The sequence below is a fragment of the Drosophila albomicans genome, chromosome 2R, assembly GCF_009650485.2.
Source record: "Drosophila albomicans strain 15112-1751.03 chromosome 2R, ASM965048v2, whole genome shotgun sequence".
Taxonomy (NCBI): domain Eukaryota; kingdom Metazoa; phylum Arthropoda; class Insecta; order Diptera; family Drosophilidae; genus Drosophila; species Drosophila albomicans.
Window position 1 is genome coordinate 29227446 of NC_047631.2, and position 143634 is coordinate 29371079.

Sequence of the window (143634 nt, forward strand, 5' to 3'; positions counted from 1 at the left end):
AACTTTATCATTAAACATATGTATACATATATATTTGCAATTTGAATTGGGTTCAGGTTTTTCGTTTGTTTCTCTTTTTTTTTATTTATTTTGTTTTGTTTTGTCAAAAGTCACCAAAAAAATTTCGAAATTTCTTTTTAAGGCAAAAACATGCATTCAAACAAAAAATGAATAAAAAGACGCAGCGACGGCGTCTGAAAATTTAGAATTACAATTTCATTCTATACGTTTGTGTGTGTTTAACAAAAAAAATAAAAAATAATAAGATTTTAAAAATGAGAAATTAAAAAAAAATGCATAACGAACGAAACTTAGCACAAAAATTGTTTAAATATTTTGTTTAGTTAAAATTTGTTTACTGCTTTAGTTAATGTAGTTAGAAAATGGCGCACACTTTGCTGCTGGGTGTACCTCTAATTATTAGATGTGTGTGTGTGTGTTTGTTGTTGTGTATGGGTGTTACTCTGTGTGTGTTACTAAATTTAAGCTTAACTATGGTCATTTAGAATTTGTCGTAAATGTTCTTATTGTTGATTTTATTTATTTTTTTGTTGTGTTTTGTTTTGTTTTCTTTTGTTAATATATGTATCATTATTATGTTCCTTTTATATATTAATGTATTAAAGTTCTTTGCTGGTGTTGCAAATTTTTGCGCAAGTTTAAAAAGTATTTTTCTTTTTTGCTCTGTTTTAGGCAACTGCTTGGTGTCTGTGTGTGTGTGTATCTGTGAGTGTGTGTGTGTCTAATTTTAAAATATCATATATTCCGTTTTTTAGGCGCTTGCTGAACAATGTTAATAGATACGTTTTTTATAAAAAACACACGCCCTTTTCCAACATCTATCTTTACCTTTCTCTTTTACCATTATTTTTTATCGTTTTTCTTTTGTTTTTTTTTTTTTGTTCTTGAGTTAAAAATTGGAAGTTTTGTTTGTTGTTAGTTTAAAACTAATTTAATTGTTTATACACTTTAGTTATTATTTTACTTAACTTTTTGCTTTACTTGAGATCTAGCAAAAAAAAATTTTTAATGACCGAAAAATAAGAATTTTGCAAAATTTTTGTGTTACGAAAAATCAGGCAAGTTGTTGTTGATGTTTTTTGTTTGTTGTTGTTATATAGGCATGGAGTTACAGTTAAATAATGCTATATATAAGTTGTATATATATCTCTCTATATAAGTAAGTATATAGGGTACCAGTTTCGATTTGCTATGAAGCTTTTCTTTTTCAGCAATTAAATGAAAAAACATAAGTTAGTTTTTAGTTAATTAAATTGTTTAAAGTGGGGAAGCTGCTGCTAGACGCGTTGGCTAATTGATTTCTCATATAATTATGTTTTTTTTTTGTAATTAATAATTTGTTATTTGCCATTATTAAATTCCCTATAATATTATCGCGTAATCTGACTGCATGTGATGTGTGTGTTTGTGTGTGTGTGTGTGTGTAGTATTTCTTGTTCTTCTTACTAATTCGTTGCTTATCGATAGCAGATCTATAATTTCTGCTCTGTATCTGATGCTGTGTATCTCTATCTCTGGGTGTATCTTATTATTTGTATTATTTTTTTCTTTTCTTTTCTTGTGCAATTTCTTAGCTCTACTTTGTTTTGTTTTGTTTTTGTTTATTACTCATAATTGATTTCAAGTTACCTAAACTAGTTTTGCAATTAAATCGGAAAGTCTTTGCCAACTTGCACCGTCACATCAGACATTATATAATAATGCCAGCTGTTGCGCATTAATTATTTTTATTAGTTCTCTCACTTCTCATCAACACATCCAAAACTAATTTTTAAATTTTTGTATTGTTTGTTTTTGTTTTCTTTTTTTTTTATAATTTTCAGTCAATGTTTCTTCATTAAGCTTTGCTTCTGAATTACTTTTTTTTTTGTTTTCTTCTCAATTTTCATCAATTCTTTTTAGAGCTTTTTTTTTCCATTTCGTATTTACAATTGAGGGGGAAATTTTGTTATTGTGTGCAACTCGTTATTAAAGTCCATTGAATTTGCAATTTGATTCATGTTTTATACAAATAGTAGTAAAATTGTTAATATAATTATTAATTTCATTACATTTTTCATTAGGGGCTGTTTTTATCATGATTCTGAATTTGGTTTACGCGTTCATCTATGTATAAAAAAGTTGTTTTTTTTTTTGTTTTGCTTAAGTTTTAAAATCAATAAGAGCCTAATTGCAGTATATTGATATAAATATATATATATATATATGTCTATATATAGTTGTAGTTTTTGTTTTTTGTTTTGTTATATATGCTCATTATTGTATCGACTTTCCAAGTTAAAAACGTATGTAATTCTCAAATTTTAAAAGGGGTTTTACTTTGCTTAAAAATGCTCTAATTACTTTTTGCTTTTAGGATTACTTTCTTTTATGCTTGATTTAAAGAAACTGAAGTGTTTTTTTTTGTTTGTTTGCTAAAATGCTGCGGCAAGTCTATTATTATATATCTACTGCTTGCTATTCAATATCATTCATTATAGAACATTATTTCTTTCAGATATATACGAGAGAGATAGAGAGAAGGAGAGAGAGAGATAAAGAGTTGCGTGTGCAAAAGCTGTAAAATGATATAGTATTTTTTCTTTTCCTCAATTGCTAAATTGTTTATATAGGAGTTAATTATTGCTTAAGTTTTGTTTGCTACTCTCGTTGCGAGTTTAGAAAAGATGAAAAATAGATAGATACATATATGCTTGCTGTTGTTGTTATTATTGTTGCTGTAGTTGTAGTTGTAGTTGTTCTTGTTGGTGTGCTTCCTTAATATCCATGATGTTGTTGGATGATTATTTTAACTGTTGTGTTGTTGTTGTTGTTGTTGTGGTTTTAACTCCATGCCGAAAACGTATCCATATACCACTGTTCACCATTTGTGCCTAAGGGTTGCTGTGGTAGCGGTAAACTGCCCCAACTGCCGCCATTTCCTATCAAACCGCTCTGGTAACGTCGCTTAACATCTGCCGGATTTTGGTGACCTCCATCGAACTTACGTTTACCGACTACTGCAGTAGCTCAAGCACAAGATGAATTTGTAGTTGTTTGTTGTTGTTGTTGTGTGTAGTTGTGTGTGTGTTGTTGTTGTAGTTGTTGTGTGGAGGTGGAACGGTTTTAAAAAGAGAAAAAAGAGAGAGTTAAAATTGTTGTTAATACTACAAATGGAACAAAGATTTTTGGCTATTTTTTGGTTTTTTTCATTTTTGGTTTCAGCTGGGCTATGGGATATTTTTGTAGTCATTAATTTTTTCCTTTTTTTTTTTGTTTTTTTTTGTCAATTTTATCAGTTATCATGTGTAAGTTATTGAATTTTAGATTTTGGTAATTGGTTAAAAAGACACACACAAATTTGATACGATTTTTATTAGTTAGCTCATATTTTATTTTGTTTCGTTTTTGCGTACAATTGGACAACAAAATATTTGGAAAGTGTCAGTTATTATTTTGGACATATATAAACACGCCAGGGACTCGTACACAAATGTTATAATGGTGTATGCTTGTATGTGTGTGTGTGTGTGTTTGATGGGTGTAATATACATGTGTGTGTGAGTGTGTTGGGGTTCGTGTAATGTACATGATATTATCGCATTTTTCTTTTTTTTTGTGTAAACAACATGGAACATTTAAGTGTGTGTGGGAGAAGAGTGTTAAAATGTATAATGAAAGGGGGGGGGGGTGTTTCTTTTTGTGCTTGTCTTTTGGTTGGTGTGGGGAGGATTCTTGACACCGATTCCCACACGACCGATCTTCAAATGGAGCGCTGTATCTTGCTTTCTAAAGTTGTGTGTCTCGTTTTTCGTTGTCGCCTGTTTTAATCGTCAAAGAATTTCGAATTTTGCCCTGTTGTTGCTTTTTTGAAATATGTATTGAACTGATCTGCTCTTCAAATATTGCTGAGGGGGTTTTTTGTTTTTTTTTTTCGTTAAGGGTAAATTTAGCAAATATCAAGGCATCGTCAAGACTTGAACTTCACATTTTGCTGTTGCTGTAATTGTTTTTGTTGCTGCCGTTTGTTCTTGATGTTTGCTCTTGAGATTTTTTTGTTCTTGTTTTTGTTTGCGTATTTTGTTTCATTTTTTCAATTGTTTAAAGGGGTGATCTTGAGTGTGTGTGTGTTTAGCTAGAGCTCCTCTTGGCTTTCTTTTCGGCACGAGATGATTTGGACTTGCGTGAATGTTTCTTCGACTTGTGTGTTTTAATTTTGCCTGTTGTTGAGTTCGAGTTTGAGTTCGAGGAGGAGGAGCTCTGATGCTTCTTCAGTTTTCGGCTCGGCGAGCGACTCGAGTCGCTGCGCGCTGAGCTGACGACCGAGGAGCTACGCTTAGTTGCCCTCCATGAATGTCTTGAGTGCAGATCCAGCTAGAAACAGATTTTAGTTGCATTTTTTTTGTTTTCATTTTCGATAATTTTGAGTGTCGACCGTGGTGAATATTTTTTGTATGAGTGAAAAACAAAGCTTATAATGGACACAAATACAACAAAAATTATGTGGGTGTTCAATATTATAAAAATATATTGTATATATTATATATATGTATGTAAAAAAGAGTAAAGCGTGTACAAAAAATTGTTTGTAGGAAACAAAAACAAAGCAATGACACGCTTTTGCTGCTGCTGCTGGCAAAACAAACACGAAGCAAGAGCGTGCAATGCCTAAAGGATCCTTTTTTTATGTCTATACATATAGTGTGTGTGTGTGTGTTGAGTGTGTGTGTATGTGGTGTGTTTGTATGTGTGTGTGTGGGCATTGTAAACATAATACACGAATCGATTAGTATTTTGTGTGTGTGTGGAATATATAAAAAGAGGTATATATATAAAATTTAACAACCAAATAAAAACATATATTTGTATGTGGGTTATGTATTAATATATCGGTATTTATATATATAGTATATATATATTTTGTATATATTTGGATAACTAATATATTAATTTGGGTTGGTTTTTATTTTGCTAGATAAAAAACGATTAGCAAAGCATGAACTTACATAATGTTGATTATAGGAGGTGTGTTATTATTATTATTATTGTTCATATACTCGGGGAAACAACAACAAATGACAAAATTTAGAAAAATCATTATTATCATTATTATGAGGCACAAAAATATGTTTTATTTCGCTTTCATTTTCGTTCTTTTGTGCAATCGCAATATTATCGTATTATTTTACAAGTTACAATTCTTCTGTAGTTTTTCTTTTCGAGTAACCAAAAATAAAACTGTACAGAAATATTTAAAAAAAAATTATATACACGTACGTCAAAATTTTGTTGGGTTCGGAGGGGGGTTTGGTAATGGTGAAGAGGGGAGGGGAAGAACTTCAACTCTCCACTGATTTTCTCGACTCTATTTGGCGCTGTGTCTACAACAGTATTTTTTGTTCTTTTTGTAGCATTAACTTTGGTTAGTACCGAGATATTTAATGTGGGGTGTGGTTAGGGGTTAAAAGTTGGGGTTAAAGTGGGTGACTCTTTTTTTATTTGTTGTATTGTGATCATTATTAAAATACTAATCGATTCATAGAACGTTTACACAGCACATATTCGGTATATACATACATACACATATATGCTTTACATTTTTGGTATTTTTATCTTTCTGTTATAGTGGCTTTCCATATACATACATAATGTGCGTGTGTGTCTTGTGTCTGAGTGTGTGTGTGTGTATGTCTGTGTCTCTGTGAGCTGCTTACTGCTTTGTTGGCTGGTCGCATGCATATAAAAAACTGTAGCATACATTCGAGCGCAGTTCAAATGATAAATTAATTAAAAAACAGGGCAAAACAGATTGTTGTCTATTATTATTATTATTATTATTATTAATATTGAAGAGCACAACAAAACACTCTCGACCACAATCCAAAAGCAGCAAGTAGCAAAAAACTACATTAATTATATAGATATTTTTTCGATATTCATATTCATATTATATTTATATATTGTATGTATTTAAACAAAAAAAAAGAAAGTTAAGCATATTAAATGAAGAAATTAATTAACAATTGAATTGAGACGACTGAAATGTCAAAAGGTCACAACATTTAACACATTTACAAATGCAAAAAAAATTAAAGTAGAAGTAGAAAACACACACATACACACGACATTGAAAAGAAATAACGGTAAACCTTATGCGGCTGCTGCTGCTGATGCTATCTCTTTCCACAGCAGAAGAGAGGCGGAGGCGGAGAAGAAGAGGAGCACAAAGGCAACTCTCCAAAATTCGTTGGATTGCAGGATGTGTGTGTGTTAAAATGTTGTTGTAAGTGTGTGTGTGTGTGTGATTCGTGTGGTGTGTGTGTGAGAGGGAGGGAAACGGGGGTAATATTTTTTGCAGTTGGCTTTTAGCTTATTAATTTATGTGAATTTCTTGTTTGCTTTATAGAATATGCTTGTGTTCGTGTTGCTTTTGTTTTTGTTTGCTGTTGTTGTTGCTGTTTTGCTGTTGTTGTTGCGCTGCATCGTTCGTTCGTTGTTGTTGTTGTTGACGTTGCTTTAGGATTTTTTTGTTGTTTGATTTGATTTTTGGATTTTGGATTCATTTTTGTTGGTTGGTTGATTTTGTTTTTTGTTTTTTGGTTTTTTTTTGTTTGTTGTTGAGCTCACCTGGTAAATTTTGTAGCGGCTTGACGTGCTGGGTGCCAGGAGCGTTGGGACGCGTTGGTGCCACCCCACGGACCCCCCCGGTTGCTGCCGGCGCCCCCTGAGCGGTGGCCGCCCCCCGATGAGCCGCCGCCGCCGCCGCCTGTCCCACCGCCGGCGCTGCCGCCGCCTGTGGCGCTTGTTGGGCCCCCAGACGACTGATGCTGCCACGTTGGCCAACGACTCGGCCACGCGGCACTGTGATTCCATGGCCACGTCCAGCCCCCTAATTATCATCATCACCAACATCATCATCATCATCACCATTCATCATCATCGTCATCATCATGGCATGCATGCATGTGAGTGTGTGTGTGAGTCGAGTGTGCATGATTGTTGAGTGTGTGTGCGTGTGTGTGTGTGTGTGTGGTTTTTCGATATATTTTCCATAGCGAGAGCGAAGAAGAAGAAGTTTCCACATTTCCATATTCACAGTGTTTTTCCAGGTTTTTGCGAGATGCGTTGCGTTTTTTTTTTTGGTTTTTGTTTTTGGTTTGATATCGAATTTGTTTGCAGTTTTTTTGGTTTTAACAATTGGAATTTTTGTACATAATAATATATATATAAAATCGTGTGTAGATATATATGGATCGCCAAGATAATTTGTCAAATTTTTGTTGGTCAGAGAAATATACATTTTGGATTTTGTTTTTGGAATTTTGAAGTTCAATGCAATTGCGAATTTCGAATTTTGTTTTGCGGAGAGAAAAAGAGTGTTTTGATGGGCAAAATTTTCAATAACGGGTTTTACGATTTTTTGGTTTTTTTTTAGAATCGAAAAGTTTGTCGATAGTTTTTGGTTGATTTTTGGTCGTTGTTTGGTTTTTGGTTGGTTGCATTTTTTTTTTGGATTGTTTGGGAGTATTTTTTTTTTTGGTGGTAGAGATCATAATTTGTTAGGAATTTTGTTTGGTTTTTTGACGAACATATATATAATTTTTTTTGTTTTTTTGGTTTTTGTTGCAAAGTTTTGAAAATTTTTGTTGTTACCGAAAAACAAATGATTTTTTTTTTTTGGTTTGTATATATAAGAGTATATAACAAGAACATATATAAAAAAGAAAAGAAAGAAAAGAAAAATCGAAATAAACGCGTTAGATTCTTGTATTTTACATACAATAATATCTATATGTGGTAAGTATGTATATATTAAGTTATATGCAATGTATTGTTGTTGTATTGTCTGGTTTTGTTTTCGTTTATTTATGTATGAAAAATTACGTCTGATTTGAGAAAAGAATGCTAATATAATATATATAGTAGTTGTATAATAAATGTATTGTTTTGTATATTAATTAAGTGCTCGAGATGAGCAACAAATGCAATTTGTACTGCCTCTAATATATGGTATAAATATATATTATGTATGAACAAATCACAGCGCAAGAATTGAATCCAAGTTAACTAACAACTTTTCGTTTCGTTTTGGTTTTTGTTTTTAGCGTTCTGCTGCTTGCGATTGACACAATATCAAAAATAAAACTATTTTTTTTTTTTTTGCTAAATTTGTCAATTTGTAGAGTACAACAAATAAAAACATTAAAAATATAAAATAAATAAATAATTATTAAAAGCGTAGAGCGTTTGGGCGTTACTTAAAAGTATGCTATGATATTTTTTTGTTTAACTAAAAGCAGTTTTTGTTTTCTTACCAACTAAAAACAATGATTGATTTAAAAATATACAATTAACCTAAAAAGCGTAGCAGTAAAAAGCACCTGATGCATTAAAGCGTAATTAGAAATAACTAAAGCATAATAATAAAGCGCAGCTGTTTTTTTTGTTGGTTTTTTGTTTTGATTAAATATAGGTTAATAGCAAAATAAGCGATGCAAAGCGTAAAAATAATAAATAAATTCTCCTTTTCGCAGGTAAATGGCCAAAAGATGCGTGCATTTGTTGTTGTTGTTGAACGTTTTTTTGTTGGGTATGAGGATTTGTTTTTTTGTTGTGCGATTGTTTTTAGGGTGCATGTGGTGGGTGGTGTGATGTTGTTGTGCTGCACTTTGTTAGTCGTTGGTAGCAATGTTTTTTTTTTTGTGGTGTCGTGCATAAAAAAATAAACAAAAGGTTGACACAATTAACAATAAATTTGGACTGAAGCGAATTGAAGCATTAAATTAACAAAAAGCTGAAATAAAGTGATTAATTTTCTTCTTTTCTGAAGCATAATAATTGTTTACAAAAATGAAGGCGTCAAATTTATTTGTAGTATTCAAAAGCTACGGATCGACAATAGTACAAATTAGCTACAATAATATAATTCGCATGTGTTTTCTGTGTGGACGTGGTGTGACTGTAACTGTGACTCTGATGTTTCAATGTGACTGGCAAGTGTGACCGACTATCAGTTACTTATTTTCTTTGTAACGGGTAAATGCAACTTGGCTGACTGTTTGGTAACTGTGACTGTTGGTAACCGTGACTGGTAACTGTTACTGGTAATAAACTGTGATTGTTATTGGTAACTGTTACTCGTAAATGACTGTTGTTGGTAACTGCTACTGTTAACTGTGACTGTTGTTGGTAACTGTTACTGGTAATAAACTGTGATTGTTGTTGGTAACTGTCACTAATAACTGTGACTGTTGTTGGTAACTGCTACTGGTAACGGTTACTCGTAACTGTGAGTTGGTAACTGTTACTTGTAACTGTGACTGCTGTTGGTAACTGTGACTTTTGTATTCAGTGTGTTGATTGATGTTTGTGTTTGTTATTTACGAGGATGACGCACCATAACCACCGTGGAATTGACCGTGCCACTTGCTTGGGCTCTTGATGGACGCTGCGAAGCGTTTACGGAGGTGCCGCCGCCGCCGCCTGCATTGGTAGGCATGGCAACAGCTGTGCTGTTGTTGACGCTGCTGCCGCCGCCACCGCCGGCACCTCCATTGCCGCTCGCATTGTTCGGATAATCGTAATAACTGTAATCGCCCTCATAGAAACGATAGACGTCATCATAGTACGAGTCAGCGCCAAAGCCGGGCCGATAGTCCGAATAGCCAAAATAATCATAATCGTAGTCTAGTTTTGCGGGCGGAAGGAGTTAGGGTTATGTTTTAGTTAAAAGGAATGACAGAGGGGTAAGGTGTGTGTGTGAGTGAGAGGGTGGTATCTGTGTCTGTGTGTGTGTGTAATTCCTAAACTCTTTGCTTCAGTCGAATTGTTTTAATCGAATTGGGCGCGTGCTAAACGCAATTGATGAATTGAGAATTGAGGGGGTGGGTGGTAAGGAGGAAGAGGGGGGACGGGCACACACACATAATAATGTTGGTTTGGTTTTAAGTAGTTTGAGATGGCTTTGTTGTTGTTTGGGTTACTTACCGGTGATAAAACATCAAACAGTATACAGGGTGCTTAACATTCGCTACACAGAGAACACAATTGCAACGTTTAATTATGATATAAACACAGAGCTATGAACAACGTTTAGAGGTTAGAGTCTAACACTAGTTTTGTATGTACTGTTATCATTATCAAATTATTATTATCATTATCAAAATTATTATTGTCATTATTATAGTTCAGAGAGCGAGAGAGAGTTTCAGCATTTTGATTTTAAGTTTGGGAAGGAGAGAGTACGGGAAAAGGAAAATAATTAACGTACAACATTGAAAAAGAATTCGCTGACATGCAAAATAAACAAAAAAAATAAATGGAGAGAGAGCATTATCATATAATAGTAAAAAAGAGAGAGCGAGAAGAGAACTTGCAAATATGAAACATTTAGATATGATCTCAGATATGAAAAGTAAAAGAAATTGAGGTTATGTTTCAATCAAAGTGAGGTTATGTGTGTGCGCATAAATTGGATGCCAATTCTCAAATGTCGAATCTAGCTGGATACTGTTATTTAAGACTAGGTTTTTTTTTTGGGGTGTTGTTGGTTGTGCTAAGGTATGTTGTGTGTGTGTAGATGTAATCTGTGTTCGTGTGTGTGTGGAGGGGGGTCGGGCACGAGCGTACATGTTAGTGGGCAGCGCGCTTACTAACCTTATATATATATAGATATATAAATAACTAACTAAATTATATAGTTGTATATTAGATATGAGAGAGAGAGGTAGAGATAGAGACGATATATAAAACGATAAAAGTGATGAGAGATGAAAAACCGATGATAGAACTTAAACTTGTAAGCTGCAGACCAATTAGTTAGTTGTAGTTGTAGTTGGTATTTGTTTTTAATCATTGTCGAACAGCAACTTTCAGACTTGGGGGTTAGTTATTCGCTGTGGTAGCTTTAGTAGCAATACATTTAACTAAAAGTTAACGCTAAAACGCATAACCTAACCACGTTTTGACTACGTACAAAACAACTACACAATAACATTATCGATTATCAATCGTAATTGTTATCTCCTGCATTATTATAATGATTATTAATCTCGTTCTTGTTCTGTCTCTCATTTTCAGGGAGCCGCAGCTCTCGTTATAAAACATATATAGTATATACACAAAAAGATATATGTATGATCTTTCTCTTGGTAGGTGGTTTGTCACTTATTTTGGGGCATATTTGCCCAACTTACCGTATTCACGGGGCATCGGCGTGCGCAGCGGCATACGCGCCCCTTGTAGACGCATTGGCGTTATGGACATCATGCTGGGATGTGTCGGCGACAGGTTTCTGTATGGAGACAATGTTTCAAATCTTTACAAGGCAACAACACACACAGCAGCAATATGAGGATCAAAGAGAGTAAATGTTGTGAGATGATGATATATGTTGTTTATGATGGGGAGTTTGATTGAAGTTTAATCGAGAACAAAGAAGTAGAAGTAGTTGGTGTGTGGTTTGGTTTGGAGTTTGGGGGGATCATCCATTGTGATCACGGGCCGATAAAAAGAAAGAAAATATAATAAAAAATACAAATTAATATAAATTGAATTATCGAGATAATGGCGTCTTGAAAAGCAAACAATTTTCTCAATTTTGTTGTTCGAAATGAGCCCAATTTTCGTATGCAACGAATTCAGTTTTAAGATTTTTTGAATTTTGCGCCAATTTAACGTATTGTTATTGTTGTTGTGCTAGACAAGGATCAAGTGTGTATGTGTGAGGTGTATGTAAAATGTAAAAAGTGTTGCGATGAACTTACCCAACGATTGCTGGACGCGCTTGCATCATTTGCATCATGCGTCTTTCGCGTGCGCGCAGAATTTCCTCCTTTTTCTTTTTGTCCGATGGCGGTTTGGCGAGTGAGACCTGATCAGAATATAGATTAGTATATAATTATAGTATTTTATTTGAAAGTAGACTCTTACCTCAATATTCGAGGCGCCGACCTCCTTGCCATTAAGGCCACGCATAGCTTCGACGGCGCTATCACGATCCTCAAAGTGTATAAAGGCATAGTCTTTAATCTTCTTAACGCGTTCCACTTTGCCATATTGCTCGAATTGTTCCTGTTACAATATAATCACAATTATTTATACTGAAATTGATTTTGTTAATCCATATAGCTTACCTTTAGTTTTTCCTCTGTTACGTCTTGCGTCAGATTTCGCACGTAAAGCACTTTAACCTTGGACATTGTTTGTTCATCCGGCTCCTCCTGTGGATCGGCCCAGTCGACTATAATATCACATCCCCAAACCTGTTGCAGAAATATATTATTATTATTGATTATATAAAATAAATATTAAGTATACTTGCCTTAATTCTACCAGTGCCAAGTCTCCGTTTGGCCAGAGAAGCCGCCTTGTGTGACTCGTATTCGAGAAAGCAGAAGCCGCGATTCTTTTTCTTGTCATCCGGCGAGCTATAGATGATCACCTCGTAGAGGCCAGCTATACGATGGTAGTTATATCGTGATTAAGAATCATATTTGGAATAAGTTATGAAATCTCACATTATTTATCTATTAATGCCAGAGAAGAAGAACTCTCTCTGGACTTTGAGAGTAACTCTACTAAAATGATTATGATTAGTTTTTGGTTTTTTTTTTTTTGTTCACACACACATATAGAGAAATACAACAAAAAAGTATTTGTATTGACAGCATTTAAGTATGTGTAAGTGTAACAGTGTGTGTGTGAGAGAGACAGTGTATGTGATAGAGAGAGAGATAGAGATAGTATGTATATGTGGCTATATGTGATGATCTTTAAGAAGAGCGTCAAGAATCGCCGCACTCTTTTTTTCTTTTTTCAAGTTAAATATTATCGATTTTGAAAACCAATGCCAACAAATTCCTGCTTTAGTTACAACTTTTTCAAATATTTTTGAATAAATATAAATGCGCTAAGCTAAACGTATTTTTTTTTTTGTGTTTTTGTTTATGAAGAGAGTTGTTCACATAGAGAAAGATACATAATGTATATATTATATATATAAAGAGAGAGAAGGAGAAAGAAGACACACTTAGAACATTAGAAAGTAAACAAAAATGAACTTGAATTCTGAGATTGATTTTTTTAAACTAAAAATAATACGCTTATTGTAGAGAGCACACACTGAGCTTTGTTTTTTGATAACCAAAAACAATAATAGGATAGTATACACTGAGAGAAAGACAGATATATGTATATATAAGTAGTATTATATAGCGAGAATTAGAATTTTGTATTCTTCGATCAAGAGTTGAGTAGAGAAATAATGGGTGGGGGGGAGGAGGGTTACACGTTTACAGAAAGTGTAGTTTCTCCAGTCATTACCACAGTTACAATCGCTTATCGATATCGATGTCGATCATACGATTTTAGTACACGAATTGTTGTTGTTTCTTCAAGTAAAAAAGCTAACCAAATTGGTTGGGGGTTCATTTTTTTTTTGTTGGTTGTGTGTGCGCGATTTTGGGTTGTCTTTATAATTAATATATATATATAAGTTTTGGATATAAGTAGTATATTATATATATCGTTTATATGTATGATAGAAGACGACTGCGCTAAAAAAAAAACCAAAAAAAAGTATGAGGCTTTTTTTGTTTCGTTTTTCAAAAATATTCAAAAATTGTGTTTCTATTTTTTTTTTTAACTTTTCTTTTTTGCTTTTGGCGAATTGTTTAGCTACAGGTTTTCAATTGGGCACGTTAAACAAATCATAAGTTGAATGTGTTACAATTAATTTTTTGTTGTATTTGCTAGCAGAAAATAGATAGAGAGGACAGAGTTTTGAAAGTGGGGTGAAGGGTAGACGACAAAGGTTTTGTTTGTTGTCTGTTTGTTAGAGTAAAACTTCCACAATTTGTGAACTGTGAAAATTTTACCCGTTACTTTTTTGTTGTTCGATTTTGAAAGCATTTTAAAAGCGAAAATTGCAAAACAAAAATCCAATTTATACACTCGTTTTTCTCTTTAGTTTTTTTGGTGGCTGTCTGCAAGTATCGCCCCTAAAAAGTTTACCTTGCTTTTCGTTATAACCAATTTTAATTACCAATTCGCTGGGGGGAGTTTCTGTTGGTTGGTTTTTGAGGGGGGATTTTTATATAGCTGGTTTCATTTGTTTTGTTTTTTTTTTCTTTGTTTTGTTTGTTTTTGGTTTATTTTTTTTGTTTTTGATCACTTACGTGCATGTTTAGAAAATTCCTCAATTAATTCGTCACGATCTCTAGTTTTAGGTATATTGCCGACAAATAGCCGGTGATTGTTAAATGATATCGTAACACCAATCTTTTTGCCTTTCCGAATTTCAAAATCATTTAGCTGCAATTGTTTAAAAGTTCACACAAAACAAAAGAAAATTTTGGTTTGCTATGAAAAAATTTGTATCCATTTGGTATTGCGACTTTTTTTTTTTTTTTGGTGACAATTTGGGTTTGGTTTTTTTATTTTTTTGGTGGTGGGGTGAAAATTATGGCTTGTATATGTACTGTGAGTGTTTGAGTGGGTGGTGATGTGATTGTGGGTGGGTTTTTATTGTTTTTTAAGTGGTGTTCTGTGTGTTGACTTAAAAAAATTGTAAGATCTAAACTTAGCCTTAGGGTAAGTATAATTCGTTTTAAATTAAGTATTTCACTTTCGAGAGTGCGTGCCAAATAAAAAGGAATTTATAAAATATATATATATATTTTCTTTATGAAATTTGTAGCTATTATTAAATTTGTTGTCGTTCAACTAATAATTGTTTATTTGTACGTGTTTTATTTTTACTACCGAAATGAATTGAATTTTATATATTTGACGCCGAAAAGTCATCCGAAGTTTGCTCTTTTAAAGCCACATCTCATCTTACCTTTTATGGGGAAGCAATATAATTTTTATTTTCGTTTTGCGTTTACCAATTTCAGATGACCTTATAGCGGTTGGGTATTTGTATAATAAAAAAGAAGCCTATATAGTAGATATATAAGTAGTAAATATGCAATGCATAGGGAATTTTGCGATAATTTTAAATAGATTTTTTTATCTTTCCATTTGGTTTTTTTTTTGTTGTTGTACGCAAAGTTAATGACTGGAGATTATATAAACAAGTTAGATAGATTTGAGATAAAAGAAATGTTTTTTGTACCGTTATTTGTAAAAGCGTATGACAAATGACAATGGCGTCTATCTATGGGCTGTAGTAGATGGTGAGCATGGGGGCGTGTCTTGTACGAATGTATGTATGAGTGTGTGTCTGTCTGTGTGTATTGTGTGTGTGAGTGTGTCTGTGTGCAACCTAAATACAATTTCTTTTTGTTTTGTTTTTATATTTTACATACACATATGATTCATTCGAGCTGGTTAAGTGCATCCATGGTGTTTGTATTTTTTTGTTTTTTTTATGTTTTTCTTTGTGGTTTTCTTGTTTTTTGTTTCATTTGAAAAGAGTCTCGAGTTCGAATTTGAGAAATGAGCACGCTTTTCGATATATATATGTGACATGAATTTGTACTGCATGTGGGGTAAAATGACAAATGGTAATGGGTAAATGGATGTGGATGAAAAGCATAGAGAAATGTTTAAAATAACTTAAAATGTAAACGTATAAAACAATCAAGGAAACCCGAAACACCTAACGAAACCTTTCCTGCCTTCTTTTCCTGCCTGTTGTAATTAGCCAATTATGTTTTGAGCCAATTGGATTTTTGTTTACAATTTAATGCCGATTTTTTTTGTGGGAGTTCAATAAAAAAGTGCGTGTGAAAGTGGAAAAAAAGAAGACGCAAGTTTTTATATCACTCCCGATAGTTGGAAATTTTAAATAGTTTTTTTTTTGTTGATTAATTTCGTATTTTTTTTTTTAATTTACCTGTAAGTTTACCGAACTCCTCTAAAATTTCATCTTTACCCTTCGACTTGGGTATATTGCCTACGAAAAGGCGCAGGTTCGGTACGCTTATATTTATTTTCAGACACTTGCCGGGTTTTATTTCGTGATTATCGAGCTAGATGTGGGTGGGAGAGGTAAAATGATGGTTTTGTTCGTTTAATACCAATTCAATGTTAATAATAAATAATAAATGAAATCATAAATAATCAAGGTAAATCAACAAATTGGGTCGTAGGGTAGTCTTTTGAAAATAAAGTGGGAAGAAATTAAATAAAAAAGATTTTTTTTTTTAACAATTTTGCATTACCAATTTCGAAATGTTTTGTTGATTTCGTTTGTAGCGTGGCCGCATTTTGAGATATTATAAAGGTAAAAGGTTTAGTTAGTCAGAGCGATTAGTTTTTTTTTGTTTTAATTTGGTTATATTTGGGGTCTATCTTTCATGTTAGTTCAGTTGTTATTGGACATGCTCGACGGCCTGCTTTTCAATAAAACCAGACAATGGAAACGTACCCCTCATAAATATTGTTCATATATAAGTAATAAAGACATCTACAAGACTACGATTGTATATTGTATGCTAAAGCTAATTAGAAGAAGTACGACTTAAATATATTGGAAAAATAATAAAAGGGAAATAAATTAAATAATAGAGAGGATTGCAGTTCAAATTGTTTTTGTTTGGTATCGCAGAGAGAACTCTTTTCAAATTTGCAAATTTCGGTTATCGGTGGTTGTTATCGCATATCGATATCGATGCTATCGTTTAACGAAATTACAATCTAGAAGACAGGACATGCATACATAACAAGTTACAGAGAAAGAGAGAGCGAGAGATAATATAGAGAACATGTAAGAGCATAAGAGAGAGTGAGAAAGCTAGCTACAGCAAAGTTTTGAGGCAGGACTAAAAAAAAGATTGCTTAAGTTTTCTTTTAGATTTTGGTATTTTTTGGTATCAAAGCGCCGAATTGGTATATTTCTGGTTGGAGTTCTTCGTATGTTGCAGATGTTGTTGAGTTATCATTCGAATTTTGCAGTCGATAAATTTTGTTTTTTGCTATCGATTGTAGAATTTGGTGGCAAGCGGCTGTGTTGAGTACCAAAACGTTTATCGAATGGTTACGTACGATTACTTTTTACCTACTATACAGAAATTTTGATATATATAGAATATGTTGTGATACAATATATATATATGGTATATAGTTATAGATAAGTTAACAATACATTTTATAAACATAAAGCGCTTTATGGACGGACGGTGTTTAATTGAGTGTTTATATTTTTATTTTTTTTGAGGTGGGTCAAGGGATAGTGGATAGAGAGAGATATATAGAGAGATAGAGGGCGGTGGTAGGGGGAGATTGTATATATGATGTTGTGGTTGGCATAAATACCTGTCGCACAGCATTGACGGCCGCATCGCGATTTGTGAATGTGACAAATGCATAACCACGATTTGTGCCAGTCATCGGATCCATCATGAGTCGAAGGTCCCAAATGACGCCACAGTCCTCGAACAGCGGGATTAGCTCGTCCTCGAACATATCCTTGGGTATCTTGCCGCAAAACACTTCGCAGCCATTGCCGGGCACATTGCCCTCCCAATTGGGCGGAGGACCGCCGTATTTTCGTTGTCCTGACGAGGAGGAATAAAGATATTATAGAGACGGAATAATAGAGAAAACTAGAGGAAGGGAAGCGCACCTGTGGTCACGTCCAGTGTGTAGCCGGTACGCTCGAGTATCTTTTTGATCTTGTCTTCGTCGGGTCCCTTCACCTGTATGGTGCTGGCGGTTGCGGGAACGCCCTGCTGACTGGCGCGACTCTTTTGACGATAGGTCTTCATGACCCCACACAGGTAGGCAGACTTATTTGACACATGCTCCAGATTTGACTCGAGGAACTGACTAAGCACATTCAAGGCACCTTCAACGGGAAACTCCTTGAGCGCGTCCAGGGCGCGCTCATCCAGCTCGGCGTGAGCAAGTTTACCGGTCTTATAGATTTCATCCAGTTTGCCCGCGACCTTAAATCAAAGAATATTATAAATATTCTTACAATATTACTATATAATATATTGTGCTTACCTTCTTGTCCAGACCATATTCCAAGAGCTTGGGATAATCCTCTGTACGTTCGCCATCGCCACGGTCATCGGCTTTCTGGTTAATGTCATCTAATAATTCGCCATTGCCTTCCGCCATTTCTGCAAGACAAATGCAATTTACATTTAATGAGTGCTGCATGTAAAACTTTAAAGCTTTAGAGCTAAGCGAAAGCGCGACATGTAAATCATTCACACATTTCTGAGTTCAATGAACGTCGAACGCGTAGCAAGAAAAATAGCAATATAAATATGAGTTGTTGCCCAAGTATTTTCGCACGCATCGCACGCACAAAATGATGAGCAAAGAGAGAGAGTGTGAGAGAGCAAGTCAGACAACAAAGAGAGCGTAGTAGGTGGGGAGAGAAGAGAGCACAGCAAAAGTTTGCCAAAAAGTTCGTTGACTTCAAACAAAATGCGGCCCACAAAAAGCAATGTGTGAGTGATCAACAGCAGGGTGAGAGAAAGAGAGAGCGACGGAGTCGGCGCACGCACAAATTAAGTGCGTGCGCTAAAAAGAGATAAGGCATCAAGCACAAAAGGTAAACAATAGAAAAGGCGCGTTCGCGAATTGTGCGTATGTCCGAACAACGAATAACGAGTTCCACTGTTCGGCTGCCAACGCGTGCCAACATTAACCCATGACGTAGTCATCTCATAGACTGTGACGCCGCCCTGTAGTTGTTGTTATTGTTTTCTGCCAGTGTGCGGCGTTGTTGTTAATCAGCTGTGTGTGTCATTAGGACGACGACGCATCGTAAAACTGGTTGCCAATAATAATATACACGCATTGGTGTGTGACGCGCAAAGACTGCAAAAGTAGCTTGTGATAACAAAATAACACGATTGCCACAAATATACTATAATCATGCCATTTCTATGGAACCTGGTCTTTTGTGTCAGTGTGCAAGTCAATAATTATACGACAAGTGTGTTACCAAGCCAATATCATCTATGCACCATTATCAGCAATAAAACACACACGCATGTGGGCGTGTTACTATGTATGCGTGTGTGTGTGTGTTTGTGTGCGGCAAACAAAAACCAAATACAAAAAGCTGCAAACACACACAAAACGACAAGAACTATGGAACGCGATTATTGCGTAACGTTAAGCAAAAAAAAAATCGTTGATCGCACAGAGAGAGTGAGAGCGCACAAAGACAGCGTCGTGAGAGCTAAATGAAATGAACTAGCAAGCAAAGAGAGAGCGTCGAAATGCGTGGGGGGTGCAGTTGTTCTATGAGTACAGATATGTATGTATTTATGTGTTTGTATTCGCTCATAATTCGCGCACAGCACATTGCAAAAATATTTCGATGCTGCCGTTTTTGTTTGTTGCTTGCTTGCTATAATAAAGCTCTCACCCAGTTTAGCTCTCACTCTACGCTTTGTCAATTTGCTATATTGCCATTTCATTCTCTCTATGCTTTGCCGCTATCGTTCTTTGGCATGACATTGAAATAATTTTTGTGTTCGCATTTTCAGTTGCTGCTGTTTTGTTGTGTATTTTTGCGGTTATGTTACTCACTTGCGCCCCTGGCTAATTGTTGTTGTTGTTGCTGCTGCTGTTGGGGCTTCATCATATCGCAGTCTTTTCCTACAACAGCTGCTGAGGCTGCTGTTGCTGCTGCAGGGGCGACTACAAGCTGAGCGATATTTGCAAGCATCACGATTCGATTTGAAATTTAGCTTTTATTTTTTTTTGGTAGTTTAGTTATTTTAATTGAAATTCGCTTTTTTGTTTCGGAAAGTAAGTTTTTGCTTCGAATTTTCCGAAATGTTTGACGCACGGCTAATTTTTCACAACTGAGAAAGATGTAATGATTTTTAATGTCACCTCACATTAAATGTCAAAATTTTTCAAAGCCTACTCGATTAAATTGAGGAGAAGTATCAAGGTGTAATCATTGCCTGTCTGGCAACTCTCTAAATTGAAAGTGGCAACTCTGAAGTTGAATGCAACACTGTCAAATTTTGAGCATTGTCATTTGCTGTGTGCTCATTTTTATTAAATGGCATTTTTGCAGGCTCATGTGTCATGATGTTCTGGTATTTTCATTCAGAGACTTGACTTTAACATTCAATTTGCAAATTTTTTCTGCTCCCTTAATGTTTGTGGATTTTTTTTGTTTTTTTTTTTTTTGTTTGGGGTCGTTCGTTCCTTATCCCTGGGCATCATTTTTAATGCATGTTTGTTGTGGCAACCAGCCGTGTTTGCAGTTTCAGTTTTGGGTTTCCGCCCTCGCCTTTGGGAAGAAAAAAAAAACGAGTAGAAGTGGAAAATATTTGCATGTTGCAATGTGGTAAAGCGGAGGGCGTCGTTTGTTTTTGCAACGCGCGCCTGTGTGCTTGGTAACTACCTCAATAAATTTCATGTTGAAGCAGGCCCGGGATACGTAAACAACGGCAACAGCAACGACGAGCCGCCGCACATATCCTGCATATCCTGCTGCACTTGTGTCGGCGGTTAGTTTCAACTCTATTGCCATGCTATGCGCTTTTTTTTTATATACATATATAAAATTCTTCCCTCTTCTTTGCACCCTTAATCTGCTGTTGCTGCTGCCTCAGCCGGTTTGTTGCTGGTGGTTGTTGTTGGGTTCTGGGCCAAAGGAGATAATGGCTGGTGAGTGTGTGTGTAAGGTTAGTAAATCAGCGATATGACAAATGCTCTGGCGCAACGACCAATTTAATGCAGCTTTCAATAACACAAACCCACACACACTTTCAATACTGACAGTCAGACAAAAGAAAATCAAAATTGCTGATAAAGCGAAATAAATCGCTTTTTATATTTTACAGCAACAGCAGCAGACATTACGACGCCCTGCTTGTGGACATGGGACGGTGTCTGGAACTGGAATTACAATGCAGTTGAAAATGCCAGACAGGGTGACACAGGGATGGTTGTTGCTGTTGCTGCTGTTGTTGTTGTTGTTGTGGGGGGACAGGCAAAGTGAAGATGGGTTGTCTGAGGTCTGCACTCAGCGAAGCTATGGCATTTGGGGGTTGCTTGTTTTACCAAGGCGAGCAAACCAAATGACACTTGCTGAAAGCTCGTGCGCGCTTTAAATCTACTGACAGGTGTTCGCTTAATCAAAAGCTCTATTAAACTTTAAATTAATACAAAAGTTGCAACTTGCGTTTATCAATCAACTGAAAACTTGCCAAATTAAGGTTCTACATTTTAATTTAAAAACTTTCTTTGCAACATTTTCGATGACACATTCCAGACGCAGCTTTTAATGCGCTTATTTGAAATTCTTATGGCCCATAATTTTGCTAAACTTTAGCCAAAGTTTTCAATGCGCTTTAATGCGCTTATGGAAATTCTTATAGTGCATATTTTAGCCAAGATTTTCAGCAGTCTAAAGACATTCTCCTCTTTATGACAGTTGCCCCATGTCATTGGAGCTTAAGCCGGCTTGTTCAAGTTACAAGAAGCTGCACAAGGGCACACGCCACAACACCGACTGCAGTGCGGAAGTGTGTTTTTGGTGTGTGGGGGACTTAGTTGGACGTCGTGGCTATTTAAATATTACTATTGCCATGGACGACGACGACAACAATATAGAAGTGGCAAGAGCAGGCAAAACAAGAGTAGGGGCGGAGCTGGCTAGTTATTGATTTTCTTCAATGCGTTTTGCCGGCAAACTTCTTTAAAGCAGCCCATGATATAGTGGGAGACACAATGCAACCCTTTTGGGTCACATACCTCCCCTATACCTCCTCCTCTTCCGCCAGATAAGCCAGAGCAAACGAGTCGAGGGCGAGGCGAGGCGGAGTGGCATAAGCCGATTTAAGGCACGAAAATAGCTGCAGCAAGTAGTTGAAACTGCAGACATGCCACTTGAAAAGTGGCAAACGTTGCAAGAGGGAGCGCCAAAGGCGAGCGGAAGTGTGGCAAATGTTTGCTGTAATTTATGGCTCGACTCGGAACACAGGAAAAGCAGCAGTAAAGGAATTGAGGGAAGAGGAAGGAGATGGGAAGGGGCAGCAACGTGTTGGATCGATGCGGCCGCATAAGTTGCACAAATTAATGCCATTGCGACAACGTTGAAAATGTTTGCTTCACAAAGTGCATGAAATACACAAGAAGCTGGAGGAGGGAAAATGAAATGAATGAAAATACTTCTTGGTATAATTTATGGCAAAACGCATTGGCCATTAGGCAAATTGTGGCAGTACCCTGAAAGCCGGCAGACAGGATAACAGCAAACTGGACAAGGATATTAAATGCATATAGCCAGTGAAAATGAGCAAATCTTACAAGTTTTTGGGGGTTGCAACCTTGTCTGGTCATAAATCAAGGCTGCAGCAGGATTTCAGCTGGACTCCCGCTGGAGACTCGGGAGCTTGCCAAGAAATATAACAAAAAAAAAAAAGGAAAAGAAGAAACGACAGTTTGCCGTATCTGAGAGGATCTACTTGGGCCATTTGGACTGCCAAGAAACCAATCAGGCGTCGACTGTAAAATATTTGCACCAGCAGCAGCAAAGCTCTTTTGGCAGCCGCACAACTTTCAATATTTGATGCACACACACACACACACACACAAATACAAACACACGTAGATTTTTGTGGCCAAAAAGCGCAGGACATGCTCCACGATGCTCAACGGACATCAACAAATGAAATTGCCAAATGGAAGGGAACTGGACTGGAGCTGTAGATAGTATTGCAGCAGCAGCAGTCACGTGCAGCGGGCCCTGTTCAGGCCGTAAAAATTGACTGCAATGCGGCAAAGGGGCAGACGACCAAAGGGTTTGGGGCATGCAACGACAATTCACTGTTATGTGTGCAATGTTGAACTCTGCTCTCTCTTTCTCTCTCTATTTTACTGTACTATGTGTATTTGTGTTTGTGCCGTGTAAAGTTCGCACGAAAAAAAAGGACAACGTGCCGAGAGGCAAGTACATAAAGGCGTCGACAAAAGTCGCTTCGACAAAAATAACAATGCATTCTTTTTTTTTCTTTTTTTGTGAATACAAAGATCGAGGAACATGGAAAATGGGAAATGGAAAACACAAAAGTTGCCGCCCAGTAACATAAAGCACGCGTTGCACCATGGACAAAACACAAAAATACTTTTGAAAATGCAAATTTAGTCTAATTCTTAATTGCGCAGGTTAGAGATAAGTAAGTAATGATCAGGAAGAAGACTTTTGACTTTCATGACATTATTCCTGCTAGTTCTCGAGAACTATCAATTTAAAGGCGTGGACAGACGGAAAGACAAAGCCTCAATCAATCCATATCATTAAACAAAATACCTAACATAAAGCACGATCAACTTATAAAAACCAAATACAAGTTTCATGACTTTATTCCCAATAGTTCTCGAGAAATATCAATTAAAAGGCGTGGACGGACAAAAAGACAAAGAGCCTTAATCAATCTATAGCATTAACCTTAAGCAAATAAATACCAAAATCAGTTTGATCTACTTTTATAGAATAAGACCTTGTTGCCTTTAGATCGTTATGTCAAAAGTTGATGCTGAAACAAAGACTATACAACCTTAAACCCACAGTGCTCTCTGCATGTTTTTTAGTTGCAGTGAAGAAAATAAAAGAAAAGCATCAAAGAGAAAAAGATAACTTCTAACTGTGCGCAGCTTTTTCCCCACTATAAATGAGAAGGTGGCCAAGTTCCGCGCTGCGTCGACAGAGACAAAGTCGGGGGCATGTGAATATAGTTTGCCTTTCATGGCGAATTAGAAAAGTGCCGGCAGCAGGCGCCGCTCAATTCTGTGCTCTCTTCTCTCACTGGCGTTTTTATTTTGCATATTTTATTTGCGAAATTAGGCTGAATGGTTTGGTTTGTTCACTGGTTGGGGCTGTGGATGGGTGCAGAGAGGCCCCAGCTTTAGCTTTAGCTTCGGCCGGAGGCCGCCCGTTGTGCCACATGGAGAGTCCCGAGGACATTTTGCGCCTTGCAATATTGTGGCCGCTAGCTGGTGCCTGGTACCGACGACGACGATGATGTTGGGTTGCCATATAGACATTGGTTGGTGGTGCTGCAACCCGCTGATTGCATGGCGGTTGCGCCAGCGACATGAAATGTTGCCGTTGCCTCTCCTCTTCCTTGTTGTATAAATTGTGTGCCGCGAAAAAGGAAATTACAATGCGGTGCCAAAGCGTTGCACATATAAACGGCAAGTGTCAGCTGCAAGTGACACTGTAACAAAGCTCATATTTGACTTATTCTCGTGTTCAGGCTTAATATGAATTAAATGAAAAGCTCATTTGCTGTCAAGAAGAAGCAGAGAATTACTCTGAATTTTAATGTACTTTTGTATCTGCTCTTTTTTAACTTGAGATTCAATTTAAATTTGTTGTATCATTGCAATTTTTGGAGAAGCTTTAATGTGCTTTTTGAGATTAAATTTAAATTTGTTGTATTATCGAAATTTTCGGATAAGCTTTAATGTGCTTTTACAGTATTTACTTATTACATTTTACTTATTGATCATTAAGCTTGCAAAGAAAGTTCCTTGTTGTCTTTCACAATACTGGGATTTGCAAACTAATCAACTACAAAAATTTCGATAACGAACTTTGTTTATGCAATTTCTTGTGCAACTTTTCGTTGTGTGTTGTCATTAGTTCTCAATGTATTAAACGAAAATTTGTAATTTTTTGGGCTCGCAACTTTTTGCTGGCTGTCAAAAACTTTTCGAAAGGAAACACAGTGGCAGAGGCAAGACCAGAGTTGCATTACAACCTAAATGAAAAAGTCAAATGTATAAAAAGGAGGCAACAGAAAAGCGAAGCGAGCGCCAAGTTGAAATGAAAACGTGTTTGCCGGCAACGAACTCGTAGCTCGAACTCGACTCGTTTGTGCCGCCGGCTCCAATTGACAACACAGCAGCTCCTCCTCCCCCCCTTGCAACAGCAAAGCGACTCGACCCGGCCAACTTTCCTCCTTGCTTGCCCCCACCATCATTGAACTCATGCATCATGCAACACCCAAATGAAAAGAAGACTCTCTCCCTTGCAAACAGGAGGGGGAGGGGGAAGCCAAAGCAGAAACGAAGAAAACATGGCGAAGCGCCAAATTATCCACACATGCCACATGGAGGCAAGTAAAGATGAGGATGAGGACGTGGACGTGGCATGAAGCAAGCCAAGGCAAAAGAAACGGAAACAAGACAAGAACTGCAAATAATTGCAGCTGTACCTCTCTCTCTCTCCCTCTCACTCTATATTATTTGAGTGTGTTGTCTCTGTTCGTCTCTCTCTGCCAACTTTTCGCTCTCGCTCTCATGAAGAGAGCCAAATGCAACGCGCAAGCTTTTTGTAGTCAGACGACAATGCAGGCAAAGTAAAAAGCTTTTTGGCGCTCTCTGCATTGCATGCAACGAGCCGCCGGCCGGTTTTCACACACACACACACATACAGGCAGACGATGTTGATGTGCATGTGTGTATGTGTGTGAGATGTGGACGCCATTTGGCTGACACGTGGCTGACGTGGAGTCCAAGCCAAATGTAAATGCAAAATGCATTTGCAAAAACAAAATTCAAGCGAATGTTTATAAACAAGCAAAAGCAAATGTCAAAAAAATCAAGCTGGCAGCGCAAGGCAACAAACAGAGAAGAAGCAGCGCAGATCCCAAAAAAAAAAACTTAAATCGAAGGAAAGGAAAGGCGACGCAAACCGGTTTCGCACACACACAAACACACTCACAGAGCAACAACAAAAGAGAGATGCGAAACAACTTTGTCTGGACTTTTCTTTATTTTAAGTTCACTTTTAATGATTTGCTTGTTGCGGTGGCGTCGTCGTCGTCGATGACGGCGGCGTCGGCGGGGGGCAATGCAAAAGCAAAAATCAAAATGGTGGACAGCCAGCATGCGACGTCGACAGCGCAGCTCCGAGAGACGTTGGTGACGACGACGACGACGCAGCGGCTTTTAATGCGATTGTGACGATGTTAAATGCATTGCCCACACACACACACACAGGCATACATAGATATAAATGTTCAGACAAGCAAGGCAGACAACAAAAAAAAGCTGCATGTCTGACTGTATGTGTGTGTGTGTGCTTGGGGCCGCTTTTGTTATGGCGTTGCCAGTGTGTGCGTGTGTAGTGTTGAACAACGCTGACAGCAGTGAGTGGGGCGTTGTTGTTGCTGCCGCCAAGCTTTGCTTCTAATTTCTATTTATTGCCGTTGCTCTTTGCCTTTTTGCATGTGAGCGAAACACCTGAACGCACACATCGTATATTTAATTTCGTTTCATTTCACGCCACATGTCAGCTGTTTGCCTTTAAAAATATAACTGCACACACTCATCCATACATATAAAAGTACATACTTATATATGAAATGTTGCTGTCTAATTTTTTGCACTTAATTGCACGCACACACACACACATGTACACACTTGGGGGCTCTCTGCTGTGACAAGAAATGCCGTAGCTTTGCTTGTCGCGCCGTGTGCTTTTTACTAACACACTCTCACATGCACATTCGCTCACTCACAACACTGGCACTTGATATGGAGACTGCTTATTGCTGTTACTCTTCTTGTTGTTGTTGTTGGCTGCACGTGTCTGTGTGTGTGTGTGTGTGTTTGCAATCTTGTACTTTTCGTTTACCTTTTATTTAAAATTGCTTGCACTAGAAAAATTCACAAATAATTCACTTGTATGCACTAGATTTCGTTGTTGTTTCTATTTATTTTATTAATTGCTAGCTCATTTGCATTTTATACATTTATATATATTATTTACAATTTGTTTTATTTAATTTATGTATATATTTTATTATTTTACTTTTTTTATTTGTTATTTATGAGATCACAGTGGCCGCCGCCGTTCCGTTCCGTTAGCGTGTCGCGTACCGCGCGCCGCGCTCTGCCCACATAACTCAACTCAACTCAAAAAAAACTCAGCGCACCGATTGCGATTGTGAATTGAGAGTGTGTGTGTGTATGCGTGAGTTTCGTTTGTTTGTGTTTGCGAATTCTCCAACGAGCATCAAAAATACATACGATTTTTTTATATACACAATTATTATTACGGTATTGTGAACGCGCTCTTTTGTTCTATATTTTGATTTTTTGTTGTAGTGTAAAATTGCCAGTTGTATTTTCTCCTTTTTGCTATTGCTAATTTCCGAAATTTATTTTGGCAGCCCGTCGTCGTTGTAATAATAAATATTAATGGCAAAAGAACGCAACGTCTACGTCACCGGTTCTCCGTTCAGTTCTTCGCACAGAACACACACAACGTCGTCTGACGCTCGCTGGCTGCTGCTGGCTGCTCTGCGTTCTGTTCTAGTGTTCGTCGTCGTCGTCTTCACGTCGTCACTTGCGTCGCACAACAAAACCCACAAACAACTCTGGGGAGTCGCAGCCGCAAAAGTCGTAACGCAAAAGCTGCAGCGACGTCGACGGCGACGGCAACGACTACAAAAATGCACACAGCCAAATTGAGTGTCGGCTACACAGACAGCGACGCATGCACACAAACACACACACAGATACTAAATGCACACACACACCACGACGACGACGGCCAGAAGCAGGCAAAAAGTTTTGCAAAACGTGCAAAAAAAAGCATTGCGAGAGAGCCAACGTTGAGAGAGCACGAGAGTGTGAGAGAGAGGGCGCGTGAGAACGCGTTTTGCAAACTTTGGCGCTGACGCTGGCAGCGTCGAGAGAGTCAGAGAGAACGCACAGACAAAAGAGAGAATAAGTAGCGCGAGTGGCGGTAGAATTTGCACACAAAAACGTAAAGCGAAAAAACATGAGCACACAACACACACAGACACAGATACTCACACTCAGCTCGCTCTGGCTGCAGAAGATCGTTTTGTTTGTGTGTGTGAGTGTCTTGAAATGCAAAAACGTGTAAAAAAAACTTGACTGTCGGCGAAGTTTTGTCGCGTGTGGATCGCAAAATTGTGCATGTGTGTGAGTGTGGAACGTAACGCTATCGCAAGTAAAAAGTGAAAAGCATACATTTTCACACATACACACAATAGCGCTAAAGCACTTTATAAAAATAAAAGTGAAATGTGCTTAACTTGCCATAAGTTTAAAAGGACATTTCTTAAGTAAAGAAAACAAGCATAAACAGTCATTCGTCGACGTTCCACATGCCATCCACACACAGACATGCACACGCACACATGCCTGCAGAAGCCACATTATTTGCGCGTCTATGCAAAAAAAAAAAAAAAACAGAAAGCAAGAGGAAATAAAAACAACTGCAAAACATTCCTTCGAAGGGGTTAAATGAGCGCACTCACATAATAATAACTACAACAAAACAAACATAGCACAGAGGCAAACACAAAAGCAAAAGCAAACGCAAAGCAAAGTCTGTCTGTTAATTTTTCGTACCACTTTGAAAATGGATCCGAATTGCAACGTGAAATAAAATGCACGCACACCGTTGCAATTGAGCGAAGTACAAGCACGCACACACACGCTGCATTTATGTACAGATGTATGTGTGAGTATATGGAGAGATGGCCGAGCGCGAGTGCGAGACGAGTGAGTGGTCGAACGAACCCTGCGCCCACGCTTATCTGGTGGGCTCGCCGTCGCCTTCGTTGCCTTCATCATCGTTCTGCCTTCGCATTCGTTGTCGTTTGTTGTTGTTATTCTTACTGCTGTTGTTGTTGTTGGCGCTGCCGCCATGCGGCATTTTGGTCATGAACTTGTGGGTTTCGTTTGCTCGTCTAGTTATTGGGTTTCGCGCCCTCCACACTCACACTGTACTCTTCTCTCCTTCTACAACGGGTCAGTTTTTATTTGCATCCTTTTCCCCCAAAACAGTTTTCACAGCCACGTTCAATGCCATTTTAAAAGGGCGTTTTTTTTGTATGGGGAATTGCACGTGATTTCTTTGGTCATTTATACCAAAAAATATGCAATTTAATTATTTACTGCTGTCGCAAAGAGCGCAAAAGTTAAAAGTCTCTCAAGTTACACAAATAAACACAGAAAAGTTTAGATTGTTAATGAAATCCATGGGAACTCGTTGCCTAACAGTAAAAGTTCTGAATGTAACCTTAGAAGGAGGTACTCAAAAAATTTTGCAGAAATGTAAAATTTGTGAAATGAATCCAATAAAAATATCTTCGCTTTGATCTACCGATTTCATATGGGAAAGCAAATGAATTAAATATAGAAGTGCAGTCTATTTATAAACTAACGCTGATAAAGTAGGGGGAGGAGATCGCGTCAATCATGCAAAAATATTGCCACGTATAAGTATAATCAAGAGCGAAACTCTCTACGGGCAACTAACCGTATACTTAATAGATTGCAACTTTGAAAAATATTCAAAAGTATTTTTTTTTTGTATTTTTCGTCGACAATCTTCTTAAAATTGAATTTAAGAATTATATAGACAAGATTTGCGAATGATATCAAAATCAACTACAAAACTTGTAGACAAAAAAATATTTAAACAAAAAATTTAAAATTGTTTTGTAAATATGTTTACATAATTTTCAGGATCGATAAAGTCGGCAAATACACAATCATAAAATTTAAGCGAATGACAAAAAATATTTATGATTTGTAGAGCATTTAATAAGAATCTTTATTCTTATCAATATGACAATTAAAATTTAAATTTTAAATTTCTCTGTAGGGCAATTTTGAAATATTCTTTAACATAGCTGTAGATCCCTAATGATATGGAGAACAATTCTTTTTTTAAGGATTGAATTATAAAAACGCAAATTCTAAATATGCAAAAATTGATCATAGAACATGTTTTAAATGAAAGTAAAAAATATATTCGAACCCTCATGACAAAAAAATGTAAGATGAATATGGAATTCTATTTGTTGTTCAGTATTGTCATGGAAAAAGTATTTCAACAATTAGAACAGTTTTACGAAATGCAATCATTGACAGCGATAATTCTTATTTTTATGGTGGATTCTTTAGTCAACTTACTCATGCGAATTGGAGCAGTAGCTGAGTCGCTGCTGATGCTGAGGTGTGGTTGAGTATCCAAATGAGTATTGTATCCAATTGGCTGCAGCAGGTGTAGATAATTAATCCGAGTAACTGCCTTACGTTGGTTGGTAATATGTATGTGTATATATATAATGTATATAGGTATTATTATTATGATTATTATTTAGTATTTTGTTGTATTTTTTTCACTTCACTTATTTTCAACGTTTACACTTCGTTTACTTGTAGTATTCAAATGCTTACGAGATATCAAATGTAATGTTCTCTACGTGTTTTTCTCTTCAAGTTTTCTATTTCAAAATATTTTGTAGTACTTTTTTATTTTGCACGCAACGAACCGCAAAAAAGTCGTTTCTATATAGTATTTTATTTTAGAGGGGGTCGCGAGGTGCGGTGCTGAATTGCAGCGGCGGCGATGCTGAGTGACCGGCGTACAGTAGAGCGTGAGTGATGATGATGATGATCTCAGTCAGTGTTAAAGAGGAGACATGCACACAGACACTGACACACGCAAACACACTTCTCTGGCTCTCTCCCTCGCTCAAGTGTGTCTCTCCGTCTCTCTTTCACTTTTCGCCGAAGAATGCAGGCCAGCGTCAATTGCAATCAGCGTTGCATTCGCCAACGAACTGATCTCGTTGATTGTCGCTCAGTTGGCTTTCGTTGTTGCTGGGGGCTGCGCGACGCAGGAAGTGCACGAAGCGTCGTCCGAATGCCGGCCGAACAAGTTACGAAGCACACCTCGGCTGCTGCTACTGCAGTCGCTGATGCTGCTGCTGCTGCCTGTTGCACTCTTGCGCTCTCTCCCGCTCTCTTTTTTTGCTGCTTCCGCTAACTGCAGACTGCAGTGCGTTGCTCTCTCTAGCTTTTGGAGCTTTGAAACGCGCTGCGGCGATCGTCAATCGATTACACTGTGGTCCAGCTCGGTTTACAAGCTTTTTTTCCTTGACTATATCTACGTAAGTGTTTATGTTTGTATAGTAGGTAATTGCATCAATTATCTCAAGTTACGTAAATGCTGGTTTATGAAGAGCTTTCGATTAAAGCTTGTCTTTGTAGCTTTCGAGGTTTTGAGGCACACGTTGCAGTTTGCAATTGTAAAAGTGATTGCAATTGGTTTATTTTTCAATTTTGATTTGAATTTCCTTTCTTTTTTTATTCGAATTTTGCTGACTGCGTTTTACAGGGGCGAATTAAGAGAGGGGTACGGGACAAAAGCTGTTGTTAGATCCTACAGCTGACGAACGACGTAGAGACGGGGGCCAAATCCAATTTAATAATCCGATCAATCCGATCTTTAATATGTTGTATTGTATGTGTATTGAAGAGTTACAAAACGCAGTCGTTGTTGTTCAATGTATTTCTTGTATTATATAATCTTAATTATTTATTTTATTATCCGTTGCTCACTTTATGATCATTATTTGTTGCACCAAACACTTTAGAGAATTTAACTAAATAGTCTCGTCTCTCACTTTAGTTTTCTTTTGTTTCTTATTGTTGTTTGTGTTTTTCTGCTTTTCAGGTTGTATTTGTTTCACTTGTTAGCAATTTATACATTTTATATTTAATTTTAATGCATTTCCAAACATGGCGCTGCATTTTTATGCGCTTCTCGTGCCCATAGAAACGTATTATTCGTTATTATTATTATTTATATTTTCTGTTATTATTGTTATTATTTTCTATATAGATAATTTATCGTTAAATTAAAAGCGTATTTAGCTTAGTGTGTTCCTCGTTAACACTTTCCGTTTTAATAATGTATACGTATTGAATAGATTTATTATAATAGATTTACCCTTTTTTTATACAGAGTTGCAAATAAAGAAAAACTTAAACAAAAACTGGCAAATATATGTTGCACTTAAAAACACTATGAAAAATCTTTTAAAACACTAACAAAATGGAATTTCGGTATATTGGGTTATTTTCTTTTTGTTTCGTATGTGTATGTGTGTGTGATGGGGTTTTTCCTTGCTATTGTTGTTGTTGCAGTTGCAGTTGCCGTTGCAATTTGTTTATTATCCAATGAGGCGTATGCGCGGACTCCGTTTTCATTTACTTATTTTTCTCGAAATTAAATTTTATTGCATCCAAAGTGTGTTGTTGACGTTGAAATTTCAAATAGAGAATTTTACTAAATATTTTGTAAGGAGATTTTTGCTCGATGTGATATTTTTCAACCGTTTGTGTAAAAAGTTCCAGATTTGTTACTGCGAATTTTTCGCATGGTCTTTTTGCGCGTCCGCGATACTTGCGAGTGGAGTGACGATGCGATACAGATACAGATACCCGGTCGTTCAGTTCAGTCAGACGACCGTCGACGTCGTCGTTTGCTACAGCGACAAAAAAGCTTGCAGCAGCAGCGGCGACACACCAATACTCTGAAATTTACTCAGACTCACCAACACACATGTGCATGTCTATAAAGTGTAGCCGGCAAGGCTTCACACACAAGCGCAGCGTGCGTTTCCTTTTTGTTTTGTTTTGCCATTCGCAAGTAGGCAAAAGGCGGCGAGCGCTGCATTGGTATTGGTGGTGAACGTGTGTGCACTGCATATATGCAGTCGCTCGCTCACTCACACGCAGGCAAGTCTCGCTGCGCACACACACACATACGACAGAGTGTGCTTTTTGTAGTTTTTGCCACAGGCAGGGCAGCAGAGTTACTCAGATACTCAGCGCTCTATAGCAACAACCACCCAGACACGACGCCGCAGTCGCAGTCGTTTTGTAGTCAAACATTTTGTAGCTCACAAGTTGCGCTCTCACTCTCACTCTCGCTCTCTCACTGCTCGTTCGTTTGCTCTCTGCGACGCTCAGTCTCTCTTGGCATCTCTAGCCGCCGTTGTTGGCAATTTTTTTTTTTCGCCTTTTTTGCAATAGACTATTGGCATTTTTTATTTCTACATACCTACACACACACACAGTCGCAACACATGCATATGCACAGATAGAATACGTATTTCTGCTGTTGTTGTTGTTAAGTTGTGTTATGTTGTGTTGTGTTGACCCCTCCTCAGAGTTTGGCGTTGCGTTTTGTCGCTATGCTGCTGAGGAACATTTCAATTAACTGCAATTCTTGTGCTTCGCAATCTGTTTTTATGATCCACACACATTCATTCAGCACTGCTGCGCTGCGTTCGCTTCCAAGTTTAATTAACTTCAAAGTCTGCTTGGCTTGACAAACGTATCTAGGCATCTAGAGAGTTGATGCGTCGATAAGATCTGTCATACGTCACATGTCTCTAGCTGCCTCGCTCTCACTCCCATTCCCTCTGTGTGCAGCGCACTGCAGGTGGAAGCTTAAAAGCTTAACTATATTTAGGTGCGTGCATGCGTGTGTGCAATCAATGAGATCATCCAATTAGCTTGCCCATTATAGATCCTTCCAAATGACTAATCGCATTACGAACGAAAGCGAACGGAAGAAAGAGCAGAGCATGTCAATGTCTTGGCTACATTTAACTGATAAGCTTTTTATCAGTCACTCGATAAGCAATGCGATCTTATCATAGACAGATCAGCAAAGCTTTCGCTGATTGCAGAAATGTCTAAGCTAAAGAAAAACGGGAAAAGTGAAAATGCAAACGAATGAAGCTAAGAATAAGGTCAGCAAAGAAAACTGCAAGCATAAAGCGAAAATAAGGACATGAGCGAGGATAAGACGCTGTGCTCGCTGACCAGCAGCATCATCATCAAAAATCGTTGGCATCATCAAAGTCCAGCAACAACTGCAACAAATAAAAAAAAGTACGCAAAGAAAAAAAAATTTTATAAGAAAAATCGGCATTGAATCCTGTTTTTATTCCCACAGTTTTGTGCGCGAGGCTTACAACAACTGACCGGGGGACAACGTCGACGAAGCCCGAGATCGAGGCTGGTCAGCGACAGCAGCAGCGACGACGACGACTGCGACGCATGGTCATCATATGATGGTCTCAAAATAATAAGATGACATCCAACACTTCTTCTTTTGCAGGCAGAAAGCGCGATCAGGCCCTAACCTTACCCCATTTCGATGTGCCTCGCTCGCTCTCACTCTCCCTCTCTCTCTCTTTCTCTCTCTTTCCCTCTACAATGTGCAACCCTGCGCGTCGTCTTCGACGTCGTCAGCCGCAGTCCGTTCCAAATATTTTTATATAAAAAAAAAATCGGCATAATAAAAAGTTTTTCAGCATGCTTTTAATTTCATTCCCCAGATACCAGAAGCAGCAGCAGGGGAGGGGAAGAGGGTAGGGGGTAGGGGTAGCAGGGACGCGAGGACGCAGACAGCGGCGCACTTGGCCACACAAAAGGATTGCGAGGCACGAAAAAGGACCCAGACCCAGGGACTTGTCTCCATTCAAATGTGTACTAGGTAGTTAGGTTGAGAGAGAGAGGTACTCGAATGTACCTGAACCTCTTGGCTCCGAGACAACCACAAAAGGATGGACATTGTCCAGTGACCAAAAACCTATTGAGCACACACTCTGATCATAGTTTCTCTCCTCTTCTTCTCTCCTTCTTGGTGTTGTTGTTGTTGCTGTTGTTGTGGTGGTGGTTGTTGTCTTTGGCAGCTCTTTAACGCTGTCATAAGCTCAAGCTTGAGCTTTCAAAAGTCTCGTGAAAGTTTCGGGATCGCCGAATGAAAAGAATGGAGCAGGTCCTTTGAGGAGCCACGAGATTTTATTAAGAGAAGAAAGCTCCAAGAAAATTCCCGAATATAATTATTACAATTAAAATATAAAATTTAATACGTATTATTATTATTCTCCTGATAAGTAAATTTTGAATAAAATATTTATATAGTCAGTAAATATAAAAATATGAACAAAATACTACTCCAAGAAAAACTTGAGTATTATAACTTCGTGCCGGCAGGAAATGTATGTAACAGGTAGAAGGAGGCATCTCCGACCCTATAAAGTATATTCTTGATCAGCATCAACAGCCGAGACGATCTAGCCATGTCCGTCTGTCAACTAAACTTATTGTAAAGTTAAGGAGATTAAACAAATCAATTTACAAAAAAAAATAAACTACAGAAGAATAACAGAAACTGTAAATAACAAGCTCTATCCGAACTTCTACAAAATTAGGAATCGTCAAATGTTCCAGTAAAACAATGAACAATACCAAAAAATATAAACTATATTATGGATTTTTCAAATCATTGCATTTCATGACCACACTTTTAACATCACTTATGAAGTTGTATTTAAGAAATCAGATAATCGTATTAGTTAAAATGAGCCAGAATTTCAAACCAACTATAAGTCACTGAACGAAGGATTTGAACCCAAAAACCTTTACCTATATATATTTTTTTAAAATCATTTTGAATGTCAGTTAGTAGAACTGGAGAACTTTAGGTTCATTCAGGTTCGTCGCTGCTGTTGCAAATGTTGTTTACCCAAAATCTTAAGAGCACAGGAAGTGGATGGGCTAGCAACGAGCAACGAGAAACGATCCACGAGCGAGCGAGCGATGATCGCGATGCGCGAAGAAAGAAACTCAATGCGACATTTGCATTTTTAATGCAGACCAACAAATAAAATTGCGTTTTTTATGAGTTGATTTTGATTTGCGTTCGCTCGTTTTTTTTTGTGTTGGAAGTACAAACACACATTTTGCGACTGGTTCTAATTTTTTATTTGTGTGTTTTAATATACACTTTTTTTTGTGTGTGTAGCTCTTTGGCCATTGTGTGTGCGCCACGGTGTCACCTTCGAGCTGCAGGCAGGAGCCAGGAGGCAGGAGGCAGAAATGATGCTGCTGCTGACCAGACAAGACAAAAAAGCGCTAAGCAGAAAAGCACACAGCTAGCTGCGATATCCTTTTGTGATATATGAGTAAGTTGTACCTGAAGGATGCGCCGCCGTCACTGAGCCGTTGTGCACACACACGCACACAGTGGATGGAGGGAGGTAAGGAGGAGAGTGGTTGCCACTTTCGAGGCAAGCTGCAGTGTATGTGTGTGTCTTGGAGTTTATCATTTGATATCGAGCGCGTAGAGTGTGATTATTGTCAGAAGAATGGCACAGCAGCAGCATCAGCGGATGTGGATGAGAGGCACAAGCAGCAGCAGCAACCAACGGTGCAACACACACACCCAGATGATAGGAGCCACCCCTCAGCGAGAGCTTTCGTGGCAAGGAGGCGACCCTGCACCCCTCGCATATGGGGTGGTGCTGGTCTTCATTGTTTTTATGCCCATCGCTGGTGGGAAAATTTATCTAAATTGTCGATGGCGTTTTTTTTTTTATTCTTTCTATATTTTATTTCGTTTTTTTTTGCTAAAAAAAGGATTTTGTATTCTTCTCAGATTTTTTTTTTGTTGTGTGTTGTTTTTGTCATATTGTGGAATGTTTTGTCGTCACTTTTTTTGAAAATGATGCGCACGGCAAATGGCCCAAAGACCATAAATTAAGCCTCGGGAAGGACAAAAAAAAATACGGAACGGAATGGAGAAAAAAAAAACTGACAGCATAGCAAGCCAAAGGATCAGCGTCGAATATGTAGAACAGAGTAGAAAAGGAAATTGGATGAAGGTGTTAAAATACAAAGAAGCCGTTGTTCTCTGCAGCCAATTCTCTCTTGGAAGTCGATGGCGATGTCGATGTCGATGGCCAAAGTCATTTGATTGCCAGTCTCGCAATATTCTAAACGCGGAAAGTAAACATTTTTACCCAATTAGCTGTCAAACTTGGCCACTTGACAGCAACAAAAGTGTGGAGTGTGGGAGGAGAGAAACGAAGGAGTTAGAGGAGATGACTCCTTTTTTCGTGCCAAGCACCGAAAAAAAATAGAAAAGCGAATAGAGAGAAGTGGAGAGCGGAACGGAACGGAAAACTGCGACGTCAACTGCAGCTGAAGTTTTCCACTTTCTGTAGTTTTTGCCGCTTTTTGCTTTTCACACGCCACTGACGCTTAAGGGTTGGCAATTATTTTTAACGAACTTTTCTAGGCATCGCGAGTGTGTGTGTGTGTGTGTGTGTTTGAATGTCCTGGGTCAATGTGCTGCAACAAGGAAGCTGCTGTTGAAACTGCCGCTTCGGTTGTTGCTATTGCAAATATTACGCATACGCACCCATACACACACACAAACCCACACATAGAATTGAGAAATCTTTTGTGATCGCGTTTAAGATGCATTTGAAGCACAGCTGCGATCGCAAATAAATGCGACACGTTGCAGCTGCAGCGCAATGCAACGCAGACGTGCAACAATCAACGCATTAAATCAATTTTAACTTGGCCTACTTTTCGCAGTGCAAAACTCGAACCCTTAACGACAAACAGCAACAACAACGACGACGATGGCAAGCAGCAGCAGCCGAGACTTTGTTGCCATTAGCTGCACAAATGCAGCTTGCCACATGGCGCAGCATGACGGAGACACACTCAGGGGAAAGGGGGAAAATATGTGCAAAGGAAGCTCATTGAAACGCAATCTCTGCACATGGCGACGACAGCGCGATTCACATTTTTAGTTGAGCCACTTTTTTAGTTTGTTTTTTCTTTCGTTCGCTTTTTTTTGCGCGTTGTGTTAACCGTACTCGTAGTAGTTAAAATGCATTGCGCGTTATTCAATGGGAATTGTTTCACCTACATTCGAAAAGGTGCCACACCAAAACTGTGGCAGGTTGCAAGTTGCAAGTTGCAGCTGCAGCCGTTGCAAGCTGCTGCTGAGGGGGAACACAGTCTTTTTTTTCTCTTAGCTAGCTTTTGCTTTCGTTAACGGCTGACCGAGGTTTATTCCCAGCGGGGCCAAAATTTAATCTCGCCATCTAAGTACAGTGAAATCTCCTAAAACTAAAAACCAAGCTATTTATATATTCTGAATTTGTATATAGACATGGTTACCTTTGGAATTATTCTTATATTTTGCGAAAAATATAATATACCATAAAATACTGAAATATACCAAAAGTTATATTTAGTATATCGATATACTACTACCTTAAAGATATACTATAATCATATATAAAATATTTCTAGTAGTATTTTCTTAGGTTTCAGTTAATATTATTTCAAAAAATTTCCTCTGTTCGTCGTATTTATTTCTTAGCATTGAAATTCTCGAGGGTTTACTGTAACTTTACATCCTTTCAACCCTCTATTCAACCATATGCTAAAGAAAACTAAAACTCTTATTTTTCGCAACTAGGTTTCTTTCTCGAAAAAAAGAAACAACAACAAATATTATGCATAGAAACTCGGGTATGAATGCGAGGGGAGATTAAAGCTTTTGCATTTGTTGAGGCAAGGTTCATTAATATGAGTTCTTGCATGCATTTGCATACACACACATGGCTCTTAAGTGTGTATGCTATTTACATTATCACACTTGGTAACAACGTGAGGCGTAAAGCGTTTTGAAGGGCCACACCAGAGGATGAGATCGACAGCGGCATTGGCAGCCAAGCGTTGCCGGTTGAGAGAAGGCGGTAACACTCCTCCCCGCTCCCCTCTTATGCCCCCCAATTATAACTGAGCCCAGGCAGTGCAGCATATTACATAGCTATTTACTTAACCCATTAATTCTGCAGTGGCAACAGTCGAAAAAAAGGTGCTGACAACGCGCGTTGCCAGCATGTGGAGAAACGTGCAACGTGGAACGTGGTGCAATGTGCCAAAAGGCGTGAAGAGCATGTTTTACATATGTATGTTTATGTATACACATGTGTGTGTGTATGCACTTGTATTTGCATTATGTAAACGCACTCAGTGCGAAAAGTGGGCATGTGGTCTATATATGTTGAACCAACCGACAACTGGACCTACATCAACATCTTCTGAGCAACAGCATGAAAAACATGTACACAAAAAGTGACAGACGAGTGTGATAAACTTTAAAGCATTATTAAGATATATTTAAGATACAAGTTTAATAAAAAACAAGTAAGAAGTGTGATCGACTGTGCAAAAGCGTTAAAATTTTCTAAATGAATATAAAATAAATATACCAAATGATATATATGGCATATTGATAGTAGTATATTAAAAGTATACCATAAAATAAGTACAAAATATACAAGATTTTCTAACCGACAAATGCTGCTTTGAAGTGAAGCCTACAATCCAGCGCTAAAATATTCTGGATTTAGCATAGAATATACCAAATAATATATATGGTATATTTATAGTAGTATATTTTAAAAGTATACTATAAAATAAGTACAAAATATACCAAATTTGCTACCTGACAAATGCTGCTTTGAAGTGAAGCCTACAAAATACAGCTCTAAAATATTTTGGATTTAGCATAGAGGTCAATGAGAGATAATGAGAAAATAAGTATTATAAATCTAGCAAAATTACAAATAATACTTTTTTTGATACTATACTAACATACACTCTAAATAACTCTAAATATTCTTTAGTTACAGACATAGTTTGAAGTCTATCATACTCTTCCCCATCTTGAATAAATCGCGCTTAAAAAGAAGTGCAAGGAACTTTATGAACAACTGCCAGATGCGCCTGGAGTTGACGTCTGCAGGCAACGACGAAAACACAGAGCAAAGACTAGAGAGACTAGAGAACTCGACTTCAGTTTTGGGCTGTAACTAAAAAGCAACCTGGCCACGACAGATGATGCGGCAAGCAAAAGTCCTTGAAGTGCCGGCAGCAGACATCACCTAACCTCAAAAACTGTGCAGACGGATGTACGAGGCGAGCTGACTAATAAAAACATTTCCGCAACCAATGCATATATGTAGTATCCTCTCACTTTCCTCCCTTCTTTCCTTGTTAGTCTTTGTGACTTTCTGAAGCTTTTTTCAGGTCAGAAAGAGAGAGAGCGAGAGCGAGTGAGCAGAGCATCGTTTTAAGTGTGTGGAAAAACTGAAAATTGCATTCAACCGAAAGAGGAGACTGAAAAGTGAAGTGCTGTTGCAAGAGGCAAATACACTTCCTCACATAATTAATTAATTGAATTGGCCCACTTACCACCATGCTGCCCCATGGAGTTGGGACGTGAGGGATATATCTCTGAGTTGTAGGCCCGATATGTTCCACGTGACAGATTGTGCGCAACTGCAAGTAAAAATAAAGAATGACAAATAATATTAGTATAGGATTGAATAGAATAAAAATACAGAGAAAGAAATCTTATAAATGCATTCAGAGTCTACGTTTTGCGTCGGATATTTTTCAAAAATAATTCAATCCAAGAGCGAATAAACTTCTTGGGTGTTCCGATTATATAGCAAGTGTTTATAATAGCAGTTTGTTGCATTTCAGTTTCGGTTTAAAAAGCATTTAAGTATAGGGTCTAATAAGGTCAAAGCGATGCTTACACTTTATAACCGTCTCACAAGTAAAATTGCTAGCTAAAAAACTTTTGTTGTTGGTCACTACTTCATAATACTTTTATTATACACCGATCTTAGTAGGATAGTTTCGAAAATGGAGACTACGATAGGTGTTTAAGTTACTCCACAATGGCAGTTATTTTTAATACCGTCTCATTTCGTATCATATTTTTTTTTGTTTCACTCGCTTTTAATTTAAGGACGGCAATTTTAGTCACGGCCCATTTAATGAATTAAGAGTGCTTTAAAAAGTAATTAAATACTTGAAAGGGTCTAAGAAGGTCAAAGCTAATAATCGTCTTTTTCAAATTGCTTCATTATTTTTACAATTTGCAGGGTATACAACAATTTTAAAGAGCAGCTCTCGGCTATGCTCCGATCAGCAGTTGCAAACTGCATTTCGCATTGAAGGCATAGCTCTGCTTAGACTGCATTTATGCAACACACACACACACACACACACACACACACACACAAACACAGTCTCACATACAGCAAAAGTCTCACCCAAGCATACCATTGCAATGCAGGGGGTAGAAGGCCTATGAAAAAAGTGCTTGATGCAACTTCGTTCACGAGGACGAAGTTAATGGCATACATGACAGCGCGTGTGAATGTGCATATGTATATGTATGTGTATGAGTGTGACTGGGTGTATGTGTGTGTGTGGGGGTACAGTATGTACCAAGCGGTGCATTGCTGCTCCTGGCACACAGCGCGACTCCTTTTAGCTTTTACTTAACGTTTCGCATTGTATTTTTTATTATGCTTATACATTTCTATGCATGAGTGTGTCGTCTACATGTGTATTTGAGTGAGTGCGAGTGTGAGAGTATGTGTGACCGGAAACTGCCATTTAAAGTGCATTTTAAGAGGACGATTGCGTCGCGGCGACGACGCCGTAGCGTGTGCTCCTCTCCTGGTCGACGTCGTCGTCCTCTTCTCCGTCTTCGTTGTCGTTGCTCGACTTGCTTTGCTTCACTTCACTTGTGTGTTAAGTGAAAAGCACCAGAACAAGAACAAGAACAAGAACTTGTGTCCTGCTTCTTTGAATACCCGGTAACCATGGTATCAAAAGGGGTTTATAACTATGTTTAAATTGTGAAATAACAAGTAAAAGTAAACGACACAAATCCCTTATAAAAGGTTAGATAATACTGCCATATCTTTCACTCTTAACTAACTCTTAGCTAACGTTATTAACTTTCGGGTCAATATTTTTAAACCCTTTCACTTTGAAAAATGATGTATGTTGTTCATTAAAGTTTTTAACAAAATGTGTAACGAGTATCTTTTAGTCGAGCATACTCTGCCTTAGCTTTTTTATTTGTTTGTTATTGCTCTTGCTGTTTTGTTGTTGTTGTTTTTTTATTATACACCAAGCGGTATTTGTTATTTTATGCACGCCAGCTCCTGCTACTGTGCTTTGTGCCGCATCCTCATACACACACACACACACACACACACACTCTTTCTCCAACTGGCTGTAATTCAACTCCTTTTTTAATTACATTCAATACCCGTCGCCTCAGACGTCTCCTCCACCCGGCTCTGTCTGCGGCCAAAAGGTGTTGGCAGGCCCTTTTGGCTTAGCTCGCCATCTTTAACCTTCCTTTTGCTAATAATATCGATTTCCAAACCTTCTCAGCAAAGTAGCCTTAACAAGGTGTTAAAGCAATTTGTTAACCTGGCAGCATAGTACAAGAAGAGCCAACAAAATGGGCAGCAGCCGAAGCAGCCAAACCAGAAGCAGCGCCAGAAGTGCAGTCAATTGCCAATAATCTCAATAAAGGGATCATATTTGCATGCAACGCAGCAACATCGCCAACTGCAGCACAATCGCTTGCACTCGAACGTTATAATGCATTTTGGCAGCCGTGAAACTGTAGAGCTTAGCAAAGGATTGCTAAAGGATGAGCACAAGAATGATGTACAGTCAGCACATCGCATGCAGTTGGCCGAGGTAAACAAATGAGAAGGCTTAATGGCTAAAACTGTTGGGTTTGCACTTTCGTTTTATAAATATTTCCGGCTTAAACTTATTCAAATAATTTAATAAGTAAAAGACACTTCAACTTAAGAAAAGGGATTAAAGAAATTGTAAAATTCTATTGGGAAAACTTTGAAAATTTGCAATGTTTTTTGAAAGAAATTACTTTGCAATTTTATTGCAAAAAATAATTTATTATAAGAAGCTTTAAAGCTCGAGTATGGAAAGTAGAAGATTAAGTTTTTAAGCATTTTATAAAATAAATTAATACACAATTTCAATGAAAAGAAGAATTAATTATAAGGAACTCTAAAGCTATAGCTATTTACTATCACAATAAGCATATTAGGATTAAGCTTCGACACATTTTATGAAATCACTATGCAATTTCAATCATAAGAACAGTTCATTATAAGCAGCTTCAAAGCTCGATTAAGTACTTAATTAATTAAATGAGCTTAAAATCTAGAAGTGAAGACAGATGAACACCATTTAACATAGTTCTAATAAACGAAATAATGCATTATGAACAGCTTTAAAGCTCGAACATGAAAATTAGCGTAATAAGTATCCTAAAATTAAGCTCGAAGCTTGAATACTTAACTTATGACTATGTTGTAATTTCAATCAAAAGAATATGTAGTTTATTATATGGAGTTTTAAAGCTCGATCATAAAAAACTAACGCAATGTCCATTTTAAGCTCTGAGTTAAAATTAATTAAATGAGCTTAAGTTCTAGAACAGAAGACAGATGAAAAATATGTAGTTCTAAGAGAAGAGCTTTAAAGCTTGAACTTTAAACATTTAAACCTTCGAAAGACTTCGTGCATATTTTCTTGCTTTAACGAGCGACTTTTCAGCTTAGCATACCACAGTTGTATTTTCATTAGTAGTGCATTTATGCTTTGAAATGTAATAGCAGCTGCATTGTTTATGCTACCTCCCCCACCCAGCACCCCTTCCCCCCTCGCCCCTGCTGCTGCCCTGGTCGATGGTCCAGGGAGTTTTCCTTACCCTTGGGGGCAGTGGCATAAACTTTAAATATGTTTACACATGAGTTGGTTTTGGAAAAAATCGCTTTGTGCTATTTACTTTTTGCCATTTGCTCGCTCAGCCAACCCATACAACATTTCCAGAGGAATAGGTCAGTACGGTCCGGGTGAGGGTGTCTATAACTGAGTATGTGTGTGTGTGTGTGTTGTGTTGTACTTATGTTAAAACAACAGGGCACAAAAAACAACAAAAAATGAAGTGTGCAAGAAAAGTCCGTGCGGTGCTTTGAAGTGGCCTGAGGTACATTATGTGCATATAATGAGCACATAATGAGTACATAACATACTTGTGTAATAAGTGCAATGGCTTCCCCCCTCTCCGCTTCCTTGCTGATGCAGTTTGCCACACACGGGGTTCAATGACAGCGTCGAAGGTCGAAGCTAGAGAGGTAGTAGAAACGAGAGGGATGCTCTGAGCGCATTATTATCCTTTTGGCATGCAGGATATCGCTGATATATGACTTCGATTTGACTGGAAGGAGCTGCTACTACTGCTGCAACTATACTAAGCACTCGAAATGATGAATATCTCGAGTGTTTTTTCCCCCTGTTGCACATCGCAACGAACCAACGACGACGAGGAGCAAATGGTTTTCCCCCTTCGACAGCTGTGCAGTATCTCATAGATAAAAGTTAAAGCAAACTAGCAACTGCAACGGCGATGACAATGCTGTTGCTGTTGTTGTTGCTATGATGACCAGAAAAAAGCTAAGCAAGCAAGCAACTCTACCTCTTCTCTTCTCTCTCACTCTCACTCTCTCATCTTTTCTGCTTTTCTTAACGCGACTCTTGGTTCCTTTTCTTCTTGGTTTTGCGACGCAACTTCCGCTGCAAGTTTGCTGGATTTTTGCATCATGCCTGCGCCTTGCCTCGCCTCGCCGCGCCGCGTTGACCAGAAGGAAATCTTTTGTAATCGTGCGATAACCCCAGCGAAGGACCGACAGAACTTGAAACTCAACCCCTAAAAAATCATCGCTTATACATATAAATACGGAAAAAACAATGCCAAATGCAATGCAATTGCATGTCCAGCTTAGCAGGATGCCGATGGCAGCAGCAGCAACGTTCTGTGGCAGCCGGGCACAGGTCCTTTGCAGCAATTAGAACGCGGCTGCTGTTGCTTCTGCTCGCCAGTTGTTGTTGTTGTTGTTTATTTACATATCAAAATGGCATTATATTCATATTGCCGCGAATATAATAGCGAGAGGCAAAAACCAGGAGCCAGCAAGGAGCAAAATAAATGCAACCGATTGCCGCATTGCATTTGCCTTTTGTGTTGCGCGATGCGAGGAGGAATCCTTTTTCGATATCTTTTGTGTGTTGTTTACTGCTGCTGTTGCTGCTGCAACGAATCGAAAGGATTTCTTCTTGTTTTTTCTTTTTTTTTTTGCATGAAGCAATCGCCATTTCCATTGTGCCACAATTGTGTGGCAGACACGACAGACCGACAGACAGACAGGAAGCGGGATAGGCCAGCTATGAAATTAATACGCATAAATTACACGCCAGATAAGCGGCAATTGAACAAAAACAAAAAAAAAGGACATTGCCAAGTGACCATGGGAACGGAATGCAACGCAACTCAAATGCAGTCCAAGGATGCGCTTCTTACTTGAATGTAAAAATTATCTGCATAATAGCAAAATATGATCTCAATTTCCTGCAAAGCAATCATGAAAGCTTTCAATTGTCTCTCCAATTGCAGCAAAGGGTTTAACAATAACTTTGTCCAATGCAATTATCTTTACAAAGGAAAATGCATTTCACATAAATTATAGTGATACAATGAAATAAATTAAAAATAAAAGAATTTGAGAATTTGGTATCAATATAGTATTACATTTGGTATATTTTATTTGTATCTTACATAGGGTAGAAGAGTATTATAACATTGTGCCGGCAGGAAATGTATGTAACAGGTAGAAGGAGGCATCTCCGACCCTATAAAGTATATATATTCTTGATTAGCATCAACAGCCGAGACGATCTAGCCATGTCCGTCTGTCTGTCTGTCCGTCTGTCCGCATGAAACACTGGATCTCAGAGACTCCTACTTACTAGAGGTCTTAGTTGCTTTGGCCGACAATCTGTTGAATGTGGCACTGTATCGATATATCGGTATATTTGTTACCGTTTGGTATATTTTTAGTATTTGTGTACTATTTTTGGTATATTTCGAAAATATTACCGGAATATTTTGCTTTTATTCAAAATGGGTAGCGGGTATCTCACAGTCGAGCACACTCGTAGTAGCTTTCTTACTTGTTTTTATTTGTATTCTACATTTTTATTACTATATGTCTTCTACAACAAGTTTCAAATTTGTTTTAGTTGAAATTTTAAATGATTTCGGCTTTAAAAAATATATTTGTGACAAATTTTTACTAATTTATTCATTGCTATTTTGGTAGAACATTTAAATTGAAAAATATGTAAGAAATGTTTTTTAATGCTCTTAAATTGTATACAACAGATTTCTATAACAGATATCCCAGATTTGAGGCAACGCCTCTTTGAGCACAAGCAAATCTTTGTTGGCCCACACTCCAAAGTGAATCGAGTACTGTTGGCACTTGGGATGCTTAAAAGAAATTTGAAAGCGCTGACACAATGTGCAAAAAAAAAGGACATAGAAGCAGGGGCAGCGCCCTGGCCCGATTCCTATGCAAGAACCGGCCCGCAATTTGTTGGAATTGCTACAAAACGGGGCGAGTTGAAAACGAGGAGCAGGACGACAAGGAGCATGACTGGGCTGTGTGTGTTGTGTTTGTTGCTTGTGTCGAGTCATTTCTTATAGCTGCAACTTTTTGTGCTATTGTCGTAGGTCCTCGATAGGGAGCAAAAGTCTCGAGACTCAGTCAGGCACAACGGTACGTTATATATGTATGTATGTATGTTGTTGCAATGGCAAACTGTGGCCAGGTTGTTTGGTCAGCAACCTGCAAACCGGCAAACCGGCAACAACGACGACAAACGACAACGACAAACGGAGGCCGAGACAAATGGCATATGCGACAAGGACAACAATTGAATTACAAAAATTATTTTACTGCTGTTGCTGCCGCTGCTGAGGCAAATAAAAGTTAGCAATGACTTGAAGCTAGGCAGCAGCAGCAGCAGAACACGCCAAAAGCAAAAGGACGAGCCAAAGGCAGGACACATGTCAGAATACAAACACACACACATAACACTCGCACAACTCTCAAGTGGCCCTTTGCCAGCCAAAGGACATGTTCTCGAAAACGGAAATTAGGTGACAGGCTCAGACGAGACGGCGAGTGAGACGCGTGCAGGTTTTGCAGCTCTTTCTAAAAGCTTCGAAGACGCATAGTGGGCTGAGAGCTATTGACATCCTGGATTATGAAAATGTCGTTACTACTAGCAGCTACCAACAATTCAAATAAATGAATATTCAAATAAATGTATAAGATGGATCAAGCGAATATGTTGTTGATCATCACTTAATCTTTTTTAAATTAATATAATTTTAATTTTAACATTTTGTTAATTTTTTTCTACTAGCAACAAACAACAATTGATAGAAATTTCAGCGAGAAAAGTAATATTCAAATAAATACAAAAAAAAAATTTAATTTCAGAATTTTACGATGTTTAAAAAGTATTTCTAAAGATGGATAAAACGAATGTTGTTGACCATATCAATCATTTTTTTTTTGGCAAATATTATTACTAGAATCGTCTAATCCATTTTTTTATCGAAATTTAAAAATTATTGGTTAGGAGTATGAATAAATATATTTTTTTAATGCCAAACTTTAAATGTTTTATATATTATATATTTTTAATATTAAAAAGCTTCTTCGATAAAAATTTTTGTTTTCACATTCAAGTCAACTCATTCGTGCAGTCAAAGTTGTGACCACTGTACAAACGACAAACATCTTGGGTCAACTTTAATTGCTGAATTGTTGTTCTTGCTGCGCTGCTCAAATTACTTTGATGTCGTCCTGTGTCTCGGGGCATAATCATAATGCTGATATATGCCGACAGGTTTCTCTTGCTCTTGCTCTTCATTGCTTTCCCAAAAATGAAGATTGATTTTGGCAGAAAAAGAAGTTGTATCTCTACATCTAACGGCAGCAATAGAGCATGTCCTCTAATTAGAGAGCGAGGAGGCTGAAGGGGGAGTAATGCAATTAACGCTGTTCGCTGGCCGCGATAACAATTTGCGAAAAGCAAAGCAAAGCAAAGCAGCTTCAGCAGCGTCTGCATGCTGCAGTTGTAGTTGTAGCAGCAATAGTACTTGTATTAGTGTATTATTGTGCATGTGTGTGTGTGTGCGAGTGGGCCTCTCTGAATATCTCTCAGACTGTCTGGCAGAGCGAGCGCGCGAGAGTCGCGTGTGCAATGCTGCAAAATTTCGTTCAAATTCGCATTCTTTTTTCTGTTTTTTTTTTTTGTTTTGCACTCTTTGCTTTTTGTTGGTTTGGGTTATCGTCTGGCAACGGCAATCATAACAGCCCGAGGAGCCGAAACCAAAAACCGAATCGGCGAGGCCGAAGCCGAATAACACACACTCACATACAACAATGTTAGACGACTGCTGCGATGCCAGGGGGGCAATGCAGTGGGGCCTGCATACGAAGAAGAAGACGATGACGACGATGGCGAATGTCAGGAGGAGGAGGAGGAGTAGAAGTGCAGAGTAGAGACAGGCAGGCAAACACAGCGCGCAGGCAGCGGAGGCAGCGACGGCGACGTTGTGGATTTTGATTCTGGGTCATTCACCCTTGACAAAAAAAATTTTGCGCTGTGTTAGGCCGCTTTTGTGTATGTTTTTCTGCCGTTGCTGTTGCCGCTGTTGTTGTTGTTGTTTATTTGGCTGGCTGGGATGGAAGTGCTTTGCATTGTTGTTGCTCTGCTGTACAGAGATATTTTGCTGCCGCTTCAACTGCTGATGCTGACGCCCAGCACGTACAGCAGGCATCCCAAATTTGGGGCTGCTCTTTGGCTAAATTTTTGGCATTTGTTTTGTTGTTGTCTTTTTTTTGTGCCCAAAATGCAATCCAAAGAGATCGCAGACATGTCGACAGCGCGTTTTGCATATGTCCAAAATCCTTTCTTTTTTTTTTTGTTTTTTTTTTTTTTTGTTTTTGGCATTTGATTTTGTTTAAATTATTCTTTGCTCTCTTTCTGTTGTTTGCCTATCTCTCTGTTTATTAGCATGCAAAAAGCACACTCTTTTTGTTTGCCATTTTTTTTTATGGCTTTTGAGGTTTTTTGAACTTGAGTGCGCAATTTATTTGATTTAATTATAAATTTCTTTTATTTTTGGCTTGCCATTTTTTTTTTGTGCAGGGCGCTTGATAAAAATTATCAGAAGTGCTTTTGTATATTGTGTTTGTATAAAAAATTATTTTTTTTCTTATTTTTATTGGCATGCTATAAAAATCTCTGGATATGCTTTTTGCACATCATGTGTGTTTATGGGAAGTCTGCCAACTTCATTTTTCGGCTCATTCAGTGTGGCAAAGTAGAAAACTATTTAATGCTTTGGCACTTTTTCAAATGAAACTTTAATCTCGTTGAGCTTAACTGCTAAATGGTTGTTTTTCCCCATCCCCTGCTGCTCCCATCTTCCTTTTTTCATACTGTGTGCAAAATCCCCAAAAATAAACTGCTGGCAAAATGCAATCGCCGTTGGCATTTAGGACACGACAAAGGGGAACAAGCTGAAACAGAAACAAAAGTAACAGCAGAAACAACAACAGCAGCAGCGACAAAGGCAGCAACAACATTCAATTACAGGAGCGAACGCAAAACTAAACAATCAAATGAGTGAGCTAGACTTTCAGATACCCGCTACCAACCTCTTTTAGTGTGCCCAAAAATGTTGCAATTCAGATACATATTTGCATTAGTTACTATTATATTTTCAATATATTTGCAATTATTAAAATAATCCAATTGATGATCTTCTTAAAACAAAATCATTCATTATAAAGTTCACTCGGCACTAAATTAAAATACCCTGCTACATTCTGAGATAGTCAATATAAACAGAACAGAGAACGCAACAAAATAACTGCAACATTTTCGGGGCAGTTGCAGTTGCCGTTGTTTCACAGTACTGTCGATTCCCACGTGCAAAATAAAACAATGCGAGTGCCGCCGCCGCCGCGTAGATTTATCTGCATTACGAGGTGCGGCACAAGGATAAACAGTGCCTACCACACACACATTGGCACGGAAATGTCAGTCGACAAACTGAAAATTATGTTTGTGCCAAATTTTGCTACTCTCTTTTTTTTTTGGCCAGCAGAGAATTGGCGTTGTAATCCAACTGGGCAAAAACAACCAAAACAAGAAAACGAAATGAAAAAACCAAAACGACAGGTGTAATAAATAACCCAAGCGAACTGGTCAGAGTAAAAAAAAGAGGATGCTGCTAAAGGCAAAGAGAAAGGGGAGCAAGAGTGAGAGCAAGAGCATGGCAAGGGGAGCGAGTCGTCTCGTTCGCTCGCTAATTCGTGTCATTTAGCGCAGGTGGCGACACTGTGGCCAAAAGAGGAGCAAGAACAGATTGACAGTGATACGCGGCAGATGGAGGGAGAGAGAGCGGAGGGAGCCAGGAAATGGTTGCGGTTCGAAACGCTTCGAAACTTACCCAAATATCTGTGTGCTGACCTCGTTGCGGTTATGTGAATAATGCAAATGTTATGGCTATCAATGCCGATCTATCAAGTTTTTTTCTTCGATTTTGTATGCCATTCCATAGGGCGGCCATTGGCATCGTTGCATTGGCAGTCGTCCAAAAATATGCGATGAACTCTTTTTTTTTTGTTGGTTGGCACATGGCGGTGCTATAATAAATTGACTGTCAACTGCAGATTGCGTTATATGTGTGCATAATTAGAATACACGTTTGTCGGCGGGTTGGGGGTTTACAGTTGTTAATAATAAAAATGCAAGCTTGAGCAAACACTTCAAATGCAAATTTTCAATTTCTTCAACTTGGCGGCAAAGTAACGGTGAATTTGCGCGTCAGGTGCCTTGCTATGAAAATTTCACTTGTAACACAACTAAATTATAATTTTTAACAAGAATTGTTTGTAGTTTATAAGCGCTTTCTTTTTTAGATTGCAAGTTTTAACTGCTTTTAAATAATAAACATTCACTTTTTAAATTCACTTTTGATTTTTAACTAAAGGAGGAGCAATATTGTAAAAACTATCGATGCTCGCGCGTGTTATCGATATATTTACAAAATCGATTTTTTACGACAAACAATAATGCATTGATTACATGTTCTAGCTAATGTTCGCAATTCTTAACAAGACTTTATATATATGATTTTTAAATTATTTCGAATCTTATATACAAGCTTAATTCATATTTGCCTTTCTTTTCAATATTTGTATACATCTTTTAAATTTCCTTTTTTTTAACGAAGAACTGGTTCACGTTATACCTGCAATTTGCAACACTGAAGCGAACCACCCGCAACAGCGCTTGTAAACGACTTATCGATATGCACAGTGTGACCGTCGCTGCTGCTTGCAACCACTTGCAACACTGTTGTTTGAGGGCGTAGTTCCTCCAACAAGTGCAAAGCATCAATTTGTATTACTAATCAAACGCGTTGCGTTGTGAAGCTGCGGGCGTGCTCTGGAATTTGGTGTTTGTTTTAGTTTAGTTTTGTGTTTTTGCGTTTAAGTTAATACAGCGACGCCCCGCGCTGCACATTAAGCTGCTCAGGCAGGCAGCTACACAACAAACAAAGCCCCATCAAACAAAAAATGGGTTTGTTTCTACCGTCGACAATTTTGGGACGCAGCTATTTGCTGTTTGTTCTTGTTCTGATTGTGGGTGTGTTCGCGCAGCACGAATGGCAGGCTCGTGATGCCTTTGACGAGATCAAACGCCAATTCGATAAAGTCAACGCCGACAATTGTCCCATACAGCATCATGGAGATTTGTTTATGCCCACGGACGCCGTGTCCCACAAACCGGACATCAAGGAGGTGAATGTGAATCCCGTGTTCCCAAATCGTACAGCGCTGCTGCATCTGCAAAACATGGCGCTGAGTCGCAGCTTCTTCTGGAGTTATATACTGCAATCTCGTTTCATTCGTCCCGCCATCAACGATACTTATGATCCTGGCATGATGTATTACTTCCTGTCCACGGTGGCTGATGTTTCCGCCAATCCCAGCATCAATGCTTCGGCTATTTACTTCTCGCCGAACAGTTCGTATTCGTCATCGTATCGTGGCTTCTTCAACAAGACCTTCCCACGCTTTGGTCCACGCACTTTCCGTCAGGATGATTTCAATGACCCCATCCATCTACAGAAGATTTCCACTCTGAACACTTTTGATGTGCAGGACTTGGGCGCTCATCATCCCGATACCATTTCCAAGGATTACACCCACGATTTGTACAAGATTAATGAATGGTATCGCGCTTGGTTGCCCGATAATGTAGCCGGACGTCACGATACTAAGATCACGTATCAGGTGGAAATCCGCTATGCGAATAACACAAATGAAACGTACACATTCCACGGACCGCCAGGCTCTGAGGAGAATCCCGGTCCCATTAAGCTGACACGCCCCTACTTTGATTGCGGACGCTCCAACAAGTGGCTGGTGGCTGCCGTGGTGCCCATAGCTGATATTTATCCCCGACACACGCAGTTCCGGCACATCGAGTATCCCAAGTGAGTGCAAGGGAGCATGTATTTTTCATTAAGTATTCAATTCAATTATTGGTCCTGACTTAACCTACACAAGCTGTATGAGACTCGGTGCTACATTTAATATACATAATTTGGATATTTCCATTATTATGCTATCTAAATTACAAATTCAAATTCATTCGAGAACAATGCTTCCTTGTGAGAACATAATCTATAGCTCGTAATGCAACCAGCGCTTAGCGTAGACACGAACCATTTAAGCTGGCTAGTACTTTAGAAATATTGCATACATGATTATATATTTTGAATCTGTATATTAAATTGTTAACCCACTCTTTTAGATACACCGCTGTCTCTGTGCTGGAAATGGATTTTGAGCGTATTGACATCAATCAGTGTCCGCTGGGCGAAGGCAACAAGGGTCCCAATCACTTTGCGGACACAGCGCGTTGCAAGAAGGAGACCACAGAGTGCGAACCGTTGAATGGCTGGGGCTTCAGGCGCGGTGGCTATCAGTGTCGTTGTAAGCCAGGTTTTCGACTACCGCCCACAGTGCGACGTCCTTATCTAGGCGAGATTGTGGAACGTGCACCAGCTGAACAATATTACAATGACTACGATTGCCTTAAAATTGGATGTAAGCAAAGATTTTTGTTCTGCTCCTTTAGAGGTGTTTTAATCTTGATTTCTTTGTAGGGATTCAAAAGCTGCCTATTACTTGGGAACGTGCACCATATCATGTTAGGCAAAAGTATTTGAACATGCACCCAACGTATCGCAACTTTACAACGGGTTCGAAAGCGCTACACGCTCAGCACTTGAACATTGATCAGGCATTGAAGTATATTCATGGCGTCAACTATCGCACATGCAAAAAGTAAGTAGCCAGAAATGCTGTTAATATCGGTTATTTTTGTAATATCTATTTCTTTTTTTCTAGCTTCCATCCTCAAGATTTGATACTGCGTGGCGATGTCAGCTCTGGCGCCAAAGATCAGTTTGAGAACGAAGCCAAAATGGCTGTACGTCTGGCCAACTTTATCAGCGCCTTTTTGCAGGTAAGACGCTCGCAGTGATGGAAACAAGGTTAATGCTAAGGCTGTGAAGCTGTATTTCCCATCGCCTTCACGCTAAATGAAGAGCAATAATTGATAAACCCGACACCTATTAAGAGGCCTTCGACGTCGCCTCTTGAAAACTTCTCAAGTGTAAATTATAATTTTCCACGCGTAATTCAACTTCCTCGAATTTCCTGCAATGCCAGTTTCAGTTTCCAGCTTCAGCTTCTATATTTGCTATGTTGCCGAGTGTTGCATGAATTAAATATTCAGTGTCAAACCATTACCAAAATGCTAAATTCATTAGTTTGAGGACACGAAAAACGGGTTCGCCACAAGGCGGCGTCGTCGTCGTCGTCTCTTCATTAAATGCGGCAAATGTTCACATCAACTGCTTCTCTCTAAATCTCCCTCTCTCTATGCTGCTCTCGGGGGGAAAATCACAAAACTGCTCTCAAAACAAATTTTTAATATCTTCCAGATATCGGATCCCAACGAAGTCTATTCGGGCAAACGTGTGGCGGACAAACCACTGACCGAGGATCAAATGATTGGTGAAACTCTGGCCATTCTAATGGGCGACAGCAAGGTGTGGTCGGCCCAGACGCTTTGGGAGCGCAATAAGTTCACGAATCGCACCTATTTTGCACCCTATGCCTACAAAACGGAGCTGAACACACGCAAATTTAAGGTGGAGGATCTGGCGCGTCTGAACAAAACACACGAGCTGTACACGGAAAAGAAGTACTTCAAGTTCTTGAAGCAACGATGGAATACGAATTTTGATGATTTGGAAACGTTCTACTTGAAAATCAAGATACGACACAATGAGACAGGTGAATACCAGCAAAAGTACGAGCATTATCCCAACTCGTATCGTGCGGCAAACATGAAGCATGGCTACTGGACACAGCCGCAATTTGATTGTGATGGCTATGTGAAGAAATGGCTGGTGACCTATGCGGCTCCCTTCTTTGGCTGGGATAGCCTCAAAGTGAAACTGGAATTCAAGTAAGTAGAAGATGAATATAAAAAGGGGCCGGTCCGAAAACTGGTCGGATTGGATTGAGTCGAGTTGAGTCGAGTCAAGTCGCTTGTCTTGGTTGCGTGCCGCTGTCACGGGCCTCAGGATCACCCCTTTTTTAGGGGATAGACGACGAGTCCCCTAAGTCCCATTTGAAATTGTTTGCACTGTTGATTGTCTAATTTTCAAGTGTTGACATTGGCCCAACTTATGACTTGTGACTTTTCGACTCTCCTCTCGCTCTCGACAATTGTCATGCAAATGTTGGACGGGGCAATTAAATTGACTAATTTGTTGTTTGCTTCACAGAGGAGTGGTTGCCGTCTCCATGGACATGCTCCAGCTGGATATTAATCAGTGCCCGGACTGGTATTATGAACCGAATGCCTTCAAGAACACACACAAATGTGATCAGAAGACTTCATATGTGAGTAACTGAAATATATTGTTTGGTCTTTTAATGAAGTTGCTGAAATGTTTTCCTTTGTGTGTTTTTTTAGTGTGTGCCAATTCAGGGACGTGGCTATGAAACTGGTGGCTACAAGTGCGAGTGTCTGCAGGGCTACGAGTATCCTTTCGAGGATTTGATCACCTACTACGATGGCCAGTTGGTGGAGGCTGAGTATCAAAATATTGTGGTCGATAAGGAGACACGCTACGATATGTTCAAATGCCGTTTGGCGGGTGCAGCGGGTTTGCAATCGGCATTGGGATTGGTCATTTCACTATTTGGTCTGACCATCACATTGCTCTATCGTTTTAGTTAGGCGCATCCCACCCCTTCTTAAGCCAAATATCTTAACAATTCCGTCCGCAACTCTAAAATCTCTATAACTTAAGCAAAAAACCGAAAGAAAAAAATCTCTGACAAAGCAACACAGCAAACTGAAAGACACAAAATTGACACCCAAAACAAAACGCGCTGTTGCCCAAAAAAAAAATTCAAAAAGAAAAAAACGCTCAACCAAGTTGTCCACTCTACTTCTGTGTATTCTCCATATTCTCTCTCTCGCCTTTGAACATTGTCATCATTTATCTGCAAGGCGATTAAGTTGTAGACATAATCTATTACAATGAATCTGGTTATTTGTCATTTCTATCAAAAGCGGCAGCCAAAAGCAGCGGCAGCAGCAACGGCAGCAGCAGAGGCTACAGAAAAGCGCAAACAGCCGCGCCTACTGTGCTCAGATTACGGAAGCGTTTGCCGTTGTCGCTGCCGCTTCTGCTTCTGCTTCTGCTGTTGTTGCTGCCGCTTCTTGTAGCTTTCGATTGTGGCCCTTTGCTAATGTCCGTGAAGACGCACAGCTGTGTGTGCGTGCTCCGAGAGTCGAGAGATCGCAAACCTGTTAACATCAAAACCCAGTTAGGCCTTTGCTGTTGCTTCTGCTGTGTCTTCTTGTGTACCTACACCCCATCCACACCACAGCAGAGGGGTTGTTTGTGCCGCACACACACACGGACACACACCTTTCCTGCCTAGCCTGGGCAAAAAAAAAGCAACGCCTGCCTAGTGTTTTTCTTATATTAAATCGTCGTCGACATTTGCGGGGTTCGTCCGTCGTGTTCCATGGTCCATTCTGGCTGGCTTTTTTGCCTGAATTAAATATGCCGCCGTTTTTCTTATTTTTTATGCAGCTCTCCTCTATTTTTTTGTGTGTGCGTGTATATATATATATTTTTTTTTGCTTGATTATCATATGCGCTTGAATTTTTATTATCTATATATACCCTGAGAACTTTTTCTATGCGCGGCACGGAACCAGTTTTATCAGCCACTTGGTCGTGGTCTTCCTTTCGGCTTCTTGGTCTCCTGCCAGGGCAATTCATGAAAAAAAATTGCCAGCTCTTTTTTTAATTCATTAAAAAATGATATGGTCATAGAGAGGTAGCGTAGAGACTTGGACACAACTTGGCAAACGAAAAAAAAAATCACAAAATATTTTCACACATTTTTCATAGTCATATCAGGGCAAAAACAGTGGGCAGTGACGACCGCTGCGTTTTGGGCAACTCCTCCATTTCCATTTCGATTTGTGCCGTTGCCGGCTGAAGACTCTGCTGCTGCGTGTTTGTCTTTCTTTAGAATCCGACGCAGCGGGAACACGTTCAAGTGGTTCTCGCATTTCCATATTCCATATTTTTTATTATACTCTTTTTTTATTATTTTGGCAACATAATCATATCAGTTTGTAGGACAGTACAAAAAAACGAAAAAGACAACTAAACGAAATTTTTAAGTGTTTTTAAGTGCCTTAGCGAAAAGAGAAAATTAAATATAAAAAAAAGACTTCAAAACGTAAGTCCGTCCAATATACAAATATAATCACTGTCTCTTTTGTATTATGTATTTTTTATACCATACTTATTAAGTGCCTTGACAGAAGCGAATACATTCGATTTTTTTAAAATATGTAACCAACTTGTAGTCTAATAATTGTGTAGTCTTAAGATCGAATCTCGTTTAAAAACAACAACACAGAAGAATCTTTTTTGTAATTTGCAACTTATAAGCAATATACGATTTATACCAATAAAATGACACTTAGAAAAATAATTGAGTATCACTTACCAAACTTATTCATATTGGTTTCGCAATTAATTTTGCAAAAAATGTTCGTCCAGGTAATTTATGAGTTTGGTTCTGATTTATTTTTACTTTTTTTTTGGGGAAACAATGGACAAACAAAACACACGAACTTTGATAACCAAATATTTTATATATATCTGCCGCCCGGTGTTTGTCGTCGGGCGCCACGTTGTTCTTAGATCGCGGTTAGTTGTTTTGCACGGCTGAACTGATACGATTTAGTTGCGATCGGTCCGAGCTATCCGCGAAATATAAAGAAGAATAAATCGTTAATTCAAACGTTGATTTATTTTTGATCCTTTTAGAATTTTAACAAATTTTGGAAGGGTTCAATTTTAATGAGAGATGTTTTTGTACTGACGTTCATACGTTGCCCCACAATAAAGATTTAGAACGCTGACATTTGACATTTGTCGCTCCGCCAACTAGACATCGATTAAGATCGTAAGTACAAAAAAAAACAAGTTATTTCTTTTTATATATATATATTTTTTTTTGTTTTTTTAGTGTTCATTTATTTGTTGGTTTTTTGTTTGTGTCTTTTTTCTTTTTTGCTTGTTCTAAATACATAATAAATACCACTTGGCTCCTCTGAGCGGGGGTAGATCTATGGAGTTGGTTATCAAACGTCATCATTAAAAACTATCACAAATCAATTTATTGGATGTGGCTACACAATAATTTAATACAAGTTACAAAGTAGGCAGCTGACAAATTGTATGATTCAAATACCAGTTGCAATGAATGCTTGAAACGAATCAGTCAGTCATTGAATACCTTGTGAGCTCTTCTTTTTTTTTTGTTTAATTTACGCCTGGATTCAATCGTACAATATTTTCAGTGACTTTCACATTATTTATAATAATAATAATACAACAAGGATCAGATCGCTCAACAATAAATACACAACATTTAGCTAAAAAAATTACATTCAATATTCGCCATTCACATTTTGGTTTTTGTTTGTCTCTCACAATAAAACGAAAAACACATTTAACATTTAACACAAGCCAAACTTTGAAAACAATTAACTATTTCATCTGCCCTTATTTTTTTTATTTTTATTTTGTTGGAACTTCATGTGGCCTCTAGTAGCTAAAAATGAGCTTACAACTAAACGGATCATATTTTCTAGGTGTATCTAAAATTTAGGTGATGCCTATCTTAATTTTGTTTTAACGATGTCTCATTTCTTTTTGTTTTTTTTTTTTTCGAATTTCTCTAGACTTATAAAGATGTGCCGCAGTGTAGGTTTACTTTTAAAATATTTCTTTTGTATTATTATTGTTTTTTTCTTGTAGATTTCGTTAATTTTAAGTTTAATGTATATAATTGCTAAAAACAATTGGCTTCGATATTTCATTCAATTTTCCATTTCGAGATTTTGAATTTTGAACTAAATTATTTCGTATATCAGTAAAGAGTTACTAATCTTAGTTAACAACATTCAGGGGCATTTCATTTGAGCTCAATTTGATCAAGACTCTACGAGTATCATTGCTTCTGGTTCTGGGTTACAATGTGCTTGGGTTTCCACATGGTGACATTTTGAGATTTTAAACATATCTTGTGTGTGTAGATCATGAGCTATGTCTCTGAATCTGTGTAGCTTTATCTGTATATTTTGATAATTGTAGCGTAATATATTATGTGTGTTAATTATTTAATATTTGAGCAAAAATTCGAACTGTATGTGTGGTTTTTTTTCTTTTCTTCACAACTAACAACATTGACAATTAAATTACCTACTTCCGATAATGATATAGTAAGTAAGTACACCGCAACCATTAATTTTCTCAGTGTTTTAGTAACTGCTAAGGTGCCTGATTGTATTTGCAAATGCAGGTAAATTTGATATGCACGATCCTCACTCGATACACGCGATTAACGATAACGATAAACATTAACGATTGCCTAGCTTCTTTCTTATTCTTTTTGATTATCATTCTACTCTGTGGGCGCATAATAAACCACGGTGGATTTGCGTCTGAATCCCAAATTGAAGAAGGATGTCTCGGACTTTTTGCGCTCGTGCTCGTGTTCATGCTCGTTGCCAAAGTAGGAGAAGAGTCGCCCAGTGCCCGAGGGCGGGGCACGAATGCCACCGCTACCCCGCCGACTGCCATGGCCATGGACGCTGTGGCTGCTGCTCTGTCGATGGATCATGGTGAGGGATGTGTGCGAATGCTGGCGTTGCAAATTCTGTTGCTGCTGCTGCTGACTTTGATGGTGGCTGTGGTGACGTTGTTGGAATAGTTGCTGCAAATGGTGTTGGCTGTGGTGGTGTGCGTTGGCGTTGGTGTTGCCGCCATGCAGAAACCCAGTTGTAGTTGGCGATAGATCAGTCATCTCACACGGCCAGAGGGTGAACGAAGATGGGACCTTATGTATCCCGTCCGATAGTCGATAATGGTGGGATGCTGACCTGTTGAAGTACCGCTCCGAGGGCCGCGACCCCATCTAGATATTGTCGAATCGGATCGATTTGAGTTTTGAAAGAAAATTTCATATGTTAGCGATTGGCACATAAATAGTTTTATCTACAGCATTGAATTGTCTCGATTTTCTAGGCATTTTGTGTTCAATTCTAATGCTCTATAATATGTACACAAGTATTACGGAATTGTTTTAATTTTTGTTCCATTGAAGTTAGCTTTAAATATTTGATTGAACGTAAGTGCAGTGCGATGCAAGAGAACAAAACAGTTATACTATCCTAAAAGTGTTTAGAAAATAGTTTTGCTGAAATTTTAATGAAATATTTTGCCGATAGTAATGCCGATAGTAATGTCGATAGTATTACTATCATTCCCTTATTTTTCAGCACTGCATTTACGTGGTCTAACTAGAAGTTGACACTAAGATTGTTAGGCGTCTAAAATTGTTAGCTAAAAGTTTTTTTTTTACTGATTTTTTACTGATGTTTCTTAAGTTTGTCACATATATTTTATATATTTTTTTTAAATATTTACAAAATCTATTGGTTGTGTTGTTAATCGTGTGTGTTTTTGTCTGCGTGTGTGTTAGTGTTTGTGATTAGATATTTAGGAGAATTTGTGGATTTAAGCGGAAGCTGTGCCACATAGAGATTCCAGTAGGCTAAGATACTACGAATACTTAAAAAAAGAAACAAACATTTGAAGCAAAGTGCAACTATTTACAATGTTACTATGCAAATATTTAACAAATTATGATATAAAAGAGTTATAGAGAGATAGATAGTTAGATAGAGGATATAGTACAAGGGCAGCTACGAGAAGTTGATTAAAACTAAGATTAGGGACAAACAAATTTGTAAGTAAAAAGCGCTCACCGTTTTTTATTCGTTCGTATCTCAATTTTGAAATATTATTGTACTTTTTACTAAGTATTTTGTTTGTTTTTCATATATATATATTTTTTTTTTGGTTGGTATAAAATTGTTATTGTTCAACAGTAGTTATACGACATTTATATAAAAAATCATTATCATGTTGTGGGCCGTGGGGCTTAACAAAAATTCGCCTAAAGCCACACACGCCTCTCGCTACAAAAAATGTTGTTGTTTTTGTTTGTTATATTATCAATATTACTGTAGTATTAATATGTAGAGAGAGGACCGGGTATTATATTATTATTATTATTATAATATCATGCGTTTGGCTCAAACAACATATGAGTTCGTATTGACAGCATAATATTTTCGTTTATGTTTATAATGGGACGCATAAATATGCTGCGATCTGTGAATAAAAAAATACAACACAAAGAGAACGAGAGAGAAATAGACAAAGAGAAAGAGAAGGAGAGAGAGAGAAAGAGAGAAGAACATATAATTTGAAGAGGATTTGTAAAAGCACAAAACAAATGAGGAGAACATTAAACAACGTAAAACGTTTCCGAGCAATAACTATAGACTAGAAATTGTAGTTAATATTACTGATATTACTATATGTTACGTCACTCCAGCTGATCTAGAAATGTAATGTGTGAGTGTGTGTGGGTGTATCTGTGTGTTGACTGGGAACTATACCTGGGATACGCATCAAAATAGAGGTACAAAAAAGCTTTTGTTTTGTTTTTTTTTGGGTACTTACCCGCAAAAGGACTCTCATTATTTCTTTTGTGGGGTGTCTTTTTTTTTCTTGTATGTGGAGGGGAAAATCATTTACAAAATATATTTATATTCATGTATTTGTTGCTGTTGTTGTCTGTACAGAATTTCTGTGATTTTTCCAACTTTTAGCTTATGTGGTGCGAGAACGAACGCGTGATGTGCCGTTGCGCATATCTCGTGGACGGTCCTGTGACTGCAGCATCTCGTTTACAAAGCGCTGGCCTACCGCTACTTGGTGTGGATATCATATCATATTTATTTTTTTCATTTTACAAATTGTGTTCGTTGGTGAATTTTGCAAATGCGATTTAAATGTTGTATTTTTTGTACAATTTGACGTGTGTTCAGTTTGTTGTTGATTTTTTAGCCAGGTTCATACATGTTGTGAATATTTTTGAGTGTTCGTGTAGTTACAGAGAGAGAGAAACAGAGAGAGAGAAAGAGAGAGAGAGAGAGTTTCAAGAGGGGGAGACAGTCGACAGATCGGTGGTAGAGTGGTGAAGAAGAAAAACAAGAAGAAAAGAAGCAATAGTACAGATTAGCGGTGTTTTCTATATACAAATCAGAATAGTATTTGTTTTTTTTTTTTAATACTACAAGAGAGCTGCTATTACTAATAATTTTCGTTATCGTGAAATTATTTGCTTAAAACAAAACATATTCAAATGAATTTTTTTTGTGGTGAGCATATGAAAAATACGAATAAAAAGTTCTGCAACAATTTGCATTTTGATTGCTGTGTTTTTGTCACACTTTTTAAATAGTTTTCGTTTTTTTTTTTTTTTTTTTTTTTTGGTGCGGTGACTGAGAGAATATTTGCGTGCTTTGGTCACTGGAGCACTGTTCGAGGGGTTCCCGGAAGAACCCCGGAAGAAGTTTGAGAACTTACCTTACTCGATCGTAAAGAAAAACTACGTGTTACCTACGCTACGAGTTACTTAAGATTGACGCAAAAATAAACTACGCAAACTATCTAGTTATAGAGTATCTTAATTGAATAGCATAAGTTGAAAATCAAATGATTGAAATTTCGATATTTTACTTAGTATTCTGCAATAACTGAGAAACGATGCAATAAATTAACGTAAGAATAATAAGGAATAAAAAGAAATGAAAGTTCAACTTGAATCCCTATTTAAAGCAATTGATTATTAAATATTTTTAAGAATACTTATCATGTCATACTTGTGTATGTTAAAGAGGTTATCGCGTCTAGATATTTTGGATACGTATCATATGTGGTTAGAATGCCCATTACAAAAACAAACCCGAAAGATTAAACTTCAATCAAATGATGTTATTTTGTATAGAATAAAATTATTTCGATATTTTGTTTGGTATCTTGTTAAAGTTTTGAGTTTTGGTTTACCTATATATATTTAATATAGTAAGTATGTAATAACAGAAAACTTGTCTCTTGTTTGGCTTTTTTAGTTTATGCTTAAATTAAAAACGGATTTTCTTTTCGTTTTGTTTGCCAAGAACTCACGAAACTCACCTCGCATTGTGACCCAGCATTATGATGCTTCTGCAAATACAATTGAGAAATGTCGACACCATTTTTTATTTAAGAAATGAGTATAGTATATAGCAATAGAGTAGAGTATAGTTATAGTTATAGTTATAGTTAGATTAGTTAAAAGTTGCTTGAAGAAGACGTTCAAGAGACAGTTAGACAGAAGAATACACAGGATATAAGATAGTTGGTTAAATCATATAGAGAAACTGAAAGAAAGAAAGTTTGTCGAAGTTTCGAGAAAAGGAAAATGAGTGGCCAATTGGAAATTGGAAAACAAATAAGATTGTAACGAAAACATGCCAATAATATAACACTTTATACGAATTCATTATTTGTATTTTATTTATATATTAAGGGGGGTTTTATACGATTACGAGTATTTAATTATTTTACTTTTTTGTTTTGTTTTTTTGGTTTTTTGTTTTTTTTTTTTTTTTTGCTGTGCTCCCGTAACCATACCATACACGTAAGTACACATACACTATATAATATATATATATATAAGTTTATATATATGTAGTAGTAGGTCGCATTCTTAATTGCTTTTCACAGAGAGAGAGAGAGATAGAGGTAACAAGGTACAAATGTATCTTCAAAATTACAAATAACCTTACAACTAAAACAATATTTTTTTTTAGTGGGGACTCTGAGTCGTTCATGCTACGCGACGATACGATAACGATAACGATCTGGATATATCTTCTATATATTGTAAAGTTGTAATTTTATTCAATTGTAATTGTTGCGCCCTGCTTAAAAAGTGCAGACAGTAAAAGGTATCAAAATGAGCATTATAAAACTGAAAATAAACGTTAGTTTAATCGTAATTGTAATCATGTATTTACAGCATTTGGTCAATCTCAATCCATGGATGGGTGGACAATGTAATCAGATTGGAAAAGAAATGAAAGAGAAACTCAAGATAACTATACACAGTTGAATTGTTGTTTGTTATATAAAAAGAATTACAATAAGCGGCGTGTACTATCAACAGATCGCACAACAAGCAGCCAAAAAAAAACAAAATAAACAAATAACGAGCCTGGGAACAGCATCTGTGCTGTAATCGATAGGTTGAGAGGTTGTTTGGGGGGGTCTTTACAGGTCGATTATACAATATGGTGGGTATTATATGTGGTAAATAGTAAAATATTCGCAACACCAGCGAAAGTCAAGCTACGCAGTTCATTGTGTATTGTTTTGTGGGGTGTGTAATAACTACATTTATATAGAGCCTGAGAGCATGGTCAATCAATATTTGGCAACAACATCCATATACAAAGATATTTTACACAAAATAAGAAGAGCTCCTTTGCAACGCAATGATGTACTTTTTATTTTTTTGTATGCAAAGTGTCAACAACAATCAAACGATAGCGTCAAAAAACACATTAAGAAAGTAACAACAAATTTTTTTTGGTTTTTTGTTTTTTTTTTTTGGGGTTTCATTTGGCAAACTGCACAACAACAGCCTGAAGTAGGTAATGTAATACAAATATATATGTGTTTTGTTATAGTTGGTGTCATGTAACAAGGCAAGAGTGTAACTAAAGTTTATAGATAGGTTTTGAGTATATGTTGGTTTTATATATATATAGAGTATATCTTTGTTTTCAGAGGGGTGAGCGCAAAAGTTTTTGGAAGCCAGGGTGTTTGTTAGTTGGGTTTGTTGTTTTTTTTATCACAGTTGTGTATTTTTGTTAACTATAATGTACAGTTATTGTATATCGAGGTAAGTGTGTGTGTGTAGATATTGAGAGCTTTGTATTCAGTCAGTAAAAAATCTGTCAGGTTCACACAAAAAAAAGAATCTCTGGTAATTAACTATCTTATGATGCCAACGTTAATGTGTTTTCAAATTATGCTATAGATAATATTTGGTACTAAATTTATTTGCAATTATTGTTTTTGGTATTTTGTTGGGAGTTTTTTTTTGGTTTTGGCCTACCGAATGAGCATAGCGAATTTCGGCTAATTCACAACAACATTGGTAACGGAGTATGGCACGAACGCTCTTTCTGCAAGATGTTTGTTTATATAGAATTAAATACATATTTTTATGGCATGTTAATACAAATATATTAGCAATATTCATTTTGGTTTTTTTTTAGCGTTTTGTTTTTCATTTAGATTCATGTTAAGTTAGTAAATTTCTTTTTTTTTTTAATTGTAAATACGTTACAAATAAAACACGAAGTATTTGGAAAATAGAGTTGCAATAACGTAAAGAAAAAACATAAATGATAATATCGAAAAATATCGTAAAAATGATTGAAAAACACGCACAAGTTGTACTCACTAAGAAAAATTAGCATAATACATATTGTAGTAATAATATATATATAATATTTTTATTTTAAGCATTTATTATTTGTAATGAAAACAAAAAACAACTGAAAACGAACACAAAAAGAGTAATGAGTAAAAAAGTCAAGTGAAAAGTACTTACCGTAGCAGACGTGTTATATAATCGGGCCAGTTTTCGGGGAACATGACGAGGAAAAAACCAATGGCAATCAGAATAACCCCGGCGAGTTTCATGCCCGCAAATGTCGCACTGTACAGGATGACGTCGAGTGCTAGATGAAATGAAAAGCGAAATTACGATCAATTAAAGCGAGATCTTTGAACTCAAATACAGATCAACATACGAGTATGAACCAAATAATTTGACTTAATATTTTATGGCAACAAACTCGCATGCAATCTAATGTTCGAGTCACGGCATCAAAAAATCCTTTTCGAGAGGTTTTTGGACTACTTGTCGTATACGTACCGCCAGAAACGGGCACAGCGGTTATCAAACCCAATGTCACAAACATGTTGTAGGTAACGGCGGCGCTGAACTGCATTAGTACGTGGAAAACTGCAATGAAAATTAATTATAACGATAAAAACTAAAGACGTATGGTAAGGGGGAATAGCGAAAAGTTTTCTTCTGAATTGAAAATGCAGACTGCCAAATGTCGACTGTCGACTGCAGTTGTTATTGTACATATATAGTATATAATGTATAAAGTTATAAAATCGTACCCAGAAGCAGCACGCTTGCTGCTAATAAAACGTTCCATGGTATGCTTTCCGACGACAGGTTCTCGGCTCCGGTGAGGTAAAGGGCCAGCACAACGGGCCACAGCAGCAGAGCATTGAGCAGACCGAGTGCGGTGAATGTGAACGCGATTTGGCCCACCGGCGGATCGCCCATCACCTTGCGGAACATAACCTAAATAGCAAAAGAGGCAACAGCACGACATGAGCATACACTAGTTGTAACATATAGCCAAGACACGACACGAAACTTACCCTAAACACGGCATAGCCGGCAGCAGCTAACGTGGCCAGAACAACGCCGCCCAATGTGCGACTCTCCGTAATGCCATCCATATAGGCCAACAGTGCGATGCCCGTGTCGCACAGGATAACAGCCACAATCTATATGTATTTGTATATATATTTTAAAGAAGTGGAAACATCAGCTGATGTTCTTCATACTCACCCGCACTCCAACGAATTGCTCATGCAGTATAACCCAGGAGAGCAGATAGACGCAGGCAACATTTGTGGCAAACAACGCCAATGCATCTGTGGCAAAGAGTACGTGAAGCGACAGTGTATAGAGATACGTAGTCACCAGCCACAGGATGCAAAAGGATAGGCAGCGATTGAGGAAGCGACCTGCAACGAAAGTAGCAAACAAAACAATTGCAACATATTGACCCACTTAACAAAAAAAGGGGAGGAAGTTAGCTTATACTAAAGTGTGCTCGATAGTGAGATGCACTTTACAAAAGTGTACAAAATAAAAATGTACGACTGAAGGACCCAATTCGTACAGTAGAATTTAATTTAAATAAATAAATAATGAATGAAAAGGTATTTATCATATATATAAGTTTGCCATTGTAAGAAAATGTACTTTGAATTGTACTTTTGTCACTGCTTTAAAAAACGATGCAAAAAATGAACTGTAAAATGCATTTAAGATATAAATTCTATATGCATACTTAAACTAAAAACGCATTTCTCTTATGAATAAGTTTACCATGATACATTTACATACACAGCTTGTACTCTAGAATTTCCTTTCAAGATATAAATAATATAATTTAGAACTAAAAGAGTATTCACCTTATGAATTAGTAGATTTGTAATCAAATTTTCGGCAAATTATTTAAATTGACATTTTTATCATTTGTAGAACAAAATCTATATCTCCAGCCTCAAATGATAATTCAAATTGGAATTTAAAGAAACGCCTCGTAAACTTATAAAATCACTCTAGACTATGTGCAAAAGTAAAATGTATTGTCCTCAAATTTTGAGATATATGTAGACACTCTTATGAACGGACAGATAGACAAATACATGGCAAGATAGATTTGACTTCGTTATTGCTGTAGCTTAACAATTCAAATACTTTCAGTTTGAGTGTATTTATCTTCTTGTCAATTTCTTCTCTTACCATTAAATGAATATTCCCTTCTTTCCCACCAATTTCTACTCCAATTTCAGTTTTCTTTTACTCACCTATGGTAAAACCACGCTCGCGAAATCCCCGAAGAACATCGGCCAGAATTTCGCTGAGCTTATCGCACTTGCGGGCAGATATCAGGCCCAGTATATAGATGGGAAAGAAGAGCAGTGAGAAGTTGGTAAAGAACCAGGCGGCAAAGAACGGAGCACTAAAGTAGACGGGCTGTCGCGGTGGTATGTTGAACATCTCGGTGGCGTCTTCGACATGATGCAGCGATGAATCGCTTATGGCCAGTATGTCCTCCAGTTCGGTGCTCAGTTCAGCGCGACTCGACGATGTGTCCAGATCATCGTCCAGCTCATCGTCGTAGGGTGCACGATACAGATACATGTACTTGATGCAGTGTGTGGCGCCCACCCACGAGGCAGTTACCAAAATGGTGACGCAGACACCGAAGTACATCTGTTTAAAAAGAAGAATAGAATATAGATTTATGAGCACATATGTATAGATGAAATAAGCATTTTTAATATATTTAAAAGTTATACAATTAATTTATAGAATTTAAAGAAACTATTTTAAATATTAATCCCAACTATCTTAGTAGCCTAGTAATCCAAACAATCTTAGTTACGTTAAATTCAAACAAAAATTTTTAATTGAAAGATACTTTTTACATTACAGTTTACATTTTCAGTTTCTTTTCGTTCAATCCAGAGAATTTTAGTAACTTTTTTAGTTTATTACATTTTAAAACAATGTCCCCTATTTTTTTATGAAACTCTTTTTAATACCAATTGACGAGTTTCAGCTTATTTTCTATTTTACTGTCTTCACCTAATTTCTTCTTTCCTTTTCTTTCTTGTAAACTGTTTTTAGTAGTTTAGTTCTTCAAGAATTTAATAATGAACTTCAACATAATAATAAATGTAATAAAATAGAAGTATTTTACCATTTCATTATCTAATGGAAAACTTGATTTTACAATGCTAATTTATAATTTGTTTTTGACTCATTTCACTAAACCTTTTAAATTAATCTAGTTTATTTTTTCGTCGAGATAAACTTTTCTGTCAAAATGCCCATAAATTTGAGAACTCTATAAATTGTGTTTACTCACCTTTTTGGCCAACTCGGAGCAGCAGCTCTCCTGGCAGGCCTTGAGCTTGCGGAACCGCACTTCGCCATCCTCGCCAGCCTGCCCATTGGGCGGATGATCGATGGCCAGGTGGGTGGCAGTCTGTGTATCGCTCGAATCACCACCGCCAACTCCACCGATGCCAAAGTTGTGTTGGGAACCATGTGTGCCAGTTGGTGTGTCCGCTTGGATGGTAATCACTTCATTGGGATCCTGTTGGCTGGATGATATTGAATCTTGGTGGGTTATTTGCGGATTGCTTGAGGTGAGCACATTGCTAAAGCCACAACCGATGCCGCCAACGCTGCTGCTGCTGGCGATGCCACCGCCACCGCCCCCACCACCCGATCCTCCCCCTCCTGTGGTGCCATTATTGCCAACTACAGTTGTTGGGCCTCCACCTCCACCTCCGCCACTTGTGTTGTTGTTGTTGTAGGGACCATTCGAGGAGGAGTCGCCGGTGACCACCACAGATGGAGTGCGCACGCGTTTCGGATTGAAGATGGCTGGAATTTCGCCGTCGCGCGTCATGCTATTCTCATTATTGCCACAAGTTGTTGCTCATGCTGATGACGTTCATAGTGTCCACCAAAGTCTTGTGTTGTTGTTGTTGTTGGCTGAAGGAGTAAAAGTTCAGTTTGGTAATTAAGCATAAGAAATTAACACCAGCATTAGGGATATCCTTCGATATAGAGCAAGGGTTTAATTGTCAGATACGTCAAGCTCACGTGCTGAGCGCGATTAGAGGCAGAAAGGCAGCCAGAGGCACACGCAAAGCTCAAGACTCAATTCCCTTGTGATGGCCAACTTGCAGGCGACGGCTCCAAATGGCTTGTACGAATAACAAGCAAAGGGCGAATTTCACACACCCAAATCACGCAGACCACAAAACTTACTAATTTGCATACGCCCAACTCGGACCCAACTCAACTCAACTGAACTCAAGGCAGCCTTGTTTCATTGCTAAATGCTCAACTCGCACTCGCATTCGTAGTCGTAGTCGGACTGGACAAGGATAACATTGATTCCATACACAGTTGGCCACACATAACAATGGGCCGTATATTATGAATGTATGTGCAGCAGCAGCAACAGCAGCAGCAGGTCAAGTTGAGCCAAAGTCAACGCCGTCTGAGTGGACAATAAACAGTCAGTTGTTGCTGCCAGCAAGTGGGGCAATTTGTTCAACTTTTAGTGCAGCATTAAATATGCCCCCACTCCCACACTTCCATGACCTATGGCCTTTCCCTTTCCCACTTCCTTTTCCTTTCTATTTCCTTCGTCCCTCCACTTGCAAGGCCAGCCAAATTGTGCCTGCGTCCTTCGAATTGTCTTTTGAGCCGTCGTCCCATTGGGCATTCAGCTTGTCTCCGATAATGACATTCTAATTGAAACATTAAATATTAAGAGCGCCTACGCAAATACATAACTTGCCGACGCCCCCTTCGACCATTTGCCCAACACATCGATGCGTTTTAATAGCTTTATAATGATCGGTAATCAGACGAGAGTTCATCCAAACTTCCCCATTCCATTCTCCATCAGTTTAATAGTCTGGATTTTCGCACAGGCTGCGAGGCAATTTTGATGTCATTGCTAATATTCGATTATATAATTTATATTGATTTTCACAACCTTGAATTGCCACGTTACGCATTAAAGTAGCTATCAAAAAGAGCTTTAAAGTGTGACTTATGATGGGGCTGCATAAGAAGTGTGTAATAAAAGCATGAGTTTGTTAACTTAATGCTTGAACAAGTTATTTCAAATTTATTAAATAAATAATTTCAGCTGCGTGACCTTTCCGAAAATATTAAATTCATTTAAACACTTTTCAAAATATGAAATAAAGAATTGTTTGCCCTAGTTTTTGTTACTATTAAACATTGTTAAAGGATAGAAATATACATATAAAAAATATTTTAAAACGATAGAATTTCAAATTAACTCATAGACTAACACTTAAAGTACTTCAACTTAAACCGTTTAATATTAACAACACAATCAATATATTTTGAATATATAAACGAATAAATTCATAAATTAGAATTTAGACAAAACTTGTGTATAATAAATAAATTATTATTAATATATTGACATATACATTGTTGGAATACCCATATTCCCATACAGAAATACCATCTAGTATATATACTTTTAAAGGCGTTAATGAAAACGTAGCCTTTGGTCACACTGATCTTTTCCCTCTCTTCCCTTTTATTGTGAGATCGTCAAGGAGACAACTTGTGTTGTGCTGGTGTTGCGGTATAATAAAAGAGAAACATAAAACATAAATTCTTTTGTGTAATTATTGGAATTATATGTAAATCAAATATTACAACAGGTTATGGGCCCAGTTCATGCCTTATAAACAATTAAGTTTTATAAACAATTTATATATAAAAAAAGTCCTATTTTATTTTCTTGAAAATTTATAATTCTTGTGAAATTGCGACTTCTTGTGAAATTGCCATTTCTTATGAAATTGAGATTTCTTGTGAAATTAAAATAAGTTGAGTTCCGCGTGTGTATACCCATACTTGTACAACTGGTAACGGTGGTTAGATGTCACCACTGTGACAAAGAGGGACACATTAAAAAGGATTGCTACCACTATAAAAGAATTCAAAATGAAAGAAATAAAGAAAATAAAAATGATGATAAACAAGCTAAAACCGCAACATCACAAGGCATTGGCATTTATGGTAAAAGTGCAAGAAAACCTTCCGGTAGATAAATGTGGATTTATACTTGATTCCGGTGCAAGCGACCATCTGATAAATGATGAGTCGCTGTACATCGATAGCGTGGAATTGGTTCCGCCGCTTAAGATCGCTGTCGCCAAGCAAGGCGAATATATTTACGCTTCTAATGACCACGAAATAACGCTGGAGGATGTGCTGTTTTCCGAGCAGGCTGCCGGAAACCTGATGTCGGTGAAGCGCCTACAGGAGGATGGAATGTCAATCAAATTTGCAAGAATGGAATAACCATTTCCAAGAATGGATTGACGGTGGTCAAGAATCCAGGTATGTCTAACAATATATCTATTGTTCAGTTTCAAGCATATAATATAGATGGCAATGGAATGTTTCTTATAGGCCCAATAGTTGGTTACATACGCGATCGCACTCAGGATTACATTTTGGTATTTCACATATTAAACGTATTTATGGCGCTTTGTGCTTTTCCTTGGGTCATTGAAGTTCTAATCATCAAGTTCCGCCGACGCAGTAAACTTGCCCGCAATAATGTTGGCGAGCAGAGCAATGGGAACATCACATTGGCGCATTAAATGTAATCATTTATATTAAATGCTCAATAAGCATATTTTGAGATGTTTATAATGCCGCATGCACACATTTATTAAAATTTAGTCCAAATAATGTAAAAATAACGTGTGATTTTTATTGTTCTAGAAAAACCATAATTTATAAATCAAATATTACAACATAAATAAACTACTTTATCCTCTCAAACTATGCGTATACAAATTATACAAAAGAAAACGGTTTGAGTATAAAAATATATGAAAAAATAATGACATCATCAACATATCTTGCTCATTAATGCGCTGACAGATGAATTAAGTAACTAAGTATAAAAAATACATAAATTTTGACTCCAAAATAAACTATTTCACCCCATCAAACTTAACACGATGAATACATAAATCAAAATATTCGCAAAAATGTCAGCATAAAACTACAGCAAAGCATAAATAACGCAATAAATATCTCGTTTATTATTCAATCCCATCAAAATGAAATTTTAAATATTGATAATTTACCAAAATAAATTTTATACTTTTCTATTTCAAAAAAGGTAATTCCTAAACTCGCCCAGCACTTTAATATTAATTGAAACTCGAGTGAAATCTTTAGCGTGCTTAAAGGCGCATTACGTATGCGCAGCGTTGCCAACTATGCGAAACTGCAGCGAGATTCTCTCGCTTTACTGAATCTCTCGCTTTCAATGAATAATTAGCACGCTTGTTAGCTGCTTGATTACAAACAGCTAGCTACCTTACAGTAAGTAGTTTGCTGTGAGCAACGAGACAGACCACAAATAGATGCGGAAAGTTAACGCTGCGGCAATGGGAAAACTTGTTGTTGTTGTTGTGGTGTTCATTGGAGCTTTGCTCAGCGGTAAATTGAATGCTTGAAAAGTGGAGAAGAAAAAACTATTTTTGAAACGTTATTTTGCAGTTGCTGCTGGGCAGGAATTCAAGTGTGGCAATCTCGAGGAGCGTTTGCTCTTCCAGAAAGATGAAGAGTCAACAGAGCCAGCCGAAAATCCCTGGATGGGCATCTTGTATCAACTAAAGGGTAAGTTTGTAACTCTTTAAGGAAAATGTAGAAATAATATTTACTCGCTTTCTAGGTCATTTGTTTGAAAACACACGTTGCAGCGTCGTAATCGTGAGTGAGACTCACGTGCTGACAACAGCGAAGTGCGTGCGACGCTTCAATGATCGCCCTGAATTGGCGGCAGTGCGTCTGGGCATATGGAATGAGACACACACGGTGGGGGAGGAGTACATTTGCAATGTGAAGGGTTTCTGTGTGCCGGGCCCTGTGCAGCATAGTGTCTCACAGATCAAAGTGCTGCCACAGGCCGACAAGGATACGGGAGACAATGATTTGGCTCTGCTTAAGCTAACGGATCGCATAAAGTACACAGCTTACAAGCAACCGCTGTGCTTGCAGCCGAATGTCGAGCTCAAGTCCATGATTGGACACAATTTTCATTTCACTGGCTTTGAGCACAGTCATTACAGCAAGGGTAAAGGCACAGCTTACACGCTATCGAGGGAATACTGCACGGAACTGAGCAAAGCATCGAGTCCACGGCCAGAGAACCAATTTTGTGGTTATCCGACGAAGCGCACCAAGTTCTATGAAGGCGCTGCCATGATGGGCATGAATGTGGAGAACGGTGTGCCGCGTAGTTACTATTTGGCTGGACTTCTCTCTGAGGTGGTCGTCCAGGGCTCCACAACAGTCTTTGGCTTCCAAGATGTGCGACCCTGGCGCAGCTGGTTGATTGAGAATTCCCGCTGAACGGGGAATATACGCCACAGACTTATATAATGCTGTTTTCTGTATAATCATACTACTTATTTTTCCCATTTATCCATTGATTTTACTAAAGTCTCTGATTACAAAGTCGTCAATCGGCTCAATCGTGATTTTATATGCCCACAATTCCGCATTGAAAACGAGTTTTTCTGTTATTAATGTTTTAGTCATAAGTTGCTAATTCCGCAGAATGCAGTTCTGAGATGCGCCGAGTCGCTTGAAAAGTTTGCCACCAACTGTGGAACTTGTTTGAGATGCGATTAATTATATCATAACATCTATTAGATAATATTATTTACAATTTGTCAAAGCCTAAGCTTCTCTTATCAATAAATAAAATATATTCATTAACATTTAACGAGAGTTGTCTAAACTATAGCTTGAGTTTGCAAAGCAAAACTTTAAAAGAATATTTCTGAGAAATTTTATACTAAACATATAAAGCTGAGCTCTTTTATTAATCTTATACAGCTTAGTTATAAGAAACTGCAAGTGAAATGCTGTTTACATTGTAAACTCAATCTCAAATAACTTTTTGCGCTGCCCTCGCAAAAAATAATCATACGCCGCGTTTAACTTGCGCCAATGCCGTTGAATGTTTTTCTAGTTTAGTTGACTTTCAGACGGGCTTTCAAATGCAACTATTACACGGCTTGTTTTCTATGCTACCGCTGCTGCTGTTTTTGCTGCTGGCCACTTCCGTTGTGGATGTGAATGCGGCCAGTTTACAGGATGCCGAATGTGGCAGCCTAAACGAGGAGCAGCTGCTGAGGCAAACTGACTTTGCGGTGCCCACCGAGCATCAATGGCTAGCGCGCATCACTTACGAGAATGGTAAGTGCTGCTCAAAACTGTGCACAGAGAGAAAAATTACGTTCTAAAATCAAGAATACAAATTTTACAATTTTTAAATTAATTGTTTGATAACAGAGTCTTGGGAAAAATATTTCTAAAGTCACACAAAAATTTTTACTGTTTAAAATTTTGAACCGGTCGCATTTCTTGCAGTGAATCAAAAGTTATGAATTTGTATATACCATAGAAACTAAATAATAACAATTACTAAAAAGTAAAAGAAAACAGGCAAACATCAAGATATTTAAAATATTTGTTTTGTTAAAATATGGTTTTTGTTTTGATTTAAGGCTTTTAAGAATAGTTTTAGAATTATAATATATAAACTTAAAAATTACATTAAAAACAAAAACCAATACAGAACTACAGAAACTAAAAAAAAAAAACAACGTCAAGTCAAGTAAAAAGAACCTACAAAGAACTTATAAAACAATCTAAATTCAATACTTAAACTATTAGTTAAGGCATTTAAACATATTTTTTGGTAAATATTGAACCTTGTGAGTTTTATTTCAAAGCTATTTATATTGATTTAAGAATTTCAACGTACTTACGGGCTCAAATTTTTGTGTTCAATTTTGAAATGTTTGTGACTTGTTGCAAGTTCCTATTCTTGTTTTGCAACCTCTTTTTTTCTCTCTCTGTGCATAACTAACTGAAAAGCTAATTGAGTGTATTTAACCGCCAGGACACGAGGAGAAGCTGCCCAATGATGGCTGCCTGGGTGTGCTCATCTCGAAGCGCAATGTGCTCGCTCCTGCCCACTGTTTTGTGCAGTACGATGGCCAGGCGGATGCCTATTCGGTGCAGTTGGGTGTGTGGAACAAGAGCTCGAATGCGCACGAAGTGGTCTGCGACAAGGATGGCTATTGTGTGCTGCCCGCCCAGGATATACAGCTCAGCGAGATTGCCATACATCCCGAGTACGATCCGCTAACATTGAAGAACAGTTTGGCTGTGCTGCGATTGCAACGTGATGCCAAATTTTCGCACAATGTGATGCCCATTTGCATGCCACCGCTGAGCTTGACGAATGAGACGTTGGTCGGAGAAATGTTTGTGGTTGCTGGGCTGCCCATTAAGGACATGTTCAAGCATAAAACTTGGGTGAATACCATCAGTCGTCCGTATTGCCAGAAGACGCACAATTCGCTGATTACCAGCAGCACAACCATTTGTGGCTATCAGGATCGTATGAAAACCTATTACCAAGGAGCGCCTTTGGTAGGCATTCAAGTGCAATCGGATGTGCCGCAGAATTTCTACTTGGTTGGACTGTTGATGGACTCGAAGGAAGTGGCGAAAAAGGAAAGAATTGTCTCCAGTTTCTTGGATATCCGTCCGTACTTGAGTTTCATCAACCGCAATGCTGAGGGCTTAATTGTAAAAAGTTAAGGATGAAGCTGAGTGTTTGGGGCGCTGTTGAATAAAACAGCAACAACAGCTGCCAACAGGTCGGTTGTGTGTTAATTATTCAGTCATCACACTTGGGGCTTGAATTTACTTTACTTTAAGTTAACGTGAATTGTAATTTTTTTGCTTCTGTATTTTGTTCGTGCTCATGCAAAATGCAAATTGTTTATATGCTATTAATAGCTAATGTGAGAAATATGGAAAATACCAGCTGTTCTTTTTTCTCCAACATTTCACTTTATTTTTCCTTCTTCTTTTTTTTGCAAAGTTTTTTGGAAAAACTTTAACTGTGTAACTATGACGGCAACTTTCGACAACAGACAAGCGACAGGCGTCAGCCCGACAGTCGACAAAAACAACAACACAGCACAGCACAGCACAAAAAGAAGAAAATGTTGTCATTTCTGGCGGGGCACACAAAAAAAGGGAAATGCTTTGAGCAATGGGTTGATGGCTTGGGCGTCCCTCCCTTTGGCCGCTTGCCAAGCCATTCGCAAACCTTGCACAAATTTGTTTTGAGGTAAATTTTAATGGCTTTTGCCAGGTGCAAATCAAAGCCGACTACTCAGCATATCACAGTGAGAAGTTGTCTGTTCTTTTTTATTTAGCACTTCAAATGTTCAAGAAACATTGTATCTATGTAGTTATTGGCCCTTTTTTATGAGTGGTTGAGGCATTAAGCTTACAGGCTAAAGCCCAGACAACAACCAGCTGAATGTATATATGCATAATTACGGTGCTTAGTCGAGTCGTTGTCGTTCTTTTGTAGCACACTTTTAGGCGCCAAATTGCTCTATGGAAAATGCCAAAGATGCCTACACGTTGACGACGCTCAGTTTGTTTGTTTGTTTGTTTGTCTTGGCGCTGCATTAAAATCACAATAAAATTTAAATTGCCAAACAAGACGTGGCACAAAAAGAACGTGCGCAAATGTGCAGACTGATAGCAAAAAGCAGAGCCGGAATGGGAGGCGGCGTTGGTTTGTGGGGATGGCTTGTTTACGGCGCAATGTAAATGCGATTCAAAACAAAACAAAAAACCGAACAGCTGAAAGCTGAAAGAGCGCGTCTCGCAAAAAGAGAGAGAGAGAGAGCTTACGCTCTCTCTGAGTAACTAGCGTGGGTGCTGTCCAAAAAAAAAAGTAAAAGGAAAGCAACGGTCGAGGACAACTCGACTCACGCGGCGTATACGCAATGTGACAGTTTTAGTGGTTATGGTCAAGCACAACGCTTGAGCGAGGGCACACACAGCGAAAAAGCGAAAGTGACGCCAAAAATTGCCACAGACACACCTGCAACAACCGACCAGGCGCAAGAGCAACAACTACAACTAGAATGATGCCTCTCAAAAAAATGGGTGGCACTTCAAAAAACGAAATGTTGCCATGAAACGCGCCCGCCAAGATGTTTCAATTTGCTCGGTGTTTTGACTGGGTTTGGGTTTGTGCCATTGTGTTGTGTGTGTTGAGTGGTGTTTTCTACTTTTCTTTTTCGTTTCATTTCTTTCGTTTTTCTATGCTTCGGGATAGACGCACACACCTTGACACCAGCCGCCATCTCAGAGTCTTGTCTAAATTGAGCTCACACACATACAACTTGCCTGAGGGCGATATTCAGTTACTTTTTTTTTGGGCATCTTTCGGAGCAAGTGTAGTTGTTAGCTAGATAAGGTTAGAGTACACACACTCTTGGCAAATTGAATTTTTCTTATGTACACACAATAAGCAGTTGAGGGAAATGGCATTTTACACTTTTCCTCTTGCACTTGGTATGACAAGCTGTGGTTGCGCATTTCGTGTTATGAATGCTCATCGATGCGTTAAATGATTTTATATAATTTACTTAAGCACTCTTAATGGCACTTATGCGAGTGTGTGTGTGTGTGGGTGTGTGTGTAACTTTACGCAATTCTTTCCGCTTTTTTCCACCTCTCCGCTCCCCCCTCCCATTTTACCCTATGCTTTGCTGTGCAACGCTTTTTGCTTCCTTATATAAAATACAATAAAAAACGCGAGAGACAGACCAGGCGACGCTCTGGTTGAAGCTGAGCCCTTTCTTTAATTCAATTACATATATGTAAGTACGTATGTGTATGGGTGAATTTATGTTGGTCTCATTGTTGTATATAATTTGGAGCAACTCAAAAACTGTGAACACTTTGTGAACGGATACACAAAACGCACACGCACATAGATACACACACTAATACACTAACACACACACACACACACTCACGCACGCAAACATCAACGGAGGCAAAAACTTATACTAGGGCATGGGTTTTTGGTCGTTTTTTTTTCGGTCTCGGGGGCTGCTTAGCCAGCACAGCAGAAGAAGAAGAAGAACAACAACAACGCAACTGCCACTTAAACTTGCCTTTTCACTAGTTTTCCTAGACGGGAGGAAAAACGCTTTTAGTTAGGTTGTTAGTTAGTTTTTGCTGCCGCTGGCGTTTTTCCAGCTTTCTTTTTTAACGCGCGCGCGACTCGCGTACCCAAAAATTTCAATGCATTCGCTCGGTCGTTTTAGGCCAGGAATCTCAACGTCAACTGAAACCGATTCCTGAGCGCGCCTTCAAAATTTGCCTAGCTAGGCGTCCAAAAGCTTTGCTCTCCCAAAAGCTTGTGCTCACTCTCTTTGCCACCCACTAGCAAAGCTTTTGCAAATCTCTCGCTCTCTCTCTCTCTCGGACACTGTCTCTCACACTGTCAAATCTCACTCTCCGCGTTGTCTGTTGACACTTGTTAGAGATTTTCTTTGCGTTTTGTATGTTGTTTGTTTTGGCTTTGGATCGGAAGTTGTTTTTAGGGGCCCCCATGTAGCGTTAACTCCAGGTTCTGCACCGCTCTAAGGACTAAGGACTTCTATTGGGCGGGTGTATGACTGTGGACAAATTCGAAGGACTCAATAAATTGTTCGGCAACGTCAACTATTTTAGATTGAACTTGATAAGCGGCGCAATTGCAGGCTCTAGATTTCCGTTGTGAGGCCCCAAAACAAAAAAACACACAAAAGACCCTCGAATGCCAAACGTTTAATAATCATTTTGATAAAAATTTGTTTATCATTAAGTGCACCACATCAATATAACGATTTTGGGTGGGGGCCAAAGTCAAGAAAAATCATTGATCAGAAAATTTGCATTAATTTTTAGCTTCTTTAGTTCGCTGGCACTTATCTTGGCATCTCAAAAATTTCTTTTACATGCTTACCATTTATCAAACCCACTTAATTTGTTTCTACACACATCTCTACAAATTATGAAAGCCATCATGGCCAATAATTTGTAACCTAATAAAGAACATTTTTCTTGCACGGCAATAATTTATTTAAAGAGATAGATAAAGCCGTCGCTTTACTGTCCTAAACAGCAGTATTTATCAAGATTATTGTAAATCAAACAGGTTTACGAAATGCCAAAATACTCAAAACGCTCATAAACCCCAACAAAATTAGCATGTGAATAAACGAGGCGATGATGGGTAAGTGCCAAGTCAATGGTCAATGGCCAAAAGACTTCCCACAAGCGAAAGACTTTCAACAGCTTCGCTAAACAGAATTGGGTTAGATCGGCATTAATATTATGCGTCTAGCGCTGGATAATGGCAAATTGATTTTCATAAAAAAACTTTCACTGACCAAAATCAACATGCCAAAATATGGGCATTCAAATGAGCTGCGCTTAAAGATCGTCACAATGTTAACGAAATCTACAGCGCAAAATTTGGATTGACAACCTGACTGCAGAGCGCATCAAGCATCAGTTGGCTCCGAGCCAGAAAAGAATACAGGCGCGATTTGGCAACAATATTTATATTATTCGGTGATCAATCCTTTGCTGTATCGCAATGAATTGGCAACTGTGGACAGCTGTCCTGCTGTTGGCCTGGATTGGTGCAGCCAACCAAGTCGAAGCAGCCAAGAAACGCAAAACGGAAGTGATACAAATCTGGCAACCTCAAGAGCTGAAGCCATCTTACGCTAGGTAAGCCTAAAATTAAGTTCTCTAAATTTATTCATTAGATATTAGTTTGATACCCTCAATGATAACTTGAATTACTTACTCCACAGCCGACAGCTTGATTATCCCATCTATGTGCCCCGCGTATCCGGTGGATATCGTCGTGGACAAGGACGTCGTGTACGTGCCAAGGCAGCGTCGACAGTCACGACCACAACGCAACGACCAATTGTGCGAGTTTGGAATAGTTTTGTGCGCAGCGTGCAACCGAACTTTGGCTTCAGAAATCTGACCAATCCATTGACGAATCTCTTCAACAATGGCAATGCCAATATCATTGAAACCGTGCCACTGCAGGCCATATACAATGATCAGAAAGAACAGGAGCAGCAACAAGAACTGGAGCAGGATGACTCAGAAGCTACAACGCAGAGTCCCAGCAAACGTAAGCGCAAGCGTCGCAAGCAGCAGAAGCGTCGTCCCGTCTACGATTCGGCGGAGCAGGATGATGATCCTTATGGCTATTATGGCGGATCCTCACTGCCCATTGCTTTGCCACATCAGCAACCAATGTACTACTATCCCAATCTGGAGAATTACTATGATTTGCGACGTTTGCAGGCATACAACGATTATGCACAACACGCTAGTTACTATGATCCGTCGTACTACGAAGAAAGTCCAGTCGAAGACGAGCAGCCACAATACGAGAGCGAGGAGAATGTTCGCAAATTAAACGGCAAAAAATATGCAATACTGCGTCCATTGGCATTGGCTATCAAAGTGCCGAACAACGATGCATCGGTCGCTGCGATTGACGAAGTTCTCGACGATGATAGACTCGCTACCAATGACGAAGACGCTGCTAACGAGGCCGACGTCGTGGCTACCGAAGGTGCATCGGATGACTCCGCCTCCACGCTCTCCGAAAGCATGCGCAATGCAATTGGCACGTACATGCGTGACGATCAACGAAATCGCGAACGTCAGCGTCAAGCTGAGAAGGTTGAAGCACAGGGAATAGCTAAAATTAGACCACGTAATAGGCATAGTGTGCCAATAGCTGAGCGCCTGGTGAACGCGTCAAACAAGCGTCAATAAAAAGTTTGCTAACTATTTTTTATGAACATGATGTGTATTTTTTATGATGATGTTGTTGTTGTATGAGTCACGTTGTGTTATGCGTGTGTACAAATGAGATGAAGTAGACACCTGCAAAAAGGATAAAACAATGAAGAGTTAAATGTATACCTTTCAATTGTAATTGCATTAAATTGTACTAATTTGTTGAGGTAGAAGGTACAATCACTTACTATACTAAACATCACAAGTAATGAGATTGTCAATATCTCAGCAGTAAATTGAATATGTCATACAAGCTTAGTAAGTCGCGATGGACAACCAGCATTGGGATCCACAGGCAGGGCTACATGGCTTACATGTTTAACATCGTTAAAGTATGCGTGTAGTAGAGCATTCTTGGCCGATATGCGTAAATTGGGATCGTAGCAGAGCATAGACTGTTATAGAGAACATATCAATAGAGAATATTTGAAAATGTTTATTCTTAAGAACTTTTACCATAATCAGTTCGTGTGCTTCGTGCTCGCGTATAGCTGAAGGTACATTGGATGCTTCCCATTTGGGAAACTTGGCCTTAAAGTCGGGTAGTTGTGTTACGCCGGGCCATTTGCTTTCATCTGGTGTACTCAACGTGCGAAAGATTCGATAAAGCTGATCGATTTCACTGTCACCCGGAAACAGCGAGCGTCGCATAATCTGTCAGTTAGAAATACATTAACAAATGCTATTGAAAGTAGGTGAAATGTCTTACCATCTCTGCGAATATGCAGCCTAGGCTCCAGATGTCCACGCCCGTTGAATAGAATTTAGTGCCGAGGAGAATTTCAGGAGCACGATACCAAAGTGTCACCACTTCGTGTGTATAAGCTCTCATTGGTACATTAAAAGCTCGCGCCAATCCAAAGTCAGCCAACTACAATGTGTTCGGTTAGTAAATGAGTCATAAGTTGGGCGGAACACTAAGTTTTACCTTAATATTGCCTTCTGTGTCCACAAGTAGATTCTGTGGCTTGAGATCACGATGCAGAATGCGATTGGTGTGACAAAAGTTGAGAGCATCAAATATCTGATACATGTAGCTCTAGAAAATGACAAAGATGACAATTAAAGAAGATATGATGTGATGCCATTGAGAATATACATACCTTAATTAGCTGCGGTGTAAAGACATCCTTTTTCTTGTCCATCAATTTCTTAAGGTCCATGTTCAGGTACTCAAAGATCATATACAGATTATTGCCCGATATGACCACATCGTGCAGTTCCACTACATTCTTGTGCCGCAAATTCTTCAGCAATGATATCTCTCGTATGGCAGTTGATGGGACACCTTCAGATTCGCTAAAAATATCATAAATTACAGGATATTAATGAATGTTAAGACATTCATACATTCAGTTAAAACTGAGAACATTTTTTAATTTGCATATGATGAATTGGGCGGTACCACAAAGCCGAATCATGTGGTGCTACGTATATTGGAAATACAGCCACGCAACACGCACAGAATCCGGGCTTTGTTGTGCAGCCAACCGAGGCGACGTTTGACATTCGTCAAGGACATCAAGGACACCGTGCAGAACCGAAAATGTGTTCAGACGGCGTTTTGACAGTGAATGTAACATTATAGAGTTCACATTTGAAAATTCTTATAGATATCACTACTATCCACTTCTAAGGACGCTCTGGGTGAAGCTTGGAGATTATAATATACCCTTCGAGTCGGATTTTCTTGAGTGCAACATCTTTTCCGGTTTGGTTGTTGCACGCTTTATATACTATGCCATAAGTGCCTTCGCCGATTTTCTCGGCCTGTTGAAAGTTGTCCAATATTTTGTGCATTGAATTGTTTCAATGAGATTAAATAATTATAAAAACAGGTAAAAACATAAAAAATGGAGGGAAAAACTATGTCCCTAGCTAGGGATGGTCGTATTCCGATTTGCTTATCGATGTGTTTTTTAAAAAAATAGTCAGATATTGATATCGATGTTTTCAATCAATCTTCCAACACTGTTTCTCATGAATTAACCAGAAACTCATTACTGCGCTTGCCTGGCTACTGGGGACTCGTTCTGAAAACAAAAGTTAATAATCATTCAGTACAAATTTTATGACAGTACAAATTTTAAATGTAAATTAAAATTAAATGTAAATTTAAATTTGTTGCTTCCTACACTAATCATAGAATACTTACATATGTCAAACCGCCTAAATAGTGGTTTTACCGAAAACTATGACAAGAGCCGCTCGAATAGTGGTTTTACCGAAAACCATGACAAGAACCGCAGTGCGTCAGCTGTTGATGCCAACTGTATAAACAGAACACAGCGCAGCGTTCTAACGTCAAAAACGTTATAAAGGTTATTGCTATTGTACAACAAAGAAATTTTTTTTTAAAAAATCATATAAAAGTACAATTTTAAATTAAATTTAATTAAATTTCTCCATGTGAACCATTTGTTACAAGGGAAATGTTTTGACTGCAAGCAGTGCGCAAGCAAAGCAGTTGGTGGCAGCTGTATAAGCAGTGCAGAATGCAGTGCAGCGTTCTGTACGTGATAAACTGCTTTATTTTTTCCGCGGTGGATTTTTTTTCAAAAATTAAAATTACAAAAATAGTAGCTTAGCCTCTCAGGTGTTAGATCTGCGCTTAAGTACTATTATTTATAATTTAAATTTAATTAACATGTAGTAATATGTATGCTATTCAATTTTGCATGTGAAAGACTGCCTCGGCTTCTTGCGTGATTTACCAACGAGTTGCTCAATTTACGTTTTACGTGTTTCAATAAAAATGCCATAAAAATGTGTATTGTCCTGGGGCAGGCAGCAGCAGGAACAGTAACAGCAGCAATGACTTTGCCCCTTTTTGCAAGTGTTGTTGCGTGTGTTGCCTTGGCTTTACTGTGCTATGACAGACATTCGCGTGCTGTGACTAACTGAGAAATGTTTTTTGCCGCGCGTTTTGTTTCGTTGCCAGGCTCCCCCGAAATCACATTTAATGCCACATTAATCATGGCCAGAATGTGAGAGGGGCATGAACATTGGGGATGCATAATCAACTCATAACTAACAGCCATTTGCTTGGCATACTTGGTGACTTCATTAAACGCCTTCAGTTCCACCGAAAGGGAGCCAGCACCCACACATTGCTCATACGCAGCGTGCGACGACAATTAGCAATGAGTTAAAGAGAAAATTTGCTGCCAACACACGGAGCAACTTGTAAATATCAATATTGGGGAAGGGGAGCGAACAAGTGGTTGCTTCTCCGCTTTTACACCTCCAGCTCAACACTATGTGAGCTGTATTTATGACTGCAACTTTGCTGCGGTAATTTCCATATCCGTCCAAAACGTTTCAGGGTGCAGTGTTTGTGCTTGTGGTCGATAAGAAGGATGCAATGGCGTGGGTTGCACGTCTGCTTGCAAATACAGTCAAATATATAAATTATGCTCGACTGATATGTACTTTACTTTTGGCGTCATTCAAGTGGCAGTAAAGTATGTGAAAAACTGCAATTTACAAAAAAAAAAAGGGCCAGAGCACAGAATGATATCTAATGACCAAAGTTATACGCGCGAACGAAAATCGGACAAAAATTACATTTGGAGGCGACTCGGTGACGACAATACTCGTAAGCATCCCGATTCCGACACAACCCCAATTTTCCATCCGCGAAAGTTACACGTGATTTATGCATTTGGGTTTTTGGGGCCATGGAGTAAATAACTTGAAAGTACAATTTATTAACGGTACAATAGCAAAAGAAATGAAGGTACAAGGCCTCAACGGGATGCCAGTTAAATGAAAACTGCGCAATTTTCACTCGCCTTCGACTTCGCCTTCGCTTCATTTTTATTTCTCTTTTTTTTTTGCCTTGCAAACAAATAATAAATTAATCTCGAACTCGGGCATTTTTAATCTTGTTTAATTTAAGTATTAAAATTTGTTAACAATTAATTGACACTGAAAAAACAAACAGCTGTTTTTTATCGAATTTTTAGACTTTATCATGTGCTTCGTTATTTGTTTAAATTAAATTGTGCTCGAGGAATAGTGTTGAATAATTAAATGCTTAACCGCAGCAATTTGCATACAGATTACAACCATGAAATCTCAATTGCCTAATTAAGCGTAAATCGGATTAATTATTTTGCATTTTGAGTGTGTGTGTGTTTGTTGTTTGTTATTTGTCAATTGTCGGATAATATGTTGTGTGCATTATTTAATTGAAATGCTCTCGATGTACGTAAATTTAATTGATCAAATATCAGAGTAGAGTACAGCAAATATATTGCAAATACTTGTGGATATAACAGCTTGCCTCTGGATTCTCGTAATTGCGGCTAACGAGCAACGTGTGCAACATGTGCAACGTGTAACGTGCAACGTGCAACGGCACAAATGCTTTCAGGATATTGGCACACAGAAAATGCAATAGAAAATGCGACATAGAAAAGCAGCAACCAAATAGACAATAACTATGTAAATCTGACCATTGACATCAATGGCAAGCAAAAATGTAACTTGTAAGGCAAACAATGGCCGCAGCACCAAAGTATAGCTGTTTGTATAACACCCACACACATACAAACATACACTCACACATGGATAGACAAAAGCAGAGGCAGAAGGCAAAGCTAAAAACGCCGACAAAGGGGCAAAAGTAACAACTGCAGTCAACGCTGGAAGCAACTGCTGCCGGTTAAATTTAATTCCAATTGAATTGCGCTTAACAACGGCTGTCATTCCATCATCTAAGTGAAAGTGTATGAGTGTATACGAGTGTGTGTGGGGTGTGTACGTGTGTGGGTGTGGGCAATCGTGTGTAAAGCCAATGGCGGCTTTTTTATGTCCGTAGTCAGCAGCAACAACTGCAGACATAACCCGCTTTCTAACTTTAAAATAAATGATAAAAAAAGAAAATGCTATACATAAAAAATGAAAACTGAAATTGAGAGAGAGAGAGAAATGAGAATAAGAATGAATAATATTATGTGGTGATAAGCGGAAATGATATTTGCTGGGGGCATAACAAAAGCAGCCATATAACACAATGGACTAAAAAATGTATGGGGGAAAAAAAGGATTGCGATAAAAAGAAATCAATAGTAAACTATGCTCTATGCACTAAGCGTGTGCAATAAATTTTCAATTGAAGCAAACAACATTCGAGATTAACGTTCGTCGTCGTCGTCGTCGTCGTTGACCTTGTTTCAACAAATACGCCACAGATACGCATAGCATACTTGCTTGAATAAATATATTTCCATTTATTATGCATATGATGGAGAGATAATAAAACCGAAAGTAGAGATTGATTTGATTTTTAGTTTAATTTAGTTATTTTTATAAGTATAAGTATTGATTCTAGTGTAAATATAAAATAGTAGTGCTCTTAGATTTATTTATATTTATTAGAAAAGAGGAGAGTTTTTGGATCATATAATAATAACTGTGGATTTTATGATTCCTGAAAATTAGGTTGCACTCTGTGGTATTTTTGTTGTAGTAGTATATCAATATACCATAAAAAACATGTTGGTATATTTTCGGTATTTTTGCGGTAGGATATGAACATGAACAATATATAGATTTTATGATTCCTGAAAATTTGGTTACCCTCGTCTGGTATATTTTGCATTCTGTGGTATATTTTTTGTTGTAGTATATCAATATACCAATAAACATGTTGGTTTATTTTTGGTATTTTTGCGGTAGGATATGAATATATACAATATATAAAAATTATTCTCTGGTTAGTCGTTTCTAAGGTCTTCATATTAAACTTTATTTTTTTCGAATTTTATTGAATTATTTCTTATGTAGGTTACATTTTTAAAAAAATTCCATTTCATCTTTGTGAAAAATAGTTGCCTTATATTTAAAATAGTTTAGTGAAATTATTCTCATTTATTTTTCTTTTTGTAAAGCAGTAATCAAGCTCTTACTTATACTTATTTTAAGAAAAATATTTTCACACTTTTTTGTAGTAACTATATTTGAAATACATTTAATGATAAATGTTCTCATTTCCTAATACCATATTTATTCATATTAAAATATGTTAGCATTACGTTTAGCAATATATTTTCTAATAGTCTCATTATATAGCTCTTAGCTGCTCTTAGTTGCGTCCCTTGACTTGCATGAAGTGCTCCTTGTTGGCCAAGCGATTTGTCTTGCCATTGGGACTGCGCTTGAGATCATCCACAATGATGGCGCCACCAATCAACTGCTTGTACGGAGCACCCACATGGTTGTGCACATAGTCGATTACATCCTCCGCTCTAAGCTGAACTCCCGGTTTGCTGACAACAGCTGCGGCAGCCTCATCTCCCGTCGTATCGTTCCAGACACCAAATACACAAACATCTGCCACTTGTGGCATTTGGCAAATGACTTCCTCCACCTCGTGGGGATAGTACATAATATTTTGATACTTGAGCATATCCTTTTTGCGTTCCATTACGAACAGGAAGCCATCCTCATCTATGTACCCCAAATCCCCCGTATAGAACCAACGATTGCTGTCGCGTATGTTGCGTGACTCTTGCGTGTTGCCGAAATATCCAGCCCAATACTGACCGTTATTGAGGCACACTTCGCCCATCTCATTGGGTCCCAGGGGCTCTTTGCTTTCATTGACTATCTTGGCCTTGAAGCCAGCAGTTAACCGACCCACCGATTTGGGTTTCTGATCGAAATTCCAATTGAAGGTGGCCCAAATGCCAACCTCAGTCATGCCGTAGGCAAAGTGCAACACATTGCCGGGCAAACGCTTTCGCAGCTGATTGAGTAAGTCCAACGAGCAACGACATCCAGTAAACATGCAATAACGCACGCTATCCAAGTTGGTTTGCTCATACTCCGGTGAGTGATAAACCATGGCGAGGTGGAAGGGTGCCAACAGCAGCCAGGTGATCTGATGCTTCTCAATCAGATGCAACAAGAGTCCAGCATCGAAAGCGTTGTCGGATATGATGCGTTTAGTGCTAAACACAGCGGTGGTAATAACTGCAATCAGTCCGGTAATCCAGTCGAGGGAACTGTGCGAATATTGCACATCCGCCGTGGTTAACATTCTGTTTAAAATATGATAAATTAGTTCAAAGTTATTACTAAGTTGTTCTACGTTTTTCACTTACAAATTGCCATTCAAAATCTTGCGACTGTTTGCTATGGTCACCGCTTTGGGTGTGCCCGTGGTGCCCGATGAGCAGATGATGGCCAGCGTTTGATTGTTGCCCTGCTCCAGGCGAAGTGGCTTAAAGTTCTGTTCCACCTTGGTCAAGAGCAGCTGGTCAATGGATATGCTATCTGCAGCATGTTTGCGCATCGTCACAATCTTTGGATTCAATGATTTTGTAGCCGCCTTAACAGTTTTATATTCATCGCCATCACAGAAGATCACTTGAGGTTTGGTAATGTTGAATAGCTTCTCTATGTTCGACTCATCATAGTTGACATTGAGCGAATGGAAGGCAATGCCATTGAAGAAGCAGGCATAAGCCACAGCTGCCATATGCGTTGTATTCCTTCCAATGATGCCTACGACATCAGTTTGCACCAAGCCCAGATTACGCATATAGCTGGCAATGCTCATGGCATTCTGCAGCATCTCCTCACGCAGCAGAACCGTATTTTCAGTAGCAGAAATCTAGCAAGAGATTGCATAATCAATAAAGTATGAGAAGTATTTAAGTTCGCCATTTACCTGGGCAATTTGCTTGGGATGTCGCCGCATCTCATGGTAGATAATCTCCCCTATCGACAGCTCGGGGTCAAAGTGATCGTGATCATCTAAGCTGGACCAAATTTTGCTCGCCGGATCGTAGCTAATCTCTGGTTTGAATTCCATCTTGAGTGCGTCTTGTTGATACTGTAAATGCGAGGCAATCGCCAGTGCAGTCGTCTTTTTATACTCGGTGTGCTCTCGATTTGTTTACTTTTTGTTTGTGATAAGCAAACGTCACACAAAACGCAAACAACTCAATTTCACAATTACCCTTTTGTGCTGATTCATTTGATGATCCTCATCAAGCTGATATACATATATTTCTATTACATAAAAATATTTGTACACATATAAAACAATTTCAAGTGGTTCGTTGATGGTACAATGTTCAAACATGTGAGTTTAATACTCACATTCTCATCTCAACACATTGTAAACTACAGCAGCAGCAGCACTTAAGCAGATAAGAAGACGACTAACAAGAAAGTACAATAAACAGTTGGCCTAGCATTTGAAATATTATATATAAAAAAAGGTTGCTTTTTATTTTTATTTCAATTATCAGCTGCAATGTAATACATATAACCTAATACCTAACTAATCAATTTAGAAAATAAAGTGTTGATAGAGCAATTTGTTTACTTTCGTTAGCCTAATCATAAAAGTGGAAATAAACTTTTATTATTTTATAGCTCTGGGTAAGTATTTTATAGTGGACAATTTAGTTGTATTCTGTAAACAAGTCAAGGCACATTTGGATTTTATCTTGAAGCTGTTGAGCTGAGAAGACCACGTGATAAGATTATTCTTTCAGTTTTGTTTTTTGGTTGAAGACTTGTGTAAAACATGTGAATGAACGCAGGTTGCACTTGAAAATAAATATTAATTATGTGTAATTTGGAAAGTATATTTTAATGCCATGTTAAACAGAAGTCGAATTATTTAGGTAATAAATTCTATTGATAGGATTATTCTAAATTAAATATTCGTTAGTTTTATCTATGCCTCTGTTTAGCGTCATAATTTATCAGTAAAAATAAATATTATTCAACATTAATTGCTTACCAGCAAGTTAAATTGAATCAGATTAGCTGATACTATCTATTGATTATTGAATTTTAGTTGGTTTTTTTTTATTTTTTTATACTTCCAGCATTTCTCCGCTAGGTTTTCAACTCGCCTCTGATAAGCAACATGCATAATTTGTCAGTGAAAATAAATATTGATACTAATTGCTTATTATTGAGTTAAGTCGATCTGATTAGCTGAAAGTATATAGTATATTTAAAGCATTAATGAATTTAGGTTCGTTTTTTAACTTATTTATATTTCAAGCATTTCTCAACCATGTTTTCTGTTCGCCTCTGTTAAGCATGATGCATAATTTATTAGTGGAAGCAACAGTTGTATGTTGTGAGCTACATCGTTATTTTGCTAAAAGACTCTTGAGCAAATAGTCTAAAAACACTTTAAGCCCCTCTCAAATCGAAGTAATCGCAAATGGTTCGCTCTATCTATATAGTTGTTGTTATTTTTTCCTTTTGCTTGCTATAAAAAAAAACTAAAACATAATCTGTATGTGCTGTGCAAATATCAACATGATTGCTTTTGATTTTGCTCATTCCCCAACCCACTTGACGCAGCTCTGAGGGGCCGGGAGACAATTTATCTCTCTCTGAATTTAACATGCCACGCATCAATGTTTATAAGGCAAACCACACACACACACGCACACGCACACGCACTCTATTGCTATTGAAGCATATTATATGCGTGTGTGTGTGTGAGTATGGGAAAGTTTAAAAGTTGTTCATGCCTGGCATTTGGGATTTGTTGCAATATTCTAGAGCTGTGGCGTTGTCCCGTTTTGTGTTTCTTCTTCTACTACGCTGTTGGGTTGCGCGCCTCTCGTTTTGTATGCGCCACATTGCGTATACGCGCCGTGCGCCCCTCAAGGCTTACAGACAGCAGACAGAGAGCAACGGCAACAACTGCTAGACACACACAAACACACACACACACACTGTGTATACTCATATATCTATTTGTATGGGGCATAATGGTGCTGAGCTGGGCCCTGTGCAAATCCGGCAGCATCTTCCGCACATTCTCGTAAATAAGTTTGAAAAAAAAAAGAAAACTGCAAATAAAAACGATTGTGGAAGCAAACGATAGAATTGTAAAGGGAAGGGAAAGAGGGGGAAACGTGGACGCTGCTTACAAAAAGGATTGTTGTCGCTGTCGGGGATGCTACGATAAATGGCACAAGTTCACATTAAGTGTGAAAAATCTATAAAAAGTTATAAAAGTGTCATTAGCGCCAACAATGGCGAGATGCCATCACAGAGAAGACGAGACTCAAATATTCTGTGTAGCGTATGTGAAATCTCAATGTGTACTCATTGCATTTAAGCCTTGTAATAACCGTTGTTGCATTGCCAACAACATTTTCTGCCTTCCTCCTTCCTCCTTTCTTCGTTCTCAATTAAGTTCGCCTGACAGCAGTAATGCAGCTTTTTTCTTTTATCATTTAGTGTGTGTGTGTGCTGTTTTCAAATCTCCTTTTTGCAGTCGTCTTGCTAACTAGCTGCTCGCACTTACATATGCTTATAAAATGTGCTGAGTAAAAGGTTTCCCATGTAGAAAATTCATTTGAAATGCGAGTCTCGCTTTCATTTGAATTAATTTCAAGCGTACGTAATACAAAGCCTCTTGCAGCAAGTGAAAATTAATCAAAGGATTAGATTAGCTAAAGTAGTTGACTTCGAAATATTACAGCTGTCTTTCCTATCGTATTTATTTAGTGCCAAAACAAATGTCGTATTGTATGCAGCTTTCGGTTTTGTCGGCTGTCTATCGCCTTTGACAAATGTCACTGAAGTGGATTATGTAATTTATTTTATTCCTACCTATAGCCTATAGCTGTCAGTTGGATACAAAATCAAAGTTTTTCCGACGACTGGCTTAGAGCCGCAGGCATCGCAAACTTTTTGCCAAAGAAACGCAAAAGTTCGCTACGGAAGGGAAAGCCTTAATTAAAGCCCTCGGCAATGGGCAGCGGCAACATAAGCGGGAGCAACAACAGCAGCAGCAGCAGCAACAGGTGATTTGTGGCAAGTTGTGGCTACCATGGGGCATGTTGCTGACAGCCGCCAAGTCCTTGAGCATGACATTATATTTTATTTATATACACTTTTGTATTTTATTTTCTATGTTTCTCCAATTTTTCATAATTGTTCAAAAGTTAATTTCGAATTTGTGTCAGATAAAACAAGATTATTTTTGTATTATGCAAGTGGGAGTATTTTGCATTAGATTTGTTGTGATTCGATTCCAACGTTCCACAATTCAACATGCGCCTGGAAAAATGCTTTCCATATTGCTTGATGTTGGCCAAAAGCCTTTTCGCTTTGGTAGTTGGCGAGTGGCAGCCAACGAACGCACAAACACAGTGGCAGCCACTGCGCATGAATTTTATCTTGGGTTGTAATATGCGTATACGTAATTTTTGCACGCATTTCTCTGGCACTTGAAGTCAATGATTCGAGATGCAATGCCCGTTGAAATTCTTATGTTTCTAACAAGCAGGAAAGAAATTTGTTACTGGCAACAAAGTGTTGTGCCCCCCGCTTCTTGCTTTGTGTGTGTGTGGCGCACACCATGTCGTATACGTATTTAACGAGAGCGTGTGTTTAGCAGTAGCAGCAACAAGAACAACAATTGAATCAGCCCAAGGACTTCACAGCTGTCTACTTGTATTCTTTTTTTTTGTTGGGGTTCTGACTGTTTTATTTCACATTATATTCGATTTTAATTTATTGGCTTCGTTTTTCTTTTTTTCTTTTATTTTTGTTGAGAGCACACCTGCACCTCATTTCCACGCTTTTTTCAGTTTGACATTTTACTGAATTTGTATTTTTCATTTTATTTAATGCGCTGTTTTGTGTTGTGCTTGGCTTTTTGGCAGTTCTTTGTGTTAGGCCTGGCGGCTGTGTTTTTCTTTCCCCTCACTTAAATCTCTTGGCACAACACAAATGGGCCAACGGATAAGCGAAAGAAAACACAAATTAAATGAAGAGATTTGCCTTCAAAATCACCATTCAAATGTCAAGTTGTAGGTCGAACTCAAGGCGTACTTTAATATGCCAGACTTGAGATATTGACTGACTGAATGATGGACAAGAAAATTAGCTTAATTTTGTCTGCTGACGAACGTACTTATCTCCTGCAGTTATTTTGCTTGCTCTTCATTAACTACTTTTATGCTACTTGCTATGGGTTTTGTTATGCAAAATGGTTCTTAATGTGGTTAGCATTGAAATTGGATGTAGATATTTTGCAAATCAATTATTAATTAATTGTTCGATTTTGCACAAATACAAAATCTAATGCGATTATTTAGGTATTTGGATTACAGGATGTGTGTGGATCAATTAGTGCAGAAGTAATTCACCGATAACTAATGCGAATTCAATTTGCACATTTTACCAAATGCTTTTCGCATTAAATTATTTATAAGCGAGTGTAACTCTATTTCCAAAAATGGATATTTATTATAACGAAAATACCACAAAATATTCACTGATTAATGGCGGTTTGTCAGGTTTTTGTGCTCCTCCCTTTCTCCCCCCTATGGGATAGACATTTCCGGGATGGTTTAAATTTCATTTCGAATTTGTTAGTTGGCCAACAGTTTACAGCTGCTGTTGCTGTCCGATGGAAGCCATTAATATTAAAATTGTATTTCAAGCTGGTGTCTGATTAAGTGCACTCTGGTTCCGCGACTGCACAACAACAATTGTTCAGTGCTTTTCTGTGCTGTTCTGTTATGTTCTGTGCTCATCAGGCACATCGCTGGCCTAGCTTTTGTGTCATGGCAACTGTCCAGATTGTCTGCACTTGCTGTTCAAGACCAGACCCCAGAGAAGAAACTCATACCATGTAACAGACACACAGCAAGTAGTTGTAACTGAAAACACACAGACGGAAATTGAAATTGAAACTGCGATGGCTGGACGCCAATGTGGTTGCCATAATGCGCGTAATTACTTTGTTAATGCTCCGCGTATTAAGTCAGCGAAATTAAATTATGTGCCAACAAATTTGACAAGCCCGCAAAACTAAACGCAAAAGCATATTGAATGTTTAAAGCGTACACTGAAAGACTGGCTTTTATAATCAAGAATATTTATCCTAAAAATTGTATTCTTAAAATAAAACTACTTTAAGATTAAACAAGTAAAAAGCTACACTCGAGTGTGCTCGACTGTGATATACATGCTAGCCATTTTTAATGAACGCAAAACAGTGCAGTTTTAATTTTAAAATGTAACAAATTAATATACCACAAAAATACTAAAAATATACAAAGACTATGTTTTATATAAGGATTCAGTACTACATGCAGTGCAGTATTAATTTAAAAATATACCATATTAATATACTGCAAATGTACTGAAAGTATATTAAAGTACATATTTGGTATATTGACATATATATGTATATGGAAATTATACAATAGCGTGACAAATATTCCAGATGGTCAGCCAAAGCCAACACAAAAGTATTTCTAATATAACTTTAACAATTTTTATCCGATCGCAATCAAATTTTCGGGAATCATAAGAGCTATAGTTAGTATTGTCAATATCAAAATTCCCTTTCTCTCATAGTCTCTCAAATCCAAGTGTTCATACGGACAGACAAACATCGCAATATCGTCTCGACTGTTGACACTGATCAAGAATATATACATATACTTTATGGGATCGGAAATTCCTCCTTCTGCCTGTTACATAACATACATTTTATGGAGGCACCAATTTATAATACCCAATATTTGTAGCTGGTATAAAATCATTAATCCCAAAAATACAAAACTCTCAAATTGATTTTAGACAATTTAGTGTTCAGTGTTAAATGATATTTTAAATATTTAAAGTTGCCATCAAATTGAAAGGCAACGAGCATAAAATCGTTGCTGATATAATAGTTGACTCTTGCTTTAATTAAGACATCAACTCACGCCTTGTTTATTGCGCCACCCTCAATCTGTCGCGTCTAAATCATATTTAACAAATTTGACAAGCGCTTTTAATTAACTTATTTTCTCAATTAGCTAGAAAAGCGATCATTATGCTCTTTAAATAATTTCATTTTAAAGTTTGCATCAATTTTGTGCTGGGTCCATTCAAATGTTGTTTGCTAAATCGTGAAATTGAATTAGAGCTCAAAAAGTTGAAGAGCGTTTAACAGGTGTTGATTGTGTCGACATTTTATCAACTGCTTTTATGGCATTTGCTTAAGTCTTTAATGTTTTAATGGCAGACACTTGAAGAGCTTTTTCATATTTTGCATTCACTTGGCTTTTGGCTTTTAAGCATATTTAAGTTATGTTGTAATTGAGTCAGGCAGTCGCATTTTTTTTTTGCCTCTTTTGATTGCGGATGCTTTCTAATTTCTGTCATTCAGTGCAAGGCAAAAGTTGTGTTGAGAGTGAAAAATGCAAGTTGTGTTTATTTAGTTGCATGTAATTGCATTTAGTTTGCTGTAATTCAATTGAGCTTGGTTTGCCTTGTGCCTTGTGTGCCTTTGACTGTATTTCATTAGAAGCATATTCAGTTAAATGTTGCAACAAATTGACAGAAAAGACTCAACGCAGACCACAGAGAGAGAGAGAGAGAGAGAGAGAGAGAGAGAGAGAAAGAGAGAGAGGAAGCGATAGCAAAGTCAAGTCAGTCGAAGTGAAAAGTCCCAGTTTGAGTCTTAGTTTTATCTCCCTGGCCACATGCAATTTGCAACCGAAACCAAACCAAACCAAAGCAGACAAAGTTTCATTTTCTATTTTGCCCGCACAAACAGCATGAACTCAGTACAAGTACGGTATGTGTATGTGTATGTTGGTGTGTGTATGTATGTGTGTGTGTCGTGTCTACACTTTGTCATGCAAGTCAAACAGTGGTAAATGTCAAGATGAGAAGCCCCTGCCAAGACACAGCTGCTGTCCATTCGTCCGCTTGACGTCAGTGGCGATTGATTTTTATTACACTCTGAGTTCCCGAACTCAAGAACTGAAGAGGAGCATCAAACAACTTTGACGCATGCCTCGTTATGGGCTGCGTGTGGCAATTTTTAATGGACATTTTCGTATGCCATCCCACGCCACTAATTCAATGGGATTTGTAAAGCAATTTCGTTGTTTGTTTACGCAACATTTCGCATTTCGAGGGGCACCTGAACTTAACTGGTCACAGTTCAAGTTAGTGTGCCTTTAAATGCTGTGCAAATGTTAAGCTACCACGGGAACAGCACTTGAAAGCCCAAAAGGCAAAACTCAAGAGCGTCGAGTCGTTGATAAGTGGAGCTAATGTTGTGACTGCTCCCAACTAATTTCGGGGGAATTTCTCAAAGGATTTGCGCATCGCGAATTTTTGGGGGGTGTTAACATGTTAAGAATTTTTTTGGTCTCGGGTTTCGATTACAACCTCCTGATAGGGTCAAATTGTGTCTGAGCTCTGTCGTTTTTCGATTTCTAGTCTAGCACATTAACGGGGATTTGTTGGGCTGTCTCCTTGGCCATTGGCCACTGGTCCATGTGCTGCTTATTGTTGTAAGCCCTCAACTGATTGCCAAGTATTGATTTTATTTCTCCGTTCTCTCTCTCTATCTGTACACTGCTGCGTATGAGTAATGTGATATCAGAGCAATGAGATTGCACAAATGCTTATGAATAAAACTGATAAATAACATAGTGTTCATTAATAAACATTTGTGGCAGACACTTGGCTGCTTATGCTGCTGCTGCAGCTGCTGTCAAACCCACTGACCACTTAAATATGCCAACAAACCCAACATTCAAAGTGTTGAATTTGTATCCTCTTAGACTGTTTAGGCTGCCCCCGAAAGGAAGGAAAATGCCTGTTGGCTTTTTGGTTTCTGGTTTTTTGGTTTACTCGGTCGTAAATCTGATTTGCGGCAACCGCATTGGCAAATTCAACTGAATTACAGATACGAAAAGGCAGTTTGCACTCAGTTGTGCTACCTGTTGCTAACTGAAAATGGTAAATGGGAAATTGGAATTGAAGGTCGCATTAAGTGTAAACAAACAAAAGTGGGTGGTGGCATTGGCATTGGCATTTAGCATTCTATTCGCAGTTGCGAAGAGCAACACAATGTAATAATAATAAATATAATTGAATCTAAAGTACTTCATTTGGGGCATAAACACGTTCCAAGTTCCAATATTCGACTCTTATTTTTGTGCTATTATTAATAAACCACAAGAAAGTTATTCGAATGCTGTTGCTGCTGCCTACATAAGGCACGTGTAAACAGCGGCAACCACAAATAACAATTCAATTTCTGTTTAATACAAACACACACACACACACACTCACAACCAACCCACACACACGCCCGTTCACACTCATACACTTATACACTCGCACACGGACATGAATAATACATCATTCTTGGCGAGTTGCAGGTATGAAATTATTGACAGACGTCAAATGACGAAACATGGAAGAGCAAAGTGAGTAAACTTCGTGTGTGTGTGAAGGTGTGGGAGTGCCTGTAAGTGTATGGGTGTGCGGGTGTGTGTGTAAGTATGCAGCACAACAATCAAACAAAATGAAAAGGCATTTGACTTTTTGGTTAGGCTTATTTCGTTTTTATGGCATTTTTTGCTTATCGACTTTCGTGTGCTCAACATATAGTATATACATACATATATATGTTTGATACTCCCAGCGAGTGCCAGAAAGAAAGAGAAGGGAGACGAGTGAATGTAACTGAGATTCTGAGTATTGTGTTTTGTTCATTCAGTTTACTTTTGCTATAAGACTTCCCACTTCTGCACTCTTACATATTCAATTTATTTAATAGAATTGCGTTATTTGTACGTGTGGCAAATGTGAAATAAATTATTGTCCATGTGAGCAGCTTTTGGCTACATATAGTATACAGTATTATTATCCCACGGGAGTTGCGAATTCTGCATTGTCAGCAGCGTTTTACCATACCTGCCAAATCGAGTGAGTAATCAAACGTGAAATCGCTCGAAGTAAGCATATTTTTATATCGATTTTCACGATTATTATACAACAAATAATTTTAAAAGATGTATTATTACAGCTGTCATTTAACGCTTCAAAAATACGCTCAAGTATTTTAAAGTTTCCTAAGGCAATTTGTTAAACTATCAAGGCTGTCCGGTTCACTGAAAAAGGTTGCTTTTTCCTTGAAATTGCGAGACAGCCACCAGGGAACTAAAGCTGCTTTCCACTCACTCTCTTTCTCTCTCTCTCTTTTCTCTTTCTCTGTCTGTCTATCTCCACTTCAACTCAAGGACAGACATGCATTCTTTGATGCTCCCCTGTTGATGGCATCGTCATCCCATTAGTGTAAGCAGTTCTTAGGCGATTGAATGCTCGAGATTAATTTAATAATGAAGTGCAATTTTTGGCGCTAGTTACGTTAAAAACTTTATAGTTCTCGAGGCGCTTCTTATAAGATTTGTCGTAATTGTTGAAATTGCAAGATTTAACACTTAACTTTGGCGTTAGGCAGCAACAAGTTGTTCAACATATTCGCTCACATTCGATTAACATATTCGTAACGTGCTAATTAATAATGAGCTTGGCTTAGGTGTAGATAAAGAACACAATTTTCCCATTAGATAGTGAGAGAAAAGGCGTTACAAGTGCCAAGCAAAAGTTTTCAGCTATTTTAAATGATTTGATTATTAGTTAAGAGGTTAGCAGACAACGGTGCGGATGTGTGATATTACTTTACTGCGCATAAGTGTGCTGCTTCTGTGCTTCTGCTTTCACTTTCATTTCAGTTGTCATTCCATCTTAACGCACAAAGTTCAAGTTGTGAAGGTTCTGAAGGGTTGTAAACCGAAAGCGAAACTTAATTTTGGATGCTGGATATTTGCATATTTTATTAACCCAAACAGCCGGCACACGCGGCCCTGAAAAACAGCATAACCCAATCAAAAAAGTTCGCCCCGTCCCGCTGAAGCAGCCTTAATTTAATGCATAAACACAATTCTTAACTCTAGACAAAGTTCTACGGCGAAAAGGGTAAAACTCTCGCCCTCGCACTCGCCCTCGATTCTCATTCTCATTCTCAGTGGTGGAAATTGTGCGTTTGAATTTTGGCTAGAAAAATATTTAAATTAAATCTTAAAACGCGTTTCGAGTGTGGGCGCCTTTGGCAGCAGCAATCTCGATGCCTCAACCTCAATTTGCAGTTGGCCTCGGCGCGCTCAATAAATCTGTCCAAATTGGCCAGTGTGAGTGAGGTATAAGGATTTTGTTTTGTTATTCTTCGAATTGAGAGCTAACTCGCTTATACTATATCGCGTGTGTTTATCGAGCCCATTTAAGCGCTTTACCAGAAATATGCTAAGTGCACACGCCTTTTGTGTAATGTGATACTCGAGGCAACAACACACACACACACACACACTCTGTTTTTTTGGTGGACAAAAATAAGCTTAAATTGTGTATTTTGCACATCTGCACAATTACGTATACGCAACGTAACGAGAGCAAAATCGAAAGATGCACACAAAGACAACAAAAGCTGATAAGCTCGATACTCTGGCAGTCACGTATCAGTTACTCGAACATTTTCAGTTTCAGTTTCAGTTGCAGTTTCGCTTTCGTTTTTCGATTTTTTGTTGCCAAAAATTTTATGCAGGAGCTGCAGTTTGAAATGGCAGCGGCGCCCACCGAGTTTTGGCCTTTTGCGTAGCATGGCCTAAAGGTGCGGCCAAACAAACTTGGCCTTTATCTTAACGCTTGAGTGAAGCGAAGCAATGCCCTGCTGGCAATGCTAAACATTTTCCAGAATGCCAAAAGTCACAATTTACACAGCCTTCAATCGGGCCTTTGAGTTGGTCGAAAACGTTAATTCTGAATGAATATTTAAGTCGCCAACCCCAACGCACACTCACACACTCACACTCACACGGGTTTAATGAGTGTTCAACCATCAGCAACATCATCATCATCATCATCATGATAGAGATCTCGATCAAAGTATCGTTTCATGTTCTGCTGTGTGTGTGTGTTGTGGTCTCGTGACCCCTTCTGCTGCAAAAGTTCAATATTCAGCAGCCAAATGAGACTAATTGAGACTTCATCACCGTCCTCCATGTCATTGGCATTGGCATTGCCATAAACGAGTTGCTTTCGTTTCATTTCGTTTCTTTTTTCGTTTTGCCTTTCTCTATCTTGCTACATTCACCTTTTTTTTTGTTCTTGGTGTGGTTTTGATATTCTGCTTAGGTTTTCATGTTCAATGGCAGCACAAAATGGACACGCGTCATCAAGGATGGCGACTGACTGACATGGGGCAAACGGGAACGGGGCAAAAAGGAATTGGAATTGGGGACAGAGGTTTTGGGCATCCCTTTTTGGATTTCACACGTTCGTCGGTTGTCAGTTGGCGCTCTCGACTTGTCGTTTACCTCGCCAGCGTCAGTCAGTCAGAGATCCTTTCGCTTTGCCATTTCGCACTCGATGGCACTTTTTTCAATTTGCGCCCCCGTTCGGCGAGAAAAACGTTTGCCACAATGGGTTATCAAATGACAACGTGCCACAAGGCGGACAACTAGTGCCACACACAAACACACACACACGCACACACACACACTCGTATTGCTGCCTGTGCTATTCAATTTCAATTGCTGCCTGTTTTAAATCGATTTTTATTATTATTACTACTACTACTACTATTTTTTTTTGTGTTCCCCATTTTTTGTTGTTGTTGTTTGCATTGTTGTTAAACTTTTCTCTTTTTTTGCGCCCCCTTTTAACATTATCGTTGGTGCAGCATGTGGCTGGTTTTTGTGGCTCAATGTCGGTTAGTCGTTGTCCTTAAAGCCGCCATAAAAATGTATGCCATTTTGCTGTGTCGCAAAATGATGAATTCCATAATGTCTGCTGCACGGATTTAGCGTTCAACCAACAGCAGCAGCAGCAGCAATTGTTCTATAAATTGCTAAAATTTATTATCGTGCGGTGGCCACAGAGGTCATTTATTTCAACACAAACACAATCACACACACACACACATAAATTGTACAGAGTTCTAAGTTCTGCCAATTGGCCAGACCGCCTGCCGAGTTGATGTCAGCTAATGACCCGTCTGCGGCTTAGTTTTTAAAGAGTTCGCAAAACTTGACAAAGGCATTAAATTTCATCAAGTTGTCGCTGAATTTTTTGGGTTAGCTGTCTACCCTCATTTGCCTAACTGACATGTCAACACGTCGTATGCTTACTATATGTACTGCTCCTATATACGTTGTGAGTGGTGACGTCGCGTATGTCATCAGTCTTCCTTTTCCACCTCCCTTACTTCACGCTTTTATGTGTCCTTGCACCCCTTTGTTACCAGCTCAATTTCGTTGGCTGATCTGTCAGCTAGCCTCGCGGACAGGTTGCCATGCTTTTTGACTTGGCTTTATTTATGGTTTGTCATTACACACAGTGCGTATTGTCAGTCTGCGCACGCTGTGCAGATTTTTCGGGCAAACGTTATGCACTTCATATACGTTGCCAGTTAAAAGAGTTGTGGGCGTTATGTATGCGATGTGGGCGTGTGCAATTTGCTTGATAGATGCTTGGCCATTGTGACGCGATTCTTGATTACGTGCGTCGCCTCGTTAGATTGCCAAATTTATGCGACTCTATCGCACAAGTACTGGCAACTGTATAAATTCGCAACTGAAAATAAGCTAGTAAGCGAGAGGCGAAAGTACTTGATAGTAAGATATTTGTCAACCATTTTAAAGAATAGGCAAAATTTGAACAGTAACATCTTCAAACAAAAATGAAACTGGTCTTAACAGCAGTTGAAATGCTGGTATTGCAGTTAAATGTTAACTAAACATAAGCGACAAATGTTAAAAGAATGTTAAGAATATATTCTTGAATTAAAAAATTTGTTATGAGAAAAACAGTGTCATTTTAAGAATAACTAATCTAGAATTATTCTAGAACTTAGATCTTGACTTAAGAATTTTTATTTTTCTTAATAATTCCTTCTTCTATTTGACATAGTTTTGACTTAACACAAGATTTATTTCCCTTGATTTTAAAACTACTTTTCTTTGTGTATTAAATTTTGCATCATGATTTCGTCTCAATTCAAGAATTGTGTTTCTTGATTATAGAACTTTTTTTCACAGTGCAATAAATTTACATTGTAGTAATTAATGTGAATAGCTCCAAATTGTGTTTTCCTTTATACTTTTCTACTCTTTAGGTAGTCGTTAAAATAGAATACTATAAGCCACTGGAAAATTTTGTGCCTGGCTTTAAGATCTTTCGCAATGCTATGATAACAAACTTTTGCTGCACAGTCATCTGGCTGGTAGAACTTCGCTTTTTTGCCCGTTGCCATCGAGTGTTAATCGAGTTAAGATTGATTTTTCATTGCTGAATTGAAAGCGTCGTCCAACGTTCCACGACGACGCTGGCAGGCTCTAGAAATTGATGTCAATTGCATTAAGTTATTAACGTAGTAATTACAAGAAATGAAAAAGAAAAAAAAATGGTAAATGGACAATTTTCTTATGCAGCAATTGAATTTGCCGTTGCCAATCGATTGGCGATGCGAAGCGATGAATTTGGAAATTTCGTTAGATTTGCAATTTTTGTTGCATGAATATTAAAACAATTATTGTAGTTTAATTGTGTGCAAACAAACGTAAAAGTTGTCTGACGATCAGTTAAATAAATAGATTAAATAAATATGCAAAAAAACAGGACAAGATGTTGCTGTTGTTGCTAAGCTGTTGCCTGAAACAAAGTGCAGGCAAATTTCTTGGAAAGGAATTTTTATTAGTCGTTTGTTTGCTTGCCAGCCTGCCAGTCTCACTGTCTCTCTGTCTGTCACGGAGTCTGACTGTCTGTCTGTCTGCTGAATACGTAATTTGATGAGCACACGATACACATAAAGTCACCAGCTTGACACACACAATGGGGCAAACAGCTGCCTCCTTCTCCTCCTGCTCCTCCTCAACTCGAACAGCAGCCGAGGCGTGTAAATATGTATGAATGTTTTCACAGCTTCCGGCGTCGGCTCGTTGATAAGCTCAAGAATTTCAGATGCTGCCTTCACTGCTGGTGCCACCCATTATTGTCTTCACTTTGCTCTTGCCGTTTACTTATTATTGTTTGGCCAGAGTCAGCAGCAGCAGCAGCATCGGGTTCGGCTTCAACCAACTTCAGCTTCGGTTGAGGTCGCTTTGGCTTCTGCTTGTTAGTTTACATTAAGTGTCCATGGGTTGCCTTGAGGCCTCCCTTTAGTTTTCTGCTGTGGCTGCTTGTCATGCGGTCGTGTGTTAAAACACTTACTCACACATACGACAGCATATACTCATATGGTATTTGATGAGTACTCAGTTTATTCATATCCTTTATGCGTGCGTCCCCTCAACTTCAAAACTCAATTGCCACACTGATGCTGACTTTAAAATTGCTTTGCACAAATTATTTATGAAGCCAAACAATTTTGCACTGGCAAATCTCTGACAGGCAAAACAACACTTTACATTGCCAAATCAATGACAAACTCAAAGCAAAGAACTCTTTAACTTTAATCCTTAGCCTGTCTGCTTTAACATCGTCAATATATACATTCGTTTGTTGCTCCCCTTTGTGCGCTTTTAATAAATTACATTTCTTGTCGGGGATTTGATTAAACACAAAATCCAACACAAGCATCCACTGGCGCCCCGCGGCCACAACGGAAGTGGCAACAGGTGCCCAGCCACAATGTAAAAATAAAAGGTTAATTCGCTGATCAAATCGCCGGCCTGATGATGACCACGCGCAGCGCACATTAAAGTTGGCATTTTTTATTATGCCAGATATTAAAGTGAAGAGCGAAACATCCATCCATCAGATGCAGCAACAGCAGCAGATACTCAGCCTCAATAAATCCGAACAGGTGAGCGCCTTTGGCAATGACAGTCAAGCTGATTGTCAGCCAGAATGTCGAGCTGACTGTCGAGTTGCGGCCTGCCATTGTGTTGCTGGCGTTGACAATCACAGTGCCACTCAAAAAGTCCACAAAATGCTGTGCGAATTATATGAACCGCAATTTGCGCTATGCGACAAATTACGCAGCACAATTTTAAATCAAGAGACAGCGCGAGTTGGCTTTAGAGATGGGTTGAAGTACTTTAACAACAACATTCAACATTCAGTTTTTCGGCCAAGTGGCATTTGTGTTTGTATTGAATATTCAGGCAAAAAAGAGATGTGATTATATGCAAATTATTGTAATTTATTATGCGAGCGAGAAATGCTCTACTACTACCAAATGTCACGGGGTCGTCAACAATTTATGCAGCAACAACATCAACAGAAGAGCAAAAAAGAAACCCAAGCTCAACTTTGCTTGAACGATTCATTGCACAATGCAAAATTATGAAACGCCACGATGACGACTGCAAAATCTGCGTCAGGCAAGGACTTACAACAAGCTGCCTGTCCAGCTGTCCAGCTGTCCAGCTGTCCTGTTGTCCGGACTGACTGAATGAGCGCATTTGAGTGCTTCTGGGCAAAATGCTTTTAATATTCATCTAATGCACTCGACGCCCCGGGCGTCTGTTTTTGTATTGGCTTCATTTTTCTTTTGGTTGCGTGGTCGTTTCTGCAGTTGCAGCTCGGCAGCTGCTGCCCAACTGCTGCACAGTCAACTGCAGATGCTCTTCAATTGCCAAGCACTGGGCACTGCAACTGATGTGCCACAGAGAGTAAGAGAGAGAGAGAAGTGAATGTTAAGTGAGTGTTTGGCTACCTGCGTCGTGTGTTTAGTGCTGCTTTTGTTCGGTAATCATTGATATGCCAGTGGTAATGCCTCGTGGATGCTACATAGTTGGTGGTGGAGTATCAGCCAACTGGCTTCCTGTGTGCAATTCAAATGTGCACGTGACGTATACGCAATATTGGCTTGCAAAAACTTATTGGCACTCTCGCTCTCGTTCTCGTTCTCGTTCTTGTTGTGTTTTGTCTTTGATTAATCAGTGCACACAATATGCAAATGCGCCCAACATACGTCAGCAAGGACTACGTGATCATGTTTAGTGCTTGGGCAGATATCTCAGTGCTCAGAGTAGTTTGACCATAAACATAAACTTATTACGACTATAAGTTGGCATTGCTTCGCTGCTTACTTGGCTGCTTACTTTTATATGATGTTCTTATTGATTTCAGTACTCTTTGACCTTTGGCTGCTTGACAGATGCAACCAAGTTGCTATTTTTATTACCGCTACCAATAGGGTAGAAGTATTTTAAATGTAATAGTATATCGATGAACCAAATATAGCCTTGGGTATATTTTAGTATTTTTCAGTATATTAATTAGGTATATTTTTAGGTATATTTTTAGAATAGTACTGTTATTTTTATACAGGCTACCTATATGGTAGAAGAATTTAAAATATAATAGTATAACGATGGACCAAATATAGCCTATGGTATATTTTAGTATTTTTTAGTATATTAATTAGGTATATTTTAAGAATAGTACTACTTTTTTTCTACCCGCTACCCATAGAATAGAAGAATTTTAAATGTTATTGTAAATCGGTATATTTTAGTATTTTCAGTATATTAATTTACATTAATTTGGCATATTTTAAGATTAATACTGACATATCGATATACAAAAATATATCCTTCGGTATATTTTCCATTTTTCAGTATATTGATTTGGTATATTTTAAGAATAATGTCTTTATTGAAGCATTTTTCCAACTTTTTATGATAGACATTTTTGCTGCACTGTGTATTGATTTCTCTGTCTATTTTTACTCTTTAGAATTTCTTTTAAATTTACTCTCAAAATGTATTTAATTAAAAAACAAACACAGACATTTAGAGTTTATAATTCTGTCAGCAAGTAACGAATTTAATATTCATGCTCAGAGTTTCTTAAATCTTTGTCACGACACAAACGACAAATTACTTGAGTTTGCCATTTGATTGGCATGACGATGGCAGCGGCTGCTAAGACTGAAGAGCAAATGAATTCGAGAGACAGAATTAAAGTCAATTTTGGGCAAAGGTCACTGACTGTTCGCCACGAGTTGTGGGCGTGTATGGGGGCTTGGGGCGTGGCTCCATGTTGACGTGTTGATATGTATTTGCCACTGGGAGACACGTGTCCTTTGCGTTGGTTACCGCTGCCTGTGTGTCTGTAATTGTGCTAATAAGACGCTGGCAATTAATGTATAATTTAATTAAAGTGTTGCCAGCTTTTCGCATTTACTTCATTCACAGCATAAAGGATGTGCGCTCGTGTTTGCCATTAGAATGTGTTCCGTGTGCAGCAATTAAAGCAAAGCAAAAGGAGCAGCAAAAACAGTTGATGCTGCCTCAAGTGATGGCAGCAACACACATACATCCGCACATATAGAGGAGTATAAAAATTGATTTATGCCCCACAAGTCAACTCCCTAGCTCCCCATGCATTTTTGCGCCAAACTCGTAAATGCCGTGTGCCAAGTGGGCGAATGTGTGTGTGTGCGTGTGCGAAGAGTGTGTGCGTGTGTGTGTTTGGTGGGGAGCAATGCCGAAGCAAAACATTTCAATTGCAAGTCAAACACTTGGCGGCAAAGTGTGCGCACTACTTTTGAGTGTTGCACAGTTGAAATGTGATTAAATTTTGTGGCGTGGCAGCAGGTGAGTTTCATAATTGCGTTGAATAAGCCACACAAGCTGTGCGGCTGCGAAATCGTTTTATGATGCGGTTGCAACAAGATGCAAGATGCGGTAGAGAGATTTCCACCACACAAGTGCTATCACTTGCTATCTCTCCCACTCTCATGCTATATATAACTGTCTCTTGCTATCTCTGTTTCACTCTATAAAGCTGGCTTATTTGCCATCGCTGCATCGCTCGCTCTCTCGCTTTGTGCAGATCCTCTGTGGGCACTCAGCCTTGGCCCGCTTACAGGTTGCATTATGAAAGTGGCCGCTGCAGGTGTGTGAGTGTGTGTGTGTGTGCTCACTTGTGTATTAATAAACAAATTACGCAATTAATAACACACACTGAGTGCTCAGATGTGCGCAAATTGTGACACGCTGCTGTGATAATGAAAGTGCGCCATCTATCGGTCGGCAGCTGTTGCTGCCTTTGCTGCTGCCGTTGCTGCTGCAATTTCTAACAGGAAGGTAACAGCTCGAGTAGCAGTTGTAGCTCCATTGAGCTAAATTAAGCTAGGAGCAAAGTTGTCAGCTACTCGTGTATAATTGTGTGCACCCTTGAGTGTGTGAGTGTATGTGTGTGTGCAACATGTGCAACATAAAATTGGGCCATTGCCTTTTGCGACTTAAAAACACAAAAATGGTGGCCACTGAACTCAGCGCTTAGCTCACTCTCTTGCTCAAGTGCGTGGCTGCACTTCTTTCGAGCTGTTGGCCAAATGATGGATACTCCGCCGCCCTTCCCCCTTACTTCATCCCCTGGCTAGGTGAATTGAAATTGAGTTAAGTTTACGTGCGATGCCATATGAAAATGTGCCAGCAAGGCACATTTCTTTTTTGTTGCTGGCACTCTTCTCTTCTCGCATCTTTTTCTCGTTTTTCTTGCTATTCTTGCTCGGCCTGCTGCTGGCTGTTGCCTGTTGGCTGTTGGCTGTGCGCTCAGATGGAAAATCAAGCAAAATGTATCTGGCAGGCAGCCAGAAAACCAGGATAACCGAGCGAAACGAAAGCGTAAACCAGAAACGACAAACGAATATTTATTACAGGTGTTTGCATTTGAGTGACAGACGCGCCAGCAAAACAGTCGCATTAAGGGCGGATTCAATGAAATTCCACAGTCAAAGAAGGAAAACCTTTTTCTCCAACAACTATGTATACAAGAAAATCCAATGGCAGTCCAAGATACGAAACGAAATCAACGAAATGAAATCATAGAAACAAACCGCCAAAAGTCAACGGCTTTGAATGCTAAGATAATGTATTTCTATTCCCAAAATTATATTCAGCAAGAAATTTCTTAAGCAGATGCAGCAGCAATAATAGATTTACTGATTTGATAGAAAAATCAACAAACTTAAACGAAAATTCCAGGGAAAGCTTATTCTTTAAAGACCTTTTTCATTTCAGAGTGGGCGGACGGACATTCAACCAAAAATAGAAAGAGGAAAGCGAAACAAGTTGTAGCCGAGATTAACCGAGTCTGAGTCGTAGTCCTAAGATGTTAAGTAGCAAATCGATTGGGAAGGGAAAGCGAAAGGAAAATATTCAAATACCTATCGTGTATCGTGTGCTATTTTTATGATTATGAATGCTGTCGAGCGCTGAGGGATATTGTGTAATCAGCTTTGAGTGAATTGAGCACCAGAAATCGTCAGATAAGTTGATTATAAGAAATTTTTTGGGTTATGAGCAAAAATGTAGTAGTCAAAATAATTCCAAGAACTTTCGGCAAAGCGTACAGCTCAGAAAAGTTTTGTGCAAATATTTTTGCAGCAGCTTTAAGTTCCTTTGTTGAGCGTTGCACAAGTTACCAACAACAGCAAAAAAGCAAAAAAAGACTGCCAAGCAGTTGACTCACAATATGCATTAAGATCAAGGCGTTGACTTCTCTCAGCCCAAGCGATTTCACGTCAAAAGCAGCATAAAATATACCAGCTTGCACCTGTGCACCACTTTGCCTCCTCTTCTCCACACTTACCTACTTTGAGAGCCAAAAGAAAAAAAAAAAGATTGTAGTCAGCAGTTTTCTTTGGTGACTTACGGACTACCAAACTGCAGCGTTCGAGTGGATTTTCTCCGGCTGTTTATGCAAATTTACGTTTTGCAACAAAGCGGACCACGAACGAACTGCAGTCAGAGTTTCCATTTTGGGCTATTCTCGAGCTAAAGTATCTTTTAGCTCGACAGCTGATTGTGAGATTTATTGCTGGCTTGGGGATTGCCAACAACGGCAACATTTCGTCTTTCATTTTGATTACAAAATTTCAGCAGAGTGGCGAGCAGCAAAACGGGGAAAGGGATTGAGGCAAGAACATGTTGAAGACAGGCAGGCTAAATAAAGGTTATATTTGTAACAGAGAGAGAGAAAGAGACCAGAGCGATGGGCGGCTGCTCGTGTTTATGTTCATGTGCCCATCATATGTAATTAATTTGGCAACAGCTGTTTATCCTAATTAGAGATGAATCCTTGCTCGGCCTGCCTGCGAATGTGCTTTCTGTGAGTGGGCGTGGATGAATGGCAAAGGGTGTAACTGGGCGGGACTCGGATGAGCTCTGCTTATTTATCGCTTCACAGGCTTCCAGTTGGGCGCTTTAAACAAACAAATGTCAATGATTTGCTCTACTAATTGCAGGGTAGTATAGTTTAAATGTACCCAAGCCTCAACTAATGGAGCTTAATGGCATCAGTTGTTGCCTTAGTAGGGGAATGAAAACTTGGAAGGCATATCAAAATATATATTTGTATGTGAAATGTAGTGAGACCTAAAATTATTGTAAAACAAAGTTCAACAAAAAATGGACTACAAAATGAGTATTATTTAAGTATTTAAGAGTAAAAGTCTAGCATAAAGAAATTTTAAGAAATATAAAAAAGTATTTATTTTACAACTCTGAGAGAAAGAAAATCGTTCGTTTGAAATATGACCAGACAAAAGAACTTATTCAATGAAGAAGAACTATTTATTTATAATGCTATGCTGCGAGATTTCAAATTGATGTTATATAGTAGAATTATACGATGAAATTTGTTTGATTAAAAAATACTGTCTTGCCAATGCAAAAAAATTGGGATGAAATATGCGACGAATAGAACTAGAACTACGCTCTTGCAAACTCACCTATCGGAAATACCGCAAGACTTTTTTGCCAACCTTATATACAGAACATTATATATATGTATCTATATATTTTATTTATACGACAAAAAACATGTTAAAGCATTTAAAAAAATTTGTCTTTCCAATGAAAAATATTAAGCAGAAATATTAACAAATTATGTATTTATATATATGTTGATATATATATTTGATTGCTTAAAATGCTGGGAGATACAAATAGAATAAAAAAACAAAATATTCGATAAAATAAATTTAAATATATAAAAAGAAGCTACTTTAATAAAGAGACAGATTTGGAAAAATATCGAAAAATTATGTGAGTGCAATATTAATATAATACAAATAACCAATTCCACAGAAATTCCACATAAAAATACTTGAAAGAAATGTTAAAACCTAAAAATAAAATTGATTTGAATGTCTGCATGATTGAAAAATATCTTTGCAAGACATAACAAAACACTTTTCTTCTACTTTCAGCTCAACGAAGTAACACTTAAGGCCTATTAAACAAAATACTTCTAATGGCGGCCCAACTGGTTATAATCCTCCATTACATAATGCAATCAAATCAGCTGCTAAAATCGAAAGGGCAAGAGACGCAATCAAAGCATTCACCACCTAATGGAAAACTGGTTAACAAAAGTAGTAGCAAATATACGAGGAAAAAAGAGAACAAAATGGAAATGAGCGAAAGGGGAAGAGAAAGAGGAAAGTGTAAAGAGAAGCCGAAAAGAAATTTGCTAAATTGACAATGTCAACTTTATCATCAAGTAAAATTGCAAATAAAGCAAAGGGAGCGTCAAAACGGAAAACCCAACACAATTTGCCACACAATTCGCACTTTTGTAAGCGGTGCGTGTCCTTTGCTCCCTTTTCCTTTGCCCATCCACACTTAGTGTGTGCCACGCCTCGTCTTGCCTTGCCTTGCCTTGACGTTCTCGCTGTCTCATTGCATGGCCAAGAGCAAATTTTTTGATGCTCGCAATTTATTATGCGTCCTTTCGATGCCGATGTCCTTCAGTTGGTGAAAAAAAAAGCGGCGTCAAATGGCTAACAAGTAGCCGCGTATCAAAGTAAAATTTCTGACTCGCAATTCCGCCTATATATCCGATCCAGAAAGAAAACTGCACAAAACAAGCGACAACAACAAAATTGTGCCTAATTAGTCTTGTTATTGATATACTTGGCAATACTTGGGTAAGTGTTTTTTTCGTCTCTTGTCTTGCCATATGATTTCTCGCATGCGATATTTTTGTGTCGCACGCAACAAGCAAGTTGCTGTTGCCGGCAATGGTAGCAAAGCGAACGACTGTTGCTGCTGTTTGCTTGTTGTGTTGTGTTGGAAAACTCGCAGCTGTTCTATTCTCAGTGTTCCATTGCCAGAACGTTTCGCGTGCGGTTGAAGCGACACACAGAATCGAATCGACAATCAGTTTGTGTTGAAAATGCCGCCGCGTTGGTTGTGCAACGCATCAAAACGTTAAGGTTTGTCCGCCATTTTTAAATAGTGCATAACGGTACAATTGAATACGTACGTGCGTGTGTGTTTCTTTTGTGCGTGGGTGTTTGACGCTGAGAGAGGCGAGGGAAGCCGAAGTGAATGAAGCGCTTCGTTAGTCGCTCAACGAAGTCGTGATCGCAGCCGTGTTTCCGTTTCATTCATTCAGTTGCCGTTGAGTCCTCGTGTTGAACAAAAGTGCTAAAGGATTTCGATACTGTGTTTCGAATCCGAGTGATATTCAAGTGTGAATTTGAATATGAATAAACAGCACAGCTGATATTCAATTTTTGTGACCACACACAATTCGGCCAATGACATTTGCAACAACAACAATATCAGCTGTTGCTACGTGCTCCAGACTGTAAATATCTCGGCGAGCATTCAACAGCAAAAAATTGAAATAAAAGAAAATAGAAAGAAATATAAACAAATGCAAATACTCGTAATTAAAATTATTTTGAGAGATTTGAGTAGTACTATATGTGGAAGTGAGTGCACTCGGATTTACTTGTTATGCCATTCACTTATGTCGAGTGTAAAATGTCTTTTATGTGATTTTATTGTTTCTCGCGTGTTGTAATTTTTGTTAGCTCATTGACTGTGTGTGTATTTGTGTGTGTTTGTTCGTTTCTGCTACAATAATTTCTTTTGTTTTCAGCAATTAACATCGTTAGGAAATAATTTCATTGTTGTTTCAATGTTTTGCTCAATTTGCATAATGTCTGATAAATATATGCATAAACAAAAGCAGGGACAAAAATTCAATTCTATCGCCGGAGGCAACAATTAAATGCATAAATTAATGTAAATTAGGCAATGTTTGTACTTTTTGTGCGTGCCCAATAAATCTTTAATGTTTGCTAATAATTTCGACAGTTAACAATTATTATGCTATCGCATATTTCAATGAATCGACAATGACAGCCTAATAATTTGTGTTGTTTTTTTTTGTTGTTGCTAGCAGATAAATTAATTATAGTAGCTTAGTTGAATTGTAGCATAAGAGTAAACAAATTTATTCTATTGAGCAGTTAACTATAAAATATGAACGTGCGTGACAACAAACAGAGCGAAAGAGACAGCAGCAGAAGTATAAAAAACAAACACAAAAATTGTTAAACAAAACTGTCAAGCCGGTTACCGCCAGTAAAGTGCATCAGCAACCACAGCAACAGCAACAGCAACAACAACAACAGCAACTAGCAACAGCAAGTGCAACAACAACAACAACAACAACAACGGCTTGAAAACTTGACCGAATTTTCAATCAATTTGGCGTCTCTAATCTCGCCCAGAATCGCCTTCGACTTCACGATCGCGATCGCAATGATTTATTCAGGTGAGTCTCGATTTGAGAGCAGTTAAACGCACTTTTTTGTGCAGCTGCCAACGGCGTTTAGTTATGCAAATTGAAAAATATATATTGTATATCGAAAATACTCTATAGATGACTCTTGTTTTGGGCTTGGGATCGTTTCAGGGCTGAACTCTCAAGTGCAACTATTTTGAATGATTTTTATTGCGCTTTGCACTCGGCCGTAAATCCGCAACTTCAACTAATTACACTTTGCTTTCGGTGTCGAAAGCAATGTTAATTTTTTTGTTCTCTACCCTGTTCTCAGCTCACAACCAACAAGTAAGAAAGCTACAGTCGAGTGCACTCGACTGTGAGATACCCGCTACCCATTTTGAATAAAAGAAATATATTTTGCGATAATTTTCTCAAAATATACCGAATATACTGCAAAAATACTAAAAATATGCCAAATAGTATATTTGGTATATTCATATAGTACCGCATTCAAAATATACCATAGACGGCACAATATACCAGATTGTCATCTAAAGCAACAACCCTAGTAAGTAGACGTGTTTGCCCATACAAAAGTATTTCTTTAATAACTTCCACAATTTTCATCTGATCGCAACCAAATTTTCAGGAATCATAACTACTATAGTTATTATTATATATACCAAAATTCGCTACTCTAACTTTAAAATTACGCTTGTTATTCGATTTTTTTGATTTTCGGGGGCGGAAGTGGGCGTGGCAAAAATTTGAAACAAACTTGATCTGCGTGCAAACATAACAAATGCTGTCGAAAAAAAATTATAGCTCTATCTCTTATAGTCTCTGAGATCTAGGTGTTCATACGGACGGACGGACAGACACACAGACACACAGACGGACAGACGGACATGGCTAGATCGTCTCGGCTGTTAACGCTGATCAAGAATATATATACTTTATAGGGTCGGAGATGCCTCCTTCTACCTGTTACATACATTTCCTGCCGGCACAAAGTTATAATACCCTTCTACCCTATGGGTAGCGGGTATAAAAACAGGTAGAATACTCGTAATTGTGTTACAAACGTTTTGGAATTTTTAAATGATGTAAAGTACAAAAAATCTCATACAATAAATGCGCTAATAAACACTGACAAAGTAGATTAGATACATTTTAGAGTGTATGATTTAATGAACTCATTATAGGGCAAAATTTAGTCGTTGCTACTTTTTGGCTTCTTCAATGCAACGTAATTAGCAATGAGGCGGAAGGGCAATATTACAAAATGTCATTAAAGAAAGACGCGTATTGTTGTATGTGCAATATTGTGGCTTTCAAATTGGCACGTGCTCGTTTAGTAACAGATTTTGTTACACTTTTTCCAGTAGTCTAATTAACTAAAGTGCCTTTGCATCATCGCCTAAACACCATATTGCCGGACATAGCTCATTTCTCCTCCCACCAACAACAACAAAAAAAAAACAACAAGAAAATAAAAGTTTTTGTTTTCCTATCCCGCTCAATAAGCTGATATATCAGCTCTGACAGCCTCAACAACAAAGCGCGCTGACTAAGTGATAAAGTTTCAATAACATTAACTGAAAATGACACTTGAGCATTGTGCTTTGTGTTTGTCAGAGAAGTTAAGAGTTTCCAAAATGTAACAAGACTTAATAACAAGTTGAAAATCTCCAAGCCAAGCATATGTCGAACCGAAAAGTGGCGATTAAAAGCCATTACACATAGAGTAGAGAGTAGAGAACTTCAAGTATGCAAACTGACATTTGATGTAGATAATTGTAATTGACTGTCGAAAAGGGCTGCTTTCGCACAATAGAGAATGCGAAATGTGAAAAAGGTCAGAGTGTGAAATTGCAAATGTCATTGGTGAGCATTATTAATAATGAATAAATGCGGCTAATGAGCATAAAAGCTTTTTCTTGTGAATGTGTGAATAATACAAAACAGTATAGTAAAAAAAAAAACAATTAAATGTTTAAGAGCGTCGGCGAGGACTTGATGCGGTTGAAGTGCTTGAGTTTGTCAAGTGCATGCAAATTTCGAAATAATTTCTTTGCAACAACAACAAGAACAAGAACAATAAAAAGCAACTTTGACGACAGCCACGGCCTACGTGCATAAGGTAATGAAACCTGAGATTCTTTAGTCCACTTGAACAGCAAACAACAAAAGCTAAAGCGAAAAACATTCAAATTCAAAAGTGAGAATAACCACGTGAGTGTGCGAGTGTGTGTGTGGGAATGGGAAATGGAAACTACCGACTGGGAACTTGGTAACCGGTAACTGCTGACTGGGTGGCTGCCCAAAGCTTGACAGGGAGAGAAAGAGAGAGAGATAGAGTGAGAGGTGCCCCACACACTTATAAGGAAAGCAGTTGAAATCTACTTATTTATGAGGTGGTTATAAAATTGTTTTAGGTGTCTGCAGTTTGTGTGCGCTGGCATTAAACTTGGCATTAAATAACAATAACATAACAATAAAACAGCTCGAGCACGAATATTCTGCCGCCTTGTTTGCCTCAAGATGCTTCAAGCGAAAGGTGTCGCCCAGAAGAGAAGGAGCAATCGATGGGGCGAGCTGAGGGGGAGGGGAAAGAAGACTGCCTGGCAGCAGTGTGAACCCTTTCACGAATTGTGTACGCTTGTTTCAAGCGATTCGCGTTTTTCGTGCCACTTTGCAACTTTATTGCAATGTTTTGTCACCTCACGGCTCGCATGGCACACGTGTCGTATGGGCAATGTAACAGCATTTTCAGTCTGACAGCGAATGCGAAAACAAACAGAAAACAAACAATGACAAAGGCTCACCAAACTTCATTGCGCATACGACGCGTGAGCCAGGTGCCTCCAGCAACAACAGCAAAAAAAATTTACTCAGCGCCAACAAGAATTTCGGTGGCAACAAACGTAATATAAGGGCACACACACACAACAATATATTCGAATATGCGGCTTGTATTTGTCTTTGTGGCTATCTGTAGAATATCTTTCACACGTTTTTTTATGATCTGCACACACACCTAATTTGTTAGTGGATTGATGCGTTTTAATGCCCAGCGGAGAATGCGTTGGGTATATACGCTAAGATTGGATATAAAACATGCGAACTATTATTTGAGCAAATCAGCATCAACTTTTATATCTTACTTCAAGTAATTCGCTACTCTTAAAATTAGTTATAAGGTATCTGCTTTTTTTTTGTGTGTGTGTTGCTAGCAAACGCATTTTTATTTATAGCTGGCAGTTTGTTAGAAACGTTTGCGTCTTGTTTAAATAGATAGACTGTCATAAAGAAGCGCGTCAGGCAAAAAAAAAAAACGAAAATTGCGAGCGGCTGTTAAAGTTTTGATTGCCTGTAAATAAACAGCTCATTGCAGTGTTGCGCCATAAAAAATGGTTGCCAAATGAAGCTTAAAGAGCCAAGTTTTTGGGAAAGCATTTCCAAATAAAACGAACGACCGAGAGAGACTAAGACTGAGATTGAGAGAATGGCAAAGTCGTAGAGGCGGAAATGAGTTTGCAGCTCGTGGCGAGCTTAGCACTTGAAAAATCACTTAATTCATTTAAATAAGCACCAAAATGTCACAGCCAATGATGTGGAAGTCCATTTGCCCAAAGGACAACGACAAACAGTTCCTTCGTTCGTTCACTTTCGCTCGAGCTGCATAAGTCTAAGTGTGTCTACAAACTAATTTAAAAATCCACTTGCTAAGCATTGCCAACACATTCACATCTCTATGGCCCACCTCCACTTACCAAGCAACAACACCTATCCCATGGGCAACAACCTTGCGTTGGTTTGCTTTGGCTATTTGCTTTTTCATTTCTTGCCTTTTTATGATGATTTTGCAGTGGCAAGCAACTCTCGGGGCATTGGGAACGCAAACATTTTAGCCTCAAGTGTTTAAATATAAAACGGAAATGAGCTTTCTTCCACCCAGACAGCGCAGTTGGTTGCTTGGACTGTCCTGGGACAGAGTCAGCGTCCTACTTCTTAACTTACTTCACTACTTCTACTTCGTCGTCTAACGAATGACACTCCGACTGGGATTATATGCCCGAAACGTGCCAAATGAACTGCACACACATACACACACACTCACTGCCTTTCTTTTTCAACTTTTTCCCCGACAAACGGGAGAAAAAAGAAAAGAAAAATGTTAATTAATGATAGCAACTTTTTCGTGTCATGCTCCAAATTAATTGCACACCAAGGAAGTCATTTTGCATGATTCTCTTTTCGTTCAGTTTAATAATTTGTCATTTAGTTTTGTCATTGCTTTGATTGTTGTCGTTACTCGCATTCGCAGTCGCATTGTCAAAGTCATCTGCCATTAAATGAAATGTAAAAGCTGTCAAACGACACGATACGACACAAAAGACAGAGAGACGGAGCGACGAAGAACGACTGACAGATAAATCAAATTCCTTTTTGGGGGCTACCAACCACGCCTCAAGCGTTGCTCATATGTGCATTTGTTGGCTTTTAAATTGTTTTCTCGATACGATAACGAATTGCATTTGCATTTCGCATTATTATGCAAAAAACTGAAAAAATCAAATGACATCAAAATCTCAAGTAGACGACTCCAGCATACTCTACTAACTGCAGACATTTTTCACCTGCAAATTATTTTTATTTTTTATTCTATTTTATATGGTTTTATTGACAGGGTATTTGAAATCAAGTACATAAAAAATGGAATATGCATTTGCAGTTTATGGATTTGATTTCAGTTGTTTTGTCATGTTGATTGGCAGCTCGAATTGGCAACAACTCATCAATTTGGCAATTCTCTCTGCTGTGCTGTGCTGTGCAATGCTCAGTTCTGCTCTGTGAAATTCTCTGTTTTCTGTTCAATTTCAATTTCGATTCCCCCATTTCGCTTTCAATGTCAGCTTTCAAAAACTATTTGTTGTCGAAGCAGTTCGACTTTTCCGCTATATAGATTTATAGTTGAGTTAGCAATGACAATGACAAATCCACTTTAAATTTTGTGGGTTGTGGGTGTGTTTTTCAATATTCGAAATTAATCAATTTGCCAGCGCACTCTTTTGTCTAGTTATTGATCTGCTTTCGTTTTTCACTCTCTTCTGATGCCATTTTCAATTAGGCTAATTGTGAGTACAATTTTCATTTATATTACCTGCTAACTGTTTGAGCATTATGACTGCTTGTTTTTTTGTGGCAGCTACTCATGCGTTTCTTATGACGCCCCAAGTTTGTGACACGCCCCATTAAGAGCCAGTGGAATCGCCAGATTTAAAACATTTCTATGGGAAATAAAATTCATAATTTAAAAATGCATTTTAGAAAATTTAAAACTGCAAAAGCTTTTTAACTATTTAGTTTGGGCCACAAAATATTTGCTTTGGCCACATGAAAATAAATGCGAAATAAAAGAAAACTAAAAGCGAGGAGCAATAAAACGGCAGTAACACACAACATGAAGCATCATGAAAGGAAAACTTGCTGAAATGCAAGAGGGAGAAAGGAATGTGCGCAAACTGAAAACAAATTTGCCCAAAGCGTTTTCACAGCCAATTTTTTATGCAAAGCTAAAGACAACGACCCACATATTCACACACATACATACATAAAATACATATGCATATGTCTGGTGTACAATTTTTGTATATTTTTTTTTAGTTGTTGTTTTGTTGTGCATGGTGCATAAATCCTTTTGTAGGTCTGAGGCGAAGTAGCCGCTCGTTTCGCGTCAGCGCTGCTTATATCAGCATCTCAATGTGTATTTGTGTGTGTGTGCTTTTGGAAAAGCAATAAGCATGAAAGCCATAAAACACTCAACCACACACACACATACCATAGAAAGCATAGCACACACACACACAGCATGCGTTTACCAGGAAAGCGCACAACACTCGAAAGGCAAAATGCAACTTGCTTGCTGTGAATTTTTACACATACTTATTTACGCAGGCGAGAATACAATGAATAAAGCACAAAGCAACAACAAAAACAATAAAAACAACAGCAACAACAACGACATCCGAGGGACAACAGCTGCTCTCGTAAGGTGTGTTAGGGAAATGGGAATTGTGTCGTGCGCCCAACACTTAAGACACATTCGAGTCTAAATCTCAATCTGTTTTGCAGCCGAGTGATTTTGCCTTGTTACCACCGAACAGCACACTTGACATTTTCGGCTCTTAAGCTGGACTTTGGGGCGCCATAATGGCAATATTTATGTCGTTTTATCTTATTAGAGTTTGCACATTTGAAAATTTCTTGTTTAACGGCAGCTAAAACACTTGTGAACGAGAGCATATATTATACATCATATTATGTTAAATATAAATCTCCATCAAATAATTCTTGTTTATCTATGCTTTAATTTGCGTTAATGTGCCCATAAATCTTGCTTTATTGTTGCTCACACAACATTTCGCTTAGCTTCATTTGCTCATTTTTCAAGCACCCTAAAAGTATGCAATGAAAATTCTGAAAACTACAATTGAAGTTTATTTGAAAATTTCTACCAAAAGTTGACTCATCAATAAGTAGTTGACTAGAATTTATTATTAAGCTGTATATAAATACATCATACTAAATTTATACCTTTTATTCTATTCTCGTGCCGTGTATTTTCATGTTAAGCAGCCATAAGCCTTGAGCTGCTTTAATAAATTAGAAAATGTTTTCGGATATTCACTCTGTGTGTTGCGTTCCCTTTTACTTCTTCCTCGCTGTGGTCATTAGCTAAGCTGTCCAAAATGGAATTATTTGACGAGCCAAAGCTTCTATCTGTCGAATATTTTTGTATTATTAAAAAACAACAAACAAACAAACAAACGCAAATTGTGGGCGCGGAGCCCTTTGCGTACAGAAAAAACCTTTTCAGATGCAGATTACTTTGGCTGACAGCGAAATAAGTTATTACACAAAGAATATTAGAATTTTTGTGATTTATTTGAGGAGGGCTTTGTGAGCCGGAGTAATGAGTTCATAGATTGCTATATTGCGTCACTTTTTTATCGGGAAAATATATGGACATAATTATTTTATATGGCAAAGTTCAGGCGAGTGTATTTAAATTGCGGTTATTAACACACTAAATGAAAGGGTTTGACCTTTCTGACTGACTGAAATGAGTCGCATTCCAGATAAGCGATACAACTGTCGTTCACTATATGGTGCAAACAATTAAATACATTTTTCGTGTCGTTTTTTACTATTTTTTGTCGCATCGACACGCGGAACATATTTAAACATTGATTACGAACTCAACTATTGATTTTTTTCTTGTTGGTCAATATTCAATTGTGTGTAGGCTCAGGAAAGTTGAATTGAAAAAGTTTTTGGCCACAGTTTTGAGTGTATGCAGAGGGAAAATGAGAACGTTAAAAGTAATTTCCATTTTGCACAGGACAAGCTATGCATACAAATTAACAATGGAAATGCAATTTGTCATACTCGGCACTTTGACGTTTCATTTTCGTATCCTGAACACAGCTGAACACAGAAGGAAAAGGTTGCCTGACAACTTGGAAAAATTCTGCCATTTGGAAAATGACAGTGCATGAAATGAGAGAGAGAAAGAATGGAAACTGGATGAGTGGAAAATATTCATAAAATGGACGGATGAAAAAGTGCAACAGCATTGCGGTTGAAAAATCAAATTAATCAACATAAATAACATTGTGTTTCTCTTCGTTCGAGATTTTGAGTTATTTACGCATAAAAGCCGAAAAATTAATCGCTTTATTTGCTCAATCAACAAATGAAATGTGAAAGTTGGGAGTAGAGAAGCCAAAACTTTTCTCAAGAACTGCACAGTTGCAATCAAAAGTTTCGTAATGGCAATTTATAAATATTGATTGCTGCTGCAGCTGACAAATAAACAGGTGACTTGTTGCCAGAAAAGTTATTGGTGCCCGGCAATTACATTTTGGATTATTGTTGTTCTTTGCACTCGCTCTCGCCAAACTTCAATTGCACTTTAGTTGCTAGTAAATTAATGCCATAAGGATATCCATCGAGATAACCCGACAAAATCCCAAAGTCACTTGTATTTGCATGTCTTGAATCTATAGCTTATATATATTACGTATACGACTCGTTCACAATATTTGTCTATAGCTCACAGCATTCGCTTTTCTTCTTTGTTTACAGTTTATTTGTGAAATACTAGAGCCAAGTTTATACTGACACGTTTTGCGTCGTGCCAAAAAAAAAAAAAAAGCAAAAAAAAAATCAAAAATAAGAGAAAAGAAGAGATTTCCCCAGCTATCAGCTAGCTTGTCGTGTAAACAATCGTGTAAACATTTTGCCTGATGAGCAAGCTGCTGCTGTGAGTGCTAAGGATTTCCAGTGCAAGTGCAGTTCAAAGTGAATCGTGCCCCACATTGTTGCTGTTGTTGTCTTATATGCTTAAGCAAACAACTGAGGCAACAGCAGCAACAGCAACAACAACAAGCAGCAGCTCACTTGCATAGAAAGATAGAGAGAGACACAAACACACACACAGCAAAGTAGAGCGGCACACGGATCTCTGTGTTCTGAATGGAGACGACGTGCGGGCGCCGGGGGCAACGTGATGAAGACGGAGCTACAGCTATTGGGGCATTAAAATTGGCGAGTGTTTGCCAATATCAAGCACACGAAGAAGAAGAACAACAACACCAACAACAACAAGAACAACAACATGGCCATAGGGCAACAGCAACGAACTAAATGTAATTCATGGTTACAACAAACCAAAAACAAACTGCTGCTACTGGTGAGTAAAAGAGAGCTATATTTCGACAGAGAGAATCTCAAATAACATCATCACATATTAATGCCAGCAACTGCTGCAATTAACTCTAATTAAATTTAATTGCTAAATCAATATGCACACGTACGATGATTAAGCTGAGAAATCGTGCAACTTCTTAGCAGGATATACTCGTATTTAAAGTCCAACACTTCTTGCCACAAGTTGCCAACTAGTTCATCATAAGTCAGCTCTTTTTGCTATAAACGTGTGTATAATTAGTCCGACTTGACGTGTTGAAAATATTGTTGGCAACATTTCCTGTTAATATTTCCGTTGCCGTTTCCGCTGTTGATGAAGGCACGCACATCCTGCCCCGCTGTTGTTGTTGCTACAAATTCACATGCCTCCTCCTGTGGGACACACTCACACACACATGTCAACGGCAATTGAAATACAGTGCAGTGCAACATGTGTGGCAGCTGCTGTCGTTTTGTTGCTGGCAATATTGTGACTTGCACATTTCAGCAATGTATTCAGTCGCATGTTGCAATCAACTTTGACATGTTGATACGTGCCCAAGACATTGATTATATTGTAACTGTCAAGGTTACAAGTTGAGGAACAGACAGACAGGCAGGGAAGCAGGCAACACAACATTCGGCGACATGCCTATTGCATATGGCATGAATCTACATGCCACTTGTGACAAATGGCAACGAATGCACTCCACTTTTATGTGTGTGGCACGCGTGATGTGCTTGGTAAACATTACGTATACGCCACGGCATCGCGCCTCACGTCGCATGTCAGCTCGTAAAAAAGCGCATTAAAGAAACGAGTCGTCACACAAAAAGGATTCCAGAAGACTCGCTAATAGTTCAACTAAGTCTTAAAGCTCTGCTCACTTGTAATTAGTTAAAGTCTGCGACTGAATTTAACATTTGATGCTAGTTTGTATATCAGGGATTTGATAGTAAAGAGAATATAATTAATTAATGAGATTGCTATAATAGCTAGACGATCCGCAACAAATCCATGCCTGAGGACGCTGAGTGATTAAGAGGCTTACATTTGCATTTCAGTTTAGAGAGTGGCATTCTCTGCCTTTCTCTCTCTGTCTCTCTATCTTTATCTCTCACTCTCTCTCTCTCTCTGTCTGTCTGCGTTTGCCACAACCACAAAAGCAGCACTGTTCGTTGTGTGGCTCAACGGATTTTGGTAGGGAATCCTCTGCTAGCCAAAGTGCCAAAGTTCAACTTGAAGTCAACAAAATTTTGTATTTGACAAGTAGTTTGCTTTTTCATTTACCATTTACCATTTTCCCATCCGCATTTTCCATTTGCCATTTACCATTTTCACCATTTTATTTCATTTCGTTGCATTTTTGTTTTCTGCAGTACGGTTATTTCTCGCGCAATTATCAACATTAAGTTAAAAGTTTCTGCGGGTTGCCAACAGCCAAATGCAGTTGCCACAAATTACCGAGCCAAAAAATTGTTCAGTCTCTGTCTGTGTGTGTGTGTGGGTGTCTGAATGTGTGTGTGTGTGGTTGTTGTGTAATGCTCAACTTCCTCACAAAATTGTTGCAAATTTTGCACTTAATTCAGCTCATTTGTGGATGTGCGCTGCATGCAGTGCTAATTGGCGCTGAGCTCTGTTTTTCGGTGGCGAAAAGTTGTGGCTGAGTAAGACACTTTTGGCTAATATTAAATATAGAGCAAATAAGCTTTTAATTCGTTAAATTATACTGATTAGGTTAAGTTGATTTAACGATTGGAAATTCAAAGTTGCTTGTTTTAATTGCATTTCTATTAATGGCATTTTCTACTCCATTTAATTGCGTTGTGCGAATGCAATGAAAGTTCTCATACCTGCGGGCTACAAGCGCTTGAATGGCAACCACAATCGCAGTGTCTAATGGGAAAGTGTTTAATCCGCTTTTGGCCTTTTGTTAAGTGGCATGTCCATTAGTAATGTCAATACGAGTGGAAGACAACTGAACTGAAAATACTTTAAGTACACACACATATCTATAGCATTGTCTGCACTAGACTTTTGCTGAGTTGCTAAGCCAATTCTTGCCCACACACATGCTAATAATAATTTCATTGAATTGATAGATTGCAGCATTTTATAATATACGTGAAATTGGAGTTTTGGCTAAAAGCTCAGTCTCATCTCTAAGCGCACATAAATAAATGGCAAAATAAATTCAAAGTGCTTTGCTTTTATCTCGATTGAATTGAATATATGTTTATGCATATAGATTATTACACACATAAGTACAATGAGCTGTAACATTCCGTTGAATATGAATGTACACATATTCGCATTCACATTCACATTTTATTGAAATTTTATGCGGCTCTTCAGAAAATCTCTCAATTAAATAGCCGTTTCGAAATGCATGCCACTGTTTTTTTCTTGCTTCATTTAATTCTTTTTTTCATGGCATTGTAATTAAATTTAACGCATGCCTTGCCCTGCCTACGCGTTTAATGTCGCGGCTGTTAAGCCTTCGTCAACCCTGCGTATGCGTAACGCAGCCCAAAAGGGCGAAATTGCGTATTCGCAGCGAGTTGCGAGTGGCTGGTGAAAAAAAAAGCTTTTTGGGATTTACACATGCGTCTCCTTTTAAATGTCAATTATTTATTATATGCGCAACAATTTAATGTTAGCAAACTTTGAACTTGTAACTTAATTTTGCCATTTTTCATTATTAGCTGTCATAAAGTTCACTTTTTACCACGCAATTTCAAATGTCAAATATCAACCAACTCTTATAGCATACTCACTTTTTGTGTTTTTAATTTTCAATGCTAGACAAAAATCTCTCCGTTTTTTTTGCCTTGACTCACAGATAGCGAGTGCTCTATATATATCTCTCCCCTTGTCTTTTAAAATATTTGCATGCCCCGGTCACAAAGGCAGCTTCATATTTTTTGTCATGTGAGTAATTTATGTTGGCTTCCACACACACACACACACACACAGAGACTGAGTGCGGCTGATTGCCTTTATTGTGAGACCGCGTCATATTCCCAACCAGCAACTCGCAACAATTTTTTCAGTCTTCGCAAGCAAAGTGATGAGCAAAGTATCATATAGTAGAGTTCCTCTCGAAATATTTATACTTTAATATCTTCTTTGACACATTGCAGAGCAACTTCGTCTATATATAGTATAGTACTTGCTTTTTCTTCTCAGTTATAAATGCAATTTATTCTGTCAACTTCCATAGTTGCAAAGCACACACACACACACGCATTCACAAACCCAATTATCGGTATTAACCGAAAGCAGCTTGCTCAAAATACTTGAACAAAAGTTGCTATGCAGTGGAAAACAATGCACAAAGACTTCAAGACTTTGTATGTACGTAATACGTTTGGTGAAATTGTTGAGGTAGCCAACGTCACAATTCGCCTTGACAATGACTCAAACACACAAATCGATTTCTGTGGGAAATGAATTTTTGACATTCAATATTGAACACAAATAGCAGTTGGAATGTAATTACAGCAACAAGCGCATTACCCTCTCAGCAAATCACCAATCAGGCAGCCAGCAAGGTCCTCATTCAGTTTGTTATGAATTTTTGTGCCATGTGAACAATGCAACAAAATACAAACTACAACAGCTGCACTCAATCACAAGAGACCAACCAACTCAACTCAACTCGTTCGACATATGCATTTCTATACCTTATACTTATACCTTCTGCTTCTCCTGTTGCCGATGATGATGAGAAACAAAAGCAGACGTGCCAAAGTTTCTAACTATACTCGCTTGTATATTGTAGTTGAGAGTCAAGAGTCATGGGTACTTAAACCAAATATTATATATATTTTAATCGATTTATTGCGTGCCTTGAATATTCCATGCTCAGCAATTACCCAACCCAATAGAAGTCTCTGCTTCTTTTTATTTTTGTTGTTTACTATATGCGTGCCTCGCCATTAAAGTCAAAAATAATTTTTAAATACTGTTCGCCACAAATATTGATTAGCGTCCAAATTGTGCGCAAAACACTCGCTTTATGGACATTGATTGGCCGTTTTGCAATCGACCAGTGTTTATAGCTTGTTTTTGATGGTAGCGAATTGCGCTCGCTATGGCAACGCATTGGAATTCATTCATAAAATGCCATTCATAAGTGCGCTGCTACTGTGTATGCTTAATAAATATGTTCACAATGACGACAATTAATTACCACAATTAAATTGCAATGTGAATGCCAACTGAATACCAAGTGGTAAATCCGCAACTCTTTGTGCTTTCGCTCTCCGCACTTCCGCTCTGCCATGTTGCAATTGCTGAAATGTCATCGCTTCCGTTTCCGCAAGCGCTTAACTTGCAATTATTTTTCAAGCAGAATTAAAAAGCATTTTTACCCGGCTTACGTGTATTCTCTTTCACTTTTGGCCTGCGGCCGTTGGCCATTCATTAAAGCTTTTTATACCCGCTACCCATAGAATAGAAGGGAATCATAACTTTATGGGACGATATAAATATGTCCAACTGTCCGTCTGTCCTAGATCACAGAAACTATAAAAGATAAAAATATCAGGCATGATTGATCAGATAAAAATTGTAGAAGTTATTTAAAAAATAATTTAGTGTGGGAAAATCGCCTACTTTCTACTTTGTCTGAAAATCTGGCTGAAAATGTTAACTCTTTGGTATATGTATTTGGAATGTAGTACTATATCGATATATCACATAAAGTTATTGGTATATTTTTATTATATTTGTAGTATATTAATTTGCTATATTTTAAAAGTAATTCGTAAATGATTTTCTTTCATTAAAAATAAATAGCGGGTATATCACAGTCGAGCACGTTCGATTGTACCTTCCTTATTTGTGTTGATATTGTTCAGGAATCTTCAGTCGAAAAAGCAAAACAAGCAAAAGTTTTACTGGTTTGGCTATTGTTTTGTGTGTTGCCCGATTGTTCACCTTTTTATATACACCGACCCGACCACTTTTGCTTTTGGCCACTTTTATTTCTTGTTTTCATAAATTAATTAGGCATGCCGGCCACGCAATGTGCTCTGTGGTCTAGGCAACATGGGCTAATTATGCATTGAGCTGGCTTTGAGTAACGCAATTTATGTGCGAGCGAGTATAATATATTCTTGATTCTTTTTGACTTTTGTCTGTTGCAGGTGGTGAACACAAAGATACACCCATCACAAAAGTACCGCCATGAATGAGACAGAGTGTGAGGATCTCATTAAATCTGTGAAATGGACGGAACCGGCGAATCTGATCTCTTTGGCCATACTCGAGTTTATCAACGTACTGGTCATTGGTGGCAATTGCCTTGTCATTGCCGCCGTCTTCTGTTCAAACAAATTACGTAGTGTTACCAATTTTTTCATCGTTAACTTAGCCGTAGCCGATTTACTCGTTGGCCTCGCGGTGCTACCATTCTCGGCCACCTGGGAGGTGTTCAAGGTACGATTAACTAAACAACAAATAGCAGTCCCAAATGTTTTCTGATTTTCTATATTTTATTTAGGTTTGGATATTTGGCGATGTCTGGTGCCGCATTTGGTTGGCTGTGGATGTCTGGATGTGCACGGCTTCGATATTGAATCTATGTGCCATATCGTTGGATCGCTACGTTGCAGTCACGCGACCCGTCACCTATCCAAGCATTATGTCAACGAAGAAGGCCAAGTCTTTAATCGCCGGCATTTGGGTACTCTCATTTGTTATATGCTTTCCACCTTTGGTGGGCTGGAAGGATCAAAAGGTAAGTCCACGAAAAAACACCCACACGCGGCGGTATTTACAATAAATTAAACTGCTTTAACAATTTTTCGCTGTTACCGGAGTTGAAATTGAAAATGCGAAAACTGTTTTTGGCATGCAACCTCAGGCGAAAAACGAAAACCTCAGGCCGACCTCAGTTTGGACAGCAGCAAAGTTCTCAATAAGACTGTCATTGACACCATTACACACAAGTTAAAGTTCTCTTCAAAAAAAGCAAAGCCACAATGTGGAAAGCCTGGCTGCAATTTGGCTTATTTGTGCCAACATGTTTCGCTTCTCCCCAAACCCCGAAACCTTTCTCACTTTGTGACTTTATGTCGGCAAGCTTGTCGTTTGTTTTTGCTGTGTTGTCTGACTATTTGTTTTTGTTGTTGATGTTGTTGTTGTCATTTTTGGCGCACATGCATAAAAATACTTACGTAATGACAATGATAATAATGTGCTACACATGCGACGACATGACAACAAGACCCCAGACAGACAGACTGGTTGGCATCATTCATGTTTCGTTGGGTAATCAGATCAGCAACTGCTGATAGCGCAACTAACTGGGCCAACGAAATACGACTTCCTTCAACACTTTATGTGTCTTTTGTTTTTGTTGTGCCTTAAGGCCAAGCAATAACAAATTCACTGGCCATATTGTTTCAACTTTGTGGCTAATGGAGACATTCAGAGTTGGTCAGCACACACACACACTCTCGTATCTTACACACACATAAATCTCTCATAGCTAGCGGGGCCATCACTGATTCAACTTCTGTCTCTGCCACACACACACACACACACACATCTCGTTTGCCTTAATCTTAATGGCCTAGCCTGGCCATCGAAATCATTCACTGAGCTGGCAACTTTACTCAGCAACTTCACTGAAATGCTATTCATACTGCATCTGTTGAATGCATTCAGCTCTGCAATTGCTTCACATTTCAGAGCTGACTTTATGAGCTTCATTTCTTAACTGACTCAGAATTATATGTGTCCAATGCTGCTGGGTATCGATTATTAATATGATACGGCCGTGTGCCATTGTTGGCAGCTGTTCGGCCAATGTAACAGATCCCTTTCCATTCTCCTTCTCCAACATCTTCGCTCATCTTTCACTCATTCAATTTCGAGTCAGGTGTATGTGCTTCTCTGGCTTGTCTGCATATGACAGAGCATGTTGTGTGTGTGCGTGTAATTTCACCCTCACTCTCAGATGTCCCCCATGGCTTTAAACTGTTCAACTGCCACAAAGAGAGAGGGTGGCTTTTATTAATACGTTCTTCACTTTATTATGCTCGCATATCCATAAACCGTATGAAACGAGGGTATCAAAGAAAGGTGTGCTAATCTATGTCGCCAGCAGAACGAAGAAGCATTTATGCTGCGTCAGCTGTGTGAGTTCAAAAGTTATGCCAAATCAATAGAAAGAAATTGCCGCACATTCATATATTATGCGGCAACGTTTAAACTATTAGGTTAGGGTGTTTTTATAGTCGAGTTACGCGCATAAGCATCAAAAGCGTCTTCAGTTCGTGCTCCCAAAAAAGTATGCTACACCTTTTTTGGCATCATCATATTTATGCACAACACGTCGCCGAATATCTTGTGCAAAATAAACCGCTTTAAGTTGCATTTTTATTGGCTTATTGTGAGCAATGTGTGAGCTGGAAATTTCTACTTTTTTCTCATTTTTTTTGTGGTGTGTTCGCATCTAGAATTTCAATGTGGTTGCGATGACAAAGCTTTTAATATATAACCCCGTCAAGTGTCATATATACATTTTATTTTGTTATTTCATATTCCATTTCCCTAACTCAAATTTCGTTTTCTTCGTTCTTCGTTCATCGTTCGCAGGCCATGGTACAACCGACCTACACACGGGGAAATTATACGCTTTACTATGCCACCACAATGTCAAGCACACAGGATGAGCAACTAGATATAGATAGAAATATTATTAAGCATAAAGAGGCCGCAGCCTCTTTGATAACTGCGAAGGGCAATGGCAATGCCTACGATCCATATGATCGCAACTTTGCGCCAATCGATGGCTCAGCTGAGATTCATATATCAACCATTACAACAACAACATCAACTACGAGTACAACAACAACTTCACCTGTTACTGAAATGGATTATGATCTTATAAATGCGCCACCAGTGCAAAATGTGCCACAACCGGCAACAAGTTGTCCCTGGAAATGTGAGCTAACCAATGATCGAGGCTACGTACTCTATTCGGCTCTCGGTTCCTTCTATATACCGATGTTCGTGATGCTCTTTTTCTACTGGCGCATCTATCGAGCCGCTGTGCGTACGACGAGAGCGATTAATCAAGGCTTCAAGACGACCAAGGGTGAGTACAGTGATGTTTGGCAGTTATTGAACATCATCTCCAATACACACACACATATTATTGGACACATATTTTTTCTCATTCAGCAACTTGTGCGTAGCTAAAAGTTTTTGTCCCTTCAATATATATATATTTTATACTAATTCTCATTCAATTCAATTCAATTTGATTCAAACTTTGATTCGATTTGATAATTTTTAGCGTAAGTTGTGTAATCCACGTAGCGTATGTAGTTCGTTTCAAGTACAATTTTATCCAAAATTTATATATAATATCGACTGCTCAAACAATTTTCAAACTCTAAACGTGTAGAATATATTTGTGTGGCGTCCTCTTGATCCTGTTTTTTGGTTTAACACACACCACAAAATCAACGAACCAAAACGAAAGTGTAAACACAAAAAAATAAAAATAATAATAAACATTATACATAACATAAGCTCGTGTCATTGTTTCTTAACTCCTGGTTAAATACTTGTGCAACGATATATCAAAATTGGCAGCTAAATAAATCATCTCGTTGTCTTTTGTGTGTAATTGTCCTGTGTCAGCAAAAATTGTGAAAATCGACTTAATACTCAATTGGTACGAAACATTTATAAATAACCATACACACACATTATTTGTCGGCATTTTGTTTTTGTGTTTTTTTGCACTCGGTACATCATTAATAAAAATAAATAACAAAAATGAAAACATATTATATAAATATCTTTATAAATAGTTGCCCCGAAAAAATAGTCCCCTAAGCGAACTCAACTGTTAATACAAACAAATTATTCGTTAACTATTAAGAACAAAAGTAAATAACTTTAACAATTCTGATGTATGTTTAAAGCAAAGAAAAAACACACACAAAATCCTTGTAACTAAATTCCAAACCATAAAATTAAATTTAATACAAAATAAATGCATAATTGTAGCTTCTACCATAGTTTAATAGCCTAGTCTCTACCCATGTAAGTAAACATTATAAATATTCTGCATACACGTACGAAACTTTAAAATTACCTTTAATCGAAAATTGTCAATAATTTAAGTAAACTTTTTTCAACACACATTTTACACCTGCTCCACCTGAGTTTAAGCCAAATTGTATTTGGATTCAGTTAACACACAAATGACACACTTTGTATGCTTATAATTTGAAATTCCCTTTAAGCCTAGCCCCAAAACGTTTTAGTCAGCTCTTCTTTTCCTCCAATCCCACAAACAGAATTTCTTATATGTATATTTTCCTAATACCCTTACAGTATTAGGGGAAGTTTACTTTGTGTGTAGTCCAAACAAATAATAACTATGTACATATTTAATTTTGATTCTGCTTCTCTATTATCTATTCGACTATAGTTTGAGTAAAAGTTCAACGCTGAGTTGTGGAGAAATTAAGCACTGAATAAATAAAGTATAACAAGTGTATTTCATATTCTGACAAGTCAGTAAGAAAGTATTACCATATGTAGATGTACAATCCATATAATGAGCATTGTTTTTCATGCAATACTGAGTAAATTCCATGAGCACAACGGCGGAGGACATCAAACAAATCGGCTTAGGCAAAAAGGCAGCGTAAATGAAATGAACAAACTTCAGCCATTAGGGCAGAAAAATCTACTGAGAAGAGATGAGCGTGTGTGCGTTTGAATCTCTATTTAACTAGATTTTTTTGGTGCTTCGCCTTTGTTGGCCAAAAGGAAATACATTTTATTTGAAGTCGTCTTTAAAAGGACAAATTAAATTGTTATTAAATTTATACGTATGTTACCAACATGTCTCACATGTGTTTGGCTCATTAGTTGCGCAATATTTTGCCAATACTGCAGTGCGCACTTTGTTCCGGCTGATCAGCTCATTGAGCACAGTTCTAGTTGAGTTTTTAATCTCATCGACTTAGGGGTCTAGGTAGACCGTCCAAAGTGTTGCCAAGCCAAGCGCACGCATTAGCTTTAATCAAAACCAAAGCCAAAGCCATAACCAAAGCCAAAACCAAAACTGAAACCATAATCAAAAGCAACAACAAGGCCAACTCACTCACTCACTTCCCCAGTCGCCGACTGGCTAACTGACTAGCTGACTAAATGACGGGTTATATAATAAAAATCAATAGCCACGTTTCGTGCACACAACGCCAACGCTCCATTCGTAAGAGTCAATGCTCCTGCTAATTGCGTTGGCCCCGCCCACCACAGTCACCACAGTCACATCAGCCAGTTCCCCAAAAATAAAACAGTCCAGTCAAAAGTGCCTACAATTTGCCATAAGCCTAATGACAGTTTAATAGACAACAACAAAAAAACATAACATATAATTTTCATTACCGCCCAACCAAATAGAAATTGCTGACTTCAGTTTAGCGAAAGGCGTTTCTAATTTGGTTAGACTAAGGATTTATGTTTTTTTTCAGAATGTATATTTTTCATGTTTATTGTTATTATGTTAAACTAAAAAATTTAATTAGTCGTACATTATTTCTATTTAAGAGGGGAAAAGGTGTGTGATAAATTTCTATAAATATAAAATAATATAGCTGCATGTTATCATATCGTAAAAGTAAGAAGGGTATAATCAAATTTGCTTGACTGTAAGACACCAGCTACCGATTTTTAATAAAAGCAGAACATAACTGCAAAAGCTATAAAGAAACTAAAGTATACCGATGGATATATGTATTTGGTATATAACTTCTTGAATAACTTCCAAGTCTTTTATCAAAAAGTATACTTTTGTTTGTTACATTTTCTGGCGGCACAAAATTATAATACCATTCTATCCTATGCATAGCAGGTATAAAAAGTTTAATAGGCTCTTAAGTCTCTGAATTCTTGATTCTCAAACAGATTGCCAGCAGGACAGACGAATAGACCTCTAGCTTCTTGACTGTTGTTGACTACTTTCTAAGTAGCATGTATTATATTTGCTGATTTCACTCAGAAACTTTAATGCGTATTATGCAATTTAATGCCTTTTGTTTGAACTGAAATTTGTGCTAATTGTGCACGTCATAAATGTGAGCTTCTACGACGTTAGTGATGACGACAACACATATTGTTTTATTTGCGTTGTTTTAGAGGTGTTGTTGCTGTTGTTGTTGCTGTTTCTGCTGTTGATGTTATGTTGATTTGTTTTGCAGTTGGCGTGTCCTTAGTCGACGCTATTTTGTAGACAAAGCCCAGATTTTACGGAATAGTCGCCTCGCAGCACATCAGTAGCGACAGCCTTGAAGCTACAACTACAAATACAACTACATCACATACGCACGCTAAGGCACGCCCACGCACACACACACACACACAGGCGTCGCTGAGCTTGTTATAGTTTTTGTGTGCGGGCCACTTGCCGTGCGTGTCTTCTATTCTTTTGCTTGCCACGTTTCTCGCTAGTTTTTATGCACAAATACAAACGCAAATGCTGAGAAAAAAAAAGAAAACGAAAGTCTAAAAACATTTCGTGACACAATGCGGAGGCGTATGGCAGGTCGTTGTTGTTGTTGCTGTTGTTGTTTGCAGCTACTGTTCGGGTTGTTTTCCTATATGACCCACACGCTCCTTAGTGGCTTTTGAAGGTAATCAAGTTTCAAGTTCAAAAACTAGCTGAGGTTCATGGCATAGTCGAGACTATTAAAATGTACGCAGAAGCGTCAAACCAAGCCAGAGACCCCCAAGCTTGAGCGTCGAGCGTCGAGCACTTGAGCCTGTTATTGTTGCGCCAGTTGCACATGAGCCGAGAGGGCTTTCAAAATTTCAATTTCAAAAGATATGACCCTGGCCCTGTGTCAACAACAACAACTAGAAGAACAAAACTGTTCTGGCAGCCGTGGCAACTTTCACGCCTGCCTGTCTCAGCTTTCGCCTTGACTTTCACTCCGACTCTTTCTCTCTCTCTCTCTCTCTCTCTCTGTCTCTCTCTCACGCCCATTAACTAGAGTCGCTTCCAGGTCCCTTTAGCATCAAGTGCCATTCAAAGGTCAAATGCAGTCGGATGTCGGGTTACATAGGCTGCTTTATAATGTGTAGATTGTGTTGTTGATTCACACACACACACACACACATGCACGCACAACTGGAAAAAAACAACGACATTAAATTGACTAATTAAACATTTAATGAAGTGAATATAAACACACTAATTAAAAGGAAATACAATAGACAAACAATTGGCAATATAATTAAATATACAAATATAACGATGCAATATTCATTAAATATTGCCACAAAAGCGCACAATTCTTGAAACAATTTGTGCACTGACATTATCAATGAAATCGTACATTATTTATACCTGGAACAAATTATTAATTTTTTTATTGCCCGTGTTATTATTTACTCTCCCGTTATGGGTGGGTGTTTGATCATCAATTTGCATATGCGATTGCGATTTCGATTCCGACCGCGACTGCGAGTGGGAAAGCAAAAACATTTCAATTTGTCAACAGCTTAGATTGGAAAACAGTTTGCTTCGTTTGTTTGCCAGTTTGTTTGTTTTCACTGCGGAAACCCACGCGCTTTTTTCTTACGTTTATTTAACTCGCTGGCGAAAGCGTTGCCCACATAATGCCCGAGGCCTTTTGAGAGAGAGAAAAAGAGAGTTTTGTCCCCGCCACACAAAGTAAAGCAAATATGTATAAAAATAGTTTTTATGCGCACATTAATAGGGCAAAATTTGTTTTTGTTTGGCATTTTGAAAACTCTTTCAAATGGAATATTGCTGGCATTAACATGGATTTGTTTCCTTTTGCTCCTGATATGGCAACTATACTTTATACATAAATCAAAAGCATGTCTTTTGTATTTGCATTTTTTCATACATACTTTTATGGGTTCGTTTCCTGTGTGTTTTTATGCAAATGGACTTTTTTCATATTTTTCTTCTTTTTGATATTTATGTAATTTGCTTTCTACCAATATTGTAGTACAAGGTGGTCACACAGCATATTTCCATATTGAACATTCGGGTTTTTGGCCCCTGAAAGCAAATCATATCTGATACGGGAAACTTTTGTCTGTAAATTTTATTCGTATGTGGATATTTCCGACATGCCAAATATGGTTCGTACCATCGTCTATCAGTTGAAATTAATTAAATTCCATTATGCAAATTGCGGTCTGGCTGTGTTGGACATTTCAATTATTTAATAGGAACACTGATTGATACACGACACCACAGGACGTTGATTAATAAATTTTACGTTTGTTTTTTTTTTTTGGGTTGCAAATATTTATAGAAATTCCACTCGAATTGTTATTTGTATCATTTGAAAATTAAGTAAACAACAGTTTATTTTTTTTTTTTGGTGTAATCCTTGCATCAAATGCATGACATCTCTCGAAACTTGTATAATTTTAAATCCGATTAAATGCAGAATAGTTACTGGCAACAGTAAAACAAAATCCAAATGCAAATAAAATCCTTGTTAAGTTTATCTATCACAAACACTTGTCATATAAACAAATTGTAAAAACAAATAAACTTGAATTATAACATAAATTGATGCTGCCAGAAATGAAAACTCCAACAATAAATATGTATAAGATAAAGTCCCGAAAAACTTGAAACAAAACTTTTCGACGACAATAAAGTTTTTAGATTTTGTAAATTCTAAAATTTATATATTATATATATTGTAATTGAAATATTATTTTAATACCTTAAATCTATTTAAGCATAATTGGAATGCAGATGCCTTGTCCTTCCCAAAATAATTTAATAAATTTTAAATTCTTGCAGGAGCATGTTCTCTATTCAAATTTCTTAACAATTCCTCGCTCACATACACACTCTTTTTTAATAAATATCTCTTACAACGAGTTCAACGACTTTTTTAACGACTTTGTTGAGCATGCCCTAAAAAGTATGCTACATAAATTTGTATGGCATTGAATGAAGAATGAGAATTGAGAACATGACTTTTTTATTGTCCATTTCTTTATTATCTTAACTATATTAAGTACTTACTCGTAGTGTGCAGATTTAATATAAATACATAACATACATACTTATAAATATGCAAATGTTTTTTCCAACAAATATCTCAATGTTAACGTAGTTAGTTTCCTGCCTTATATATTAACGTGTTTCACCAAATCTTTTACAACTACAAGCTAAAATTACAATAACTCATTTGTCTCTAACCAAAACAAAAAAAAAAAAGGAACAATCACAATCCACACCAAAGTTCATGTATAATACAACAACTGAATGTTAATCAATGTTCACAACCACCAACAATTACAAACAATTTTTGTACTGAGTTCCATTTCGACTTCCCGAACAAAACAAACAAAACAAAACAAAAAACAAAACACTCGACTTATTGCAGGCAGTCCACGCGAGTCGGGGGGCAATAATCGTGACGAGGACTCGCAACTAATCCTGCGCATCCATCGCGGTCGTCCTTGCGGCACACCACAGCGCACTCCACTCTCAGCCCACTCCATGTCCTCGACTCTGAGCGTGAACAGCAACGGAGCAGCTGGCACCGCACTCAACAACGAGGATCAACAGACTGCCTCACAGCTGAGCACGCCGAAGCGTGCCACCTCGATGCGTGTGAATCGCCAGCGTCACGAGAAGGTGGCCATCAAAGTGTCGTTTCCCTCCTCAGAGAATATGTTAGAATCGCCACGCCTTGGAGGATCTCAGGCTCCTCCACCCTCGCCTCATTATGCCGTAGTCAGCGCAAAAGGCGGCGCTAATGCGTTGTCCAATGGACGTCGCGCCTCCTTCAAGAGCAGTCTCTTCGATATAGGCGAAACCACCTTCAATCTCGATGCTGGCAATCGAGCTACGGATCTGGAGCGCGGCAACTCGGCCTCAACAGCGGCGGCCAAGAAACGTGCGGGGAAACGCAGCGCCAAAATCCAGGTGAAACGCTTTCGCATGGAAACGAAAGCAGCCAAGACATTGGCCATCATTGTGGGCGGTTTCATAGTGTGTTGGCTGCCATTTTTCACCATGTATTTGATACGCGCATTCTGCGACCATTGCATTCAACCGACGGTATTCTCAGTGCTCTTCTGGCTGGGCTACTGCAACTCGGCTATCAATCCGATGATCTATGCGCTGTTCTCGCATGAGTTTCGCATTGCGTTCAAGCGCATCGTGTGCCGTTGTGTTTGCACTCGCAGCGGTTTCCGGGCATCGGAGAATTTCCAGATGATTGCAGCGCGTGCATTGATGGCACCGGCAACATTCCATAAAACGATTTCGGGTTGTTCCGATGATGGCGATGGTGTTGATTTCAGCTGACTAATCGGCAGCTATGAGACGTCGAGTCCGTTGCAGCGTACCGCATCGTTGCCACAGGAAGCGACCACCATCGATATCGATTCCAGCGGCAGCACGAAACGTATACGACGTGGTGGCTTCTGCAAGGGCCGTGTGCTCTAAGGAGAGGCAGAGAATAAAGAGCAGTAACAACTACATCTACTTACATCTGACATGAGCCAATTTATTTCGCTTTTGTACTTTTGTAACCGCCGCCAGCAGCCCATTGACATTGACATTGACAGTATTCGCATTCGAACGACATTGTAACTTAATGGCAATAATTTTCGTGTATTTACCTAGGCCTAAGGCATATTAAGTATAAGTTAAAATGGGGACTTACACTCACGTTGAACAAACACACTGTGAGATAAGTACATACTTACTTAGCATTAACTTAAATCTAACTTATATTGTATGTATGTATGTCTGTATACTAAGTACCTATGTTAAGCAGATCTATTGTTCCCTTTTGTTGTCAGCTAAATGTGTGCATCAGTTCAGTTATTACTATATACTATACGCGATATACTATATATATTTATGTATTATATACTTGTATTTAATGAATATATTTATGTGTAAATCAGCCGATAATATTGGTTAAGTCAAATAGCATTTTCAATAAAAATTAAATGCAGAAAACCAAACAACAAACAACACACACATGACAATGAAAACATACAAACAAAAAAAATATATTAAACGAACGCCAACAAAAGTAAAGGTAATTTATAATACAAATTGATGAGCTCTGAAAGGTCAGTTATCAAAGTTTATTACAAGCATTTTAAAGAGTGTTTTATTAGAGCCGAAAAAGCAATGAAGTTGAGGTTCAGCCAAGCATTTTAATTGAAATGAGTTCAATTTAAGCACTCTGCCATTGCCAAACTAATATTGATTCGTTTGTTCGACAACTTAATACTTAATTGCATTGCACTCGAAGACAGTAAACTGACTTTGGAAATGGCATGAAATGCTTTATTCTTTTACATTCTCAACCACTCGCTTGACGACTGGTAAATCAATTACTTTGATCGCATTTGGACAGTGAACAACTATTTCGTGTACATCAAAAAGTCAAAAGCAGACCGCATAGTTCACATTTCACATTAAAGTGTCCGGCAGGTCAAATATATATTTATTGTTGTAGGTTCAATACATAGGTCAGAGAACTTGCTTTGCTATGTTGCAGACAGAGGCCATTAATAATGGATACGACGACTGTGAGCGACAACAACAACAGCAACAACAATCAGAATGACAAGGCATTATTGTGCTGATTATTCATTACATTCACGCGGCATGTAATGAAAATTTATACAGCTGTTAAACGTGCGTATGAGTAATAAATGCAAAACGGGCAGCAGCCAAGTCCGTCACGAGAGGCAGCAAGAAACAGAATTCTATGTATGTGTGTGTGTGCGAAATTATGCAAATGTATGTGTATTAATGAAATAAAGTTCGCTTTGAAGGCAGCTTAAACACGCCTAAGACGAACAGCAACAGCAGGACGACATTGTTGCCGGCTCGAAGAAGAAACAGAAAGAGAGAGAGGGAGAGAGAGACAGAGGCAGACATTGAGTGCTTGTCGCGTTTATGCCAAAGACATTTGCATAATTACGCGTTTAATTTACTAAAGTGCAGCCCAGTTTGTTCTGGCCTGGCACGAACAACAGGCAGTCAGTTGTCGTAGTCAGTTAGTAGGCAACAAAATCGCGTGCGTGTTGCGCACTGTTGTGCACTAGGGCGTATGAGCGATATTCAATAAGAGAGAGAGAGAGAAAGAGAGCTACAGGAAACAGAATTGTAAATTTGTTTGCAATGCCAACTAATGCTGAATCCGATTTTCTTTCCTCCCCCTTCCCTCGCACAGGCTCCAAAGGCATTGGCTCACGCTTCGAGGAGCAACGCTTGACGCTGCGCATACATCGTGGACGTGGCTCCAATCAACAGGACTCGATGCACAGCAACGGCAGCACCCAAAGCACAACCACAACACTGGGCACACCATCACCCGAACGTCTGAGTAAATACGCAACACGGAGACTCCATCATCAGCACGACAAGATCAAGATCTCAGTCTCGTATCCATCCAGCGAGAACATCAATGAGCTGGCACAATCGGAGACATCCTCGCACGAACGTCGACCCTCGAGCAATGCGCTCTTCTCAGTGCACTACAACGGTTCGCATGGCCGCGAATCAACCGAATCGCAGCTCTACAGGCAACAGCATCACGGAGGCAGCACCTGTTACTTGCAGGTGAGCAAAGCGCTGCCCGAGTTGGGGAGACGTCAGAGCAACACAAGCGAAGCGGGCGGCGTTGGCGGACATCCGCGGTCGGCGAACAAAAAGATGGGCAGACGCAACATCAAGGCGCAGGTGAAACGCTTTCGCATGGAAACAAAGGCAGCCAAAACGTTGGCCATCATCGTGGGCATGTTCATCTTCTGCTGGTGTCCGTTCTTCACGATCTACATCATACGACCCTTTTGCCAGGATTGTGTGGATCCGCTGCTCTTCTCGGTGCTCTTTTGGTTGGGCTACTGCAATTCGGCTGTGAATCCGATGATCTATGCGCTCTTCTCCAAAGACTTTCGGTTCGCCTTCAAGCGCATCATTTGCCGTTGCTTCTGCTCGCGTCAGAGTGTCTCCCTAAAGAGTTCGCGTCGTGGCTCGGATATGTCGGCCATTCGGATACAAGGACGTACGCCCAGTATTACGCCAAGTGCGGCGGCGCATAGTTTTGGCGATGAGAGCGAACTGCATCATTCGCAGCACTCAGAGCTGGGCAATGAGGCCAGATGACGTTCGTTTGGGCCCAGCTCGAGCTCTCACAGCAGCTTGGGTGGGTTACGCAAGACGAGTCTCAAGGTTCCCGTCTATGAGATCTGTCATCCGCTCGTCATGGAGACGCCCTCGTATTCGTATGTCGAGGCACCCGGTGATGCACAGCCACCACCATCAACAGTGAATGCAACCTCGGCCACTGGGAATGGGAATGCAAAGCGTACGCAATTGTAGCCACGGGAATTGTTGGCGCTGCGCAGCTTGGGAGCCTCTGAGGCACATTCGAATCTCATGCGGGGGCAGCGACCACGACGCACAGTGCGCATTGAGTACAGCGATGCGAGGGTCTAAAAAAAACGAAGCACATTTCTAGTTGCACTACTTATAAGTAAAGTAAATAAAATAAATGTATAAATAGCCAAGTAAGTGGTTAAACCAGTTTACTCTTTGAGCTTTCCTTTGCGCTAAATAAGTAATTTAAACGATATGCAATAAGTACGTTTAGTTAGCTACAAAAGTCATCAAAGTCTATGTCTATTTGATACTCAATAAAACCAAAATTGATGTGAGCATTTGTAAAGGCCAAAATGCATTAGTTAACTGTAATTATTATTAACTAATTCTAATCGCTATACCAATTGAGAGTTGTACCTTTAAAAATTCCAACAACAAAATATTCATATACTACTATATACAATATACAATATACGAATATGTTTGCGAATTCAAATACAAATACAAATACAAATACGATAAACAATACGATTACAAAATTACCGAAACTGAAACCAAATTTGTTACATAAATGTTAATAAACTATAAACTATTGTTAATGTTGTCTGTATATGTGTGTATGTGTGCTATTCAGTCTTCAACATTCTTCTGAGATATTATTATGTGACATACTCAAAATACCTATTATTATATATTACTATATATAAATGTGTATATACAATAAGAAATAATTCTCACATACGATACGATATAAATATAATATGAAATAAGTACGATTCCAGTTAAAAACGTTCTGTGTGCTATAAATAAATTCCAATTTAATTTATTGAAATATAATTCTAAGCGGAATTTATGCTTCAAGCTGCTTTTGGCCTTCTTCGTCTCGACTGCCTTTTTCTCTCTTCATTTCATTCGGTTAAGAGGACACAGCGGGTTGGCTTTCAATTAGTCGGAATTTCTTTTGCGTCCGCAAGACGCAGACAAAGTGGGCGAAAGACGTCGTCGACGACGACGACGACAACATAAAAGAAATGCAGCTAGAAAAATGTCTAGGCTTGCGTATCAAAGGCCAAATTAAATGTTGCAGCTGCAACTCAATTAGAACATAGCTAAAAGCAAACTCCGATTATGGCTTTAAACAACAAAGAGAGACATAGAGCGAAGAAAACACGGCAAATAAATGCGCGCTGAATTGAAGTGAACAACTAATTTACGCGGCGGGGTAACTAACTAACTTTTATTTTGGTTGAGGAATCCAATTTATTTGGTTTTCGCTTTGGGTTTTGCGCTGCTTACGTACAAAGTGTTTCATTTGATGGAACTCAATTGATAAAACGCATTAACTTGGCGCTAAAGTTGCGCCGAGCCCCTCATTTAAGTACCTACCATAAAAACGTGTTCTTCGCTGCCCAAGTGCCCAAGTTGTTGTATATACAGTATATATAGTAAGTATATCTGTTTGTGCAGAAGCAGCAGCAACCCCACAACAACTCCAAGGCAGATAACATCGATTGTTCATTTAAGTAAGTTCGACTTACCCTCCTAATATTAACAACAAAGCAGACAGGCGAAAACGAATCCATTGTTTATCATCGACGCGGAACACCAACACCAACAGCAACACTTTGTCTTGAGGAAGCTATAGAGACGCCTCGATTTAATTCACAGCAATCAGACACTTATTTAGATTAAGTGCGCCAATTTAATTAATCAAATTGACTTCAATTTTTGATGAGAGTATTCGAGAACTACGTTATAAACTTTAGACTTTTGCAAACAAAAGTTTTTTATTCGCTTAATTGCGAATATAAATGGATTTAATACCGCTTTAAGCCTCAACACGTGCACGAAGCTCAACTTTGCTCCACTCTTTTTTAGGCTTTTAAGCAACAAACTCGCATGAGAAGAACACCAACAAAAAAAAAAAGGAAAATGAAATCTAAAAGCAAACAACCGCAAATACTTTGTACTCTGAATGCAAGTGATTCGATCGAACGACTCTGATACGGACTCGCTCTCTTTCTCTGTCTCTTTCACTGTCTCTTTTTAGCGCTGAGTGCTTTTGGCTTTAGTCTAGTTCGGCTGTCACACGGAAGTTGTTTGCTTTTGCGAGGTGCCGAGAGGCGGACGGACAAACACACACACACCCACACTCACACACATACAGAATGGGGACGGACAAACTAACTAACGCTGCTCTGAGGGCAGGCAAATACTAGACACACAACACTCGCTGCTATCGCACAATCGATAAAGCAAACAAATCTGCAACGAGAGTAAGGGAAAGCAACAGCAAAATAGAGAAAAAGAACGAGTTGGAGAATAACAATGCAACCATTAATAGAGCCACAGTGCTCATATGAACTTTTTTTCTTTCCTCAGTTGTCTTTATCATGTAAATATTGTCGTTTTAGTCGAATGACCTACGTCTAATGCTACCCACAAGATACCATAAAGTGTTTCTGTCTCACTTTGTACACTTTGTTTATGTAAAATAAACCACAACAGCAACAGCAGCAGCAACAACAACTCTTTTCAGCCTCAGTTGTTGCAGGAAGTTAGCTCAACTATAAAGACTACAATGTGTGTAGTATTGAGCAATGGTGCGGAAATAAAAATATGAACATTTGCAACAGACTAAGAAGAAGAAGAAACCTACAACGTCAACACAAAAAGTGCAGACAACACTTGCAAGACAACTGCAAAACTCAGCGAACTGTTCACATAAGTACTTCACAACTAAACGTGTGCCAAAGTTACAATGCATCGCACAGTGGTGCAAAAGCTATTTGAGGTTGCGTCAGCCCCCCAAAAAACTTTGCCAAATCATTGAGTGTTGCATATGTCTAGTCAAAGTTTCTTAGAATAAACATCGGTAGCAAAGTAAACTTAAACATTCCAATTGAGTTGAAGAAAGTTAATCTTCAGGTTTATTGATTGCAATTTGCTGTTGGCCCAATTTGTATTTATTAACCACATGGCAAAGCCAATCCCCTGCGGCCAAGTTTAACTTGCACTGCGGTATTTAACACACTGTTTAAACGAACCCTTGACATTTTGACACGCACACACACACAAAGTCACAGTTGTCGCTGCGGTTCACCGCATTGATAACCAGAAAAGGGGCAACACCCGTTGCCATGTGTAATATTGCAACTCGAACTCCAAGGGAAAGCTCTCCCTCTCTCTCAATTTGCAGCAGGCGTTAATTCCCTTAATTTAATTCTAATTGTTATGACCACCCATGGTGCAATCAACACAACAACACGACGACAGCAACAGCAGCTTGATAAGCGGACCACTTAGCAATTGTTTTTCCGTTGACAATGCCCAAGGAAAACAAAAATAAGGAAACACAAATTCGAATACAAATACGCATACGCATACGCATATCGTTGCCAGAGGCCTCGAGGGAAATGTTGGGTCGTTGATGGCTGCTGAAATGATTTTTACACACTCATTTTAACTGCAAAAAGTTACACACTCGTTTTAGACCAAGTGCTCCGACAAAAAAATGCCATACTTTGTAGTTCAATATTCCGTTTTCAATTCGAGTCTCTTTAATTTTGTTTTTGTCGCGTGGCCAACGAAACGAGTTTGACACCATTTTGCTTTTTGTATTCTTTTTTTCTGTTTTTGTTTTCTTTCTTTTTTTTTGGTGGCAACCAATCCGCAAAAATGGCAAGCAATTGGCTTTTATGGCAAAGTGAAACACAGTCGAGTTAACCGGATATCCTTAAACCACTCTCACTCACTCCTCCACTTGCAGTTCGCACCACACTTCAGCACGGTCCACTTCAGCCCACTTTAGTCCCACTTTACTTTTGCAGTCGCAGTCCATTTACTGCCTTCTTTTTTTTTTGATGTGTTTGTGTGTGTGGCAATATACTTTTGGGCTACACTGTGTTATTGTAATTCTTGCTGTGTGCGTGTGTATTGGTGACGACTGTCAGTTTGGATTATCATTTCTTGTAATTTGTTGACGATAGCAGACGTTCAACTCAATTGAATAACTGACTTGGGTTGAATTCAATTTTGGCCAGTCAACCGTATGCCAAATGCACTTAAAGCCTGCCCCGGACCTTATCCGCTATTGACACTCGATTTCACGCAGTTATAATTCCATTTATGGCAAACAAGCGTTAAATTTAACTCGCGTTGCAGTTCGAAAAGTTGCTTAAATTAGCTAAATTAGCTTAGCCTCAAAACTTTTGCTGGGCATTACACCCCAAGTAAAACAACAACAACAACAACAGCAGGATGGCCTGAGTCCTTTTTTACATAAACCTAAACGGTTTGAAATCTTATTTAAACAAACGCAAAAAGTTGGTTTTTCTTTATTAACTTTATGGCCCGAAGCGTTTTGTTAGAAGCGGAAGCGGAAGTCAAAGTCATTGCCATTGCCAGGCATTTGCCTGTTCTCTGTTGTCTCTTGTCTCTCAGCCGCATAGATGAGTGTATTTGTGTGTGTAGGTGTAAGAGGGTGTGTATGATTGTGTAGGTGTGTATTTGTGGCCTCAAACTGAGTACCAAGGCAACTGCTACCGAAATGTCGACTGCTTATTATAAACATTTTTGAATACGACTGGAACACAAAGCGCCTGCAGCAAATACGAAATTGTTGCAACTTTACACACACACACATACACACACAAGCACACACTCAGGTAGCAATCAATTTTTCCATCTCGAAATTCACTTGGCAACCAATTCAGCTAAACTAGAGTAGCAAATTCTTGTATTACAAAAGTGCAAAAATGAAGAATGGAAAATAGCAAAATGGCAAATACCAAAAATGCTCAAAATGTAAGCAAGTGTTAGCTTGGAATTCAATAGAAATGTGTGTTGCGGTG

The 143634-nt window shown here is 38.3% G+C and overlaps 9 protein-coding genes across 40 annotated transcripts; 5 read left to right on the plus strand and 4 right to left on the minus strand.

Moving 5' to 3' along the window:
- Positions 1 to 1813: 1813 nt before the first annotated feature.
- LOC127566076 (heterogeneous nuclear ribonucleoprotein R) lies at positions 1814 to 56956 on the minus strand. Of its 20 annotated transcripts, none has more exons than XM_052007588.1 (14): positions 56589 to 56956; positions 39868 to 39954; positions 17956 to 18074; positions 17573 to 17894; positions 17263 to 17504; positions 15842 to 15977; positions 12323 to 12456; positions 12135 to 12263; positions 11932 to 12072; positions 11766 to 11872; positions 11196 to 11317; positions 9398 to 9687; positions 6628 to 6889; positions 1814 to 3020 (listed from the first exon to the last, which is right to left on the minus strand). In XM_052007588.1, exons 1-14 carry the CDS (start codon positions 56599 to 56601, stop codon positions 2845 to 2847), a joined length of 2280 nt encoding a protein of 759 aa, XP_051863548.1. In that variant the 5' UTR covers positions 56602 to 56956; the 3' UTR covers positions 1814 to 2844. The 20 variants fall into 20 exon arrangements, with proteins under 20 accessions (XP_051863548.1, XP_051863549.1, XP_051863551.1 ...); XM_052007595.1 differs by lacking the exon at positions 1814 to 3020 and adding an exon at positions 4235 to 4374 and having other exon boundaries at positions 11196 to 11293; positions 56589 to 56953; XM_052007589.1 differs by lacking the exons at positions 39868 to 39954; positions 56589 to 56956 and adding an exon at positions 29905 to 32171.
- On the plus strand, positions 50811 to 56567 carry LOC127566075 (uncharacterized). Its single transcript, XM_052007583.1, has 7 exons — positions 50811 to 51958; positions 52279 to 52574; positions 52634 to 52814; positions 52878 to 52995; positions 53477 to 54006; positions 54329 to 54446; positions 54520 to 56567. The coding sequence occupies exons 1-7, from the start codon at positions 51036 to 51038 to the stop codon at positions 54784 to 54786; spliced, it is 2433 nt and encodes an 810-aa protein (XP_051863543.1). The 5' UTR covers positions 50811 to 51035; the 3' UTR covers positions 54787 to 56567.
- Positions 56957 to 57078: 122 nt separating the features above from the next.
- Positions 57079 to 68434, minus strand: LOC127566077 (putative thiamine transporter SLC35F3). Of its 12 annotated transcripts, none has more exons than XM_052007606.1 (10): positions 67816 to 68434; positions 66749 to 67157; positions 65718 to 65896; positions 65525 to 65653; positions 65255 to 65444; positions 64998 to 65087; positions 64671 to 64800; positions 64170 to 64239; positions 62201 to 62230; positions 57079 to 59066 (listed from the first exon to the last, which is right to left on the minus strand). In XM_052007606.1, exons 1-10 carry the CDS (start codon positions 68362 to 68364, stop codon positions 58554 to 58556), a joined length of 2289 nt encoding a protein of 762 aa, XP_051863566.1. In that variant the 5' UTR covers positions 68365 to 68434; the 3' UTR covers positions 57079 to 58553. The 12 variants fall into 12 exon arrangements, 11 of the variants coding, with proteins under 11 accessions (XP_051863566.1, XP_051863568.1, XP_051863569.1 ...); XM_052007611.1 differs by lacking the exon at positions 57079 to 59066 and adding an exon at positions 59829 to 60328; XR_007955382.1 differs by lacking the exons at positions 57079 to 59066; positions 64170 to 64239 and adding exons at positions 60240 to 60328; positions 60683 to 60930.
- Positions 68435 to 71860: 3426 nt separating this feature from the next.
- Positions 71861 to 73272, plus strand: LOC127566087 (uncharacterized). The gene is made up of 3 exons (XM_052007632.1): positions 71861 to 71981; positions 72042 to 72161; positions 72217 to 73272. The coding sequence occupies exons 1-3, from the start codon at positions 71906 to 71908 to the stop codon at positions 72894 to 72896; spliced, it is 876 nt and encodes a 291-aa protein (XP_051863592.1). The 5' UTR covers positions 71861 to 71905; the 3' UTR covers positions 72897 to 73272.
- A 247-nt stretch (positions 73273 to 73519) lies between these two features.
- LOC127566086 (phenoloxidase-activating factor 3) lies at positions 73520 to 75411 on the plus strand. Its single transcript, XM_052007630.1, has 2 exons — positions 73520 to 73748; positions 74458 to 75411. The coding sequence occupies exons 1-2, from the start codon at positions 73550 to 73552 to the stop codon at positions 75162 to 75164; spliced, it is 906 nt and encodes a 301-aa protein (XP_051863590.1). The 5' UTR covers positions 73520 to 73549; the 3' UTR covers positions 75165 to 75411.
- A 3618-nt stretch (positions 75412 to 79029) lies between these two features.
- LOC127565944 (uncharacterized) lies at positions 79030 to 80243 on the plus strand. Its single transcript, XM_052006904.1, has 2 exons — positions 79030 to 79166; positions 79253 to 80243. Exons 1-2 carry the CDS (start codon positions 79030 to 79032, stop codon positions 80241 to 80243), a joined length of 1128 nt encoding a protein of 375 aa, XP_051862864.1.
- Positions 80244 to 80256: 13 nt separating this feature from the next.
- LOC127566085 (cyclin-dependent kinase 2) lies at positions 80257 to 82168 on the minus strand. The gene is made up of 7 exons (XM_052007629.1): positions 81940 to 82168; positions 81371 to 81566; positions 81196 to 81306; positions 80977 to 81138; positions 80724 to 80921; positions 80456 to 80662; positions 80257 to 80354 (listed from the first exon to the last, which is right to left on the minus strand). Exons 1-6 carry the CDS (start codon positions 82065 to 82067, stop codon positions 80513 to 80515), a joined length of 945 nt encoding a protein of 314 aa, XP_051863589.1. The 5' UTR covers positions 82068 to 82168; the 3' UTR covers positions 80257 to 80354; positions 80456 to 80512.
- Positions 82169 to 86263: 4095 nt separating this feature from the next.
- LOC127566080 (uncharacterized) lies at positions 86264 to 88121 on the minus strand. Its single transcript, XM_052007621.1, has 3 exons — positions 87949 to 88121; positions 87380 to 87891; positions 86264 to 87316 (listed from the first exon to the last, which is right to left on the minus strand). Exons 1-3 carry the CDS (start codon positions 88090 to 88092, stop codon positions 86359 to 86361), a joined length of 1614 nt encoding a protein of 537 aa, XP_051863581.1. The 5' UTR covers positions 88093 to 88121; the 3' UTR covers positions 86264 to 86358.
- A 23388-nt stretch (positions 88122 to 111509) lies between these two features.
- Positions 111510 to 139284, plus strand: LOC127565880 (octopamine receptor Oamb). 2 transcript variants are annotated; one of them, XM_052006703.1, is made up of 6 exons: positions 111510 to 111668; positions 119775 to 120381; positions 125532 to 125823; positions 125888 to 126124; positions 127990 to 128491; positions 137631 to 139284. In XM_052006703.1, exons 3-6 carry the CDS (start codon positions 125572 to 125574, stop codon positions 138563 to 138565), a joined length of 1926 nt encoding a protein of 641 aa, XP_051862663.1. In that variant the 5' UTR covers positions 111510 to 111668; positions 119775 to 120381; positions 125532 to 125571; the 3' UTR covers positions 138566 to 139284. The 2 variants fall into 2 exon arrangements, with proteins under 2 accessions (XP_051862663.1, XP_051862664.1); XM_052006704.1 differs by lacking the exon at positions 137631 to 139284 and adding an exon at positions 134808 to 136410.
- Positions 139285 to 143634: the final 4350 nt, after the last annotated feature.

Bases quoted from the DNA above. Each gene is read 5' to 3' on its own strand.
- LOC127566076 (XM_052007586.1), bottom strand. From the start codon at position 19,642: ATGCTTGCAAATATCGCTCAGCTTGTAGTCGCCCCTGCAGCAGCAACA. The intron at 17,895-17,955 runs GTAAGCACAATA...CTTTGATTTAAG, and splicing joins AATATGGTCTGGACAAGAAG to GTCGCGGGCAAACTGGATGA. The intron at 3,021-6,627 runs GTGAGCTCAACA...GAGCTACTGCAG, and splicing joins GCCGCTACAAAATTTACCAG to TAGTCGGTAAACGTAAGTTC.
- LOC127566075 (XM_052007583.1), top strand. From the start codon at position 51,036: ATGGGTTTGTTTCTACCGTCGACAATTTTGGGACGCAGCTATTTGCTG. The intron at 51,959-52,278 runs GTGAGTGCAAGG...CCACTCTTTTAG, and splicing joins CGGCACATCGAGTATCCCAA to ATACACCGCTGTCTCTGTGC. The intron at 52,575-52,633 runs GTAAGCAAAGAT...ATTTCTTTGTAG, and splicing joins CGATTGCCTTAAAATTGGAT to GGATTCAAAAGCTGCCTATT.
- LOC127566077 (XM_052007606.1), bottom strand. From the start codon at position 68,364: ATGACGCGCGACGGCGAAATTCCAGCCATCTTCAATCCGAAACGCGTG. The intron at 67,158-67,815 runs GTGAGTAAACAC...CTTTTTAAACAG, and splicing joins GCTCCGAGTTGGCCAAAAAG to ATGTACTTCGGTGTCTGCGT. The intron at 59,067-62,200 runs GTGAGTTTCGTG...GACAATATCTAG, and splicing joins ATGCTGGGTCACAATGCGAG to ATGGGGTCGCGGCCCTCGGA.
- LOC127566087 (XM_052007632.1), top strand. From the start codon at position 71,906: ATGCGGAAAGTTAACGCTGCGGCAATGGGAAAACTTGTTGTTGTTGTT. The intron at 71,982-72,041 runs GTAAATTGAATG...GTTATTTTGCAG, and splicing joins CATTGGAGCTTTGCTCAGCG to TTGCTGCTGGGCAGGAATTC. The intron at 72,162-72,216 runs GTAAGTTTGTAA...CTCGCTTTCTAG, and splicing joins CATCTTGTATCAACTAAAGG to GTCATTTGTTTGAAAACACA.
- LOC127566086 (XM_052007630.1), top strand. From the start codon at position 73,550: ATGCAACTATTACACGGCTTGTTTTCTATGCTACCGCTGCTGCTGTTT. The intron at 73,749-74,457 runs GTAAGTGCTGCT...TTTAACCGCCAG, and splicing joins GCGCATCACTTACGAGAATG to GACACGAGGAGAAGCTGCCC.
- LOC127565944 (XM_052006904.1), top strand. From the start codon at position 79,030: ATGAATTGGCAACTGTGGACAGCTGTCCTGCTGTTGGCCTGGATTGGT. The intron at 79,167-79,252 runs GTAAGCCTAAAA...CTTACTCCACAG, and splicing joins CTGAAGCCATCTTACGCTAG to CCGACAGCTTGATTATCCCA.
- LOC127566085 (XM_052007629.1), bottom strand. From the start codon at position 82,067: ATGCACAAAATATTGGACAACTTTCAACAGGCCGAGAAAATCGGCGAA. The intron at 81,307-81,370 runs GTATGTATATTC...GTCATTTTCTAG, and splicing joins TTACACCGCAGCTAATTAAG to AGCTACATGTATCAGATATT. The intron at 81,139-81,195 runs GTAAAACTTAGT...AACACATTGTAG, and splicing joins ACACAGAAGGCAATATTAAG to TTGGCTGACTTTGGATTGGC.
- LOC127566080 (XM_052007621.1), bottom strand. From the start codon at position 88,092: ATGGAATTCAAACCAGAGATTAGCTACGATCCGGCGAGCAAAATTTGG. The intron at 87,892-87,948 runs GTAAATGGCGAA...ATCTCTTGCTAG, and splicing joins ATCCCAAGCAAATTGCCCAG to ATTTCTGCTACTGAAAATAC. The intron at 87,317-87,379 runs GTAAGTGAAAAA...TATTTTAAACAG, and splicing joins AAGATTTTGAATGGCAATTT to AATGTTAACCACGGCGGATG.
- LOC127565880 (XM_052006703.1), top strand. From the start codon at position 125,572: ATGAATGAGACAGAGTGTGAGGATCTCATTAAATCTGTGAAATGGACG. The intron at 125,824-125,887 runs GTACGATTAACT...TATTTTATTTAG, and splicing joins CCACCTGGGAGGTGTTCAAG to GTTTGGATATTTGGCGATGT. The intron at 128,492-137,630 runs GTGAGTACAGTG...TCCCTCGCACAG, and splicing joins AGGCTTCAAGACGACCAAGG to GCTCCAAAGGCATTGGCTCA.